Genomic DNA, 116813 nt, shown 5'->3' with positions numbered 1-116813 from the left:
GTATGGTGGTGGGAGAAGGAAAGACCAAGGGAGGGGAAGAATTATCGTCAAGTTGTGTCCTTTTCGGTCCTTCTCTTGTCCTTGGATATCCTGGTAATCTTGCTGATTACCCATCAATGCTAAAAGTGCTGCTGCCGAATGGCAGGTCATTTTACAGTAAAACATCCCTTGGGAACCATGCTGAGGCTGCCTTAGGACATCATGGCCAGCATGACCACCATGAGTCTGACTCAGAACATTCTGGTCCCTATTTATTTACTTACTTATTTATTTACTTTATTTAAACCACACCTTTCTTCCCAAAGGGGACCCAAGGAGCCTTACATCATTCTCCCCTCTTCCATTTTATTCGCATAATAGCCCTGTGAGGTAAGTTAGGCTGAGAGTGTGTCACGGGCCCAAGGTCACATAGTAAGTTTCCATGGAAAAGAGGGGATTCGAACTGGTTCTCCGAGATCCCACTCTAACCACTACACACACTGGCTATCTATGCATATAGCAGGTCATATGCTTGATTTGGTTTTCTCTGGGGACAAAGTGGTAATGAGGGTATTTGGTAATGAGGGAATTTTTCACTCTGCCTTTGTCTTGGACCAATGGATGTTTTGACTTGTGAACACTTGAGCCGCCACAAATGGTGAATAGGTTACGATGGTCTGCCCCAAGAGGCTGAAGGATTCAGAAGGTCTCCTTGAGGATTTTTCAGACAGCAAGGTTGGTGCTCCTTTCTCCTCCCAGGTTGACTTGCTGAATGCTGAGATGACCTAGGCAGAGGACACAATTGATCCCAAATGCCCTCTTCCCTTCTGCAGAGCCCACTAGAGACTGCTAATTTGATTAGAGTTGATGCCCTTTCTTGCTTTTAGTGCTAGTGTTTATTGGTGTGTTCTTATTATTATTGACTGAATTGTTTTCTTATATTTTTACTGTTTCAATTTGTTTTTATTGTAGGCTTGGTTTTGGTTTTATTGTTGTGAGCTACTAAGAACAGGTATGGAAAGACAAATAAATAAATAAACAAATAATTAGAGGTAATTATTTCCAATTTCCCTCTCCTGCTGCGTATCTATGACCTCACTTTTATGATGGGAGTTCCTAGTCACTCAGAAACAGCATTTCAGGGATATTTGTGGCTACAATGAGTGTGTGGGATGGGGGCAAGGAATTTTCACATGATAGAAGAAATTCCTTCAATGTACAGAAATGATAGAAGAAATTCCTTCAATGTACAGAAATTGCTGGTGAATCACAAACATAATTACCAGTTCAGACTGCTAATTTGATGAGAGTTGGGTTTTTGTAAAACTGCTCCAGTCCAAACAGATTGGCAGCCATTAATATTATTTAGGATTACTTAGGCAGAAACTAAATGGTAGGATTAAAAAAAATAGACAGCATTTATTTATGGCTGATTCATATGATTTGTGACTGATTTGTCTGTCTATTTAAACAATAGCCTGTTGAGCAGAGCAGTAGCAAAGCGCGTGCAGGGGTGGGGGGACGACTCCGCCAGGCTTTGCAAGAGTGCACATGCAAAAAAGTTGATTGTGGTACACTGTACTGTAAGGAAGGAATAGCTGAAATTAATGGACAGCCAAGAATTATGTGATAAAAAGCCAAATCGTCCATTAAAAATCAGTTCCCTGTTTGCAGCTGGTGAGCATGACAAGTCAAAATGGCTGATGTTTGAGTACCCCTAGTTTAACCCTTCAGAAACTGAAAGATATGTTCACAAAATGTGATCAATCTAGTCTTAGTTCTTGGTCAGCTTGTCACAAGTAAGGGCAAAAACGTGCAGGTTTTTAAAGACCCAACTCAGGTTTCTGCAGCCAAAAAGCAGTGAAAATGTAAATGGCTGTTTGAGGGGAGAGGGAGGAGCCCCTCTTCCCCCCGCCCCCAGAGGCATCCTGAGACTATTTAGGATCTCCTTTATTTTTAATCGCTACTTCCCAAAGCTGCTGTGTAGCTGCAGGGAACCGAAGTTGCATCTGGGGAACCCAGACCCAACTCTTTAAAAACCTGCAAGTCTAGCTTGGCCCTAAGAACAAATCAATTACAGCTTCCAGCTTCATATTCCACTCCCTTTTCAGTTTGCACAAATAATGGTAACATTGGGTAAAACTAGGTCTGAGAGGCTTCTTCTTCATGAAGTGGATCAGGCTCCTACTCCCTACTTCTCTCTGTTTTCCTGAAGCACGGAGAAGCTTGGATTGCCGTGAGTTGTGACAGGGCAGGTACAATTGACTATAGAATTACTGACATTTTTGCCTTTTGCTGTTCCTTATACTTTATTCTGTAGTTTTCATTGACTTGGAATGATACTTCGATTCACTATATACAAACAAAAATGGTGGCATTTGTGGTACTGTAGATATAATAGAGAATGAGCAGGGGCATTGTAGGGCAGGGGAAACAGCTTACAAGGCTTTCCTACCCCTTTTATTTGGAGTATTTTATTTTACCCAAAATCTAAACACATATTGGAGAACTGAATACAACACGAATGTATATAAATACAAATACATGCCACTGCCCCCATCCTTTATTTATCTGCTTCATTTACCTTTCATTTACCCTTCACCTTTTTAATAAAAAAACAATCAGATAGCACAAGATATCCAGTAACAATGCAATAAGACTAGGATTACAGAAATCAGGAAATAATGCAAACAGAAAACTGTTGGATTCATAACACACCATGAACAATGCAGAGAGTAGATTACAAAGGCACAAGACAGTGCATTAAAAGCAAGATGTTACGTATAATAAACATTGCAACAGACTACAATCCTATTTCCTGATAAAAGTGTCTTCCTGAACCGTTCCATTATAAAACAATTTATAATTGACTACATCATTCTTCTGTAGTGTTGGTTCTTTAAATAATGGATGGATAAGCCCCCTCTTTGAGTGATTGAAATAAAGTGCCCTGAGTCAGTGACTGATTGATGATGGACATCAAGGGCTTGTAAATGTGATCCTTTATTATTTCAGCAACCAGGATGTACAAGAACACAGAGGAGAAGTAGTCATAGACCCCCAAAACCTCAACGTCTATCTTGGTAACTGGGTCAAAATGATCCATAAAGGGACCAGACAACACACTAGACATTTCTTCTGTCTGAATTATATTACAATCAACATTCAAATAGGAAAGTATTTGAGAGATTTTCTCAGTGAAAAGCATTGCAAAAGTGACACAACTAATCATCAGATCCTGAGAATTTAGAGACTCAGACATTGGAGTCAAGTGTCAAAATATGTTAAACAACTGAGTAGAGTGCAAATTAGCTGATGCAATGGTAGCAAAGAAATATGATTTCTTTGCTGCCCTCACTGCTGCCTCATAGATATTCCAATTAGCTCTATATACTTCCTTCTTTCTTACTCAGTTGGAGTTTTCTGTCAACATTATTCTAGACATCATTTGGTCTTATTTAAATCAACCAACTCTGTAGTAAAACAAGGTGTTGGATTCTGCCTCAAGGATGAGAAAGGTTGTTGGAAGCCAACCACATCAATAGCTTCCAGGAGATTCTCATTCCGGGCTCCCACTACAGCCTCAACAGAGCTGCTGTTTTGGATCCTAAAATCCTCCTGGGTGTTCCAGGAATCAGTCAGAACCATATGTATCTGAGGGCGAACCGTTTTAACTAGCCCCCCACTGAGCATTGATGCCAAACTGACTCATGCTTTGAAGAGTCAGTGGTCAGACCACACCACAGGCTGAACCTCCAGCTCCAAGTCAGAACTTCCACCAAAGGCTCAATGCAAAAATTAAGGTTTGTCCTTTATTAAGTGTAGAGGACCATTACAACCTGAGAGAAATCCTAATAGCCAGAGAGAATACAAAATCTTGAGATGGCCCAGACATCTGTATGCATGAATGTTAAAATCTTCCAGAACAATCAGTCTAGGTGTCTCCAGCACCAATCTCAAGACAACATCCTCCAGGTCTGAAAGGGTGTCCAACAAGCAGCCAGTAAATAAAGAGAATACTCAATCTATCCCTTGGACCTAACATAAGAAACAGACAATATCTGCAATAGTTTGCATTAGGATTCTGCAAAAGAGGAAAGATTAAAGAAGGATGATAAACTCACACGCGCGCGTGCGCGCACACACACACACACACACACACACAAATAGAGCATCCAGTGTGGGGTTGATGAAGGGCCACATAACCAGGCAGAGTTAATTGAGACAACTTTATCTTTCAGTATGGTAAACCTATCCTATGTGTAATTGTGGGGTTTGCTTATTCCTAGGGGGAAGGAAAAAGAGACTCTTTTCTCCTTCTGGCATGGGCCTAAAGAGACCCTGGTCAACGATGAGGTTAGCTAGAGATTATAAATGATAGTTCTGATATTATATTCTCCCATATCCACCTTTTTTCCCCTAGACAGATGACTGTGCGGCTAAAAGGAGCCTCCTGGGACTCAAACAGAGACATTTTACGCTGAGCAGAACTGTCCTGTTCTAAAGCTCATTAAAAGCAAAATACCACCCAAAATTCCAACCATTTGTTTGTTTCTTTTCTAAAAAAGGTTCAACATTCCCAAATACTTGTCCAAACTCTGATATCTTTAAGTATTGAAACTGTCTCCAACTTCAAATAGAGTCCAGTAGCACCTTTAAGACTAACCAATTTTATTGTAGCATAAGCTTTCAAGAATCACGTTCTCTTCGTCAGATGCCCTCCATGCCCTTATGCTACAATAAAATTATGCTACAATAAAATTGGTTAGTCTTAAAGGTGCTACTGGACTCTTTTTGATTTTGCTACCACAGACTAACACGGCTAACTCCTCTGCATCTGTCTCCAACTTGTTTACTAACCCAGCTCTTTGTATGGTGCCATTTGAGTAACAGAGAAGAACAAAGTCCCTGCCTTTGAAAAGCATATAGACTTGAACAGTTATGGAATGGGGTGGAGGGTGGGGGCTAAGTGTGCCCCATAAAAGGAAGCTGATGGAACAGTGATGTCTGGCTTGTGTTGGATTACCCCAAGTTGCACTGGATTTCATTAAGCTGTATGCTTATCCAGTAATACGATCTAAGGAAACACTCACTGTTGCTTTTAAAACTTGGACAGAGAGGGAGTACAAGAAGGGATATCATTTTAAAATTAAACCTTCATTTCTCCATATTCTCCTGCTGCCTCACTCCCAGTACCTTAATGAACCGATAATCTCACTCACATGCATGGTAGTCCTTTATACTCCTTCCATTTCCCCCTGCAATATTTGTCCTTGTATATTCTTTTTAAATGATAGAGTACATTTGAAGGAGAAGCATAGGACATTACGGTTAAGAAAAACAGCTAGAGGCTTATTAATATTGTGATGAGACAGAGGATTTATTTGTATTTATTTAGTTTGCTTGGGGACTTATATGTCACCTTCTAGACTTTACCTCATTTCTACCCAATTCACCATACCCACTCCCTAAGTGCACAAGCTGGTTTGCCCTTCCTTGGCTTGCTACCAATGGCAACAGCTAGTAAGGAAGTGTACCATCTGTTGGGAACATTGCTATAGGTGGAGCTAGGGATGCGTTTGGGAGTCCAGAGGACTGTTTTTTGAACCTGACCCGGCCCTTTGTTACTCCAAACTAACTCTGAGAGAAGGTAAGGAATACTTTCCTCTTGTAATAACAGAAGATGACACTGAATGGCCCAAGTAATTATTACCTACAGGGACACCAGGGAGTGCAACAACATCCCTACTTACTAGGGTTGCCAACTCTAGGTAGGGAAATTCTTGGAGATTTGGGTGTGAAGCCTGGGGAAAGGAGGTACCTTAGCAGAGTACCAAGCCATAGAGTCTGTCCTCCAAAGCAGCCATTTTCTCCAGGGAAACTGATCCCTGCAGCCTGGAGATCAGTTGTAATCCCAAGAGGTCTCCAGGTCCCACCTGTAGGTTGGTAACCTACTAATCCCCAATCTTACCCCATTCCTGGGGTCTTGGGGGGGGGGATTTGGAAACAGACTGTTTCCAATGGAGAAGACCTAAGTGAGGATACTATTTATTTCCCATAGCTCTGACCGCCAAAACGCCACTGCAACATTGCCACCAAATGCTGTAGTTTACTGTCTCCATGGGAATGAACCTCTACCATTTAGCTGTATAGGAGAAAACTGAGGTGTGTTCAAGGTCACTCACTACTGAAGTGAAAGAAAATCCTGTTTCCTATTTCCAGCTATTAAGATTAGAGTATGCTCCTATCTGTGTATCTCCATCTCTTTATCTGCATTGCTGTTCTTTTTTTATCATTCTGTAGTGTGATTGTGACTGAAATTTGGGAGAATGGGACAGACTGTTTGGGATAGACTTTAATACAGCGCTTTTTTTTAAAAAATGCGATTACAACAATAAAGCACTTCCAAAATAGTACCAAAATAATAACCAAATACTGGAATTAAAGACTACCTTTTTCACAGATGACTAAAAATAATCTATATACAGACACTCAGAGTTTTATATTCAGGCAGGAGGAGGAGAAATTCTATAAGCTGAGATGACAGTTTCTTGACTTCTTAAAGACTAAAAAAATTATTATGGCATATGTTTAGTGAAACACAGCCCATATATCCAGTGCTACAGACTTTTATAAGCTGCCTTCAGCAGGTTCTCTGAAGAGGCAGCAGAGAAGGTTTCTAAATAAATAAATATAAACTGCAGAATGGTGGAGTAGAGAGTTATTCTAAAGATACACCAACACGTTCTAGGACACTGATGTGCTTAACTGGGAGACATGATTTGATTGCATGTATCCTACCACTCTACTCAGCAACACTTGAGCCTTCCTCTGGAAGTCTGGAAGAGCCATTTAAGTTGGAGAAAGACTCCTCGGGCTGAATAATGGCTTCAGACTTTTCTGAGAAGAGTAGTAGGACAGACCTGTGAGCGCTTGGTTTGGAACCCCTGGAACAGTTTTCTCTGCAGATCTCAAGGATAATGGTTGTGGATGAACAGATATGCACGGCCTGAGGCTAAAATCCTAAGAACACTAAACAAAATGGAATTTACTTCTGAAGATAGATGCTTTAATTTCTCCCTAAGCCAGTTATGTTCTATAGGTACTAAAAGGAGACTCCTCCAAGTGCAATAAACATTCCATTATTTGACATTTTCCATGGAAAAACTTGTTGCAATATATTGCATTCTTTTAATTGGAGAGATCCATTATACAAATGCACTTTTACAGGAAACTTTGTCATGGTTGGCACTTTCTATGGATACAATATTCTACTACATAATAACTTGACATCTGTGTAGTAGTAGTAGTAGTAGTAGTAGTAGTAGTAGTAGTAGTAGTAGTAAGTATTCAGAAGGTTCAACCAAAGTCAGTGCCTCTCATGCCTCCATGTACATAGGCATGTCCCCTCTCAAAGAATCCATTATTTTGCACCTGGTATAGACAGACACAATAAGATCCAGCTTGGCTGCTAAATAGAAGAGAAAACCATGAGTTCTTCCCAGTCATAGCCTTTGCTGTGTGACACATTTATACTGGGATAAAGTTAGCATGATGCAGCAGCTCTGCCAAAGGATAGCATGACTGTGCAACATTTGAAGCTGTTCCCCACAGGTCACATCAATCTTCAAGGAAAAATTTCATCCAGTGCTATTGTATTTCAAAGCAAGCACTTTGGCTTTGACATAATTACACGTTGTGTTCACTGACAAAGGTTGTGCCATTGATGATGATGACTAGTATGAAATATTTATGCCTTCAGAGAGAAAGGCTGGAAAATGTCTGAACATGTTCTTCACTTCGGGGGAATGGGGACAGGGAAGGCTCCTTCTAGTCCCTCCAGGCAATCTGGAATATAACAAGTTTTTAGAAGACCAAGATTCGGATCCAGTAGAACAGGGCCTTCTGCAGGCACCACCTCATGTGTGCAAAATCAACACATGAATTCTCTGTAGTAGCAACCACTTTATGGAGTGGCCTACCTGAAGAGGCCAGGAAACTCCCACTGTCCTGGCTTTCTACAAGTGATGCAAAACTGAATTATTTAAGAGTGCTTTTTACTCAGATGGGTGGGCTGTTCTGTAAGGTAGTGGTCTCAAAAAGATGCATCAGTAATGAGATAGGGACCATAGACTTTACTACTATGTGCTCTCTGTTGCTTTAAGTATGATCCTACTGAGTAGTTCTATATTGTTTAATACTATAGTCTTAGAACTGCTAATGCTCAGTTCAGCATTTCTGTATATTGTATTTCTGCTTGTTTAAATCTTTGCAAATTTGTAGTGGGGCTGTTCCACCACAAATCCATTACATTGTTTGTTGAAATATCCTTGAAACTGACTGTCACACTGTGTGATCCGCCTTGAGTCTTAGTGGGAAAAGTGGACTATAAATAACGCAAATAAATAAATTAAAAAGGTGCTACGGGACCTGAAACTTTCTCTTCTACTACAGACCAAACAGCTACCCACCAGCAACTTTTTAGAAGCTGCCAGTGGCTAGTCATTTAGATAGATCTGTATATATAAGAGAGGGGCTTGCAACTGCAGTCACAGACCCACACCCTCCATACGTCCAGTTTAAATGTGCTGCTTGAAATATGTGCAGAAATACCAACATGTATAAGTGAAAATCTCATAAGCCGTATAAGTAGGAAAAAATGATCACACAATTCATTCTTATGTATGAAATAGTCATTGTGCATTAGCTATGATATATATGCTCAAACAAAGGTATGGAAAGGAGACTGGGCACAGGGCAGGAGTGGGGCCAGCATCATAATCCACCCATCCATATGTAAAGAAAAATGTCTGCACAGGTCTCTCTCAAAAATCAATGAACGTGTGTTCAGCCGTCTGGATCCATTTCCTGTAAATGCCACATGTGAATTAGAAATAAACACAGTGAGTGAAAACGCAAGCCAGCACAAATAGCTTCTGAACTACCTTTTCATGCCTAAACTTTCTGTTTTATTTCTTTCCCTCCTTTCCAGTGCTCTCTTAACTCTTTAAGTACCATTGGGCAGCACATGTTTCAGTCACAGACACCATTCCCCTTCCCTTTGGCAGGACAGCTTTGTCAGCACTATGCACAGAATTGTTCATAGAAAGTAGGTGTTCAGTTTGAAAATCATTCAAGACAAAAGTGAGGAGAGAATGGCTTGTAGGTATGTTTAGTCAACTGCATTAAGTGGTTTATTGTTTTGAACCAGCATTTTCTTTTTGAGCCCAGAGAATACCAGGGAGCCAGTGCAGATCCCAACTGTCTGGAAATTGGCTGCTGCATACAGGCTTCTAGAACGATATTAAGGGCACATATTCTACCTGAGTGTCAGTATGGAGAGGTGGATAGAATGTAGGATTTATATTGACTTGAATTCAAATATTTGCTTAGGCATGATGATTACAACTAACCCATTACATTTCAATTTAACCTACCTCACAGGGTTGTTGCGAAGGTAATGTAGGATAAGCCTGTATTTGCTGCCTTGTACTTCTCTGAGGAAGTGCGGCATACAAATGTGATAATACAATATGTTGATTTATATTGAGATAGAGCAAGGATATCCAATGTTTAGTTAGTTTAGTTTATATAACTGTCTTTCTGCACTATAAAAGGCAGTTTACAGAAGGCTAAAATCACATAATGATAAAAAGTCAAATAATACCAGATATTCTATAACACCTCCCATACAATCAACCAAAAATTCATCCTATCCCTGTATATGGGACACAACTGTTTATCTAAACTTTAGATTAGCCTGATGCATTTGTATTTGGGTTTCTTTTTAGAAAATCAGACATTTCGTTTTAGAATCCCCTGTTCCATCAGCAATTGTATAATGCAGTGGTGAAAGACAGCAGAACAAAAAAGAACTTTCAGAGCTTGTTATTTTTAGCAGTTCACTGGCATCATATTTACAACATCTTTCTTCAGTGCTATTCTCTTCCCAGGATTTTAGTCTCTTTCTCCTCTCTTCCTCCCCTTTCCCCACCTCTTCACCAGCAACCATAAGCCCAATATGTTGACTGAGCAGACAAGTCAAAGGAGAGTCTGTTTCTTTAAGGCTAAGTAGAAGGACCTTATATCATGCTGTTACATGTCAGCACCTTCAACCATTCAGAAGGCAGAGAGAAAACAACTACACGTCTAAAATATTCACAGAAATTTGTTTTTAAACTAGTCCTCATTGTTCTTTAGGTTTTTTTAAAAAAGTACAATATATCCATATGAAACTCCATGTACATGTTTCCATGTCCATGTGGATCTAGCCAGTTTTGTTTTTTTAAGTCAACCTCACCTAATTCCCCTCCTTACTACAATCCCCATCCCATATGGCCTTTGTCCATAAAGGTCTATGAACCCCAGTATAGCCTTTCTGGAGCCAAAGAGGACCTTTCCTTTCTTTACAGCATGATGTGGGTCCAAATGGACATGTTGGCCCCCTGAGATTCACCCCCTCCCCACGAGTTGCTGGATTTGGCATCTCTGAAGGGAATTTAGGGCATAATTAAAACCAGGCTTTCTGTTTACATAGAGATGGTACTTTAAAAAAATAACTGTTATGACATTCCATCAGGTAACGGAATCCAGAGAGCAGCACTGATTGGTTTTCCCAAACCATGTGACATTCCTGCACTTTATTCAGCAGCCCTTGAATGATGAAAGGCATATTGTTAAATAAGAGCAGGCAGAAGATACGTGTGTACCTTTGAGCCAAGCATCCTTACAGTGAAGCCCTTCCATTCCCAATGTACAGACAGGGCAGTATCTTTAAGTATTGTCAGCTCTTTCTTCATAGTAGGAAATAAATAATTACCAAAACCTAACTGCTCAGCTGAGAGGAATGTACAATAGTAAGAAAAATGCTGTGCTTCACCATAGTGGAGAAAGCACTACCTGTGAAGAAAAACTATCCTAGAATGTTCCAATGATACTATGTTGGTGGGATTTTAAAAAGTTCTGTTTCTTATCCTTTCTCTCTAAACTATTAAATATTTGATTACTATGTGACTTCCTCATTCTGTCCAACCCTAGTTTACGATTATGGGCAAAGCTTCCCCCCCTTACCTGAAATTGAAGTGGTGCCGCCCAGCTGTCACAACAGGAGACTCTTCCTTCTCCATCCACCTCAGCCCTGCATCTCAGAGCAACTGGATTTCTTTTCTTTCTCCCTCCCTCCTAGTTGCCTGAGCAGGAACAGAGGAAGGAAGGGTGAAAGGGGGGAGAGGAGAGGGAGGGGGAACGTGGAGCTGAAACTTTAATAGCACAGAGCCCCTTTTGTTTCCCGGCATATGGTATATTTCATACATACTGAAGACATTAGCCACCTATATTTTAAGGGGCTTACTTCAAAAGTATAAATTCAGCCCATGCCCAGTTTTCTGAAAACACACTTTGGGAAGGGCTGGGAGCTTTGCAAAATCCAAACACCAAAAAGAAAAACAGACAATGCTAAGATGCTTTGAAAGCCAACAAAGTTTCTTTTCCATTCCAATGCTGCATGTGCATGGCTTTGTGAATGATCTGTGTTCCCCAAGTTTATTTATTGCTCATCTGGCAGCAGTCTCCATCCCAAACACTTTACCACAAAAGATTGACGTTGACTGTAGAGGTTTGGTTTTGCATTGCTTTGTGTTGAGGCACAGCCAGGTGCCCATTTATTTTGCCATTCCCTATTTTATCAGCTCTGTCCAAGTCAAAGAACTTATCCTGTTCTGAGCCTCAGTATGGTTGTCCCAGTCACTAATGAAGTCGGGTAAGATGTCAAATGAATTCTGGACCACACTTTAAAACACATGAGACATGATGCAGTGTAAAGATAAGACACTTACACATCTGGCAATGATTTAGAAATATATAAATATTTATCTTAAGTCCCAAACTCTTACAAAGCCCACCCTGTCTCCCTTTCTGGCCAAAGAACCAATTTGAAAGAGCCCAGTCTATAGCCACATCTGGCAATTTTCTTCTACAGCTTTGTGAAAGACCAACCAAGACAGAAAACAGTGCTGTAATAGGCATATGCAGTTCTGATGGGATCCATACTTGTTTGCCTAGCTATTTATTTCTGGATCTAAGGTGGGGGTTTTTAGCCGTTCTCTCTGTAGGAAAATGGAATGTTAACTTTTTTGGGGCCTTGTTCCTACACCTTTAATAGCAGCTTGTCTCTCTCACACACAAATTAAGTAGGTGATGTATTCCCCATTTCCCTATTAATCTTCAGGCCAGGAAAAAGTTCACCTGCTAAATTTCTGACTCACCCTTGTGGAAGCTTTGGAGACTGATGCTATGCTTTTGAAGTACTTTACATTATAACTGAAGGTAGCTGCTATTTGTTCCATATTATACCTGGATTCATGCCATGGTAACATTGAGACTAGACTACTGTAATGCATTCTGCATAGGTCTCCCCTTACAGTCAACTCAGCAACTCCAGATGGTGCAGAATGATGCAGTTTGATCATTATCAGGAGTTCTGCAGAGCAAGCATACTGCTCCCATTCTGCAGTCACTCTACAGGCTAGCCATCAGTTACTGGCTTTTGGCTATCACTTACAAACCCCTTCATGGCTTTGGCCCCTCATATCTGCAAGACCACCTCTCTTCCTATGCTCCGTCAAGGCAGCTTTGCTCAGATACTATCCTGCAAATGGGCTAAACTGGATGCTGCCTATATACAAACATTCCTTCTGGTGGCCCCCACCTTGTGGAATGGCCTGCTTGAAAAGGTTAGGAGAGCTTCCCATGTCTTGGCTTTCCTCAAACTATGCAAAACTGAATTATTTAGGAGGGCTTTAAACTCAGGAAATAGGACTGTCCTGTAAGAAATGGCTCAGATAGATGTTTTGATAAAGGGACAGAGCCTGTAGACTATACTACTGGGTACTGCCTATTAATGTAGATATACTTCTATGTGGGTGTTTATTGTAGTTTAATATGTTATGTCAAATTAATTATGTTTTGTTTCAGAAATGTTTCAACTCTGTATTCAGAATGATGCTTGTTTCAGGGCTGGATCTAGGGTTGTGGGCGCCCGGTGCAACCCTTCCCCTGGTGTCTGCATGCGCGCACAGCATGCATGCTCCCAGCGCTGCATGATGAGGTCACTTTTGTGACATCATCACACACGGCAGGAGGCATGCCACCCGCGTGGCAAGCCAGCCGCCCCAGCGCCCAGTGCGCTGCAGAGCTGGCAGCGGTGGCGGCGCGGCTGTGCGCTGGGGCGGCTGGATTGCCGCAAGCACAGGACCTCCCAGCTCTGCACTCAGCCACCCGCACAGCAAGCCAGCTGCCCCAGCGCATGCCCTTGCTGCCGCTGCTGCCGCCAGCTCCATGGCGCACCGTGTGCTGGGGCAGTCGGCTTGCCACGAGGACGGCTGAGCACAGGGCTAGGAGGCCCTCTGCACGGTTTGCCTGCCCCGCTGCTCCGTGCCGCCCACATGGCAAGCCGGCCACCCCAGTGCACAGTGCACCGCAGAGCTGGTGAGGGCAGCAAGGGCATGCACTTGGACAGCTGGCTCGCTGCGTGGGTGGCTGAGTGCAGGGCTGGGAGGTCCTGTGCACGTGGCAAGCCAGCCGCCCCATCGGCGGGGCTGGCGAGGGCCTCCCAACCCTGTGCTCAGCCTCCTGTGTGGCAAGCTGCAGCGTGCTCCTGGTGGCTGGCAGCTGCGCCTGGTGCCCCCTCTTTGGCGGCACCAGGGGCAGGCTACCCCCCTGCCCCCCCTCGATCCAGCCCTTGTCTTCAAATTTCTGCTATCCATACCCTGTTATATTGTTTATTGAATGTCCCAGCCACTGATCATATTGACTTATACTGTGTAATCCTCCTTGAGTCTCAGTGAGAAAGGTGGGCTATGAATAACATATAAATAAAAATAAATGTTGCTTAAGTGACTCTGATAATTGTATGATCATTGGATTCTAGACTTTTATTAAGAAAAGTCGACCTGGCCTTCTAACTTCTTGTTCTTTTGCTTAGAGAAGTGGCTACAACTCAGTGGTAATCTGTTTTGCATGTAGATGGTTATAGATGCAATCCTCAGAATGGCTACCTGAAAGAATCAGATGGTAGGTGGTAAAAGACCACAACCTGAGACACTGGCGAGCCTTTGCCAGTCTAAGAAAACAACACTGACTTTGATGGACTAATGGTCTGATTCAGTATAAGATAGTGTCATCATGTGTTCACATGTTTCCATTGTTCATGTCCCAGTTCCAGTCTTCTTTTAAGAACCATTGTGCCTCCATCACATTTGAGGTGCCTCCATATGCACTAGAGTACCGTAGGACCTTCTTTCTTCCACAGAATCTAGATGTATCCTGTGGGGGTAAAGTGAAGACTAAAATGAAAAGTGCTCTGATTGTTCTTGCATATATGGGTGAAAGAGCATTTTGTCCATGGTCTAGGGGCTGCAGCTAATTATGAAGCCCAACAAATCAATGATACAATTGATGTTCATATGCTGTACACGCTAGGCAGGGTGCATGGCAAATTGGTGCTTTGTCCAGTGTTTATCTAGTTACACACTCTGGTTTGAAATTTTAAAAGCTGCCCATAAATAGGCTTTATAGTTCTTCAGAGCTCATAAACCTGAAACACCTTAGTCAGGAGTGCAATGGGAATGGGTGGGTACTGATTTCACAGAGGCAACAAAGCAAATTTGTTACAGATTTGGCTAACTTAAACATTACAGCATTGCTAACACTGAGGCCTGGTTCACTGGGCAGTCTGCTCAATTGCATAAATTAAACAAGGGAGACTTTCAGAGGATGATAGGAAAGAGACTTTCATTGGCCTTCCGCTTCTCACATAGTCCTCTGTCTTTTGGCTTTCATGATATTGTGAGGGAAATGCTTACAGAATATATTCCACTTGTAGCATACCTCAGAAATAATCTCTATGAGGAGAATTGTCCAGTTTAGTAACTATTCTAACCGATCTTGGTGGCACTGATCCAAACAAGTATCCATCCTTAATAAAAATGGAAAAGAATCAGTGCATCCAATCAGACACCATGGGCTGTGGATCTTTAACTCTCTAACATGAAGAGCAGTTCATGAGATAACAAGCATCACCAGTTAGCGGAGTGCACAAGGTTCACTTCCCCGCCTTTCTGTTGTGTATAAAAATAGGCATGATAGATGCATCTGTTGAAGTGATGTGACTCATGAAAGCTTATGCTGGAATAAATTTTGTTAGCTTTCATGGTCTCACTGGACTCCTGTTTTTTCTGCATTTTCTGTTTCCTTGTTTTCCTGTTTTAAACTCCATTTTCTACAGTTTTTTTTAAATAGTAGAATACATTATCTAGTCAGTTCAACACGCAATTAGTATGTTACTCAGTTCATGACCGAACACTTCCATTGATAGATATGGGTGATCTATTCCCCAGTTTCACAGGGGATATTCTCCTGCTTGCTAGTTTACAGCACATAGTCCTGGTAACTATTCTTTTCAAGAAGAACATGATTCATCGTATTGTCGAAGGCTTTCACGGCCGGAGAACGATGGTTGTTGTGGGTTTTCCGGGCTGTATTGCCGTGGTCTTGGCATTGTAGTTCCTGACGTTTCGCCAGCAGCTGTGGCTGGCATCTTCAGAGGTGTAGCACCAAAAAACAGAGATCTCTCAGTGTCACAGTGTGGAAAAGATGTAGGTCATTTGTATCTACTCAGGAGGGGTGGGGTTGAGCTGAGTCATCCTGTAAGAGTTTCCCAGGGTGTGGAATGCTAATGGCGGGAGGCTTCACTGTATCCTGAGGAGGTTCTTTTGCATATGGATTGGTACTTGATGTGCTAATCTTCTCTGCAGGGCTATTGTCGGGGATAGAATGTTTTGTTAGCCTGGTGTTTTTCAGAAGTGGAAACCATGCTCTGTTCATTCTTAAGGTTTCTTCTTTCCTGTTGAAGTTTTGCTTATGCTTGTGAATTTCAATGGCTTCCCTGTGCAGTCTGACAAAGTAGTTGGAAGTGTTGTCCAGTATTTTGGTGTCCTGGAATAAGATACTGTGTAATTCCTTTGATATATGGCAAAAACACTTTTCCTGTAGGAGACTGAAATCCGAAGAGCAATCAAACCGAGGATGAATCAAACAACCAAGGAAAAACAGTCTCCTACAGGAAAAGTGTTTTTGCCATATATCAAAGGAATTACTGATCAGATGGGAAAGCTTATGAAAAAGCATAACCTTCAAGCAGTATTCAGACCCACCCGAAAAATACAACAGATGCTACGATCAGCAAAAGACAGTAGAGACCCCCTCACCTCTGCAGGAGTATACCGTATACCCTGCAGCTGTGGACAGGTTTACATCGGGACCACAAAGCGTAGCATCCAGACAAGAATAAAAGAACATGAAAGACACTGCAGACTTGGACAACCTGAAAAATCAGCAGTGGCTGAACCTAGCCTAACTCAAACAGGGCACAGTATCTTATTCCAGGACAACAAAATACTGAAAAACACCAGGCTACACCTCCTCAGGATACAGTGAAGCCTCCCGCCATTAGCATTCCACACCCTGGGAAACTCTTACAGGATGACTCAGCTCAACCCCACCCCTCCTGAGTAGATACAAATGACCTACATCTTTTCCACACTGTGACACTGAGAGATCTCTGTCTTTTGGTGCTACACCTCTGAAGATGCCAGCCACAGCTGCTGGCGAAACGTCAGGAACTACAATGCCAAGACCACGGCAATACAGCCCGGAAAACCCACAACAACCAACATGATTCATCCTTTGTAGCTGAATCATAGCTTGACTATAAATGGCTTTTGATATTTTATGTATTTTTATTATTTACACTTTTATAGTCTGCCTTTCTCATTGAGACTCTAGGTGGATTTCACAATGTAAGTCAGTGCAATCAATAGAATAAGTCATCTGATAAGCAAATAATAGGACCAGGGTTACAAAATCTGAAAACAAAACATTAGACATGATATGTTAACAATGCCAAAAGGTGGCATTACATAGGAAACTAACAAAGTAGTGAAAGCAATATAATACATATAGCAAACAGATAACATACACAGCAGCATAGCCCAGAGTCCCATTCACTTTATTAAATCACCTTCTTGAACCATTGCATCATAACGTAGTCCTATTGTAAAATTCATGGGAATAAGCCATAGAAAGCAAGGTCCCAAGATGGGAAGGAAAATGGATACAGTTTACCAGGCTCAGGAGCCTGGGTGGCAATTCCCCCCTCAAGAAATTAAGAAGCAGGAGAAAAATGGCTTCTGTAAAGGGATGCTCTACGCATTTCCATTAGTCTTTATGTTAAAGAACATAGAGTCTACGGGGCAGCCTAGAGTGTTACCCAGAAGTAACATCACATCCTTTCCAAATTCCACCCTCCAAAGGCACTGCCCTTCAAACTTTCCAGCATCTGCTGTTGCAGTGTTTGAGAGCCCTGAGGTGATCTAAATATCTTAACACAATATGGTTGATTTGTGTCATTTTAGAAACATATTGGAAACTTTCATTACTTCATAAAACTGTATAAATGGGATGTGCTCATGTATGCACAAGTTTGTACTGGGCCCAGAGAAATCATTCTTTGGCCCTGATATAAAGTACCAAGATTATGATAATGTACAGAAAGGTTTGGGAGCTATCACCAGCCCCATGTCCCTTATGTAATTGAGAGTATTATGGGGCCTAGAGTTTCATGGTGAGTTTCATGGTCTCTAGACACATGGCAATCACAAGCTGCAGACTATACAGGGAGTAAATTCACTTTAGATTTTAAAACAGCAGCTGCCAAGGGCAAACACACCACTATCAAGTAGCTAGAAGTATGAAAATTGTACACATGGTGAACTAAGTAATCCAAGTTCATTATGATGGCTACCTGTCGTCTATTGCTGATATTGATATTGAAAAATGTGATTATTACCCAATATAGATGCTTACTTTGTTTCTTGTCTAAATCGTCTGATGAGTTAATAACAGTCTTACTAGTACAAAGACTACACTTCAGATGTTCTGCGCATGTTTTGAGTACTAATGATCTGTGCTCAAACATTTGGCATCTAGTTGCGGACAGTTTACAATTGAAAAAGTGCTGGGTGGTCTTCACGTATATTGCAGTGTAATCATGCAATTTAGGAAGATTGGCAGTCTTTGATTAAGAGAATCTTATGCTTTAATCTTAAACATTGCTGCAGGCTCAAAATGAAGTAGATTGACAAAGTGGGGGTGTAGAGAGAGCTCTTACCACTGTAATGATGCAGTATTGCAAGGATAGTGCTAATAAGTCCAAAGAGATATATGTTGGCCTGTTGCAGCAAAAATAAAATAAAAATCTGATTTTAAAATTCACAATATTCAGAAAGCAGTGAGAGAAATTTGTCTGTCCAGTCCAAGGATACATTGTCACTGACCTGAAGGTCACCAAAAGAACTTTAAAGGGAGACTTCTATATGAAACTGCTAAAATGGGACTCATACTATCTTTCCCCACCCTGCCCCACATTCATCCATGACAGAAATTTTTATCTCACTATAACCCTCTGCAGACATTCTGTAGAGAATATTTGCATGAATAGAAGCTGTACCCACAAGGAAAATCCACACATTGTTCAATTCACACCAGATGGCAACTGGACAACACTCCCAAAACGTGTGGCTGGTGGGCTTCTGATCTGCAATAATGGAAGGGAATGTCTGCAGAGGACTTAAGTGTTTACCATCTTACAATACAAAACTTGGAACTCCTCATCTGTAATCAATATTAACTAGCTTAGCAGAACTACTGAATGGTATCTGTATTTTCCTTGATTAGATTTTATTTGATTTTTAATATGCTTCCTTTTCCTCTGCACTTCCTGCATTTCATGCTGTTTATTTTTTTCATACCTCCTACATAAAATGATATCCATTTGCTGCATCTGGAGGCTCTAGTTCACGAAAGTTTATGTTGGAATACAGTGTTGGCTTTTAAGGTGCCACATAACTCCTGTTTATTAAGGTAGAGCCAAGAATTGCCAATAGGGAACAATATTTTCAGGGTTTGCACAAAACTGGCTCTTGGAGGTGTGATAATCACAACTGCTGTGCAATTCCTGTGGCAACTTGTTCAAATGTTATAGCACTATTGCACTATGTTATGGCGATTAATGTTGTTGTTTTTAAGCCATCTAAAAGCCTTCTGGTGTAGCAGGAGGGAAATAATGCTGGGAAAATATGACCTATGAGGGTCTGAAGGCAAGAAAAAGCTTCTGATATGAGTGAGACCTCTGCAGTGCAGGAAAAAGCATATCATTCCTTCCAGATGGTGTGCTAATGCTCTTGAACTGCATTCTTTCCAAAAAAAAATTGGAGTAAAGCAGGTTAATTAGGAAAGATCATACTGAGAATGTGGAAAACCTGGAAACAGGATGATCATAGCACAACATCCTGTAAAGCTGAAGGGGAAAAAGACTCCAGTTTATATACCAAGATGGGGTGGGGGGAAAGACCCTGTAGAAACAGCCTGGGTTGGGTTCCACACATTTTTAGACTGACTCATACAGAATTTGTTGCTCTCTAATATGTTTTGTTTCTCTTATATGGTCTTTTGATGGACAAGGCAACATTTAACAAATCAGCCCAAATTATTAGCATGAAAGAGTCACATAGCAGACCAACAGTGCAACCCTATGGAAATTTAGACCTTAGAAGGGTGTAATGCCACTTAGGATTGTGCTATGACATACAGAGAAGAAATACTCAGCTGAAGGAATACAGTATCTATCCATTTTTCCCTGGGATATTTTATCAATAACTAAGAAGCTTTGTGCATATCATAAAAATGCATATTTTAATCAGTAATGTGCAATGTTTCTCAGTGTCATTGATCCAACCTGCTATATAATTGAAATTTGTGGTTTTAAAAGTATGAGCCCCATGAAGGCACAGGAAGTTAGCAGATCCTGCCTAACCTAGATTTTTCAGTCCCCTTGACTGGGTCAGGGACTGCTGTTTCACCCCAGTTACCTAGATCAAGGCAATATAAATAGCAACATGGTGTGTATAATCTCCCACTTCTGGAGTTAAAGGGCATTGCTATGTAAGGTACAATGTTTATTTCCCCCACAAATCCAACGATATGGGATCACTTCTCTGCTCACATCACAATTTGATTACAAATTGTGAGAAACAACCTTGAATGTTCATAATTGTTCTAAATTACTTTGAAAATGTTTGGCAGATGCCTGTGATGACACTGCTTTCCTGTGGTTGTCTCTGTCTCGCCATCCATCCAAGTCACCTGACAGGGAAAAAAATGGCACCTTAATAAAAATGTTAACTTGCCGTAAAGAGGGACTTTGCTTGATTGTCTCATTGGCCTAGGGAGTGACAAACTGTATGGTTTGATGCTTGCCTAGTTTGGTTCCCTAAGCTAAAAATGGTCATCAACTGTTCTAAATTAGATTGCAAATACTTGATGTCATGCCCTGCTGTTGATGAATTATTGTGCAAGCCATTAAATTCTAAATATGCACTGAATTATTAATTCTGCTGACTGAATTCTATTAAATACAAAAGTTTTAATTGACGTATGACCTGACCACAATGACCCTGGGGCATAATTTCAGCAAACCAGTAAATTCAGAGCATTTTCCAGTACCTAGTCAGCTGCCATGATGAATGTTATCAACTTTATTTATTTGCTTATTATTTGGAGATTTATATCTTGCTTTCCTTCCCAATGGTGCCTGACTCAAGAGAAAATGGGCACTGTATGTAAGATCAGCTTACATGTATGATCAAACATACGACATCCAAATTTGGTTTTTCTTTTCTATCACAAGGGAAAGAGACTTGATCATCCTAAATGGTGTGATTGATGAGTTGAGAGTCATGCTCATAAAATGATATTTAATTTTTTCTGAAGAAAGAGAAGAAAAAACTTGATATTGCTCCCTGATCTAGTGCTTGGGGCTGCCCTTAATAATAGTTGAGAAAATTCAGCCAGTGTACAGTACTGTAACTCACCAGGTAATGGGAGTATATAAAACACAGCATACAACACCAATACTTTGTGGATTCCAGTGGAGACTGGCAACTTCCCAGGTCGAATGCAAAATACTGGTTGTTTCCTATAATGCCCTCTGTAGCCTAAACCCAACATACTTGAGGGGAACCTCTCCCCTTGTCTGTCTAGGTATTAAAGTAAGGCCTTGGCTCCATATTCCATATAATTATGAAAAAGGATGCAGAACAGATCTCTTCAACCACAGCAGCCACTAATGGACATCCCTCTTAAAGGCAGCCTCCCTAATCTGACATTACAGACTTCAGGAAGACAAAGAAACTTTTGTGGAATTGTTGGTTTTATGTACTTGTATAGTTTTTTTGTTTGTTTGGTAAATTGGTTTTGGCCTTAATCACTGCTCATCAATTTGTTTCTAGTATTTTATGAGTCTTTGAGCCATTCTGGGCCTCCAAAGAAGAAGGGAAAGCAAAATGTGATTGGAATGTTTCAACATTGTGGAACTATGCTTACACCCACACCTGTATTTGGGGGCTTCAGGAAAGATGAAAAGCCACGTGTGATTATCTCTCTTGATGATTAAAATGTTAGGACTGATGTTAGAATACCTACCCAGAACACCGTTCTGTGGTTCGAGTCTGAACACCAAGTTGATCCCTCACACCCATTTTCAAAAAGGGATGAAAAAGAAAATAGATTGTAATGTACTTATTTTTTAAGAAGGGGGGGGGGAGACAGATGTAAATCACAATAAAATCTTATCTGTGCTTTGAAATCTAAGCTACTGGGATAAAAGTTGGTGTGCGAGTTCAAGCAAAGTGCTGTCAGATTGCAGTTGACTTATGGCAACCCCTGCTGGGGTTTTCAAAGCAAGAGACTTCAGAGATGGTTTGTCATTGCCTGCCTCTAGCAACCCTCGTCTTCCTTGGTGATCTCCCATCCAAGTACTAACCAGGGCCAACCAGCTTAGCTTCTGGGATCTGGTAAGGTCTGGCTAGCCTGGGTCAGGGCCCATGACATCTTACTACATTCCAACATCATCAATCATCATCATCATCATCATCATCATCATCATCATCATCATCATCATCATCTATTTGATTTATAATCAGCTCTCCCCACACACAGACTCAGAGCAGATCACATCCAAATTAAAACATAATACAGAATACAATATAACAGATTAAATAACAGTGCAAATTTAAAACAGTTAAAATTGGTAGCAAAAAATCATAACATGCAGCACATTGCACCATTACCGTAATCACTGGGCCCACGGTAGCAGATAACAAACAGCAGATAAAACAGAAGCCGGGAGGGGGAGTCAAGGGAGTCAATAAAGATGCAAACAGACTGGACTCCAGTATCTGCCAAATCTTGTATTGTCATAGTATAAATAAATATAATTAGTTATGCACCACCAGTTGGACTCTTCAGTCTTTCTCTCTCTCTTTCAAATGTAATAAGGGGCATTCTACAGCTCCCCTAGCTTGCCTGCTTCCAGTATTCAGCTTTACTTACCACAATGGAATGAAATGAAAATACATAGAAATCTACATATTGGTCTTTTTAGATGCTTTAGGATTACCTTAAGTAGCAGAAAGACAGGCTAGTTAATTATTAAGATAAACTTCCCTAACCATAAACATACTTGACTATAGATGTGATCAACTATGAAAGCTGGCAGCAGGATTTCCTCCTTCATAGGCTAATGGCAGACATAGGCTTAGATTTAAAGAATGTCTCACTACTGAAGGGTAGACTAAGAGCATTTCAAAGCCTCTTGTGAATTCTCTTCACCTTATCTGTCCCACAGAACCTTGGCTTTGGCTGCATTAGTGGAAGTCTGCATAACTGGCAGGAAAAGTCTGGACAGCCAAGTTTGTAGTGGGAATTGTGAGACTATGGACAGAATATGAGGAAATGGTGGGGTGTGTGCTCAATGACCAGCTGATTGGGGAAAACAGGGGGCAGAAGGGGGAGGATTATGTCCTTGCCAGTGTTTTGGCTGCGACAGTGTGAACTTACATAAATTTACAGCTTATCTTTCTGACCATTTTCTGTTTGCAGTAAAGAAAAATAGTCTGCAGGAAAAAAATCTTGATAAAATATCCTTTTGGCATTGTGAAAAATGCTAAATGCCTCTAATCAGCCAGCTGCCTCATCACATCAGGACTCACATATTTCTTGGGTGAGCTACTTCTGTCTGACATACACATATAAAACAGCAGCTCATGGTGGGGCTAAGCTATTTGGGACTGGCTTCATAAGGGGTGGATTTCTCAACGACACACACACACAATATGCACAGAAGCTGAACACAGGGCAGGGCTTGGTTTTACACCTCTGAGAAAATAGACGAGAGGTTGTTTTGTTTTTGTAATCTATGATTTTCAAGAGAGGGTATGAAGTCCCTTGTGAGCTGTGAAGCTCCCAGCTGAAATCTTGCCCTATCCCAATGTACACACGATTTTAAAAAAATTATTGCACTCATATGATCCCTTAAAGGTCTCCCATTTAGGCACTGCTGAGAACTCTACTAGCTTTACTTTCATCAGTGCTACCTCTCTAGGTGCTCCCAATCCACTCACTGGACCCAACTGTCAATTTTAAACACACTCAGCAGCAGCACTCCCTATTTTAATCAAATTATGTTATCATTATTTCAGAAAACTGTCTGAAGATCTGGAAATGTGACAGCCTGATTTGGGTTTTAAAAGATGAAAATATATATATAAAAATATACTTACCTATGATTAAGTAAGCTGTTTTATGTCAGTTCTGCAAAAGGCATTCCAAAACTTTAACAGATATGGGAAGAAGTATTTTTAATTACTATTTTATAACTTTGGATTTCTGTCTCACACTCCCATTTCCTAACAGTGTTGTTCTGCTTCTCCTTTTCTTTTCTGACACTGAATTTGCACTACTACTTCAGTGTCGCCCTTTTGTTCTTCTGTAATGCTAACTTCTTTCAATGGAAACTATACCTGGCTAGATCACTATTCAACCTGAGTTTTTGTCTTCAACAAATCATGTAAAATGATTTGAATTACAAATAAAATTACATAGGTACAATATAGGGTTGCCAGCCTCCAGGTAGTAGCTGGAGATCTCCCAGATTTTCAATTGATCTCCAGGCAGCAGAGACCAGTTCCCCTGGAGAAAATGGCGGCTCTGAAGGGTAAACTCTATAGCATTATACCCCACTGAGGCCCCTTCCCTCCTCAAACCCCACCCTCTCCAGGCTCCACCCCACAAATCTCCAGGAATTTCCCAACCTGGACCTGGCAACCCTAGTACAATATATTATACAGCTAGAAATTCCACTACAAAGAAGAGTGTGTGTATATGCATATATTAAACACAATTACAGTGAAATCCTAAATCTGGTCTCTGAACAGCTTGGGGTGGCAACTAACACCAATATCAGTGTAACTGATAAGCAGACATAACAACAACATTCAATTTATATACCACCTTTCAGGACAACTTAATGCCCACTCAGAGCGGTTTACAAAGTATGTTATTATTATCCCCACAACAAACAACCTGTGAGGTGGGTGAGGCTGAGAGAGCTCCAGAGAGCCATGACTAGCCCAAGGTCACCCAGCTGGCTTCAAGTGGAGGACTGAGGAATCAAACCCGGTGCTCCAGATTAGAGTCCCGCGCTCTTAACCACTACACCAAGCTGGCTCTACACCAAACGTAAATGGGAGATACACTGGAATACCAAGAGTTAGGGCAAAGCCAGCTCATTCCTGAGACTGTCCATGTCTACACTATATCAGAGGTTCCACTGATGCATTGCAAGCAATGTGCTGGCTGATATTTTAAACTAGGAACAAAGCTAGCCATATCTCAAAGATGTGAACATAAAATCAGTATGGTATTAGTTAGACATGGGCACGATCGGAATTACGGACTGAAAATTGCCCCAATTTGGGCGTTTGCGCCATCGGGACCGGGCTGATCGGTTCCGTCCATGGCTCCCAGTTCAGCGCTCAGGTGGGGTGCTCTATCGGGTCTCGATCAGATTGATCGGTTCACGTTCGGGATTGCAGTCTGCAGACAGTCTGGCACCAGCCATCTGTTCCCGAGGGAACGGAGCCCTGTGGAAACAGAGCCTGGGGAATGCCGGAGCTGTTTGCCCTCCTTCTGTCGCCCTGGAAACGCGAATGGAAGCCCAGCTTTCCTTGATCAGCAGGGCTTCCTTCCAACCACGGAGCAGCCAGAAAAGTGCGCGCCTGTCTCGTCCATTTGGGAGAAGAGAGGGGAGGGCGGGGGAAGGGGGTGTTCTTCTGTAGCCATGGACACTCGAATCTTATCCCTGCAAAGCCTGAGAGGCAGCTCTTACGGCCAAACACAGCCCTCCTGCGTAGCAGACCCAGGCTTTATAAATAGCCATGTGCTGCGCAACAAAGTTTCACTTTCCGCTCGCGGGTGGAGTGGGACAGAGGCGAGCTCTCGCTTGCCGCTTTTGGAGAGAGAAAGCGCAAGAGAGAGAGGGAGGGAGCTTTAGCTTTGGGCTCCAGCGGATAGGGAATTAGGGAATAGGGAGCTATCTCCTCTGGTTCCCCATCCCGTGACAGTACCGGCACACTCCAGTGGGGACAGACCCCCCCGCCCCCTGAGGGGAGGCGGCTCACTGCCGCCACCACGGGCCTGCCGGGCCCGGCGGCCGCCATCCTCCTCACCCACCATTCCTTTAGTGCTGGAAACCGTAGGGCGCCCTCCCGCGTTGGCCTTCCCGATTCCCGATTCTGTATCGGAAACGGGCCTTGATCGGTGAGGTTTGGGTACCTGGGTTCGGCACCGCCGCGGAATCACAATCAGCTAAATCGGGATTATTTTTTGGATCGTGCCCATGTCTAGTAGTAGTCAACCTCAAAATGGTTGACACCGCTGCCACATAGTAAAAGAGATGCAGAGGAGTTAGCCGTGTTAGTCTGTAGTAGCAAAATCAAGAAGAGTCCAGTAGCACCTTTAAGACTAACCAACTTGATTGTAGCATAAGCTTTCGAGAATCACAGTTCTCTTCGTCAGATGCATCTGATGAAGAGAACTGTGATTCTCGAAAGCTTATGCTACAATCAAGTTGGTTAGTCTTAAAGGTGCTACTGGACTCTTTTTGATACGAAAAGAGAGTAGTGGTAGACCCCAGTGTGAGCATACTTGGTTTTATCATCGTTATATTCAGGGCCAACATCACCACAACTGGTGGCAATGCTGCTGGTCTGTCTGTTATTATAGGAAAGGAATGTGGAAACACTGGCAAACAATAATAATGAAAAGGAATAGAATGTAAGAAGCACCCTCATTAAAAAATGCTGAGAAAATAGAAGTGGTCCAGCTTCTTGTGTCCTTTATGACTCTCTGGTTAGCCATCTCTTTTATTCTATGCATTCTTCCAAATTGCACATCTTGGTCTAAGACAGACCTAGGCTGCATTTACTATTAGGCTGCTACAGTTTGCCAACGGTAACTGTAACAAGCTGTGCAAGAAGCAATTTTTTAATGTGCCAGTTGTTGCTACCGTGCCCACTTCCCCTGTACCCGGTTGTTCCCAGTCCCAAGGCACGCATATTGCAACCTTCTTCTAGCCACATAGCAGAGGCTTCAGCTTCCTCAGCTATTCAATGATAAATGCTACTTTCCTGCAGAGCACCTGTGTCTGCACTTAGGCTGCTGTCGCATCTTTCCCTGCAACTATAATTTCATCATGTCAGATGCTTTATTTAAAAGAGACCATAAAGTTTTGTAAGAAATGCCCAGATCTTACGCATGCCAGGTGAAGTAGCACATGCTTGGACATGTGGAATATGCACACCCTTGCCTCCTCACAGGCTGCGGTTTTTTCCCCTACTCACCCAATGCAGTCTTATGCTCATGTTTCCCCAAGAGGCCTCATCACGTCTTTCAGTTTTGAAACCTTAGTGGCTGACACTGGGCTCTGCAGAGCACTCAGTACTAGAATAGCAGCATGATGCAATCTGCTTGTACTGAGCTGCGTCACTGAAGGTCTTCTTTCTTTCTTTCTTTCTTTCTTTCTTTCTTTCTTTCTTTCTTTCTTTCTTTCTTTCTTTCTTTCTTTCTTTCTTTCTTTCTTTCTTTCTTTCTTTCTTTCATTTATTTATTTATTGTGTAATGACTGCTGTTTTCTGAAGAAATGGAATAAAATATGGAATCAGACCAAACACGTAGACATACCTTCAGTTCACTGAATTTCTCATGTATCAAATTGTTATGGTATCTTGTCAAGTAATATATTTTAGCTATTACTGTAAAAAAACAAAAACAAAGCCAAGATCTTGACTATAGAAGTATGGTATCTCGAGGCCTTTTTGCATGGTAAATCTAAGCTTGTCCCAGTCACATTTTGGCCTTGGCACAACATGAAGATAATAATGACAATAGCTTGACATGCTGCATGTATATTAATATATATGTGGAATTGAATTGTCACACATGCTTACACGTACACACAGGCATTTTAAACTACCAAGCTAGTCACTCAGTCACAGGCAAGGGGGCATGCACAGCCTTCAATAAATTAAATATTAAACAAAAATCTATCAAAAGAGTAGAATTAGGGAATAGAACAAGAGAAATCCAGGACAGTAGAAATCCCGGTATGCATTATTCTTTTTGCACTCTACCGTTTAAGGTGGGTTTTTTAAAAAAACAAACTAAAAATTGAGAGGGGGACTGTATCAGAGCTCTTTTTCTTGAGAAAAACCCATTGTAGCTTATTCTGACAAAGCAAGAGTCAGATGCAATAAATGTGAAACAATGTGCATTTATTTCACAGTAAGCTGATTATGCAGAAAGGAACTCATAGATCTCAAAGCTAGCCCAAAGAGCAGGAAATATTTTCACACCAACAGTAAAATAAGCAAACTCCAAGTAACCCTCATTTCTATAGCTCTGCCTTTGCTTGCTCTCCTACGAAATTTGCCTTGCAGCTTGTCTCTGACGCACATGACTTTTAAAACTCCTTGTTGAACCAGCCTAGCTTCCCTTGGGCAGAGCCAGAAAGAAAGCACTTTTTGTTCAACCTATCCAACAGGCTCATGCCACTGAATACAGCCCCCATTTGTAATTGATGCCCCATGCCTAAGTGAAGTCTGAGCTTACCCCACTTCTGTCTCAGTCACAACTGCCCCTACATTAACCTTCTGTTTTTAAAAATGATAGACTTCCTCAGTTTACCAAAGCAGCACAGCACTCTGGAGTGAAGGAAACGTATTAATCTCCATGTCAGTAAAAAATGTGTATTTTGTAATATGCACACAGACATGTGTTTTTCAGTCTTAGAAAAAGGAATTTATGAATAAGCCTTGAAATGGAGTGTGTTTGGAGTAGTGTTGTTAGCTGTTGATAATCTCAAGAGGCATGCTACATTTTAAAGGGGTTCAACATTCTATAGAAAATAATGGATTCCTTTATTGTCATGTTTCTGTAGGTCAAAATGACAACCTTTATTTCAGACCCAACAGCTGCATAGGGTTTGTTATATCCGGAAATGTTATCTGGCAATGCTAATTTCAACCATGTGTTAGTGCATTTGTGCGTACCAAATAAAATTTTAGAACAGCATTCATCTGATGGAGGATATAAAGTACTGGAAATCACTGATCAAAGATTCTTAGATTAACTATACAAAAATGTACGTGATCTGAAGAGAAACCAGAATATTATGCAATTGCAGATAGATGGATGGGTACCTGATTGGATGAATACACTAACTGGAATTTTCTATCATAAAACTTCAGGCCTGAAAACTACAGGTGTGGCATGACTAGGCTCAGTCATTTATGCTGTTTTTGCTGCTAGAAGAAATCCTGAATGAAGGAATTAACCAAGAAGAATAACTATGACAAAAATTTATTCAGCTGTTCATGTGTTTAGAGTATAGTGGAGTGTTTAGAGTTTGCTCGTGAGTAAAAAGTGAGGTAGCTCATCATTAGAACTCAAAACTGGACCTTCTTTCCATTGGGTCTATTGCATTTTCCCCTAAGACTCTGTGAATCTGGATGCTAGCTTACTTCATATTTGATCCCCAACTTGCTGCTGATTACTTTGTCTGACGTGTGCACATAGAAAAGGCTGGCATCAGTGGATTCCTGCAAGGCAAACATGGTAGTTGGAAGAACTGTTGGGAATAGCTGATTGAAGTTCATTAGTCTCCAGAATTCAGCAGCTGCTGAATTTACCTCTATCCTACTGGAGCTCATTCCGCAATAAATATGTTATGTTAGCCTTTTAAAGTGTCACAGGTCACTCGGTTGTCTCAGCAACTGATTAGTGCTTTCTCCAGGCCACGTGTTTCACAGTAGGAAGCAGCTTTTGCTGGGGGTGGGTGGGTGTGAAGAGACTAGAAAACATCTTTTGTTTCCTCATGTAGTCCAGAGCGAGGAGCCAAGGATTCTTTTCTCTGCACAATTGCTTGCTATCTTCTAAAGGCGGAAGTGCCTGTGGGTGGGTGTGAATATGTAGGTGAAAGAGAGCATACACAGCTGGAGAGTATACTTACATATGTGTTAGCATATGCCTGTGTTATCATGGGTATTTATGTGCATGTGCTGATAACTGAGAAGGAATACACACTGCTGTGTAGCCTTTCTAATTGTACAATCAAAGGCCACCACCATATTCTGTTTATAAGGGCACAAATAGAAAAGGCTTTATTTGATCCTCTCTCGCGCTGGGAGGTATTGGATTCATATCTTCTAAGCAACCCGAATGCATAGCATTTCACAGTTCAAGCAACCTGAAATATCTGGAAAGAAATTGGGTTAGCCCAGAAATTTGATCCATTTATACATGTGCCATTGACTTTATGGGACAACCTTGAACAAATGAAGTTGCCTTATAATAAATCAGACCATCCACCCATCAAGGTCAGTGTGGTCTACTCAGACTGGCAGCAGCTCTCCAGTATCTCAGCTAAACCATGACGAAGTTCATAAACTTAACAACTGGAATATGATCCCCCCTCCCCCAGTATCTGCAATTAACCCAGTGTCTTCATGCCCTATTTGGCCGCCTAGATGCACTTGCAGCTTCAGGCTTCCCTGAAATATTGTCTTTTTAACATCTATAGAACCATCACCCAAAACACACAAATCTTTATATGCCTATTTGAAACCTGATCACAAACCTATGACCCAGGATAGTTAGGTGGGTAGCCATGTCCAGTGGCACCTTAGAGACAAAGAAGATTTTCAGAATATAAGCTTTTAAGAGTCAGAGGCAAGCTCCCTTCTTCAGACACACAACAGCTTTCACTCTGGGAATCTTGTTGGTCTCTAAGGTGCCACTGGATGAAAATCCTGCTATGTCTCAGGAATTATGGCAAAATTGGAACAGGCAACTGAATATTCAGTTCAGAAAACAATATGGCAAGAAATATTAAATTTATTTAGACCTTATATTACCGTTAATATACACACAAAAAAGATAATTCTCTGCAATAATTGGACTCTTTAAATTGAGATTATCGGACTTGAATAGGTATTGGAGATGTAAGCAGCCAAGAGCCAATTTGACACATATGTTATTGCCTTCTCCAATTATTATGTCATTTTAGTTAGAAATTAATAGACAGATTAATTTTACACTAGAAAGTTCACTGGATCTTAAATACTGGAGTACATTCCTCTCAATAGGATAAATGTTCTGCATCAGCTAAATGAATAATTCTTCAAACATGGAAAGCAATACCTACTCCATTTACTGAAATTTGGATTGCAGCAATCTTAAGCCTTGCAGTCAAAGAAAGAGTTGATTTTAACAGACAAGAAACAAACATTAAATATCACTACATGTATATTTGAATGTATAGATTTCTTTGGATATTAACATGTATGTGCATTAAGTTGTTTATAGTATGAGATCTGCGTGGTCACTTCTAGGCCCAGCAGGAATTTTGGGGGACTGTTTGTAAATGGCTATGAGAGAGCCCTTTTTGGGCTCTCTCTTTCACACTGTATTAAGTAGCTTGACAGTGCAGTCTGAAGCAGAGTTACTCCAGTCACAGCCAATTAGAGACAATGGGCTTAGACTGGAGTAACTCTAGTTAGGATTGCACTGTAAGATTAAGCTTAAATAGACCTAGACTGGAAATGTCCTAACTGAGGGAAGAGGGAAGTTGGCATTGGTACTGGCCAAATTTGGAGCCAATGTAAGAACCACCCCAAGCTTTGGTAGGCCACTTGCTGGGGACAACTTACACCAGAGGTGGGGTTGTTCATTTGAAAATAAATAATATTTTAAAAACAAAATAAAAACAAAATACAATTTAAAAATGAAATAGGCAGGAAGACATGGCAAGCACCTTGAGGCATCTATTGGTGAGGTGAGTTCACTTAAGCCAGATGCTTATTGACTGTACAGCTGGAGGTGACATGAGGAGGGTGCTGGTCAGCATGTAACTGAACGCTAGCTACTGTATAGCATGTGGAAATGTTGGTGGAGCTCATCACCTTTTGGCACAAAATAAATAAAGTGCTAAAAAAGTTGTTCTTGCCATTCTCATTTGTTAAAGAACACCCCACCCCACCCCGCCCCCGCTCAAAGTTAGTAGCATTTAACTATTTCATACAAAAAAGGCTAAAAAGAGAGGGGAAAGTTCAGAAAATGTGATTTTTTAAAAAAAAAGTTCTAATGCAATAATCAAGATACAAAAGGTAACATGAGCAGGAGGAGGAAGCAGAGACTCATATCTGAAAGAATTGATGACCAGTAACAAGAAACAGCTGACAATCTGCCCCCAGTCCCCCTCCTTTTCCTTCCCCATTTGCCCTTGGGGTCAGTTCCCATTTTCTTGAATCCTGATTGCCGAGAAATTGGAAGCTTGTGTTTCGCTCAAGGTCTGACTTGTTAATGGGAGGCCTGAGGCAGCGCACATTGAAATATGAGGAACTGTATTGCAAATGCCAACCTAGGCGTTCCAGAAAAGTTTTGAGGTTGGGGGTGGGGGACAGAAAAAGTTCTTTCTGCAACCATATAGAACAGCTGAACAGCTGCAAAGAAAATCCTCAAGGACACCCCTGCTTTCCCCTTACTAAGAAAACATATGGCACTTAGACACATGTGCTTCCCATGTGGAAGCTACATTTCATGCATGGATTTTATGTGTCTTAAGTGAGCACCGTGTGGCTCAAAGCCACACGGCTTTGAATACAGAAACCCCTTGAATGTGACACTGAAGGGCATGACATGTAAGAATATATCAAATAATGTAATTGTATGATTTTTAATACTAGGTATTTTTGGAAATTCAAGAAAGCACCCTATGATGCAGCTTCTACATGTTTGACAATCTGTTTAGTTCATGCACTTTGACCTTGAGTTAACTATCCCAGGAGGCAATAATTACATTTATTTGTCTATTCATTTTGGATTTCTAGGATGTTCTTCCATATGTTCAAAGTGGTTTAACAGAAAAATCAATAAATCAGGAAATGAAACAAAAGATACAAATCAAATCAAATTACAGAGCAACCAGAGAAATCCTGAGCAAGCAAACACCAATGGAAAAAGAAACCAGTGCTTTTAAAAAATTCAGAAGCAATCTGGTTTTTTCGAATCTTCTAAATATGAATTCTCCTCATTTTGAAATGAATGCAAATGTTTAGGTTTACTATAATTCAACAATCCATTAATATGACAATCAAGCCCCTCATCAGATGGCGTCAATATTTCATTCAAAATATGTATTGGATATCAAGTCAAGCAGCTTTGCGCTTGCACAATAGCTGCTGCTATTGACTTGCTATATATCTACCAGACCATGGGCAAGTCATATCTTGGTAGGTAAAGGCAAAGGTAGTCCCCTGTGCAAGCACCGAGTCATTACTGACCCATGGGGGGACGTCGCATCACGACATTTTCTTGGCAGACTTTTTTTTTTGTTATGGGGTGGTTTGCCATTGCCTTCCCCAGTCATCTACACTTTACCCCCAAGAAACTGGGTACTCATTTTAACAACCTCAGAAGGATGGAAGGCTGAGTCAACCATGAGCTGGCTACCTGAACTAGGCTTCCGCCAGGATTGAACTCAGGTCATGAGTAGAGCTTGGGCTGCAGTACTGCAGCTTACCACTCTGCACCACAGGACTCTTCATACCTTGGTAAGCAAGCTATATTTTTAACATATGCATTGCTACCAATCAGAAGAGTGATTTGGTATAACACAGGATGACAGACACATGGTACTTGGGGAACGCTAGGTCTTTCGCCCTCTCAAAAGTACAATTCCCATAAAGAAGTTATGCTGGGATGGAAAGCTTTGGGAAATGTGTTATGAGATTCTGCAAGAGTAATAGGCTTTTGTGCACAATTGACCATATGCAAACTGTTCAAAGATGAGCAAATAGCTTGTCAAGTGTTTGCCTATGCTTAATATAACTTGCAGACAGATTGCAATCCAAAGCAGTGGATGATCACACATCAGGACTGTTTTCACACTGCTTACCTTCCCTTGCAACAACCCGGAACATCACGCAAAAAACACGGAAGATCGCGTTTTCTCGCACAAGAAAATGCGATCTTCCGCATTTTTTGCGCGATGTTCTGGGTCGTTGCAAGGGAAGGTAAGCAGTGAGGAAATGGCCCAGTGCTCCTAAAATATGTGTTTCCAAATGATTACTGGGAAAGGAATGATTAGGAATGATTATTGGGAAAAGTACTATTTCTCACCACCACCACCACCACCACCTTTCCTTGATGTAAGGAAAGAACTGCCAACATTTGTTCTTCCAGTATCAGAAATTTACAGATATTACCCTACAGCCAAGATGGAATGATATATGTGAAACATGAATATTTATAAATGTGAAAGGTTGGGACTCTCACCCTTTAACAACAACTACAACAACATTCAACTTATACTGCCCTTCAGGATGACTTAACACCCACTCAGAGCGGTTTACAAAGTATGTTATTATTATCCCCACAACAAAACACCCTGTGGATTCGGTTTCGTTTTCCCGGCCATGTCGGACACTCCTCTCCGCAGGACCAGGAGGAAGCGCCCGAGCAGCCTGACCGGGTGGTTGGCCCGCGAGGGTTAACCCGCAGGACTCCCAGTGAGGGGGTCAGGGTCCGGAGCGCTGTGGGAAGAGCCCCCTGAAGTCGATGCAGGGGGTAAATTGCCCGTTTGCTCCTATGGAGGCCGGCAGACTTGCGCAGCACATCGCGTGCTGCCGGGCCATGGAGAACGGCAACAAACAGATTTAAGGTGAAAACCTGGAAGTAAGCGAATCCCTTCTGTTATTCTAAGTGTATGCGAAGGATTGGTGGGAGTTGAAGCTAAGAAGGTTCGGATATCTTCCCCTTTGTTGAGTTTTGGAACTTAGTTGGCGGACTCCCCCCCCCCCTAAGATGGCGACGAAAAAGCAGAGCCCTGCTCTGGGCAAATCTGTTTCGGCTGCTTTGCAGGGGAAAGGAGAGTCTTTTGAAGAGGTGGTTAAGCGGTCGGTCGTTGAAGCTATGAAGCCCTTTGTTGATAAGCTAAATGAAATCGGTCAAAGGGTTGGTTCAGTTGAAAATGAGGTGAAAACCATTAAAGGCATAGCGTCTGGGGCAGAGCAGTCTGCTCGGGAAAACGCAGTACTCATGAAAGCAACAAACAAAGAAGTAAAGCTTTTGGAGAATCAATTGATAGGGTTACAAGTGGATCGTGCTCAGACGGCATTGCGTCTTCAGAATGTGAAGGAGGAGGAGAGTGAAAACTTAAAGGATTTGGTGTCGGAACTTTTGGCGTCATTCGCAAAGGCAACCAAAGAAGAATTAAAAAGCGATATTCTGGAAGTTTGCCGGACATCTTCAAAATATGCAACGAAGCGTCAGCTGCCTCGCGAGATTATTACTGACTTTTCATCTAAGAAGACTCAGGACACCATCTTATATAATTCATACAATGTGGACTTGGACTTTCTGGGTAACAAGGTTAAGATATTGAAGGACGTTCCATTTTTAGCTCAGAAAAGAAGATTCAAATATAAAAGGTTTGCAGCTCTTCTGAGGAAGCGTGAAATAAAATACAAATGGTTATTTCCAGAAGGCATCTGGTTCAGTTATAAAGACCAAGCCTACAAGATAACATCAGAAGCACAGTTGAGGGACTTTGTGTTTAATCATCAAGAGTTTCAGCAAGGAGAAGATTTAGGATCTGAAGGGGAGAATGAGGAGGAGTGAGTGAGTGCAGCTACTGTAGCTGTTCAGAGAGAGCTGCGACCGAGACACGGGGGGGGGGGAAGAAGACCTGATCCTGACTGTAGTTCGTACTTTATAAGATCTACCAATCTAATAGCATATTAGAAAGTTTAACTTTAAATAATTGTATTATGAAGGGAATGCAATACTTGTAGATGTAGTGTGTGTTTTTTATATGTTGTTTCTTCCCTTTCCCCCTGTTCCCTTTTTCCTTTCTTTGTAGTTTTTGTGGCTAGTAATTAAAAATAAAAATTTATACAAAAAAACCCAAAACAAAACACCCTGTGAGGTGGGTGGGGCTGAGAGAGCTCCAGAGAACTGAGACTAGCCCAAGGTCACCCAGCTGGCTTCAAGTGGAGGAGTGAGGAATCAAACCTGGTTCTCTAGATTAGAGTCCTGCGCTCTTAACTACTACACCAAACTGGCTTTCATGCTCCTACTCTTAAGTTCCTGTGTAGGTATATTTTATATAAACAAATATCTTCTCCGTCTCCCCCAAAAGAGGATGGGATGGGATGTGAAGCATATTTGTATGAACTAACCACGATCAATGTTTTCCCAATATTCACAGAAAGTGTTTTCCTTAAATGAGTAAAATTCAAATAATTGTCTATTCTCAAGACATATTTGTTTCCTAGATGGCATCTCTTTCGATCAGCCCCACACAACTTCTGACTCACAGCCACTAGTCATAGGGTCTGAGGCCCTCTAAATGTCCTATTTTCATAGTTCAATGTCCATCGTACATAATGAATGGAAAGAAAAGGAAACACAGAACAAACTACATCAACCGCCATGAACAACTTGTTTATTCTGCCATCATCTTATTCAAGTTAATGTGCCTGCTTCAAAGAGGACGTATCCAACCATGCAGTTCCAAAGACTTAGCAGGAGGTGGCAATTTCTGGTAATTTCCCTTCCCATTTCAGCTCACAGACCTCCCCCCCATTTTGTTCATGGGGATCAGCAAACCCTCAGCATTCATGACAAAGTGGGGATCATAGTGGAAGGAAGAAATTGGTGGAGATCACTGCCTCTTCCTCCGAAAACGTAAGAGTCTTTGGAAATACATGGCTGGATCCAGGCCAGATACTGTGTAATTTACTGTGGTATGGCACAGCAATCTGATTTGCCTCGCTGTAGATAACTGAAACAACTTCAAAATATTGAACAATAATATGAATGGTCCTGACAACACTCACAAAAATTTTGATTGTGTTAGAAGGAACATTATTGTTTCTCTTGGTTTTGCCTGTCATGTAACTGGTAGTTAAACTGGTTGAAAAAATGTGGAAGCGATATTAAACTCTGTCTTCCCTAAAATCTGGTGAGACAGTAGCTGGACAGAGGCTAAATAGAAGGAAATGAAAGAAACATTGTTTTCTTTTTTGTTAGTTATTGACCAAAGATGATACTTACCCCAGGTACATCATGAGAAAGGGAGGAAAGAGGACCATATTCATAATCTCTATGGATAGCCTTGTTGTTCTAATCTGACAGATAAGTAGCTGTTCTGAAGAGGAAACGGAACCCTACAACATGGTAGCTCATTAGCTGTTAAGAAATTTGTTGCTAAAAGAGAAGGCACGGAGAGATGGCTTCCAACGGCTATTGTGGGGAAGGGGAATACAATTCTGTCCTGATGAGGTGAAAGAAGATTTAAATGGTTGGGGGAAGAGAGTAGAAACAGATTGCAATGATTCATCTTATGTTTCCCTCCATCTCTTTCCTCAGATTTCTGGAAGGAAAACGAAGACACACTTTCTCATTCAAAATCACCTACTTCTGAAAAATTTGACCAGATGAGACTTGAGAAGAGGAACTTTGATTCCAAAAGCAGGGACTATGCATCCATCTAGCTTAAGGTAAGTGTTGTTCTCTTATTATTTGCAGTATGTTTCAGACCTCTTGTCATTAAAAGTTTGGATATTTGAAATCTAGAAAGCAGATGTCAGGAAAAATAGACATGCCAAAGCATCTTCCTAACTTGATAATATATGAATAAATCAAGGACTTCGATGGTGCTTCCTATAGGCCTGAAAATATGTCTTTAGGATATGAGAGGGATAGGGAATCACAATCAGAGTCCTTAGCATAAAGAGGAAAATTTTCTCAGCTGGTTTTAGTGTTGCCAGCTTTTTTCTGGCCAGGGTTCCTTTGTCCTGAAGAGAAGAGTGACAAGAACAACTTCAGCAGGCAGAACAAAAAGACACCCAGGATTCTGCTTCCTTAAAACTAGGCTATGGGGTGCATGGAGTAAAGGGGAAAATCATACTGTCCATAGCAGCTGTCCACATCTTTTCAGGAAGAGCCTCTTGACACTTTGAGAACTTTGGCTTTTGAGTACCTAAGGCTCACTTCCATGTCAAGGCTAAGGTCAAACTGAAGGAGCCTGTACCATGACTACACGGGTGTTGCTCTCCAATTTACCTTAGAAATGATGCTGATACAGAAAGGAACCCAGGCATGGACTCCTCTCATGTGTTGTTGAATTTCTGGAGCTACAGACTATTGCTGGAGAGCCAAAGTGCATACTCACTTTACCACCCCCACCCCCATCCCCCCACACACACCAGGAAAAGGGGAACGCTTCACCTGCTGAATTGAATTGCTTCTCTTTTGCCAAAATGCATATGCATATTTATAGGTCGGGAGAGTCTTTCCACAGCTACCTCAAACTCACCAGCCAGCACCATCTGTGCAAAGGCAACAGGAATGTTTCCAAAGGCTTCTGAAATAACAATTATTATCTCAGATTTTCCTTTCTCTGCAATGTCAGAAGGAGAAAAACAGAAGGGTTTTGGAATGGCTGCCATTCTGTGAAATTAAAGAGCAATGTAAAGTAATGTTTGCTGACATTAGGCCATTCTGGGTGAAGTATGTATCAGGATGAAGACCAGATAAGCAGAGGGTGTTTGTGAACCATAAGTCTCCCATGGAAACATTAGTTTTTGGACTGCTAGTAGGTAATACTACTGAACACGTCTTCACTTCCAACCCCAGCTGAGCTAGGCTTCCTGCCCAGGGTTCATGGAAAACTCATGGCTGTGTAGATGTTGAAAAGTGCATGAACTATATATGTGCACAGAAATGAGTAGGATTGCTGTAGTAGGGATTGTGTCCACTGGTCCAGCCTCTGAAATCCATGCTTCCAGCCATTGTCTATAGAGAGCCATATGCCCATGTAAGTATACACAGGTTGTCAGGATGTTATCAAAAGTTGGGTCCCATCACATGGAAGAGCACACAGATATTGGGGACAGAGCCAGCTTGTGCAACGCTCATCCTCTCTACATGCATAAACTCTATGCACTTCTGAACATCTTTTGAGCAACTTTTGCCCAGCACATCACAATGAGGTTTACATCACTACTCAGACTAAGAATTTGCACAATCTCTCCTCCCTCAGCAATATGCAATTCGTTGGTGTTTAAAATCATTTTCTTCACTTCATATCAAAGTCTTCTAGTAGAGATATGGAAGCAGATGGCAAATTTAAGGAGGTTTTTTTTTCTTGTTCAGACAGGAAAATGTCATCTGAGAATTTTTCAAAGGCAAGTGTGTTTGTCCCACTGCTTTTTAAATGGAAGTGGGCACCCGCATCCAACTGGTAGGTTTGAGCAACACTATCTTCTCTCCAGAAGCAAAATGATAATGGAAGTTTTCTTGGCAGGATTCTGGGATTTTTGGCTTCTCAACATTTCCTGTCTTCTTTCTAAAAGAGTTACATGCTTTATTCTCATGCTACATTAGCCAAAACAGATATGCTTTGAAATAAAACATCCATGCCTTTAACATAAAATATGAAAAGCAGACTTAAATCTTCCTGATAGCTAAGCACTCATTCTGCTTCTTAAAACTAGTCTCAAAAGAAATATGTTCTCAAGAAGACCTGCTCCTTAAAGATATAATACCCCTTCCCCCACCCCCTTCCCCCACCACTTAATGATAATGAACGTCTAAGGCCACCATGACTAATTCCTACAGTGGAGAAAATCCAGTTCTTGGGGCAAGTGATTTCTGGAGTTACCACATGTAAGATGGAATCTCAATGCAGCAGTCCTGTGCCACTAAATGAAAACTAGGAGGAGCCTTAAACACAGTCAGAAATGTAACTAGGCTGTTCAATGATTGTGACTTAATCTCTGAGCAGTAGCCATATTACATATATTCAAAACAACAAATGAAAGACTGAGTGCATATTCTTTGGGATGCTTTGCACAGGACATTTGTATTTGGGTTCTGAGTACAAAGTACAAGTATCTGACAGATGCAGATGTGTAAATTATTCATGGTTTCCTCTACCAAATACTAGAAAGAGAAGTTCAGGAAAGGATGCAGGGGGCAGGGGGCAGGACTTGTGAGTATTTTGAAGAGTCACAAATGATAAATGCATTTGACACTCGTAACTGATGAAAGATGCATATACTCTGGTATGAATAAGCCAGGCACAAAAATTATCATAAGAGGCAGCCCAGCAGTTTTCAGCACAGCAAAGAAAGCTACCCATCAGTAACTGGCTGCATATGCAATATAAGAGACAAAAGATTCATTCTGGACAAGGAAATGGCTCTGGTCAGCAAGATAAGTATTGTGTACAGTTATAAAACATTGCTGGGGCCTTTATCTTTGTGAACCTCACAGCAATGGTGATTTGTACACAGGGATTTGGAAAAGAACAAAGAGATTGCTTGGACTATATAATTTACAGATTTCATGCTGTCAGATTACAAAGATGGCATGGAATGTCAGAGGGGCACAAAACATTTGCAAAATGCATGACATTCTGCAAGCAAGCTTAAATTTTGGAGAAGATATAAGCTGCATTCCGACATCACTACAAGCTGACAATTAGCCTGAACATGAACTAAACAGGCTTCTTGCTGGGATTGTGTGCACACCTCACACCTCTCCTCTCCTATATCATATAGAGAGTGATGAAGGAATCTTAAGACTAGCTCTGGTTATCCATGCTGCATCAATGCAAGCACACTATTTAACTAGTGGTAGCCCCCCTCTCTCAAAACCACACGAGGTTCTAAATTTTGGAATTTATCTAGGTTTAGAATTTTGAGTTGTAGGGTAGGTTGGAAAACTAATTCTGTTTAAACCAGAATAGGTCATGGGAAACTGGAATTACTTTTAAACCAAGATAATTGTCATCAGGGGTTTTTTTTTCTGGGAAAAGAGGTGGCGGAACTCTCAAGAGGGAAATGAGGAAGAAACACACGGGATTCTTTGAAATCATATTATTTTCAAGCACTATTGCCAAGTATTTTCAAGAGGTGCCGGAACTCTGTTCCCCTGCATTCCCCCTGAAAAAAAGCCCTGATTGTCATCATGCTCCTTGCAAGAAGTAAGGGAGAGAAGGACATGGTGTGAGTGAGATTCAGGCAAGCAAACCAGGTTTATGCACATTCAAGTTTCATGTCAGTTTCCTGTCCAAAACATAAAGTTTAGCGATGAGACCCTCTTGCTTAAAGAAATCCCAGGAGAACTTGACTCAGATGAGCCCATGGAAAAGCCGGGAAGGATATCACTGAAACTGAGACGGTTGATGTTAAAGAAGGCAGTTATGTCTTTAATAGGAATATGGAGCACATGTCCTATGCTTACTTTGGGTGAAAGTGTGATGATAGAGTATGTTCAGTTTTTTGCTAACATGGTAGTAGAATCAGCCACAAGAAAGGCATATTCAAAAAGACTCACATTAATACTGAACTGAGAAATCTGCAACTGGTTTTTCTATCATCCACTCCCATTGGCAGACAAGAAGAGAACCCACACAAGCTGTACTCAGAGCATGTGTGGCTTGTTGAGTTTGAATAAACTGCATGAGTGCATCTTATCCCTAAAAGAAAATCTAGACAAATGCACCAGAATCTCAGCCGTCTCAAGAATGAAGGATTAGTGCCTGGCAAAGGAGCATCCTAATCAGGAAGGCAGTGAGAAAATATGAATTAGGAAAAAAATGTTCTGAGCATATAAACATCCCGGGCTGTTGCCCCTTGCTCTGAAGCTCAGACTCAGTCAGACAGACGAGCTGTTCCGTCTGTTTACAGAAAAACTTAAGTTTACCAAGAAATACTTCTCCCATTTCCTGTTCATTGTACAAAGCCAAATACTGAACAGAGCCAGATGAACACAAAGTCCTTATAAATCAAGCAAATGAACTTCCTAATCTTTATTTAGTAGAAGAGAGAGAGAGAAAAGGAGCCTGCAATGCAGTCTTGAAAGCCAACTCACAGGGGCTTTTGTGGGGCCTTGTTTCCAAACTAGTTTGACTTTTTCCATCAGATCTGTTGAAATTGTCATGTAGAAAACTGGTGAAACCCCCTGGTTTAATGGTTTACCATCTACCTTGATCATTAGCACATCCATGCTAAGCACTGTGTGAATGCTTACCAGTGATCTAGGCTTCTGGAAAACTGTTTAGACAACTGGTTCTCCATGTCCATAATTAAATCTCATCTTTTACATCTATAGTATGCCAGATATGTAGGACTGGCACTATATGTCATGATTACTTGAGGTATAATCTTTGTGGGAAAATTTGAAGGCTCTTTAATATAAAAAAAACCTATACATAGAAAATGATGCATGTCCGGAAGACTAGTCTAATCTTTTCCCTAATAAGCTGTTTTTTAAAGGCAGTGAGTTTTAGAAATGGAGTGAATTTTAACATGCAATCACCTACTTACAGTCTGAAGAGGATAGTATCAGCAAGATGGTATCTATTTCTGTTTACTTTATTTAAATCTCACCTTTCTCCCCATTGAGGAGCCAAAGTAGCTTACATCATTCTATCCTCTGTTTTATCCTCACAACAACTCTGTGAGGTTAGTTGGCTGAGAGAGTATGACTGGCCCACGGTTACTGAGCAAACTTCCATGGCAGAGTGGGGAATCTGATCCTAGCTATCCCAGATTCCAGTCCACCACCACACTGGCTCTCATAAATTCTGTGTTATGGATTCACAGCTGGGGCTTTTTTTCAGCAGGAACACGGTGGAACGGGGCTCTGGCACCTCTTGAAAATGGTCACGTGGCCAGTGGCCCCACCCCCTGATCTCCAGACAGAGATCAGTTCACTGAAAAAAAGCCCACTTCATCTGATGCCAGAGGGACGAGGGAATCTCCTTGTTCCTCTCACACCAGATGAAGGAACCTCCTTTCTCCTTGCTCCAGCAAGGGGGGGAGTGGCGCAGGGGGCAATTTAAACTTTACCCCCCCCTTGCTCCAGCTGACTGGCACCAGTCAGCTAGAGCAAGGGGGAGTTTAGATTGCCCAAGCAGCATGGGGGGCGATTTAAACTTACCCCCTTGCAGGAGGGCTCCCAGGGGTGAATGCGCCCTGCACAATGATGTCACTTCTCGGAAGTGATGTCATTGTGCGGTCATGGGAGCACACATGTGCTTTGCGTGTGTGCATGTGGTACCAGGGGCACCACCTCCGGGTAGGAATTGCTCTGTGTGCTGGCAACCCACTGAGTTCCACCACCTCTTTTCCCAGAAAAAAAGCCCTGTGAGCTTAACCATTTGACATATATGAATAAAAGTATATACTTTAGATGGCTAATCTATTACTTTCCCCAAGGAACTAAGGTCAGTGTACACGGTTTTCCCCTTCCCATGATATCCTCACAACAACCAACAAGGCAGACTGAGGGCCAAGCTACAAGTGACGAATGACACTTGAACGGCAAGTGGATTGAGTGGAGGGCAAGTGAACAGGGAGAAATACACTTGCCGTTCAAGTGTCATTCGTCACTTGTAGCTTTGCCCTGAGAGAGGATGGCTGGCTCAAAGTCATCAAGTGATCTTCATTGCAATGTGCTAATTAGAACCTGGGGTTACAATCCTAAGAACGCTTTCCTTAGAGTAAGCCCCACTGAATAAAATGAGACTTATTTCTGAGTAAACTTATTTAGGACTACTCCCTCAGACTGGAAAATAATGTGACACTCTAACCGAGACACAAAATTTGCTCTCTACCTAAAGTATTGCCCCAGTTCTTTGAAGTTAATCGTGGGGGTCGGTCCGCCTTTACTTCCAACTGCAGCCATGAGCAGATCTTGTCCCGTCTCCTGGTGCTCCAACTTCTAGCAACCACTCAGACTAGAGCCGAGGCAGTAAAACTTTCAGTCGAACTGCCAATTAGAGCACAAATGGTAAAATTCATGTTCCTCCTTTATCCGGAGAGATTTATCAACTGGAATTGGATCTCCAGTCATTATTCAAAGCTGGGTTGTCTCTTTCATTCTCAGGAGGCATCAGATGGCCATGCCCTCCAGTCACCGCCAGGGAGAAGAGCAGTGGGGAGATTTTCTCTCTTTTGCAAAAAGCCGCCCTGGATTTCCTCCTTCCTGTTACCTGCCCGCCTCCAACCTCCTTGAGGAAAACTTAAGCCAAGGCTTTTAGCAAGAGAGAGAGAGAGAGAAAGAATCCCTCTCATCATTCTTCCCCCTGGCAGAGAATCACATCAAGTGGCTGTTCTTTGTAAGACTACACTACCCAGAGAACCTTGTGGGACCCAACACGTGAAGAACACATGTCTGGCCTCTCGTGTAGTTAGACTCTGTAGAGACAAGAGTCTCTCTACACAAGACATCTCACACATGAGTAAGATCAAGTGAAAGATCTTACACGTGTGCTCCCATTGTGGATTCACATACATTGATAGGGAGACAGAGTACACTTGAATATAAGATACTTAAGCCACTTAAGCATCCCCGTGTAAGATGTCTTGTGTAGGCACATTGGCTCTGTAGAGACGTATATGTTGTAGTTCTTTAGACAAGACTCTGTAGTTTGTGCTTTTCTTCCTTTTCTTTTATGTAACAATCTGTCAGGTTTTTTAAAATCCACAAATAGTTTGCTTTTAGCAAAACCTCTAACTTTCTCACATTCATTCCCACTCAAGGCTGAACATCCTCTGAAGTGTGGAGGTCAGCCAGCTCTGAGGTACAGTGTTGGTGGGTGTAGCTGTTGTTTTTGGTCTGAGTCATCATTTGTCATGAACTGAGGCAATATCTAAGTGAGGGGGAAATGCTGGAAACCACCTTAATTTTCTTAGAAGAAAGAAAGGGGGGTGGGATGGGTAGGAGTAATCTGTTTGCATTTGCTCATTAAGGTTTCAACTGCCAAGAGTTTTATTTGCCAGAATGAGGCACCAAGTAGCAGACACCTTTTCTTCCTTAGTCCCTTCCTCTACACTGGATTGTACCAAAATGCCACACTCAAGCTAAATAAAGGCTCTGCTACAGGACATGCATGTCCGGGCTGCCTCTCACTGTTAAATATTAATCAGTATTATTCGTTCACTGATAGCTACATTCACATCAGTGGATCTAAAGCAGTCACAGTAAAAGTAACCTCATGGGATTAAGTCAGTAATGTAAGCAGATAAGAAAAGAAAGTTTCCCATTTTCCCACCTTGCTAGTCTTGAGTTATGGACTTCATTTAAGTAGGTACTCCACATTTTCATTTTAACTCTTCACAGTGCAGTTCAGGACTAAGAACACTGGATTTTATTTTATTCTATTTATTTATTTGCTGTATTTCTAGCCCACCTTTCTCTCCAATGGAGACTCAAGATGGCTTACATAATTCTCCTTTCCTCTCTTTTATTCTCACAACCATCCTGTGAGGTAGGTTAGACAGAGTATGAGCCAAAACACACGAGAAGAAATACCTAGATTCAGCACGTGTTCTCTTACCTCAAGGTTTGCCAGGATCTGTAGGCGTCCTGGAAGCTTAAAGTTTAGCATTTACAGAGCAGCAGGAAGGGAAATACAGGCGCCTGTATTTCCCGTCCCCTTCCTGCTGCTCTGTAAATGCTAAACTTGTTCTCTTACCTCAAGGTTTGTTGGGAAGTGTAGGTGTCTTGGCAGCTTAAAGTTTAGCATTTACAGAGCAGCAGGAAGGGGAAGGGAAATACAGGCGCCTGTATTTCCCTTCCTGCTGCTCTGTAAATGCTAAACTTTAAGCTTCCAGGACGCCTACAGATCCCGGCAAACCTTGAGGTAAGAGAACACGTGCTGAACCTAGGTATTTCTTCTCGTGTGTTTTGGCTCTATGTGACTGGCCCAAGGTCACCCAGCAAGCTTTATGGCAGACTGGGGATTCGAACTTGGTTCTCCCAGAACCATGCTGGCTCAAATTATACATACGCATATGTCATATTCAAGCACTGGGTCCATGCATGGATATCCAGAGTGCTGGATGTGGGACAGGCATGCCTAGTGATGTCAGAAAGGAGCTCCACTATGCAAAGGGACAAGATTGGGGAGAAAAGCAGCTCTGGAAGGGAGAGTTTGGAACAGTGAAGCAACTGGCAGAAGCACACCCAAGTCTCTGAGCGCTCTCCAAATAGTCCTTGTATAACAAGAATTGTTCGTAGCATAGGGACACAGTGCTCACAGCAGAGCACCACAGAGACAGACTGGCCAATTTGGATGTTGTAGGGGACAATCGTGCATGTGTTCACCAGCTGCTTGGAAAATTTTCCAAGGCTTCGGGTCATAAGTGCACATTTTTATAATTGTTAAGGCTGGTAATTTAGCCTGCAATATTTATTCTGGCTTGCCTTGAGATATTCAGTTCCTGTTAGTCTCCCTGCATGGCAATGGGGGAAGGAGAGTGACAGAGACCTTGCATACCTAAGAGTAGAAGGGGCACGTGGGCACCTTCAAGGGCTTATATGCCAGAGAGCTGATCTGAACATGTAGATGGGAATTTATTCCAGCATCCAATTATCTGGACGAAGGCCCTACGCTTCTCTTTTTTCTTTCCCCGGCTTGAAAATGCTTTCTTTGGAAGATCCAAACTGTGGAATGAAAGTAATGGACATACTTGAAAATTCACTTTTGGAAATAAGGAGCTAGCAGTAAAAAAGGTTCTGACCTAAAACAAGCTGAGGGGCATGTATTTTGCCACAGTGTGGAGAGGGGACTACGTAGTTCGGGGATTTAATGGGCCAAGAATAGTTCAGTTAGTAAAAGCAATAACCCTTGGTGATGGTACATCCCAGGCAAACTATTTTTATTTATTTATTTTCGATTTTTATTCCGCCCTCCCCACATTTCCAGCAGGCTCAGGGCGGATTACAAGATACATAAAGGTTATGCCATCGATTCTATCAGTTGTGTCATATCATCCTGTTCTCTGTTGGATGACCACAACAATAGGGGTTATTCCCCTTTCCAGGTTCAGTCTCTCAGAACCACAGTGAAAACAAAGGAGAAGAATGAGAATGGGGGGTTGCATTAAGGGTCCCTATCCCACACCCCGCCCTGATCATTCAAGTTCAACTCTGTATCTCGCAGTTACTCTAAACTACACACAAGAGAAGGAAGCACTGTTTGCTCTGGGTTCATGGTGCAGAGATAGAAGGAGAGGGACTAATGAAACACTCAGGGTGATCAAAAGAAGTCTGCAGAACTGCTCCAGTTCTATACTAATTGGTGTTGCAGTCAAACGTTTGGCTGGACTGTTACTAGTCATCATGATCCCAATCATAGGCTGCCAGCGCAGGCTGCTTCTTAATTACTACAGAATTACATTATCCAAAATGGTAAGACTCAGTGCAAAAATAGGTTGTTTTTTTGCTACAAGATACAGCTGCTCCTTCATCCTTCCATTTGCAATGTCTTCCTGAAAACCTAAACAGCTGCAAACAGGATGGCCTAGCTAACTGTTCTCTCCCAACCCTTTGTGAAACTGAACATCTGGATACTGGAACTTTTCCAGACCTCACTGTTATGGCTAGCAGCAAATCCTTCAGCCCTCTGCAGCAGCAGCAGCAACACCATCAATCACTGCTATAAGCCCTGCTAGAGCAAGCAGGCATGTTGTGTGGACAACCTTAGACATTCCATGGCACTAGAGCATCTTTCCTTTCTCATGTATTGTCATGATTTTGCTGCTCTAAGGAGTAAGATGAGTGGGGGACTTCAAACAAGACACCTGTCCAAACTTCCTGTCTCAGTAAGGGGTCAGGCTGCACACTGAAATGAGATTTTACTTTTCACTTGAAATGAATTCTCATCCCATTCCCATCTCCTGCTCCAGAGGTTGCATGCTTGTCTTGGAAGAGTTCTAAATTAAACTATCCATCTTCCTTCGACCATCTCCAGATCCCACATTATTGTTCCTTGCCCTTTCCTTCTAGTAAAATACTAGGATTACACCAGCCAGTAAATTTTGGCAGCACCATTGACCCTATAGAGGCCCTCTCATAAGATTCCAAGCATCTGAGTGCGGGGGAGCTCAATTATTTGAAACCTCCTAGCCAAGACTGTCCTCTCTCCATCATCACCATATTGAATTACAGTGTCCTTGTGTGAGGTCTGCAAGTGAGACAGTATTCACAATATGCAATGACTGCATGACACATAGGCTACATGCCTGGATCCCTGTGGTATCAAGCATTCATTGTTTTCATTAGGAAAAGCGATTTCCTATGAATTCAACTTTAAAATGCGCCAGTCCCCACCACTCTTTTTTACTATCAGACCCTCATCTATAATATGGATGTCTGGGGGTATTGTTTATCATTAAATGGTTATTATGAGAAATAGTGAGGTAATGTGTATGAAGCACTTCAAGTGCTTTGAACTTCTGAATGTGCTGCCTAAATATGAAGCATGTTGCTGATGTTACCTCACTGATTAGCCTTCCAAGTTGTTGGGGGTTTCCTACCTGAGGGTTCTATCTCATTAAAATGGTATAAACATTTCCATGATGAATTTGGAGCTTGGACAAAAGCCTCCTCATGGCCCCAGCCATTGTCCTGCCTCTCCTTCTACAGTACAAGGACTAGTTTCCTTTTTTAGAAGTTGCTTTTGTTCAAAGATGTTCATTTATTAATGTATTAATTTACTGGAGGGGAAGTTACTTTTTCTGATGTTACACAATCTGGATCCTTCATAATCCCATTTTATGGTTCTTCTGTAACCTTTGCAGTACATATCACGTAAGTATATGGATAAAAATCCAGCATTTTTTAGTTTGGTCGCTCTGTGTCTGGGCGTCCAAGGATGGAAATCAGATGGTTGGGGAGGGGAGGAAGGAGAATACTTGCTATAAAATAGCAGGAGGTCACAATTTCCCTTCAAGCCAGTCACTTGAACATGACCTGTTAGCCTTGGTTTCTGAAGCAACTTGAGGAGTAAATTTGAGTCTCAAGATGTATCGCATGGGAGCCTTTTTGTAACTCCACTCCCACCAATATCAATGTGTGAGTGTGGGGGGGGGGGGGGCGCCGGAAATACCACAGATTTTGAAATACAATCTGCCCGTCTATATTTATTTATTTAGAAAATGTTTATGCTGCCTCTCCAGGACCTGCCTGGGGTGGCTAACAAAATAAAAATAATAAAAACAGAACATTAAAAGTTATTAATTAAAATCCAGCATTAAAAACCCAGCCCTGCATAAAACAAAAAGCATCCACAAAAACTCTATGGTTAAACCACAGACCCTTTTTGCTGGCTGATATTAACCCTGCAGTTATATGATCTATAGTATCTTTGAGACATTCCTTTGTTATGTATTAATGGGATAATTATGTATTGCTGGTATAATTTTCATGATTTGTTATTCTCTGCTTGTATTGATATATGATCTGTGATTTTATAAATATTGTACTGTTTTGTTTAAGATCTCAGGTCGAAGGAACTTATTGTTAATAAGGAAAGAAAGTGGTTAAACCAGGGATGAAAATGGGACTGCCCACCCCCTCAGTTTCATGGGAGTTAACCTTCTTGAGTTATATCTATTTTATAAGCTGCATGTCTTATTATTTATAAGGTTGCCAACTGGCAGGTGGGGCCTAGAGATCTCCCAAAATTACAACTGATCTACAGACTACAGACATTAGTTTCACTGAAGAAAAAGGCTGCTTGGAAGAGTGGCCTTATAGGTTGCTGAGGCCCCTCTCCTACCCAAACCCCAAGCTCCCCAGGCTCTACACTAAATCTCCATACATTTCCCAGGAGTTGGCAACCCTACTTACGCTTATTCTATATCACCAGTTCAAAAAGCAACACCAGAGCTGACCAGTGTAACTGTGGCAGCTTTTCTTCAGAACTGCAGAACGGACCCTTTACAACATTTTGTAATTCCACACCTCTGGAAAATATTCTTTCAGGAGCAGGGTGTGTTGAACTTTTGTTTTAATAGACATATTTTGGTGCAGAAACACTTTTCCAGAACTTTTGGTCAGATTGTTATGCCAGCTCATCCCACATCAGCACACGCAGGATTATGGTAACTAGCTTCAGCACAAAATTTGAATCTCTAAATAATACCCCAGGATAGCTTGGAACAAAAAAGGGCGTCCTCTCATATTTCCCTTAGTTCCTCTGTAGCAGGAGTCATGTTATCATTTTAAGGAGGAAGAAAGGAGGATGGAGGGACAATTTATGGGACTGAAACCTACATTGCTATGTAATGTGCCATAAAATATGATGTTCCAAAAAGCATAGAAGCTTGCTGAAAAATACTACTTTATTGTCACTATAGCTCTGGAGATCCACTGTAGAAAACATCAGTAATCCAATATTATCGTCAGTAATTTGATCATTCCTTTAACATGATGGCAGAATGGGTGTGCTTTCCTCCCTTTACCTATATATAAAAATAGTGTGTGAGATGGGCATTTGTGCAAAAGGTGGGTGGGTGCCATTCATTCATAGGGTCACCATAAGTTGGAAGTCACTTGATGACTCATCTTAACACATACACACTTGCCTAATTTCCCTCTCATAAAGGAGGTGGTAGTGGTGGAAAGTTAATATAAATAGAAACTATGCATAGAAGGGATTCCCTGAGAAATGCTTATCTCACGTATTTTGGGCATAGGATAGGGGAGAAGGACTTGCCCGCTGCTCCATCACTTAAACAGATTAACTGGCCTAATGCATACAAATTGGGTCATATAGTCTTGCTGCAGTAGCAACTCCTGGAGCATCCAGTTAGGTGGTTCCTTTGTGACTGAAGTTACACTGATGGACATTTCAATAGTTTTGGAATGGGTAATCCATTCACTTAGTTCATGTTAAAACATTTTATTGCAGTTGAGATGGAAAGTTAAATGTGGCCCACAGTCCCCATGTCATTCTATAAATGTTTGTGGCAGTAATATTTTCAGGGTGTTTCTAGTTGGTGACTTTTTCAAGTATGAGCAGTGTATTCTGAATGTGACCAACACCCACCAACTGCACACGGTATTAGAAATAGTTGTTTCATTTGGCCTATCAGGCTTCAGCAGGCATGTCTGAGCTACATAGCTGCACCAGTAGGCTGACTTAGATGTTTTCACACATGTAGCTTGTTTTTGAACCTCCATGGTGCTATTTATGCAAATGTGTGATTGTTGTTAATGAGGAACAGAAAATGTAGGAAAATCATTTGTGATTTCAATAAGCATTCTGATCCAATGTAGTCACTGGAATATCACTCCTAGTTCCTGAAATGGGGAAGTTGGGATGTGGCTCAATCTGCAGAGCATCTGCTTTACATGCATAATTTGCCGGGTTCGATCCCTGGCATCTCCATCTAAAAGGAATCAAGCAGTAGCTGACGTGAACAACCTCAGTCCAAGACCTTGGAGAGCCACTGTCAGTCAGACTAGACATTAGTGACTTAATAGATCTGTAGTTTTAATCAGTATAAGTCAGCTTCATGGGTTTAAATATGCATTGGCATTAAAGTGCCACAAGACCATTCTAAAATCTTTGCCTGCACCAAGCTGACCATGTTGATTTGAGACCCTCTATAAAAAAATGTGTAGTTGACACTGACTTTGGCCTCTTGCTAGCTAGCCTCTTTGGAGCCAGCTGTAGGATCATATTCACCTGCTGAGCTAGCTTTGGGTGTCAGTTTTAATTACTCGCTTTCAGCTGCACACTGCAGCCTGGTTTTTAGCATCAGATGTTTCATAATACTAACATCCACACAGGTTACCGGAGCCAAATATATAAAGCTGAGATTCAAGAGCAAATGATGCACTACAGGGTGGACTCACAGGGGCCCTAAATCTCTGCAAAGGCACTTTGCCAAGAGAAAAAAACCCTTAAGAAAATATAAGCAGCTAGTTCTATTCAGATTCTTTTGAACCAAAAGGCACTTTATTCCTCATGTATAATATACCTGCTACTGCAGCCCACCATATTAGTGCAGACTGTGTTTTCTTTCCAATTACAAGCAACAAGCATCCTTCATTCTCTTACAAGATTTTGCTTTAAGATTTCCAAGATGAAAGACTGTTGTAGATTCTCCTGTGCTCCACGGCAGTCCTGGAAGTATGGTGTAACTCTTGGAAACATTCTTGCAACTGTCATTCCTCTCTGCACTAGTTAATGTCCTTACCACAAATGGATGATATTTCTTTATTGTGAGGATCAGACACTTACTCAGCATTGTGTCTCAGCCTTCTGCATTGTCACTGGCCTGGCATTACTCTGCTTTATGCAACAGCATTGCATTTCATGACTTGGAGAGGATGTGACTACCCTATGGTAATTGTTATCAGGCTAGGTGGGAATGATGAAGCCTGCCTTGTCATGCAATATTTATGGAAAGAGCCCGCGGAATCCAGGGGAGAATGCAAAACATATGTTAACTTTTGTCTTCAGGCCAGATCAGCTTGCACTTGATGGAAATGCTGCAGCCTCTATGAGGGTATGATGGGTGGTCTCACCAAGGGGTTGCATGTCTCCCTTTTGCATCAATTCTGGATTGTGGAAGCAGTACAGAGGGGCTGCCACATCTTGAATCTACTTTGATGGTAGGTGAACAGAAACTTTGTGATAAATGCAAAGATAAATATCTTAGGTCACAATTTTAACCATGCTTAGAAAGAAAGAAAGAAAGAAAGAAAGAAAGAAAGAAAGAAAGAAAGAAAGAAAGAAAGAAAGAAAGAAAGAAAGAAAGAAAGAAAGAAAGAAAGAAAGAAAGGTCAACTACATTCAAATCAGTGAGGTTTATTTCTGAGTAAACAGGCTTAGGACTGACACGTTAGTAGGAATTGCGCTCTTGCCCTGAAGATCTGTCGGTTTCGTCAGTAGTGGTGGTGATGGGAAATCATGCTCTGTTCAAAACTGCATGCAGTATTAGGGCAAAATGGGACAAGGCTGTTTGGATACTCAAGTAGTTAGAAAATGCGCAAAAGGCCTAAGGGTCAATCCCAGGTATTTCCAGTTAAAGAAGCCTCTGCATCTTTTCCTGGGGTCTTTGAGAGCTGCAGTCAGTGCTCAACTAAATGGACAAAGGTCTGACTCAGTCTAAGTCAGCATCATATTCCTAAAGACTTGAACGGGGCACCAAATCCCTGCAGAGAAAGATTTTTTGGAAGTTTTTTATGGAAATGGTTTTGAAGTTGTGTGGGAGGCAAAGATTTGTTCATAAAAAGCACTTCTCCCCAAGAGATACATGTGTAAGGAAAGAAAAATATTGAAGGAATGGCAGAATGTTCTGTTAGGAAATCATCCAAAGCTCACCGAAATCAAAGGGATAAATTAAATAGTTGTTGGAGCATTGCCCTCGTGGTGTTGTTTTTAAATGTGCAAACAGATTTTCATGCCTGTGGCTTGCACTAAGAAAGCGGATGGCTCAGCTCCCTAAACTTGATTACGCCTTGTGCATTTAATGTTTTCGTTTGGCTAGAAGTGATGGGAATGAAACAATTGAGAAATTTTGCTGCTATTATTAGACATTTTCCCTTTGCATAGCATCTTACTGTTTGGGTTTCCTAACTGCACTCACAATACAATTAGTAAATGACATTATTATAGCTATTTCTTTCTCACTTATTGATAAAAAATTTCCAGGAGATGTCTAGCTTATACAAGCAGAAGTACTGTGCTGCTGCCAAAAGGCTCCTATAAAACAAACAGGAAATATAACATTGTTCCATACCATTAGTGCTATAAATCCTGTTCTTCACACTGTTGTTATTGCTTGTTTCTATGTGTACATAGTTGACTGGTGACATCTGAGATGGGAGTGGGGGGCGGAACCTTTCCTTCTCCAGATATTACAATCTGGTAGATCAGTAAATTCACATCTGTTTTCATAATAAATAGCTAACTCACATAATCATTCAATATGTCAATGATATGGACTGAATGAGTGTATCTGGGATAACATGTATTTATTGTGAATTGGTCCTGTGATAACAATAACAACTTGGCATGGTAGGTTAGACCGAGAGAGAGTGACAGGCCTAAGCTCACCCAATGAGCTTCCATAACAGAGTGGGGATTTGAACTTGGATCTGCCAGATCCTATTCTAACCACTACACACTACACTAGCTTACACCTACTGAGATCCTATGTATGCTATTCCATATATTAACTTTGCATTTTTGTTTTGACTGTTTAGCCATATTGCTATTATAAACATACTGGAAGAGAAAATATTGGTTCCACATCTTTTTCATTTTGCTTTTAGGTCAGGCGTTTGTGGTAGATCTTTCATGAGAAACATTAATCTGTGCCCTCTTCAGTGTCACATTGCTGAATACCCACTGTGGTGTTCAGTTGGAAACAGTAATTAAAATACCTTTGATTGGTTCAAAATTACCCAAATTGTGGTGTCACTTTCTATATAAAAAAAAATTTTTTTTTCCTATAAAAGGGTTGCGGCTTTTCTGAGAAACCTGCTTGACAGATGTAGTAAAGCAAGAAATGTAGCCCATCTAAGCAGAACAAAGCAGATCTACAAATTGATTAGTAGCTTTTGAATTGCTCCTGCAAATTCTAGAGATTTTAGCATGTTTTTATAGAATTTCCCAACTGAGGATAAAACGGCACTCCTGGTGCGCGCACAGAGCGTTCACCTGGGTGCCGCCATTTGCCCTCCTGCACGGAGGGAGAGAAGGCTAGCTTTCCCGGGCGTCCAGGTGTTTCTGTGGGGGCATGGCCTGGCCTTTATAGGCCAGCCTCGCCCTCACCCTCCATGCAGTCACCTTTGCAAGCTCGACCCACCCTCCGCGCCCTATTTTTAGGCAGTACAGGAATAGCCGGTCACTGGTTTACAGGGACAGGTAGGAGTTTTTTCGCCCCTCGCCTGATTGGCTGTTGGTGGAGGATGTTTTTTGCCTACCTTGTACTGCAGGTTAGGGAGTTATTTTGTCATGGTTGTGCAAGTTCATGGCAGGTTAGTTTGGGTAGGTAGAGCGAGCCAGTGAGCACCCGGTGTCACCTCCCCATTGGTGGAAAAGGGGGTCTGTCTCGGATTGGCTGGCAAGCTTTACGGCTGTCAGCTGAGATAGCAGACTGCCCTTGGGACCCCCTGGGCAAGGCCTTCCCTCGGGCTTTACGGCTGGGGTGTATGGCACTTTAAGGGGGGAACCATTCGCCTGGCCAGCCGGGTTACAACAATGCACTGGATGGCTCGCGCCTGGGGCAGGGGGTGCTCGCTCAAGCAGGTCAAGGAGTAGGTCCAGTTGACCCCTTGTCTCGCTAGTTACACCCTTGCCATTATTAAGTTCTTAGTTAAGTTTCAGTTATTGTTGGTCAATAAATGGCCCTGTTTTCACCCAAGCCTTGTGTACGTCTCTTCATTCCGAATAGGGGGGCAAATGAATTTTAGCTAAATCAACATGCTATGTTCCTTTATACTTATCTGGTCTATGCTATATTTTGTTTTCTTTGAATAACACTTTCTTTCATCTATGATTATCAAATTGACTGTTTTATTTTAAAAATTCATACTAATTTGTGAGCCATTATACCACCTCACTTTATTTCTAAGAAGGATAAACAAGAAGACTGGAAAGCCTGCTGTACTAAGCAAAAGTTATGGAGACTTTATATGTCTCAGCCCCTCACCGGCTTGTTGTGGGCACCTTCCTTGACAGCCCCATGGATGGCCCCACCCCCATCAGGTGGCACAACACACTGTCTGGATACAATCAACTTCTGTTGTACTCTTGTGAAAATTCCCCCTTCCAATACAATTAGAGCCAGGAAATCTACAGAGGGCACATCCTTAAAGGGATGGCACTGCAGGAAACTACCGTTCCAGAAAAGGTGCCCCCCAAAAGAAAGCCAAACTGTCTGCAACTGTTTTGAAAACATAGGCGTTGTAAGCAGTTGGCCTGGCCTCCGCTATGTTTAACAGCTATTTAATATCTACCTGTGATATAAAAATCACAAGGCCCCTGGATTAAATGCAGTTTGGTTTGCAAACAGAGGAGTTCCAGCTAGCAGTTGCTGAGTCCTGCCCGGGAGATCCAGGCATGAATGGAATGCCGAATATAAATGCAGAGTAACCAGAGGTGATTAGTTTACTTTCCTCTCAGCTCCAGGTGAAGCTGTTACCGGAATTGGTCTCCTTGAGAGTAAGAGAATTTGTGAGGGGAATCAGCAAGCAAGGAAGACAGCTATACAACAGGCCGGTAACTACAGGGATTTATCACCAATTTCTACAGGGTCCCTTCCTTTAGAACAAACGAGGCTGGTGCTTAACATCAAACAACAACTTTTATTAAAGAACAAAACTGCATGCACATACACTCAGAATTACAGCGGTAAAATAATTGCACACACACACACACACACACACAGAGCCCTAGGAAGCTTAGCCAGAAGTTGGGAATAGCAAGAGGGAGCAAATATATCTACTTATCCGATGAGCAGGGAAATCTGCGGAGGAAGAGCTTCAAACATCCAGTGTTCTCGGCCAAGGGAGCAAGAGGCTTAGGGTAAACCTCAAGGGAACAGCGCTTTGGATCCGGTAAGCGTGCACGATTTGAATGAGGCCAGGGTTCTACTTTTATAGGTGAAATGTGCCCTGAGGCGGGAGAGCAAAGGCTCCAATGGTTAGTTCCTGGATTTGACAAAAGGTTTGATTACCTTTATCAGTAGCTGCTGGGGTGTGTGAAAGCAAATGCAAAACATGTTCTAGCGCTGCACAAAAGGGATAGTTTGTTAGTGAATTCCACCGGAGCCAAGTTGATGGATTTAGGTGGGGACTGTACTTTCCCAGGAACAACTGTATATACTTATGAATGTCATTTGATTAGCTCCTCAATCATGGACAGGAGACCTCATCACAGAAGAAGGGAAAGGAATGTGTTCAGTGGGATGACACTGCAAGACCTTCGTTGCTCTGGATTCCTTTGGGGCTGGAGGGATTGCAAATCCAATCACCTCTTAATCACTCCGCATTCCTGTGCAGCATTCCATTTATGCCGCGTTCTCCCAGCTGTTAGAGGCTCTCTAGTGGCAATACAGTGGCCATTTTAAATCCAGAGGTCTGGTTACTTTTAATATCACAAGCAGCCATGTTAAAATGGCTATTAAAATGGTGGAGGCCGGGCTGACCGCTTACAGAGCCAAAGCAAGAAAGGTCTCTCAGTGTCATCCCACTTAGCATATTCCTTTCCCCTCTTTCCGTGATGAGATCCCCAATCCATGATTGAGGAGAAATCAATTAGCACTCATAAGTTTTTATAATTAATTCCTGGGAAAGGTACATTCCCCAACTAAATTACTCCACTCCACTCCAGGGACATCAATTTGCAAACGTTTCTTTATGATTCAACAGGAGAGCAAAACCTTAATCTTTTGTCCCACCCCAGCAGCAAGCAATCAAGGTAACCAAACATTTGTTGCTGCCAGGAACTTACCATTGGAATCTTTGTTCTGACAGTTGGGAGGGCTCTCCCACCTTAAGGCAAACTTTGCCCTGTAAGAATAGGGACCCTTGCCTCATTCAAACTGAGTAAGATCCGAACTTATTGGATCTGAAGTGTTGTTCCCTTAAGGTTACCCTAAGATTCTCACTCTCTTAGCCAAGGACGCTGGATGTTTGAAGCTACTCTCTTCCTCCATGGACTGGACTACTCTCCAGGATAGATATATTTCCCCTCCCTTATTCTATCCCAACTTCTGGCTAGCTTCCTAGGACTCTGTGTGTGTGCAACCATTTTATTATTTACTCTTGTGTGTGGGTGTGCTTTTCCTCTTTTAATAGAAGATTGCTCTTTAAACTAAAGCACCAGCCTCATCTGCTATCTTAGGGAAGGGACTCCGTAAAAATTGGTGGAAAATCCCATCATTACCCCTCTCGCATAGCCATCTTCCTTGCCGCTAATTCCTCCCCTCAATTCTCTTATTTGCAAGGAGACCAATTCAGGTAACAATGTCTGGAATGAAGTGGAAAATCTGCCTGCATTCAGTGAGTGAGCTGTCCCCTTAAGGGCATGCAGAAACAGCCAGGCTTATCTTGGACTCACTCCAAATCCTGTATTTTATAGTCATTTATTTGATATTCCTTTGTGCTGGCTCCTGTGTCAGTGCTCTGCCAGCCAAAGTCTGATAGTAGTCTTACTCCCTCCACTTGCTCAGTGGCTGCTAACTCCACCTTTCTTTCTTTCTCTCTGGAAATTCTGGACAGTTCCTTGCCACAAAGGAATGTACTTCCACTGCTTTACATTTTATTATTTTATCAGGACTTTGGGAAGCTCTACCTAACTCCCTTACTATTCTACCATTCACTGCCACTCCACTGCCCTATGGATCTCTGGTTCGTTGCCCTTCAGTTAAAAGGAATCCATACTCTACCCAGCTCAGCATTTCACTGTTCTTACACCTAAGTGCCTTTCAATTCCTGTACCCCTATATCTTCCTAAATAAAATCTAAACCTACTTTTGATTGTTTCATGGTTATTGATAATCTAACAGAGGCACTTTGAGCTTGCTGCCCACTATCACAACTCTGAGACTATAATGTAATGAAGATAGCCTGGTTTGGAAACCAGACAAAACTGCATGATTTTGCTTTGGCAATGCCTCAGTAGAATACAGTTTAGAGAAGTCTGGCTCTTCGTGTTACAGAGTCAGGCAAAAATCAGAAGCTGCTTTGCATATCCAAACCACAGCGTTTTGGATTCTGTCTTGGAAAACCATCTGTGGTCTGGGACCACGTTATTGGTTTCTGTACCAATGAAGATATTCTTTGTGTTGTGGGTGATAAGGCTTTGGATAAACATCTCTATGTTTGGCCAAGTCCTCATTTCTCACAGAATGCTTGGATATGATATGCATATTATGAAATAACCTAGAATCCACCCATTCCTGTTGCACTAAGGAACAAATTATGCAAATTTCAAAATGTGTCTTCATAACTTAAATCAATCAAATTAGACAAATGCTATACAGTTCAGGTTAAGGGATAATAGCTTGTTTGAGACAGCACCACCCATGTTCTTCAAAGGAAGGAAGCATGGAATTCATGGGATATTAGTAAGTAATACATGAAATAAGGAACATCTGAAATTGCTGGTAGGAAGCCTGGAAATGCCGCCTATATTTTAATTTCTAGCACTCCCTACCTTCAACTTTGAAATCTTATCTGTGCAGCCATCATGTCATGCCTGAAAGCTGAAATGTCAGCAGAATAAATGATAAGAAAATTGTATATTATAATATTGAAGGCTTTTTCATGGAAATAGATATATATTTTATTTCATATTTGAAGACATCTTGGACAATGTGGATATTCCTATATGGTGCCCATGTTTAACCCTTCTCATTTTCTCCCAGAGGATGTAGATGATGTTATTTCAGTGGTTTTGAAAAGGAATCCATATAGGAACATTAAAATAAATTTTAGACAAGTAAATCATTCTGACAAATAGTTCTTGGTAAGAAAAGATGTTAAAAGTACATAAAAATAACTTCCTATATTAACACAGTAGATTTTAATACATAGATTGATGACCTCAATATAATTAGATCCAGAGGAGTTAGCCATGTTAGTCTGTAGTAGCAAAATAATAAAGAGTCCAGTAGCACCTTTAAGGCTAACCAACTTTACTGTAGCATAAGCTTTCAAGAACCGCAGTTCTTTTCCAACGAAAAGAACTGTGGACTCTTTACTATTTTGCTCAATATAATTGTGTTTTATGAAATATTTATCAGACACAGACTTGTGTTTTGCAAAAGAAGAATAGATGCAAGAGAGGAGGAGAATCAAATCCACTAGTTGCTTTTGCAATAGTCTTCTTTTCAGAAGCATGCCCAGAGCAACTTAATGGTTTAGAAGTTCAGACATACCTTATAATAAAATAATCAGAGCTGAACCAAGAATACCTTGCCAAGATGAAGCTTCAGCTTAATCACTCTCTTTTAGCCCATTTCTGATTCCAGGTACTGGTTTAACGAATCAGCTGCTCCTGACAGAAGTTAAAATGAGTGGTCTAGCCAGATACCATCTGAACGTTTAAAAAAAATACAGGAAACAATAAGGAATCTTGAGGAACCAGACTGGCCAAAATCCATGGAGAAGAACAGCAGTCTCCTAGCAATAGCTTCTGGATCTTACTTTTTAGAAGGACTGAAACTTTTGCAGCATGGTATCTTCAAATCCAACTGAAGGCACTGAGAAGTCAAAGGAGAACTGAATACAGATTATCAGCTAAGGTGACTACTTATTAACCAGTGATATACACCCTCCAAAGCATTTACCGTTTGTCTCATGGTGTTTCTGAGCAGTATGTTAGGTTCCATACAAACTGTAAAGAACCTCCTTCTCTGCTTAGGTATATTGCAATTCTCTAACCAGATCTTCTTTTTCCTTTGTTAATATTATATTTGAAAACTGGTAGTATATTATACGCTATCTGTTTTTTCTTGTATTATAGTTGACTTTAACATTGTGTAATTTGTTTTCTTGTTTATGCATTGTATGTTGTTTTTAAAGTTAATAAAAAGGTTTTTTTTAAAAAGGTGACTATTTCAGTACCCAACCCAGGCAGGAAATTAGACAAAAAGGGATCCAGAAAGAAAGTCAGTTCCACTAAAGATAACCTGGAGATGAGAAACTACCACATGCTCAATCACCTTTTCCAAGAACAGAATATTGGAGACTGGCCTACAGTTATTGGGAAAGGCAGACAGGGTAAAAGTAAGTAAGTAAGGAGTACTGGTGAGAAAGTGGCCAAAGAATTTAATTCTGGAGATGAGATTCATGGCATAAACACCATGGATTCATTTTGCTCCAACCTACAACAATGCAAATAGGGCGAGAGGCATTACTGTGATGGGGGCAGGGGGTGAGAATTAAAGAGTCTCTGCCAATCAGGAGATGGCATCACAAAGCTATTTGCTTCCCTATGTCCTCTTCCCAGCAGGCATTCAGATGGAGAGAAGGGCAAAAGTCAGCACTGGAGGGGATCATATGGGCCTTTCCCCACTTGCAAGCATCTGGGAGTGTGGCGGATGTGGGATGTTGCGGACACAGCTCCTGCCATCTTTCCACCAGGTCTTGAGAGAGTGATGATGTGATGGTGATGTGGCACAGAACAGAGGCATTGCACTTGTAACTAGAGTTTAGGGAATATAACAAAGACTAGGAAATGTGTCCACAGACATATTGGTAGTAGGGATTGAATTCCTTCAAAAGGGAAGTCTGGAAGGGGCGTTTAAACCTTCAGAATTGAGATGGCAAGGCAGAAGGCCAATATGGCAATCTGGAAGGAGGTTTAAAGGGGTGGCTTATGTCCCTCATCCCTTGATTCAACACAATATGTCACACCTGAACAGTAGCGATAGGGTCCACCATTCAGAGGAGGGGTGTAATGTTTGCCTGACTGATCTTTGTCATCACTTGTAGGTAGGGGAAGAGGTGTCAAGCTAGGCTAACCCCCTTGTGTGACAGGAATAAATAAAATTAGCGGAACCCATGGAACTGTTGTCTTGTACCTTTATCATCTCATGTTATGTTTGGGAAGTACTGGGGCAAGAGAATATTGGAGACTGATCTACAGTTATTGTTAAAGGCAGACAGAGGCAAAAGTGTTTATGGAGAACCAGTCAGGAAGTGGCCGAAGTTGTCTCTCTCATCTGCTGCTCTGAGACACCCAAAACAGAGAGTACCAATAAGAAAGTTAAGATACTTTCATCTTCAGCAGCAGAGTGTGAAGGGGAGGATCTTGGCGGGTAAACAGTTTCCATCTTCTGTCTTGCCTAAGCCACATTGTCAAGGTCACTTGTGGAAGCAAACAAATTTTTCCATGAGAAACTGCTTAAGAATATATTATTGCAAACTGAATTGGGGGGGGGGGCTAAACATAATACAAATGCTAATTTATTTCCATCCATATTTGTTTTGCTTTTCCAATGAAATCAATTTCTGGCCTAAGACAACTGTATACTCTTTATGGGACAAATATAATGGTATCCACTTTAAGTACTGCAATTTTCAAAAAACATTTCTACCATGAATCTGAAATGAAGAATTTTGCCATTTGCACAAGTCAAACCATTCAGAACTGTATACATTATTGTGACCTTGGACGCAATTGTCTGCCATCATTACCATCACAACACGTATCAATTCTTTGGACTAACTCCATTTTGAAGTATCAGACCTCTGGATCCAGAACTTCTTTACTCCCTTAATATTGTAGGTGATATATCAGTCCCAGAGTCAGTTTGCCGAGACATTTCTATTTTGTTTCTGCAGTGTGAGATAGGAAATACCATTGATGTGTATACTCTCAAAACATTAGCAAGAAAAAGGATTGGGTTGTGAGGGGGCATTTCGAGCTGTTGTAGGGATGGTAATGAGAAAGATGCATCCTTCAAGTGGAATTACTTCCACCTGTGGAAAAACTCATTGGGATTTAAGCTTTTGTGTTCAACAGCCATGAGCTGAGCCTTGCTGCCATCTGAGACAAACAGCTACTGAACAGTTTTGCAGCTGCACAGTAGCTGTGGGGGCTGAGTTTCATTTCCTTGTCTCCTGGGCACTTTTGCAGCCGCAGAGCAGGTAAAATGTACTCTTCCCCCAGGTAATAGATGGTTGGATCAGGTAATTAAATGATGTGGGGGGGGGGAACTGCACTTTCTACAAGGCTGTGCAAAAATTTGCATGTGCAAAATAATATCAGTAACAACACCAACATCAAACTGTAAGATGTTTAAAAAAACCATTATTTATTTAAGTGATTGGTTTGCTCACTATTTATACAGTTGGGCATGCAGTGATAACAGATCTGTGGGAGGGGGCAACTAGAGCTCTCACTACACTGTACAAGATGACATATGTGTGAAACATTGCCAATAGCACTGTGCTGTACTGACTGGATACAAAGTAATACAATAAACAGACTTGAACTGTTTGTGAAGATCAACGAAAAATGTCTCCCTGCTTGTGATCAATAAATTAATGCAAGCCAAACCAGCGGATGTTTTAGTATTCTCTACTAGTTTTCTTTTTCTTGCTCTTTCTAGTTATGGTTGTACTGCAATACATATTTTGAGCCACTTGGCTTGTCTTTTGTTTGTTTTACTTTGTTGTTGTTGTTGTTGTTGTTGCTTTAAAATAAAAAAATCTGCATATTAATGTTTGGTGATAAACTATTGATATTTTAAAATTGTGAAATGGTTGACCAAATATAATTTGGATTACCTGGTAACGTAAATCATCATTGTTTGAAATTTGACATGCACATTGACCAATCTATAGGACCAGGTTTTTCTCATTGTCACACCCTCAGAGTAGATCTACTGAACAAATTAAAAATATTTGGTGCCTTTGGCATTATTTCCTTTTATTTTGGAGACTTATGACATTAAATAACACATTTGAAATGAAAACATGAAAGTTAGATACCTACTAATGAAAGATGTCCTTTCAATAACCTATGAAGTGGCGGTGACAGCAGCAAGTAAATGTTATTTCTCTGCAACCATTGCATCAATTCATTCACAGCCATCCTAATTGTTTAAGGTATCTCATCTGCTGACTGCTAAATGTGAGCTATCATTTATGTTATCCTGGCTATGAAGTAAGCTTAAGTCCCTGTCTATGGTGAGACAGTTTGGTGTAGTGGTTAAGGACTCTAATTTGGAGAACCAGGTTTGATTATCCACTACTCCCCTTGAAGCCAGCTGGGTGACCTTGGGTCACTCACAGCTCTCCCAGAGCTCTCTCAGCCCCACCCACCTCACAAGGGGATTGTCATGAGGACAATGACACACTTTGTAAACCGCTCTGAGTGGGTGTTAAGTTGTCCTGAAGGGTGGTATATAAATAGAATGTTGTTGTTGTTGTGAGCTCTTGGGTAACACTTGTTGAATCCAGAGATACATACTTACTCTCTCCTGAGTGCCTACTTTTTCAGACTTTCTACAAATAATATTCATTTGTTTGTTATAAACTACTTTTTAAAGAGATTAGAACTGTAGTAGAATGGGATAGTTCAGGAGGTCATGTTCATAATGGAATAGGATTGAAGCCTACTGCAATTATTTTCGAAGATATTATCTTGTTTTTACCGCACCATCTTTTGTCCTTTCGATTTCACTTTCTGCATTGTTTGCGGTATACTTTGCCTTAGACAGTTTGTTGTTCCCATTGTTTTTAACTCTTGTAATCCTAGTCCTATTGCATTTTTCATTTATTGTTTTATGGCATTTGACTGCATTGTTTTATGTTCTGCAATCCACTATGAGACTCAGAGAAAAAGGCAGACTATAAATAATGTAAATAAAATAAACTTATTTGAATGCTGCGTTTTGGTCCTGTCCATGTTTCTCAGTGTGGCTCACAACAATCCAAAATGTTTAAACAATATAAAGACAATAAAAAACCCACAGTAAAAGAAGTGTTGCTAACTTGGGACTGGCAACTGAATAACAACTGAAAAGCCCCTTCTCATGACTCACCACCAATCTTACCTTACACAAGCAAGGGACTTCAGGAGATCCCCAGTCCTTGATCTCAGGGCTTGGCCTGGTTGATATCGAAAGAAATGGTCATTTAAGTACTGTGGGTCTAGATTTGTTTAGGGCTTCAAAGGTCAAAGCCAGCACCTTGAATTTGGCCTGGAAGCAAATTGGCAGCCAGTATGACTGTAACAGAACAGGTGTTTGTATGTTCATTATGAGCCGAACCACACGATATGAATTACACGAGACCGAGCGAGTGTCAGGAGTCCTGTCTTACACCAAATGCCCGTGTCCAGCATTCTCTCGATGAGCACATGTCCTGGTCCAGGATTCTTAATGTTATGCTCCAGTGTGGTCACGACGGTACATGTTCACGGTCGCAACCAGTAAGTCGACAATGCAGAGTGTCCTTTTTTCCTGGATCTTCCGCTTCCTATCTGCAGCTCACTCCACCGTGCTCTCAGAACTGCGGGTAGATGGCGCCCATGTCTATGCGCAGAGTGCAGATGCATGATGGGATATCCTTCTGCGTCTTGGAGGAACGCAGAGAAAACCCGTGCCACTGCGAACACGGGTTCGATGGAGGTCCTGCATTCCTGGCACGTGTAGTTGAAAAGAACGTTGGAACATGTGTAAGTGCATTTTCATGTCATTCATGTGTAATTCGTATTGTGTGGTTCGGCTCTATGTCAGGGTCCACTAACAGTTCCAACTGTCTTTATTTTCAACAAACTGAAGCTTGCAAGCTGTGTTCAAGACCAGCTTTACACAGAGAATTTTACAACAGTCTAATCTAGATGTTAATAGGACATGAGTGACTGTGACCAGATGGGCTTTTTGCGGGAATGACCAAAAATGAGAATCCATCCAAACCTGGACTAAGATATCCCTGGAAACTTCTCTGATCTGTTTCTCCATGGGCAGCAAGACCCCAAACTATGTATCTGCTCCTTCTAGGGGAACATAGCCCTATTCAGAATCACTGGTGTATATTTATTACTACATTGTCTTTATTTCCGACCCACAGCACCTCTATATGATTTGGATTAATTTTCAACATATTTATTGTGCTTGAGACATTCTTCTCCCTCATGTTGTGTTGATCATTGGCTGTTTTCACATGTCCTTAAAGGGATGGCCCATTCGCCAAACATTGCTGGCTTTTCCCTTCACTCCAATTTAAAAACTGTTGCAGGCTGTTGGACTTCCGTTTTGTCGGCACCTTTTTGGAAGTGCATTCTTAGAAATGCAGGGAAGTTCATTCTTAGAAAAGGTGCTGACAAAATGGAAGCCAAACAGCCTGCTAGCATTTTGAAATAGGAGCTGTTTGGAGTGAAGGGGAAAAGCTGTCTGTGTTCTGTGATATTTAAGGATATTGTCCAGTTTACTTTTTAGAATGTAGGATTGCCAAGTTTCATGTATAAAGCAATGGAGTGAATCCTTCCTACTTGTCAACTACAAAGGACAGTGTTACACAATTACCAGCAACCTGGATTTGAGTAGATGCAAAAGCACTTGAATGAAACCTAGCAACATGAAGGCTTGATTACACAATCAGTTACTCCAGGCCACAAACCCCTTAATTCACTCCATGGCCTGATTTATTCATACTTTTGGAATTTCTTAGTTTGTTTGCCCTTCATTCTAGAATATCAACCAAGTAAACAATAGCAGGGTATGCATGAGTAGATGGAGTGCAAAGATCTCTACAAAATTACTGTGACCTGCAAATGACCTGAGATGCAGTTATTACTGAAACCTTGGATTTTTTTATATGTATTAACTGGACATGTGGGTTTGCAATACAAAAATACTGAAATGCTCTTGGATAACATTAATTGAGCAAATAAGGTGCACACACTTAAACAGCTTGCAGAACTTAGCACATTTCAAGAATGAACTAAAGAGAAACAATGGACGAATATACTCTCTTAATTACAGAGTTAATATAGATTGCTTGCTGCATTTATTTGTATTTTTGAGAGAAGAGTGGTTTCACCACTACCATTTCCTAGTACATCAGCCCAAGACATCTCTTGATATTTGGCGGCAGCCTGAGGGGAGGTCATTTCACAGCAGTAAACATCATCTTAGGTTTATGCAAATGTTTGATCACTGGAAAAAAGCCATACATGCCTTTAACTGTTTCAGGTAGGAAGCTGTGTGGGTCTACAGAAGAACAGCAGGGTTTAAGCCCAATAGCACCTTAGAGACCAACAAGATTTTCAGGGTATAAGCTTTCTAAGGTGCCACTGGATTCAAATCATGCCTTTACCTGTGTAATTACAGGCTCAAAGCAATGATTTATAGCAGATTTTGTACATTTAGTATACATTGAAGAAGTCAATGAACTTAACTAGCTATCTAGTACTGGTTCTTGTAACACTTCCTTGTCCCTCACTTTAAAGAATGCTGCTTCCCAAAATATATTGCTACACTGTCATTCCTGTCTGAAACCCCTTCCGCACAGGCCAGTTTTGCCAGTTCAGTTCTCATATTGCACCAGACCATCTACACCCAATTTGCTGCCATTAGTTGCCCCAGCTACTATGTGACTTTACTGCAGCTTTCCTGGGAGCGCTTTTACCCTGACTTTTTTAAAAAAAATCTGTTTTCCACTCTGGTGTTTCCCCATACATACTCTTTATCCCATCTTTTCCACCCTCTTCTGCCATCCTCTGCCAGCCCACTTCATTGTGATTGGCCACAGTTGTCTATCCAGCCATTCCCTCCCCCTCCTTTCCATTCCTCCCCCCTCTCGTCTCCATTTTCCTTTCCATTTTTTTTAAAAAATCCAGTGCAGGATTGATACACCAATAAGCTGAGAGGAAGAAATCACAGAAATAGATTGATCCAGCATTCCAACAATGCATCAATTCATCATGTGTGCAAAAAAAACAAAAAAGGAAAAAGAAAAAAAAGGAAAAGGCTGGCCTGCGATGGCACTAGGGTTGCCATTCCCCCACCAGGGGTGAGGGATCCCCAGATCCCACCCTTTCTCCCCCTACGCCCACTTACATGGCTGGTGGGGTGTGTGCTCCCTGGGGAGCCTCATCCCTGGGTGGCCTGGGCAGGGGGCGCACTCCTGTGCCATGAGAGTGGGCGGTGACAGCAACAGCTCGTTCTCACTGCCACCCCTGCTGCCACTGCCACCACCCCTGCTGCCTCTCGCCGCCGTGGCCCCTGTGTGCCAAATGAGAGTAAGTGAGTGGGTGACTGGGTGGGCAAGTGGGTGAGCACGCTTGCAGCAAGAGCCAGCGTTGGTGGCAGCAAGGGCCCCCTTTGACCCTGCATGATCATGTCATTCGTGGAAGTGACATCATCACGTGAGCCAGGAGCACACACGCACATGGGGAAAGGAAAACAGGGTAAGTGCCGGCTCCCAATCCCCCGCTGGGAGACTACAGGGACCTGGGGATCCCCTGTTGAGGGACTCCAGGTCCCTGGCAACCCTAGATGGCACTGGTGGCAGCATTAGTGATGAAAGCACTGCACTCATCAATCCCAATGCATTTTGACATATTCCAGTCTGAAAAAATAGCAACTCACTAACCAAACATGTTTGTGTTATGTGCTGTCAAGTCGCCTCCAACCTATGGCGACCCTATGAATGAAAGACCTCCAAAATGGCCTATCATTAACAGACTTTCTCAGATTCTGAGGGGTACAAAAGGGCCCAGAAAAGCTGATTCCATACCTTTTGGCTTGACTTCTGGAACACTGAGGTGTTATGTACCCAGAGCAGAAGGGGCTTGAGACTCCAAGGTCAAGTGACCAATGAGAGTTGCTTCCAGCTCAACGGCTGAGATGTGTGGACTGAACAATGTCAAGCAGTGTTCTAGAAGAGTGTCTACACACTCTTAATGTCACTGCCATGGTAGGGACATGTTTTCTTGTCCCTTGCCTCTGTCAAGAAGCACTCTTGCTTCCATTTTTTGAATTGCCGTTTTCTATTTATTAGTCGGCCTTGGAGCAAAATCTGCATCAAGTAGACCTAGTTAGACTTCTTGGAGCATATTTATACCACAGATTTCTGGTTTAATAACCATTCCCATATAACAAAGGAATGGCAGATAGTTGACAAGCGCTAGTCTTGTCACACTAAATTTTAATTCTCAGGGGTCTTTGCAGGAATTCATAACAAATAAACTTGTATAAAACCACTAAAAATGTATAGGTCTAGTCTAGCACTGAGTATTGGTTAAAGTACTGAACTTTGACCAGGGATATCTGGGTTCAAATTCCTGCTTAGCCTCAATGTTGCCTGGGTGAGTTAGGGCCAGTCATCATCTTTCATCCTACATTCAGTGACTTTAGCGCTTTAGAGAAGGGCAAGATTTAAAAACTTAGTGAATATGGTTATACCCTTCAGGAACACCACACTCACACTAACCAATACAACAGATAAAGAGTTAGACCAAAGCCCCAGTACCAGGCGGAAACCTTCTTTTACCCCTCCTGGTCTAACATGTAAGAATCAAACTGTATCCTTGCTCCCTTCCAGTGTCACCAAGAATCTTCTCAAATAAGCACAAGGACAGACAGACAGACAAAAAGACAAAGTTCTGAAATCTTCTAAAGCCAACAATCTCTCCACTGCACCATATGCCTTTCTGTCACTGAATTATTTCCATATTTAGGGTGTTTCCCCCCTAGTTTTGCTGATCTAGCAACCAGCAACAAGAAGGGCAGAATAGTGAATCTATTTTTTCTTATTGTCTTCCTGTATTTCACCAGCTTCTTCTGCCTGAGCCTTTTTCTGGCAAAGGTGTTGGATACTGGGAAGACTGACACAAACTTGTTCTAGCATGAACATTGGGGCATGGTATTAAAATAACATAGTGCACAGGTCATTCTATTTCCCATTACAGATTCAGAAGACAGCTGCAAGCTTTGTTGACAGATCAGAGCTTCTCTAGTGTTCAGGGTATTTGGAGCCAGAGTTTCATTTCTTTTTCATATGAAAATTATGCACAGAGGTGAAGCAGAGAGAAAGAAAGGACAGTCTTTCTAGTCAGTTACCCATGAAACATCTTAACCCAACCAAATTTCTACCTGACTGCAATTATGTAAAAATAATTAGGGTTGTTATGAGATGAGGAATTTCTTTTTCCCAAATTTACTTTTTAGATATAGTCATTGATTCCTCTTACTCTCTTTTAATTTCTCTTTGAAGATAAACTAAGGCTCCCTTTTTTAACTTCAGCCCTTGCAGAGAGCTGCTATAGCACAGTGATTAAGTGGCTGGACTGTGAATCAGCACTCTGCTAGTTCAACTTCATACTGCCATGAACTCTGCAGGTGGCCTTGGGTAAGCGGCTCATCTCAGTTCCAGCTCCCCAGTTGTATTGTGAGGATAATAATAACACTGATTTCGTTCACTGCTCTGAGTGGGGCACTGATCCGTCCAGAAGGGCAGTATATAAATAAGTTGTTGTTATTGTGATGGCGCTCTAGCAGCAAGATAGGAAGGTTTGGGAAGATATTGCCTGCCTCTGAACATCTATGGTATGAAATCATAAAATCTTGCAGAACCTCCCTTCCTCACCCTCCTCTCTTCAAATTTCTCTTTGATCAAAAAGGAATTGATTAGAAACTGACTCCAAATTCCTAAAGAGCAGAAAAGGAGAGTTGGATTTCAGGGAGAAACTGGGTAAAGAGGAATTAAGAGAATTTCTCATAACATGCCTAAAAAAGATTCCATTGAAGAATGACTGCTAGACACCATCTGAGAGTGAGGAATGTTCTCAGACGTGGTCAGCTATATGAAGCTCAAGTACATCAAAGGGACTGGAGAAGGGGAACAATCCTTTTGTGAGTTTTTTTTTCTTATTATTTTATTAAGTACCTAGGTTACCTTTAGGGCATATCATACTTCTTTATATAAATGTAACTTAAAGGATAGGAGAAGAATATTGTAAAACTCTATTCCATTGAAAAGAAGAATGTACATAACTGTACTATTCACAGTGAGCAGTGTACTGTGTACTATGAGCAGTCAGTGTGATGCGGTGGCAAAAAAGGCCAATTCAATCCTGGGTTGTATCAAAGGGGACATATCGTCGAAATTGCAGAAGGTCATAGCCCCTCTCTATACTGCCTTGGTCAGGCCGCACCCGGAGTATTGTGTGCAGTTCTGGAGGCCTCACTTCAAAAAGGATGTGGACAAAATCAAGAGGGTGCAGAGGAGAGCGACGAGGATGATCAGGGGTCTGGAGACTGAGCCCTACGAGGAAAGGCTGAGGGCCTTGGGAATGTTTAGTTTGGAGGAGATTGAGGGGGGACATGATTGCTCTCTTTAAATATTTGAAAGGCTGTCATTTGGAGGAGGGCAAGGAGCTGTTCCAGTTGGCAGAAGAGGGTAGGACCCGAAACAATGGGCTTAAATTACATGCACAAAGGTACCGACTGGATATTAGGAAGAACTTTTTCATGGTCACAGTAGTTCAAAAGTGGAATCAGCTGCCTAGGGAGGTGGTGAGCTCCCCCTCACTGGCAGTTTTCAAGAAGAGGCTGGATGAATATTTGTCAGAGATGCTTTAGGCTGATCCTGCACTGGGCAGGGGGTTGGACTAGATGGTCTGTATGGCCCCTTCCAACTCTATGATTCTATAGCTGATACTGAACAGCCTTTTGTGATGGCAAAGATGGTTTCAAACTAGGGACCCCAGGTCCTCCAGTGGGGGTAGGAGATTCCCCGCTCCCACCCTCCACCCTCGCCACTACTCACCTGGTGTGCTTCTGGGGCAGCACAAGGACATCACTCCTAGGAGTGACATCATTGCGCTGCTCCGGGAGCTCTCCTGTGCTTTGCAGCGGGCCAATTTGGGCCCCAAATGATGTCATTGCACCACCCCAGGAGCGCATGCACATGTGCAAAGATAGTCAAAAAGGAGAGTGCTGATGAGCCCCCCCCCCCCCCCCCCAGCCGCCGCTGGTAGGATAAGGGGACCTGGCAACTCTATTTCAAACTCCAACAACCTGGAGAAAATAATGTCCTGCACTTTTATTAGAAGTGGAACATGTGGAAGTAAGCAGCTGAAGCTTCTCGTGGCATGGAATTAAGTAACATCATCTTGTAAAACTACCTTGAGCCTCTATTAAGGGGAGGACAACATTTTTTTCCCCCTCTAGGTTGTTTCCAACTGGATGCAGAACATGCATTACTATGGTTTGGGTCTGTGCGTATCATATACAGCACAGTTTTCAGTTGTACACTTAGGTCTCAGGATCAAGATTTTTAGCAATGAAAAGGCAGTAAAAACCACCATGCCAGCAGAACCTTTATCATGTGTTAGCAAATTACACACATCACATGTATGTCATGGCTTATACTGCTAAGTTAGTTGTGTTCTTTTGTGAGCAGGAAGGATCTAGCCACTGCTGTCATTCAGGCCATGGTAACTCCTGCAGTGCTGTTATGTGGTGCTGCCTTTTAACAAAGCTCACAAACCACAACTGCTCCAGAATGTGGCAATGAGGGTTTTGACTGGCACCTCCACTGGGCCCCAGTTGATTTCCCGGCTCAAGCCTTAAACAATCTGGGACTAGGTTACTATAAAGACTGCCCATTCCTATATAAAGGTGTCCATCAAACTAGTTGTCTCTGGCTATGCCCTGCTCAGTATGCTCCCTACTATCAGAAACATGATGGATTTCTGTCTAGAAGAGATGAGGCTTTGATCATTGCCAGCTCATAGAAACTCATTCCTAGCAAAAATTATCCAGCCAGGCCACATTTGAGCCTTAGGTGAAAGGTTAAGCCTATTTGCTGCATTTGAGGAAACAGTTTCTGGATCTAATTTCTGCTGCTTTTACCTCGCCTGTAGCTTTCTTGTTTGTTACTTTTTGCTTCAGGTATTTATTCTGTCTTTTTAAAGGTTCTGTGTTTTTTGATTTTGTGGTAAGCAGCCTTGTGGGAAATAAAAAGACAGTATGAGAATGTCTACAACAAATTACTAAACACAAACCATATCCTTGGTAGCAAGAAACACATCAGGAACATAAAACAGATTATCTTTATAATGTTGCAAACAAGACAGATCAGAACAGCTAAAACAGACGTGATATGAAAGAGCCAGGATTGGGATTGTCCGTTTTGGAAAAGCTAATAAGCAGCTCCAGAGGCGACTGCTTTGAAGATCAGGAAACTTTAGGGTCAATGAGTATAAGTGCATTTAACTCTTTCTTCCTTCCACAACTTAACAAGCCCCTCCAGTGCTGCAATTAACTTTGCATGAGGGGAAAGACAGGTACCATCTGTACCCAGCCGCTATGGAAAGGCATTTTCAATGGTGGATGAGATGGGGGAAGAAAGAGTTAAATACTTTCTCATTCAGCAACCCTGTTGCTGGGACTAAGAATTCTGTAGAAAATCCTAATTTGCAGAAGAATGTAATCTTTCACATCAAATGTCTTTTGGCACAAAACTGCAGAGAAAGAAATAAAGCCCAGAGATGAGAGGGGGATATTCCAAGCCCTGCATTAAGTTCTTGTTCTGTTTAAGATTCCTTGTGAGACTTCGGACAATCTGTTTATTTTTATTAGTATTTCTGGTGTAGAAGGAAGGTGATAGCATTTATTTGAGTCATAAGTTTGAGAAACAAACGGCATAAACTGAATGGAGCTGTGGAAATTCAAACAGTAACTTCACATACTTGTTACAAAGTGCAATCAGTTGCAATGGAGATTGTATAAATACATATGGCCACATATTCACAATGGATGTAGGGTTGACAACTCCAGATTGGGAATCTCCTAGAGATTTGGGGGGCGGAGCCTGGGGAGGGCGAGGTTTGGGGGAAAGAAGTAGTTTAGTAGGCTATAATGTCATAGAGTCCATCCTCCATAGAAGCTATTTTCTTCAGAGGAACTGATCTCTGTTGTCTGGAGATCAGTTATAATCCTGGGAGATCTCTAGAACCCACCTGAGGATGGCAAACCTAAATCTTAAGCTACATAGTATTTTAAGCACTCCAGCCTACTCAATATTAGAGTAGTAAAAAGGTGGTGTGTCTCACTCTAAACCAGAAGGCTGGAAATAATACGGCAGATTAACATAGAGCAGAAAAGTGTAAACTTGTATATGTTGTGCTAGAGAGGCAGCCAGTAGTTAAAAGTCTGGAGAATATGACCCATTGCCAAGCAGAGCTAAAGATCTCTGACTGCAGAAAGCATTTTGGCTGTCCTCTAGGCCTTCTGCATATAGGCTGTGTTTTTATAAGTGAAGAAACATGCGAAGAAGAAAATTATTCCCTCGTCCGTGGCAGGCTTCTCAGAGTTAATAGCAAGCATGTCTATGGGACCAGAGCCCACACCGACACGTGGTTTCAATAAACGGCACTGGGAGGGACAATAGCGTCTTGTGAGAGAAGCATATGGTTCGCTTCAGCCACAAGGAAGTGGCAGGTGGTATGGGTGGGAGTGAGATGCTAAAGTGTGCAGAGGGAGGGATAGAGAAGGGAAAGGGGGGAGGTTTCGGCTCATAAATGCAATAGTTCTGCAAAAAATGTATATTTTTAATTACTGTTTAAGTAAAAAATTAGGGCTAACAAGGAAGGATGCCATTATTTTTAAATCAGCAGAAGCATACGAGGCAGACAATATTCACAAAATAAATAAATGCTGCTCAAAGGCAGGAAATTATGCAAAGACCTCCAGAAGAAATGCAACTCTTTGAGAGGTATAACTAGGAGCCTAGAACCTGATTCAGTATCACATTTAATTATCTTGGTGCTGAAGCAGCAATCAGTGATGGAAAACAACCTGCCACATTTTTTTAAGAGCCCAGAGATGGCATATTATAGAGAAAATATTTATTTATTTATTTGTTTGTTTGTTTGTTTGTTTGTTTGTTTGTTTGTTTGTTTATTGTCCGCCTTTCTTACTGAGACTCAAGGCGGATTACACAGTATGAGATTAGAACAATTCATATCAAGGACATTTCCATACAGTGTCGTGTACTTCTTCATGATCAGATTAGCTTTGATTTGTTCTGAAGTAACCATCTCTGCTGTTTTCCTAGACCAAAGTTGTTATAGCCATTTCTACTACAGTTGCCAGCCCTATGCTGGGAACTTTGAGGCGAGCAGAGCACAGGGAGTGGGAGATTGGGGGAAATCCTGAGTGTCGTAGACACAGTGACCAGAAGTGACATTGCCGCCTTGGGGAAGTCATCTCCTGTTTTCTCCTGCTAAGCGTGGGCAGGTGTATGAGGTTACCTACCACAGGCAGGCAGCTGGCAGCTCTAGCTTATACATGGGTGATTTGCCCCAAGTTCAAAACTGTTGGAAAGTAAGTTGTTTTTTTCCTGCTTCCCCATAGCATCATGATATTTCTGCCATACACTGCTCAGAGTTTTCTTGACTTTTCTGTGATCTTTCTCAAACCTGCGTTGCTGCAATGTTTTGGGAAAGATTGCAACAAGGCTGGGATGGCTACTGTATGGACAGGATACTCTGGATTTTCCCAATCTAGTTCACAATGTAGCCATTTACCCTGCCCCCAGGGGGTTTTTTGAGGGGGGGTAGAATCAGTAGATTCTATCAGTATATCAATAGAATAGTATATCAGTGTGTCCATTACCAGTTTTTTAAAAAAACTTGGGAAAAGTATGCCCATAGAATGGGAGAGGAATAGCTAGCACGGGCAGTGGGAGTAGAGAAAATGTGGGAGAAAGCTTCCTGGAAGCCCTGGTGCTGCTGCAGTTTTCTGAGTGGAAAAGGCCTACAGGCTCTGAGAGCCCCTCTCAACAGACAGTCAATGGAGAAGAGAGGCCAGGACAAAAAGATGGGGGAGAATGACAGAGACCTTCATTCCCTAATTCCTGGACAAGCAAGGTCTAGTTTCCAAAGAAGAACCATCTGGTAGCCTCTTTCAAAGTACATCTAGTCTCAAAATTGATGAAATGACATATTAATAAAGTTAGAAGCTCCCAATTTACTGCCAAGATTTCTCACCAGTGGAATGTCTAAATTTATTGTAAAATTGACCATCTGTTAATTAACCTCTTTTGCTGAAGAAGAAGGCATCTCTTTCCACAGACATCTTGTGAGCAGGCCCCAACTCCCTTTTTTTTTGTGAATATCAAAGAGAAATTACGTTTTTGCAGAAGTCTCACATTTTGAACACTGGATGCCTGCCCAAGACACACTTTCATGTCACAGTCTTTAACAGTTGTATCAAACCATCAGAAACAACTAATAGGGCTAGGACTTCAGATTTTCCAAAAAGAAACTAAGGTGATAAAAAAGCCCTTTTTAGGATTTATGCAAAGTCAAGTGTTGGTAACATGGCATACGCATAGTCCTGATACTAAAATACGAAGTCTTAGTAAAGTAAAGGCATTGAAGGAATTATTGCAGACACTTGTTACTCAAGACTGTTACTGAAGATGGCAATATTGGAATGCCTTTAAATGAAAGTACAGCTTTTCTTGGCATATTTTATTCCACCTAGTTTGATTTCCCCCCCAAATACATATTAGTTTATCACTCATGCCGAATACCTACGCTTGTGCAAGACTGTGTCTATAATTCTAAATTATGATCTGAAATGAAGACTAAGTAATGCTGTTTTAGACAACAAGGACTGATGAAAAGCCTACCACCACTACCCCACACACATATAGCTTATATGGTAGAATGTTATATAAATGTGTATATAGTCCTGTGGCTGTAATTTATAGTAAATCCCAGAGAATAGCTTTCCATCTCTCTTAACATCTCTGCAATGTCAACATTCTTCTCTCTTCTTGTTATTTTTTCTATTGTTTCACCATGTTGTCTAGACATTGATTCAAATTCTCCAACTTCTCTCTTTCCCACAACAGAAATGTAGTAAATATATGAGACAAATACTATAATGCAGCTGTCATGGCCCAGTCTGGACTCAGTGAGGGTGAGGCCTCCTCTGGAGGAGAGGAGCCTCGTGTAGCCAGCCAGGACTCCTCGGGAGAAGAGGAGTTCTGTGTAGCCAGCCCTAGCCCTAACAGCAGAAGCCGGTGCTCAGGAGCAACAACTGCTGGCTGATCAGCGCTTACAGCCAGCAGCTAAGGCACCAGCACCCTCTGCCCCCAATACCACAGGGGAAGCTCAGCCAGGGACATCCAAGGCTACAGGTGCAGTGCAGCCAAGGGCCTCCACCCCCCCAGGTTCACCCATGTCCAAAGAACGCTGCAGACAACGCCAGAGATTGGAACTGCATGAGAGATGGTGCAGTGCTCATCTCCTATGCCAACGCCAGCTGCTGGAGAGCGACGATGAGTAGCGTCAGGATGGAGCCCCAGCAGCTGGCTGAAAACCACGCCTGGCTATAAAAGCCAATCTGGAGAAACTGCCAGGCATGGAAGCAGTGTGTTGATTACCTGCAACCACTTCCTGGAACCTTGCATCTTGTTCTTGCCTGCATCTGGACTTGATACTCTCATGCTCTGACCTATGGACTGGACTGGGCTTTTGGATTCTGGATGAACCGCTGGCGTTTATTTTGTGCTCTGACTACAGACTGGACCTGGCTTTTGAATCTTGAACACTCTTTTGGCTTCATGTTAGTGCTTGGACTATCAGCTTGGGTGGGCCCAGCCCATGACAGCAGCCCTGAATAAAATAAAACTGGCTGAGAGACACAAACGGAAGAATTTCACTGTCATGTTAGAGAAAGGCAAGGAACAGTCCCTCACACACAAACAACTAAGTTCAGAACTCACTCAAGATGCAGGTGGTTTTCTCTCAAGGCAGCAAGGTGGCATTGCAAATGGGATCCTTAAGAACTAGTAATTTGGTGACTTTAGCGAGGGTCAGCCTTGGTTCGTAATTGAATGAGAGACCTCCAAAGAAGACTAGGGTTGCTACGCAGAGTCAGGCAATGGCAAACCACCTCTGTTGGTCTCTTGCCTTAGTTCCAGCAGGAGTGGAACTAAGTTGGCTATGACGTGACACCGCTTTCTACCATCACCAGCTAGGAAAAGCACTAGATAGGACTGTGTGTTCTGAGTAAGTATTTCTTGCTCTGAATAAAAGTGTTCATTTAGTGACTCCACTGTCAGTATCTAAAGTCCATAGGATCCCTCCATGTGAAGAAAGTCCACCCTAAACTATCACTGAGAAATTCTAACATTGCAATATTGCTCTGCTCCCCTCTTCACAATTGCCTCCCCCCATTTCCTCCCACTGGCACTTCAGGCACCAGCAGGCAACAAACCAGGTGTCAAGAGTTCTCCCACTATAGCGGGAGACCTGGTAGACTCAAGCATTGCATTGCCCCTGAGCTTCCTCCCTTCCCAAACTCCACCTTCCCCAAACACTGCTCCTAAATCTCCATGAATTTCCCAAGCCAGAGTTGGTAACAGGGCTTCCTTTAAAGGAGCTCAAAGCCCCACACGTGGCTGTTCCTTCCTCCACTGTATTCTCCATTACCTTAAGTCAAGAAAGAGTAACTGACTTACAGCCACCCAACAAGCTTCACAAATGAACGAGGATTTGATCCTGGATCACCCCCCTTCAGGTCAAACAATCTAACTACTACACCATATCTACAATGAAAATGGTGTGTTGTTTTTCAGGAAATATGAAGATTTTAAACTATATTTATCTTCGTTCTACCATCACCACCACCCTTTTTATGGTATGGCTTGTCTCCAGAGATGTTCCAGGCACAATTGAACAGAATTTTCTAATCGCAGATGGAGCTTTCAGCAGAACCCAGTAACCATAGATCTCTTTTCAAGGTCTGGACTTTATATAGAAGCAATCCTAGCAGGAACACAGGAATCTGCTCTTTTCTGTCATAGCCTTTATCCCAAACTCTAATAGACCCACTTGGATCTTAGTCCCTCTCTCTTCCCCAGCATCCTGCCAAAGATCTGCTTCATCCTGGCACAGTGTAAGGCAGCAGCTAACAGGCCAGAAACAGCAGCTCAGGAAGCAGCCGGCCCTTCCTGCCTGCTCCCAGTTTTTAAAAGAAAAACACCCACAAAGTCAAAACAGCCGAGTGGTTTGTAATTTGGAAGTATTAAAGAATTATCATATCATTTAATATCTATTCTAGCATAATTAAACCTGTTGCTTAAGACAGTGAGAAAACAAGGTGCCAAACCAGTTTTAAACAATTCATCCAAAGTCAAGCAACTCATTACTACCAAACCAGGAAAAAAATTCCCTTGGAGTATCCTGGCAAGGCCAGTGCTTGCTGGGTGCCAGAGGCTTCTATAAGACAGAACACAGCTCTGTTTACAGCAGCAATGCTGAGAACTTAGGTCTACTTCGGTCTGGATGCTCCAGGCCATGGGATGACTGCCATGTTGCAGCCATGAGATCTATAACTTTACTTTCCCTGATACAAGCCATTTTCCTTCTGCTCCTGCTGTTAACACTTTTCCCTCATCTCCTATGTGGCACATCTGGATTCTTATTTATTGCAGCAGATAGAGTAGGACCATGTAGCTACCTTGGGTGCCATTGCACAGCATAACTTAAAGATACAGTTAAGTACTGCTGGGGGCAACAAGGCAACGGGATACAGTACAACGGACAATCCCACAGTTAATCCAATCCAATGGACAAATCCGTTTCAGTGCTCAGTGTGACAGGCATTCCTCCCCAGCCACTACTCACCTATACTTAAGATAGGTTGAGGAACTCTCATTCCTAAGCATGGTGATGCCTGTACACTGCCAACTCCCCACTGAAATAGATTCAGTACATGCAGCAGTTTCCAAGGGGTTTCCAGTGGCTGCCCCTTACCTGCTTAATGTATAGTTGGACTCCCAAGTCGAATAGGAGAAATGTAATACACAAATCCCCCACACACACCCACAAATGCCCAGAAATAATAGGATTCCATCTATTTATTTATTTACATTATTCATAGTCTGCCTTTCTCACTGAGACTCAAGGTGGATTACACAGTGTAGGTCAATATGATCAAACATACAAATATTGTAGTACGAGATGGATAGAAGAAATCTGAATACAAGCAGAATCTGATATAGAACTGAAAAATGATGCTGAAACAAAGGATGTGTAATTTAACATGACATATTAAACAATGTAGAAAGGCCACAAAGCAAGAAATTTAACATATTAAATGATGCTGAACTACTCAGTTGATACTCAGTAGTAATACTCTTGAATACTTAAGTTTTGCCAAATTTGTGGACAACCACGAGAGTAGGGACCCTCCTAACCTCATCAGACAAGTCATAAGGTGAGGGCCAGCACACAGAATGTTTGTGTACAGGCAGTTGTTAATTTTGCCCATTTGTAGGGTGGAACCTGTAAAAAGCCCTGTTCAGATGAACAAAACTGCCACAGCAGTATATAAGGAGGGAGGCAGTTCTGTAGACAAAAACCATGAAGGGCTTTGTATATGATAGCCAGTACTCTCAATTGAGCCTGGTAGGTAATGAGTAGCCAATGGAGTGACTGCAGAATGGGAGTAATATGCATGCTCTATCTAGTTTCTGATATTATTTATTTATTTATTTATTTATTTATTTATTTATTTATTTATTTATTTATTTATTTATTTATTTATTTATATTCCACCCTCCCCACATCAGCAGGCTCAGGGCGGATTACAACCAGAATTTAAAATCACATTTCACAATTTATACAATTTAAAACCATAAAACATTTAAATATCCTAAATTAAAATACATACATACATATATATATTTCAAGGGCAGACCTATGTACAGTAGTCTAGTCTCTATGTTGCCATGACATGGATCCAGGAGGTCATATCAGCTGTGACAAAGTAACTTGGTTGCATTTTTTTGCAACTGCATTAACATGCTTCTCTAGTAAGCATGCAGCAAGCAGCATTGGATCCAATATAACACCTAGGCTTTTTACTGAGACAGCAAGTGTCAATTGAACCCCAGTAAAAGTGGGGAGCACAATGTTCTTCAAGATCTCTGTCTTCCCAACTTCACTTCTGTCTTGTCTGGGTTCAGTTTCCAATTGTTTGCTTTCAGCCATTTGATCATAGCACTCAATATCACTATTGAATCACCAGGCGATTTGGATAGAGAGATGTACAGCTGGGTGTCATCTGCATATCAATGACACCCAATTGCAAAGCTACAAATGATTTCTCCTAAAGGCCTTACATAAAGGTTTAATAACACCCAGGATAAGAATATGCCCTGTAGGACCCCATAAGATAATTATATTTGTATGTGATTATGATGATGTAACCCACCCTGAATCTGCTTATCAGGAGGGAGAGCTAGAAATCAAATAAAATCAAATCATTAATTCCAACATGGAAGATAGCTTGTTTCCAACATCAACCCTTTGAGTCCATTCCATGAGGAACAATTTAAACCAGTCCAAGGTAGAGATGGGCACAAACTGAAATATGAACCAAAGTCCATGATGAACCGGGTCGGTTCGTGGTTCGCGAACCATGGTTCATCAGAGCCCATTTCTGATGAACCATCACAAACTTTAAACTGGTTCATTTGGTTCATTTTTTGGTTTGTCACTGCAGACAGCCTGGTGTCGATCATTCAGTTTCCTAGGCAACAGGGGACGGACTTCCTGCAGACCTTCAGCTGACCCAGAAGTGGCTTTCTGCTGGCCTGGAAGTGACGATTTGCTGCCCTGAATGTGACGTTTTCACGAACCAAACAAACTGGTTTGTGAACCTGGGCAAATTTGTGAAAGTTCGTGGTTCGTGTAATGCGACGAACCATGAACTGCACGATTTGGGTTTTTTTTCTGGTTCATGCCTCTCTCTAGTCCAAGGCACATCCTCTGATACCCACTTCTACATCCAAATGCCTCAACTGTATAAACTGCTGCAGATAAGATCCAGGAAGAGCAACAAAGAAGCACTGCAATTTTTTACATTCAGACAGAAGTCATCAACTAAAGCCACCAGAGCTGTCTCCGTCCCATTGCCCAGCATTAAACCAGACTCAAAAGGGTCCAGAGCACAAGAGTTATCCAAGAAGGCCTGTAGTTGCTCTGCTACTGCTCTCTCAATCACTTTGCCTAGAAAGGATAGATTAGTGATTGGTCAATAATTGGCCACATCATTTTTGCCTAGGGGCGGTTTTTTATGTAGTCAGTGGATAACTGTCTCTTTGAGGGGCCAAGAGAAAGCACCTTGAGTTAGTGGCTGATTTATGATAGACATCAAGGACTCACATACGTGGTCCTTACATGATTTTAGCAGTTAAGATGGACAAGGATCCAGTGCACAAGTTATGGCCTTCAGAGATCCAAGGATCCTGTTGATATCTGTCGTTGTGATTGGGTCAAAATGGTTCATAGGTGGACCACATGGTGCATTAAGCATTTTTTCCACCATGCCTATAAATACAGCTGGCATCCAGAACAGAGTGTATGCATGCTACTTTATCAGTAAAAAACTTTGCAGAGCTGTAACAGCTAGTTGTCTGTTCTTGAGACAGTAAAGGTTCCAATTTAGGAGTCAGAAGATGTCAAGTGCCTGTAAACAATTGGTATGTCTGTGAACTAGCCAATACAGTCATTGCAGGAAAATAATGTTTCTTTGCCACTCCCTTTTATGGGGTGTTGGAGCCAGAGTCACCATTGCCTTCATTAGATAATGATCAGACTATGGTTCCAGCTGAATCTAAAGTCCTGAAAGAAGACTGCAAAAGATTAAGTTTAAGGCACAGCCTCTTTCATGTGTGGAACCTGCTGTCACTATTTGAGAGAGGCCCAGAACTGCCCAGGAAGCTATGAAATCCTGGACTGGCCCTGATGTGCATGAATGTTGAAGTCACCCAGAAAGATCAGTCTGGGTGTCTCCAGCACCATGTCCATTATTCCCTGTGCCAACTCAAAAAAGGGTGCTTACCGGGGAACTAGGTGGCCGGTAAACAAGAAAAATATGTAATCAATCCTTAGGTCCCAATGAAAGGAGCATACAGGGTAAAGCTAAATGAGATGCTAGGCATGGGTTTATTCCAGTGGTCAGTGATGCAATTTTACCTGGGACCTGTAGTTTTCAAAGGCAGAGTTGTATAGGCTCACTGAGGGATGGGAGGGATGTCCTTATAGCTCTCCATCACCTGTGCCAGTTGCTTGGCCAGCTCCCTCCCTCTCCCCACTCTGGGTGGCAATGTAGCTGCACATCTGGGGCTGTGTGCCATCGTGCCCTGCTCCTGCCTTTGCTTCCTCCAAGAGTGCAGGAGGGAGGCAGGTGAACAGCCAGTGGCCAGCCAGAGAGTTGCGAGGGAATCTCTCCCATCCCCCAGCAAGCCTGCGGAGCTCTATCCTCGAAAACTACAGTTCCCAGGCAAAATTGTGTCACTGGCCACTGGAATGAATTCATGCCTGCTGTCTCATTTAGTTTGACCCACAGTTAATGCCAGCTGTAGTTTGTCCTGGAAGTCTGCAGAAGTTGAAGGAATCACAAAGAATAATAGCCACATGCAGTGGACTGCATACCCAGGAGGAGTTAGTCAGGACAGACACACCACATCATTTTCTTCCATCCATGTCTCTGTTATGCAAACCGGACTAATTCCTTCTTTCTGTAACATCCAAGAGAGCATGCAGTTTTGTGCCTCGCTGATCTGGCGCTGCACAGAATTAGCAAGGAGGTGGGGAGGGGGGAAGAGGGCCCTGCATTGTCAACTCTTAGGATGCTATGCCGATTATATCTAATGTACACACAGCACTATTCAACAAGGATAAATATCTAAACCCTCACTGTAGCCCTTACTGTTTAGCCCCCAGAGTTCTTACATCTGCTATTTCTAAACTTCCATCAATTTGTTGAAAGAATGATGGATAGATTTTTAAACAATCAAATGGATCAAGGAGCAAAGATAGCAAGATTTAATGGGGAATATTTAAGCACATGCTTAACTTTCCTACTAAAACCTCTGGGACTTTAAAGTGCTCAGCCTTGGGTGGCTCATGCCCTTGTAATTTTCTTTTGGAAGCACATAAAAAGTTAGACGCATGGGAGTTAAACTGTTTAGGAAAAAATGACTAGGTGATCCTAATAAAATTGTTCAAATCAGGGCCAAAATTGCAACTGTTGTCAAGTGGATTTATATGTAACCCTCAAAAATCTTCAGAGCTTGCCGACTGCAAATGGGCATTGCTCTTAGCAAGGGTGTGGTTTGCAAAATGCTCTGGGAAACTCAGCTGTAAGATACTGTTTGGAACACAACATATTTTGTATTGTTGTTGGCAAAGCAGATTGCTTTTGCTATTGGTACGGCTTAAAGGGGCCCAGTAGGCAAGATCATGGAAAGCTGGCAGGTTAAGTTTCAAGATTCATTTGGGTTGGGAAACCAATAACAGAACTGAGCTGACTGAACAATTCTTGGTGAGCAAACCAACCCCCGAGTTTAGTTAAGTCCAAGACTATATAGATCACAATAAGCCAGATCATTACTCTCAAAGTACGTTTCCTGGAAGACTTTTTGTATTTCATGGGCCTTATATCCTATAGCAATGTCCCCCCGCCCCTTCACTGGTCTCTAGCCAAACTCTTGCTGCTTTGTATTCATGCGATCCCAGGGGCTGTTAAAGCTAGGACTGCCAACCTCCAGATGGGACCTGCAAATCTCCCAGAAGTAAAACTGATCTCCAGGCAATGATACCAGGACCCCAGGGGCCAAAGCAGGGGTAAAAGGGACTGGGGAGCATCGGGGTACTCACCTCCATGCATGCTCCTGTGCTCCCCAGTTGCACTGGAAACGATGCCATTTTCAGGTGTGACAGGGGAATGTGGGAGCATGCACATGCTTCTCCCCCTGTGCCCCTCCCCTGCTGACCAGGTGAGTGAGGCACAGGGGGAGAAGCAAGCCTAACTCCCGGCAATAGCGATCAGTTCCCCTGGAGAATGTGGCTGCTTTGGAGGGTGAACTCTATGGTATTCCATGCTAAGATTCCCCCTTCTCAAGCTCCATCCTCACCAGGCTACACTGCCAAATATCTAGGAATTTCTCAACTTGGAGTTGGTAAGTCCAGTTAGAACAGCAAGGACTTCTGCAGAGTCTTCCCTTTAGCTGATTTTCAGGTGAAAGGGCTAGGCTGAAACTTCCTCCCCGATAGTCAGACTTTTGTTTACTGATGTTGGTGGTATTGTTCACCTAAGTCTCATCAGCTCTTCAGGCTTTTGACCTTTTTTGCAGAATGACCAAAATAAATGTAAGGAATGTAAAGTATAGAAATATAGTAAGTAAAAATAATCAGGTATTATAAATGGAAGTTAGCGGGAAAGAGGAATGAACTTAGGCCGCAGACCGAAGCAGCACAAACAGAGCCACTAAGTTTATTTTATTTATTTACATTATTCATAGTCTGATTTTCTTGCAGGGACACAAGGTGGATTATAGTGAGTAAATTAATACAAACACAAGGATGGGGCATCCAATAAACTATGCAATAGGGTTTGGATTGCGGAAATCTGAATCCAAGCAGAAAACTGAAGACAACTGAAACAATACACCAGTATTAACATGACACATTAAACAATGCAAAAGTTACATAGTACAATCCTACTTACAGCAACAGGCAATACAAACTATATACCGTGATATAGTTCACAGCCCCTAACCCTTTACCAAAGCATCCCTGAACTTAAACCAAACATACACCAAAGTAGGCCTACTCTCAGCTCACAAGTTGCAAACTCAGCTCACAAGCCCAGCAAAAAAAGGAAATATCAAGGTACACACTAAGAAGAACACAGGTTAGGTCTGGGGTACCCTTATTTGAATCACAACTGTGGCAAGCAGGAAGAAGGGACTTCAGCCCCCCTTCCTTTTCCTGACCTGAAATCGTCCTACTTGTCCTCTATGGAAAGTTGCAAGTATACATGTGGGTTTCTCCAATGGACCTAATAGTTCACCCCCCAAGATGGTTGCAAGTCAGGAAAACAGCACAGGGGAGAAGGCTGAAACCTGTTCTCCATGTGTTCCCTGATCACAATCAGAATCAGACACTGTGGTGGTTGCAGGCAAACTACCAGGGGTTTGCCTCCTTGCCCGCTGATCTGCCAGGGATCAGTGGGAGTGGCAAGCCCCTCGGGGGTTGCCCACCACCAGCAGGCACTCTGGGAACACACACAGTGCACGTGCTCCTGGGGGCATGACAACATCACCTCCAGGGGCGATGTTGTCGCACCAGCCATGCAAATGCTCTCATGCTTTGTTTTGGGCTGATTTTGGCCTCAAATAGGCCGAATTGGCCCCACACAGAGAACTCGCATGGCTGGCACAATAACATCACCCCTGGAAGTTATATCGTTGTGCATACGCCGAGAGCACACGGATGTGAAGGACAACACACCGATGTCACAAGGTAAGTGCCAATCTCCTCTCCTCCTGCCAGAAGGCAACCTGGCAACCCTATATGGATGCAAGATATTGAGGAGAACGACACGTATGTGGCAGTTACATAGTAGGAAAACCACGTGATGGGATTTCCAGTTACTTCTGTACACATGAGGAGGACATCTGTACACATGAGGAGGACATCCACGTGAGTGCCACGTTACTATGCACAACATTTCTTTCTTTCACCAGTAGCAAATTTGCCCTCTGTTGTTAGTGGCAATGAAATGAGCTCTTACGCCATGATGTGGGGATACTGGAGGCTTCAACTGGGGTTCAGATGTTTCAGTGGACTGTAGGCAATGTGAACATAAATTGAGGCCCTCCCTAATTTACTGCTCAATCCTCCTAGCCATATTTACTTGCTGGTAAGAGGCCTTTGAAACTATGATGCTTATTTCTTAGTAACTATAGGGTGGATTGCTGCCTAGATTTTGCACAATATCCTCCTATGGCTGATAGGTAAGATATTGACTATTGATTGTTAAGTTTATAAGAAAGGCAGGAGCCTTTGTTTCTTATTGGTTGCTACACTTTTTTAGTATTGTGAAGGCAGATTTAGAGATTGATTTGATACTACTAAATGGAAATAGGTAACTAATACCCCTAGATGGGACACCTTTGTATACACAACCATATTGCCGTATTGTAACCATCTACAAATTTTTTAACGCAATTGAGAAAAGAGGCATACGGCTCTGAGTTCCTCCCTACATCTCCATTTCCTGAGCACTTACGGGAACTGTGCTGAATGTGGATTAATAATTCTATTGTCTTCAAGCCATGGATTACTGCATACTGTAGACCAGAGGACTTAAAACAGGCCAGCAGAGAAAATAAGCTCGGGCAGGAGCTCGCTGAAAAGGAACAGAAATAGCAACAAGAAGAATTTGGATGCTGCATGAGCCCATAAGCAATTCCCAAGATTGTACTCCTAGAGATAAAAATCAACAAGAGTCCAATTATGCTTTACTGTCCAATGTAACCTCCCACACAGCGAGTGAAGTTAACACTTCTACAGCTTCTATCAAAAAATGTGCATTTCAGACAACACAAGCAGTTCTTCATTCATTCCCATTCATTTACCCAAAGTACCATACCAACAGCCTGATTAAAACCAAACACATTGCTGAAACCCGCCCATTTCTTTCCACTGGATGGCTTGCCAAGCTCACTGCTGTCTAGCCGTGTCTCAATTTAATTTTAGCCCAGTCTCATTTTTAGCAAATGACAGTAATATAGTAATGGTGCAGGTGGTTATGAACCTGTTGTTGTGCCCAAGTTCTAAAGAACAATGGAGACCTTCCTCAGCACCAATCATCTCTCAGGGACAAGAAGACTCAATTGGGGCATGCCTTCTCTATGCCTGCCACTTCTGAAATCTGAAGTAAGATCTTCCCAATGCTAATTATGTTTCAAACAGGAATGAGGGTGAAGGATGGCCTTTTGTCACAAATGAATAGGCTTTAGGAGGGGGGATCGCTCACAAAGACCTGGTTTACACATGCAACAGAATTAGGCAGTCTTTTCCTGAACAGGTAGAGTAGGCTGCAGGTGGTAGAGCTGGGTCTAGGGATGGGGCAATGCCTTTTCTATTATTCCTCTACATAAAAACCTCCCTTCAAATGAACAACTAACACATTACAGAGAAAGACTCATGATTTTTGTTAATTGCAGGGAATGTTCTAGGTAATAGAACATTCAAAATCATGATGTCTACCCTATTTACAGTTGTAAGTGGTAGAATTCATTGCAGCACCTTAAAATATTACTGCTCGATTCTCACATCATTCTGCAGCACTATGCATCAGGTGAGAGATTATACTCCCTCCACCATTGCTGCAGTGGAATGCAGTGCTACATAATAGATCCATGATGACTTTTGCAGCATGGAGGACCACGTAAATGCATTAGACAAAGACCAAGATGAATATCCAATAGATATTTCTTCCTGTATTCACACAAGTCTCAGTGTGTTTATGAAAACTATATTGACTTGACTAGACCAGCCTAGCCTCTGGATTCATGACAGGAATTATGAGACAGACCAGACCAGACCAGACCAGACCACTGTACCTCACCTCTGGGGCTGCGGTAGCTTTGAAGGCTGTGGGATATCCAAAGTACAGCAGAGAAACCAAATCAAACCAAACTCCAGCAAACTTTGCACATTGATTTCAGAATCACCTGTAGTAAAAGCCCAGACGAAAGACGATTTGGAGAGAACAGGCAAGAACTGCAACAGAAGCATGGAACTGGTTGGTCCATGTCAAGATTTGGGAGGAGGAAGTGGCCTATAAATCCTGTCAGCAGCCCTCCTCTGGACACATACAGAGAGGCACATCCTTTTCATCTGGATCCATCAAAACCGCCCTGCATCAGTTCCTTCTCTTGGCAGGGATTTCCACAAGCTGCCCCCTATAGCAACTATGTTTATATAGCCAGCCTTCCAAAGAAAACATGGGCCCTGTGCAGAGTTCTTGCATATGATAAAAGCTGCTTTCAGTAGAATGTTGACTTTTCCCTGCACCCCTTCTCTGTGGCATCCTCAGCTACAGAATAGTTGTCTTTGACTCTGTGAGCGCCAGATGTCTGCTCCGTTCCTCTGCACAGCTCAAGGCCCTTGTGTTAGCACTCCATTTCAGGCAACCAGAGATAAGTAAAACAGTACACAAATCTGCCCCTCTCATATTAGCCCCCACCCTAAGGCCCTGTTTAATGACCGTTTCCTTTCCCCGTTCAAGAAATGTTTGTGGTTGGTGAGCAGAACAAAGAAAACAAGCAGGTTACATGGAAAGAAATTTCAATGGTACCAAGCAAACAAGAGCCTTTATACCTATGCACCCAGCTATCCAACATTTCACCTAAAATAGGATGGAGGGGAGAGCAAAGGCCACCCTTAAAATGAAAAACACATTAAACAAGAGAGCAAGAGGAATTACCTGGAGAATTCATGGAGGAATTACCTGTGAGAAAGGACATTTCATTCAAGAGCTCAGAGCCTGGGCATCCTCCTTTGCTCACAGGTTGGGCTGGACATTGGAGGGTGCCGAGAAGACTAAACATTCTCGGCTCTCATGAGATGGGCACCTGCAGCCCATCTCAGTATGTTGCGAGCCAGGACTCAACACCTGGTTCTCTTGCAGTACAAAACACACACTGCATTTTCCTCCTAACAGGTCTGCCCATGGGCAAGTATAGCCCCTCCCTGGACAGCGCTGTTGCTTCCTTTTGGAGAGGAATACATGGTCATTCCCCATATGATGCAGGAGCAAAGCCAGGTTTGCCACATACTCTAGCCTAGGAGTTGCAGCTGATCATAGCTCCCTGGTGAGTGTGCCTGTAGGTTGGATATGCAGTCACAAGCATATATTCTTCATATTCAAAGTTGTCATATTTAAATGTAATGATCCAAGCTCTCCAGACTGACGCTGATCATCTGGGCAGAAGGAAGGAGATGTGAAAAACCCATGCACCTTTTACACAGGTTACCATCTTGTGAAAGGTGCCATCTTTATCAATTCACATCTTGCAAATGAATTCCAAACCATAACCTAAAAGAATAAGGCTCAAATCTTATGAATTAAGATCTGAGATTAAATTAAACCACATTCATACCAGTTTTTCAGAATATTTTGGGAGTCAATGATGCGAAAAACAGGGTGTACCAACATTTCACCTGGTGTGAGAAGCTACTTGTCTTCTTCAAAAGTACCAAGGGGACTGCTTGCCATTTTATAGGTTATTGTGAAAAAGAAATCCTAACAGCCAAAGCTGCTTCCCCTTGTAGATGTGCTATGGGGAAAACAGCTCATTGATAGACACCACAAAATAAGCAGTGCTGTTGCAGATGAGTCATATTTTGGGAGGTCAAGCCTGTTCACAAGTGTTAAATTAATTAGAATGACATAGTACTTAAGAATGTCAAACTAGGACTGGGGGGAACAAGGTTAAAATCCCCTCTCTGTCAAGAAGGTCAGTGGGTGATCTTAGGCCTGTCACACACATTCAGCCTAATTTACCTCATAGGATTGTCGCGGAGGGGGGAGGGAATGAGATATGTATGCCACTCTGAGCTTCTTGGAGGAAAGGTAGGCTTAAAGATCAAAAAAACAAGCTAAAGAGGACCCCCTTAAGGTCAATGGCTGGAGATCTGACAGTAGTGGAAGAGTTAATGGACCAAGAACAGGAATGCTGGCTCTTTTCCTGTTGAAAAGTAGTGGCTTGTGCTGTTGTTCCAAGGCCCAGCCCTTGGCCAGCTGTGTTTTGCCTACTTTGCAGATTTTCCACAGAGAAACTAAGAAAAATGTCTTTGGCTGGGCTGTTGGGATGGTTCCACTCCTGGTTTTTCAAAGCTACCCTACACACCCAATTGGCTGTCTGTCCCTGCACATCCTCTTTGAACTCTCCAAATCCAAAGAGCTGGCGACAGAGACTGCCCTGGCTCTACTCAGGTCGCACAGGGTTCCATTCTTCTCTCACACCATTTAAAGTGATGCACTTCTTTTCTGACTGTTTCTTCCCTCTCTCTCTCCTATTGCAAGAAAAACACAAGAGAAGTTTCATGTACTGAACTGAGTGCATGCAAATGAAGTCATCATCTTATGTGGGAGTGCACTTTGAATATTTCATGAATGTGAAAACAGTTAGTAAGTGGCATTAGACAAACTCTGCAGGAAAATAAATTGGACTCAGGTTCTTAATCTTGCCTGTGCGTGGAACTTCTAGTGTACATGCACAGCCACCTTGGAGTTCCCCAGGTGCCTGATCTCAACTGACATGGAAATACACAGTTGGCAGGAGGGAAGGGAGAAGGGATACCAGCCGTCACAAAATTATGGTAGGAGCCATCACTACCCTGTGGAAACTAGCATTTGTAGGTATGCAAACAGCTCAGGAAACTCCCTCCCCTGCAGCACTTTATCCTTCCTCTGCCAGCCTGAGGGGAAAAACTGCAGCACTAACAATGTATGTACGGTGTATGTACGGTGCCTGTCTATGTCTAGGTCAAGCAAACTTGGAAAGTAGTGGAGGTCTTCCTCTCATAAGTTTTGATGACATGACCAAGAAGACCCTTTCTTGGGTTGCCTCAGACGGCCGGGGCACCCGAAGCAGGGCCTGTGAAGATGACTGGAGTGGACAAGTTGTTTCCTATGGGAGAAGGCAGAAAGGGAGTGATCTGCAGATTCCACTTATCCCCTGGCTGTAGCTGGGCTGCAGCTTTCTGTACCAACTGTAGTTTCTAAGGTTTTTTTTAAGCACAGAAACATACAGAGTGCATTACAGTAGTCTATCCTTACGGGAACCATATTACAGGTCCATGCGGTCAGAAGAGCAGAGTCAAGGTCATCTTCCAGGCTAAGCGGAGTTGGTAGAATGCCTTTTCTGAAGCGGCATCATATTGGTTCGCCAGCAATCAAGCTGGATCAAGTATCATTCCTAGGCTCTTACTGAATCAGTGGGACTTCATCACAACTGGGAACAGCCATGTCCTTCAAGAGGACCTTCGCCTTCCCAACCAGAGAGAGAGAACATTTCGGGAATTTTTGAAGACATGAGGGGAATTTTTTTCCTGTTTTTTGTGGAGAGGGACAGAAATGTGTGTGTGTGTGGGGGGGGATTGAAATACATGCTGTATTTAATATCCTATCAAATCTAAACTAATTTTACTGCTTTAACATGAAATATTTATGGAATTTAAAAGTTACAGATGCTGTAGTTTTCTACAGGCAAAATTTCAAATATGCCCAATACATGAGAGAGAATTGCATTAATTGCATAAAAGCAGCCAGTGTATTAGATAAATATTATACTCAAAGTGCACAGCTTGGATATAAAAGTAATTGTATAAAACCTTTAAAAATATAAATATAGGGATTTGAACTTTCAAAGTTAAAATGTAAGAACAAATGTCACTGCTTTACATATTCTCTGAGGATTCTATAAGCTGCAGCCAGGAATCTGGCACTAGCAAGCGAGATCTGAGGATCAGAAACCGATAGGAGCTTACCTCGGCCTTTTGGCTAAGATCAAGTGTGTGTAGTATTTATTCACTTACTGTATTTACTTACTGTTTATTTATTTACTTACCGTACCTTTCTCTCCAATGGGGACCCAAGTTGGCGTACGTAATTCTCCTCTCCTCCATTTAATCCCCTCAACAACCCCGAGAGGTATGTTAGGCTGAGCGTGTATGGCTAGCCCAAGGTCACCTAGCAAGCTTCATGGCAGAGTGGGGATTTGAACTTGGCTTTCTCGGTCCCTACTTGGACACTCTTACCACCACTACACCATACTGGCAGTTTCTGGTCTTACCTTCTTATTGTCCCTGCCTACATAGAAACATAAAACTAGAAAATACCCCAAGGGCCATCCAGTTCAAGCCCTGAACAATGTAGGAAATTCACAGCTACCTTCCCTGACCTGCCACTCCCCAGTGACCCCTGCTCTATGCCCACAGGAAGGCAAAAAACCTTCCAGAATCCCTGGCCAATCTGGCCTGGAGGAAAATACCTTCCTGACCCCAAAGTGGCTATTGTCATTACCCTGGGAATATAAGAAAGGGCTATGAGCACCTCCCACTGGCTCATCCCTTCCTGTCCTCCCTCTTACAACCTGCCTAAATTCATACTGTCATAGAATCAACATTGCTGTCAGATGCGCATCTAGACTCTTCTTAAATACCTCCAAAGAAGGAGAGCTTTCCTGAACTACATGGAGGGCAGCTGGGGTAAGTACTTGTGGGTACTATGGCACTCACTGGCACTGCATTAGGGAACCCTACCCTACAGAGTAAGATGGAACCCTTATTAACCATGACCACCCAACCACCAAGCCTGTATTGTTGCTGAGAGGAGTTCACAACACCTGTCTTGTCCACCTAGGCCTCAGCAATGCAAGCAAGATTGGTCCTCAATTAGGACCGATCTCAATGACAGTTTTTTTCTTTCCATGGATTGACCTGTCATTTAGCGACAACACCCAGAGACCTGAGTGGGCATTGACAGTGAATTAAGTATCCATTGTTGGGAGGAAGTCTGGAAGAGGGCAAGGGCAGACAATGCCTTTGACATTCAGAAAGGGGAAAGCTATTTGGAGGAGGAATTTGAAGGTGAGAAGCAGTGGGTGTGGAAAGGGTTAAGCAGACACAGCCACTTCTCCACTCTCAATCAACCTCTTCAAAGCAAATTTTCTTTTTTAAAAAAGATGTAGCTCTAACACATTTGACATAATATATAGTTAATTCTAACAAAATCTGAACATACCTTTGCAAATCTACAACAGGAGATCCACTGTACTGGACATTCAGACTGATAAGATTTCTGGGGAAATAATTGTGCTTTTTCTCCAACAAACTTTCGCTCCAGTCTGATTCCCTCTTCTCCCTCCCTTCCCACGCCAAGCTTGGACCCCCAGCTAAACTGCACTTCATTTTTCACTTGGACAGGTTAAAATAAACCTTGCTCATACCCAAGTCTGGCATTCATTAGACTTATTCTTAATTTCCTCAAGTATTTTCCATCAGGCAGTTAGGTGGAGGTGGGAGGGGGAAGCTGGGCTCACTTCAGCCTTTTCATCTGAAGAGGGACCCTGGTTCGAAGGCAACATCACAACATTCCGGAGCATGGGCTCAGTTTACACTGCAGCGGCCACATCACAAGAGAAGCTTTGCGGCCCTCTGGTGTCCAATGGAAAACTTAGTAGACAGCAAAGAAAGATGGACAGGCATAACTTCCCCTCTATCAGCACCAGAAAATGCATAACAAGATCCATCCAGCATTTCTAGGTTTCTAAGGTCTGTAAGGGCCATTGCACATTTTGTGCAGTCAAACCACAACTCCTTGATATCTTCACAAACACATGATTACCATATTTCCTGCATTTAATTTTTAATTGTACATTTAAACATCTTTGGTGCACACCTACATATACAATCATTTATTTGGCTCATAAGATATAAAGATGCAAAATCAGTAGCTGGTCTTCTAGCCTCTCCAAAGGCGGAAGGCATGTTAAGAAAACAGATTTCCTCTGGCTTTCCTGGGATTTATTATAAACAGTAGTGGGGAGGGGATATAACTTAGACAATTACGAAAACTATGTTGGCTGCATTCCTTTCTAATCTGAAACTTGTTCCAGGACATCAGACAACAGTCACTAGAAAGGAGACGGCACTGACCGCAGTTAATTGGAAGTATTTCTAATCTCCAGCCATCAACTCTCAGATGCTGTGGCAGTGGGTGAAGATTAAAAGAGTCCAAGCTGATTTATATATGCAGGTCTGTACAATTTGCCCCTATGATTAAATCAATACTAGAGAGGAAGGTGGAGAGCCTCTTTCCCTGGATTGAGAGATCTGCACAAGAATGGCCTTGCATTGCTTCTGATATTTCAAAAATAGCACAGGGAACCTAAGCATGCAACTCCCCCCTCCCACAAAAAAACGGGTGTGCTAGATCCCACTTCAACTCCGTAGTCATCACAGGAATATCCATAGTTGTGAAATGGTTTAACAATGATTCTCTCCCTAAGTAGCCCTAGGAACTGTAATTCTGAGAAGTAATGCTAAGGAGCTTTACAGTGCAGTCCTAAACAGTGTTAGACCCTTTGCATCAGACTGATTTGAGCCCCAAAAGGTCCAAACTGGGTCTGTTTGAGGCCCAAACTGGCCCACTGCAGAGTGTGTAGCGCCTGAGCGATGATGTCACCCAGAAGTACCGTCACTGGAAGTGACATTCTTGTGCAGGCACAAGCATGCTTTGTGTATGAGCGAGGAACAAAGAGAAGGTGAGTGCCAGCCCTTCTTCTGCTAGAAGGGTAAGGGTACCTGGCAACCCGACATCTGCTAGAAATATGTCTGGGAGCCAAAAAGACTTTACAATGTGTGAATAGGCCCCTTAAGTCTAAGCACACTTGAAAACTGGGGGTTGGGCCTAAGTCCTGCCTTTGGCTGGCTGGGCTTTGGCTGGCTGGCTGGGTCCCACAATATATTGTCTAGAATTGGGTGTATTCCCAATATATATGAGAAATATCCAGGCTACAATACGTTTAAAAAATTAATGTCTGGTAGGCTTCCCACCGTGGCAGGAGGTGGCAAGACCCCCAGAGATCACCCATAGGCAACCCAGGAAAGCGTGCACTGGGCTTCTGGGCTTTTCTGAAACCAATTTTGGCCCCAAACAGGCTGAATTTGCTCCATGCAAAACACTGGAACACATCCATGGACAGCATCATCACAGAAAAATTTAAGTCCACAAGGCACAAGGCAAGTGCCAGGCCCCCCCCCCGCCCCCCCCAAGAAGGGTATAGGGACCTGGCAACCCTAATGTCTGGCGATACACTTGCAATAGAGTCTTCTCCAGGCCTAGTTCCCACCAATGGTAGCGTAGAGAGAAACCTGCTTGTTGGGCTGGGCTGCAGCACTTCAGACACTGCAGGTGGGGGCCCCATAATGGCATGCTCCCTCCATAACAAAGAATGTCATTCAACAAAAAACTAGACACTGGGAAGGAGGGGTCTGGCCTAACCTTCTCCTTGAGAATAGTCTGGAGAGCAGCTATAATTCTGGGACAACTGCATGTCCCACCCGGAGACTGGGGTAACCCTGTAAACAGTTATCTTGGAAAAACCAAACCTAGGGCTTAACAGTACCACCAGTAGATATGTGTTGTAGAAAACTCCTTTTAAAAAAGGAGAGATGAGGAGATTTATAGTACAGCAACTCTTCATACAATGATAGACTCCTTTCACTGTATATTGGAATGTTTTCCCAAGGAATATGTTACAAACGATACATTGAATCTGATTTAGTATACGATGATTGTATTTATTGTTGTTGAGTATTTAATAATGTAATGTGTATTTTCCTAATTTAAAAAAGAGCATTTTCTTATTGTTTAAAATTTGCTTTTCTAGTAGGAGCATTAAAGTGAGCCTCTCCTGTCTCATCCACAAAAGGAAAATTGCCTCCCCATCCTCTGCAGGACTGACGTGCCCATCATGTCCATTTACACAAATCTTACAACTGAAATCACACATTACACACCTTTAATTTCCAGGGTAGCGAGGCAGGATCAGGCCAAATGCCACCATAATTTAAATAGCAAAGTTACTTCCATTGCACCACCACCACCACCACCACCTGAACACAGCCTTAGAAAAGATCATGGTCTCCTACAGTGTAAGAGCAAAGGAGCAAGGGGCAACATGCCAGAGGCATGACAAACTGTATTAATAAAACTAACTCAGGTAAGTAGTGTAACAGTTCACTCAGGGCTAAGCTACAAGTTACACCAGGCGTGCTTTTTAACATGCTGGGGATGCAATTTTACCTGGGAATTGTAGTTGAAAACAGCATTATATCCCTGGCACGGGGAGCCGGGGAGGGGAAGAACTTTTCAAAGAGTTTTCAAAGACAGACACAGGATCACTGGGGGAGGGGGACTTTGCAATCATTTTCTTTCAATCTCAATGGAGAGATGAACTACCAGCTCTTCCCCTCCCCTGCCTCCCTGCACTAGGGACAGGATCCTGTATTCCTCTCTCAGTTGGGATTGCAAGAAAACAATTTTGAAGTCCCTCTCCCCCAGTGACTCTGTGTGGCTCTGTCTTTAAAAACTGTCTTTGAAAAGCTCTTCCCCTCCCCTGCCTCCCCTGCTAGGGACATAATGCTGTTTTCAACTACAGTTCTCAGGTAAAATTGTGTCCCTGACACATTTAAAAACACGTCTCTGGCGTCACTCGTAACTTAGTTCTCAGGTAAGTTCTAAAGGCCACCCAGCGCATCACAGACAATGGGGGCACAAGCTCAGTCCTGCCTGGGTTCTGCCCTTCTCTTGAAAGCCGGATTCGCTCTCTCAGTACAAGAGAAGGCTGCTCTGCGAAGCAGTTGTGCGAGGGGCCTGCTTTTCCTAGCAGTTGTAAAGCAAACTCTGATATAGGAGTGCTGGGCCAGCCTGTGATTCTATACCTGCTTCTACCTCAGCCAGGGCACAAGCACTGACTGCAGAGGCTGTGATGATCTGTAATTAAACACTTGAGAGGGCACTGAGGACAGGATTAATTGCATGGAAAGTGCTGTGTTTAGTGTGGTTAAATTTAAATGTGTTTATTAGGACATAAGACCACACAGGCAGTCTAAGCCCAGGGCACCATCCTACCAACTTGACCCCAGGATACAGGCAGTGATGAAGTCCCACCCAAAGAAAGCTTGCTGTGGCTTTTGACTCTGGAATTCTCTTCAGATGGAGGAGAGGATAAGTCTAACAACAACAACGACTGTGCTTATATACCGCTGTTCCAGACTTAACAAGGAGTCTCTCTACACAAGACATCTGACATATGAATAACATATGTCGGGAGATGCAATATTAGCCAGGAAGGATAGTTTAAAAAGACAGAGCCAGCAGCAGGGCAAAGGCTTTGCTGTACACTGGAGCTGTATGAAGGGGCTGTGAAATGCCAGAAGGGAAACTTCAGCCCATTATAACCTCTCCAGGTCCAAGTCCAGCTCAGGAAGGCAGCTCCTGGCCATTTCCATTCCTCGCTGCCCTCTAGTTGTGATTCCACACAGTTTTAGACTGGAGAGGTGAAATTGGCAGAGCCTTCGGGGAGGCGGAGATGAAATTAACAAACCCTCTGAGGAGTGATCTCTGCTGGCTCAGTCTTTTAAAACTACGCTTCCTGTCTAACATTGTATCTCCCTACACTTGACAAACATGTGCTGAGGTGTCTCCTCTAGACAGACTCAAGTCAGTTTTATTATCTCCACAATACAGCTGGGGAGCTTGGGCTGAGAGAAGTGGCTTACTGAAGGCCACCAGCTGAGCTCATGACAGTAGTGGGATTTGAACCAGCAGAGTGCTGATTTGCAGCCCAAGCACTTAACCACTCTGCTGCAGCAACTCCAACCCCAGAAACATCACTGAAAGACCAAGGGCATCAGGGCTAAGACATTGACTATGGGAAGGAAACTTAGCCTTCCCATCTAGCAATGACAATATGCAAGCCTGACACGGAACTTCCTTTGCCCCTCTCCCCAGTGTTCTGGACATGGCTTCTATTTGCACACACAGCCTGTGCAATGGGAATACAGAAGGAAGGAGCGGGGAGGGAAGCCACATTGCCTGAGCAGAACACCACTGACACTTCTCTGTGAAGCCATTTTCCAGTAGTACTCCCAGGCTCTCCACTAACCACACTATATAGACTTGGTCAGATGGGTACATTGACTCTTGTGCATATTCTGCATGTCCAAATAAAAACAGAATTTCATTTTAAATGCAGAATTCAGCATTCCAGGAATCTTGATTTTCATTTTTGAAAGCTCCCAGACCCCAATCCAGAGAAACTGGAGGCACTTAAGTTCAGTTGAAGTCAACAGGACAAGTTAGTTGTGACTATGTGCTGAAGTAGGCTTGAAAGAGTTTATGAAATGCTTTGTGAGATCCTCACACAGAGATGCAGCTCTAAGGAGAATGTCCAGGAGGCTGGAGAGTTAGGGCCACAGTGCCTCTTTGCTCCTTTCCATTCCCAGCTGTGAAATAAAACTGTGCAAGGAAAGCAATTCCCCCCACCCTTTGCAGGATTTACATAGTTTATAGGTATCGTAGGAGTCAATTGTTCAACCTGCAGAACCTTATTTTAGCAGAGACAGCAAATCAAGGAACCATCAACTTGACTTCTCCAGCTAAAACATAAAACTGTTTTATTGTTTGTATCCAGACTGTTATTCTATGCACTTCTTTAGAGTGGTCATGTAGATTTTACCAGGTAAGTTCATGCTTGAATTATTGTTTGCCTCATTGAGACATGTAGGTGTTAAATTGCAAATTGTTGAAAAGAGAACTTGATACACTATGAGTGCACTGGGAGGCAGTCAGCTCAGAAAGAGGATTCTCACATCAACTTACAGACAGAATTCTCCCCTCCCCAATTTTGAATACCAGCATGTGAGACTATTCAGTTTTCCACACATGGAGAGGCTTGTGTGGTGGCTGATACAGTGCAGCAACAACAGGGTTTTCACATGTCTAGTTTCTCTTTAATTTTCCAGTCCCAATCCCCCAGCAGTGACCATCACTACCACCCACAACAGGGCTTTCTCAGGGTTTTTTAAAATTCCCAGCATACATTTTTAAGTCAATCTCTAGCTGTGTTTGCTGCAGAGATATGCCTTTCCCCTTGTATCTCTGCATTGAAAGGGGCTAGAAACTTTTTAAAGAAAAAGGAGTTGGGAATTCAGAGAAACTGGATACACAAATTGTTATATTGGTAGAATGGTTAATAACAATATTCAGCTGCCAATTAAAGGAAAACCAAAACGCCCTTCATGGCGACCAAGAAAATCTGCACCTCCCTGTTGCCAAGCAGGCCCCCTCCCCTGCTTTAAGGCCTGCCATGAACTGTGTTAAAGTTTCCTGCATTGCTGTTTCACTGCCGCACCAAAGACTGCCCTGCACGTGTGTGTTCTAATACACGTGTCAGTTTCCTGCCTTGCTGCTGCAATAGACTGTGCAGTTTACTGACTCCATGTGTGGTTAACTGCACAAAGGACTCTTTTCCTGGGCAACCCTGCCCTGACCTGTATCTGGACTTCCCAGTGTGTGTTTGGACTTTATTACAAGTGTGCCCCGTGCCTGCATTGCCATCTGCCACGGACTGTGCCTGTTCCCTGCTTTGGACTGTGTTTTGTGTGTGCTGTTTCCCCTGCCTCCATGGAAGCCTGCCTCATATGGGCCCAAGCCGCTGCTAGCAGCCGGGCGCCTGCCGGGGAAACCTCCAGCGAGCCTGGCTAGGCGCTCCCTGGTCAGTTCCCGCCTGGAGACTCCCGCGGGCCGGTCCCCGAGCTTGCCCCCGCTACCGGGCAGCCTGCTATCCAGCCCCAGCTATGCCCAGCCGGCATCCATGTTCTCAGGCAGCCAGAAGACCCTGGGAAGAAGACTGCTTTGGGAAGCCATTTCGGCGAAGCGGGCACACCACGTCCGCAGCGAGAGCACCTCGCCCCGCTCTGCATATCTTAGGAGCCGCCCCGGAGAAGAACTAAGTGCCGACCATCCCAAGCACTTAGAGAATGCATCTCAAAGAAACCTCCGCATTCCAGAGCTGATGACATCAGGACAAGCCCTGTCCGCTGGAACATCCTTTCAGCCCACTCGGATTTCCCCCTCCCTCTTTTGTCCCCTCTTCCTGAGGTGTCACTTATCACAATCAGATTACCAAAGTGGCCCATCCAAGCCATTCAGTAACCCATTAGAGCCTTTGTTTTAATCTGTGAGAACCACCAAGTACAGCACCAGCCCCAGGGTACGTTTTGGGGTATTTAAGCTGGTCTCTCAGACCACTCGGTGCTTAGGCCATTCCTATCCAGACTTCCTTGCTGTCCGTCTGTGGTCCCAGTGCTGGCATTGGGCCACCCTCGCTGCTGTGTCTCTGCTTCGCTCCAGGATAAGTGAGTATTCCCCCTATCATCGTTGGGAACCAGCTAATGCGAACGTCTCTGTATTTCCTACTCTGTATTTCTTAGATCTTGTATGTTCTCTTGTATGCTTGTGCAAGTTTAGGCTTACGCCACACTAAATACACGTGTTTGGAACTTATTTGTAGTCTGCCTCTTCTTCACTAGAGTGTCTGGGATCGGGACCTCCGTATACATAGGTTATGATCCGCGCTTAATTTTAAGTTACAGACTGCTACAGCTAATTCCCCATTATAATAAAGAGCAGTTCTGGTAACAGTTTACTGGTGGAGAATGCGGGCATAACCCGGTTCGTGTGAATACATGTGAGTCGACACGCGTGTCTTCAGCGAACTGACTTAGAGGAAAATTTTCCAGACCTCTGTGTAAAGAGCGCAATTTAGCTCAGGGAATTAAAAGTGTGAGTGTGTGTGGCTCTAGTGAGCATTTCTATCTTGTGGGTTGGCTTTTCCCCCATTTCTTCCTTCAGCCAGCTTTGGACTACTTGCCTTTTGTGGTGCACCGCGAGGCCCTCCAGCCGTTATAACCGGTGTACTGTGGGTGAGGACCTCTGAACTGGTGAAGTTCCTGGCCACCTTCCGGGCCGCCTAAACGCGTCTATGTGGGTGGGATCCCAGAAGTAGGCTCTAGATATATACGCATATATATACATCCTGAAGCAGCACATATAAAACTCTCTTCCACCCTCCCCCGTCTCTCCTAAGTCCGTCCAAACCCCGTTCCTGCCAGCACTTAGGCTTCAATCCCCGCTCCGGAGGAAACGTGAAGGGATCGTTAGTCCGTTCGTTTAGTTTAGCTTTGGGAATCTAAAGCCAGGTTCCTGAAGCCCCGCGGCAGCCGGCCGCACCGTGCTTAAGAGTTTTAAGGTAGACTCTTGGGCGCCTTTCCGCTTGCGAGTTTTAAGTCAGACTCGTGGGCGCACCTCGCTTGGGAGTCAGTGGGACTCCTGGGCACACTTTTGCTTGGGAGTTGTTTGAACTCTTGAGCGCACCTCGCTTGGGAGTACCGTAGTTTTACTCCTGGGCACTTTTGCTTGGGGACTTGCAGAGGCAGTCCTTGAGCGCTTTAGTCTTTTGGTCTTGGCTTGGAGACAGTTTAACCGTTTGTCTCTGAGCGCGAGGCCTGGGGACTTTTTGAGTTTAGTTCTTGGGCTTAGAGAGCTTGAGAGCAGTTGTAGCTTCTGAGCAGAGGCTTGGGAGCATTTCTGGTTGCCTGAGCAGAGGCTTGGGAGACCCCCTTAGTAGCAGTTCCTGAGCAGAGGCTTGGGGACACTTTTTGGTTTCCGAGTATAGGCTTGGGAGACCCCTGAGCTTTGGCTTCTGAGCAGAGGCTTGGAAGCACTGAGCGTTTTTGTTCTTGGGCTTAGAGAGCTTGGGAGCACCCTCTGAGCCAGTAAACTATTCCTGGTCCTGTGGCTTGTAGGCAAGCTTGAAACGGGAATAGGAATTTTTCCTTCCCCCCCGGTGGAGAAGAACCGAGTGTAGTACCATTAAAAATACCCTTGCAAACCTAAAAGTAGGACCTTAAAAACCACCCCTGGTAAAAACCTGTGTAGAACCCAGTTAAAAATCCTTGAGAACCGGAGGGAAGGATAAACCTCCCGAAGGAACATAGAGAGGAGAAAGTTGTTAAAAACCCCTAAGAATCCAGTGTAAGAATCCCCGAGGACCCGAAGGGAAATAACCTCTGAACGGCCCCTAGACGGGAAAACTTATAGGGAACTTTAATCGCCCCACCCTTGGTGTCGCTGATCCACTCTTTAACTTCCCCCGAGATCAGCCTTAAACGAAAGTAAAATGTACCGGGCAGCCCCCACCGTGCCCCGCCTGGAGAAGTGGCTAGTTAAGAAGGGAGATTGCCCCTGGGAAGCCGGTTCCTTCAAGGGACCCGACCCGCTCCAGATAGTTAGAAGCGCCTTCCAGGATTTTTGTGAGAAGGAGAAACCTAGGTCTAGTAAGAAAGATAGATACGGAGCTTGGGCACTTTTCACCGCCCTACAGGACAGCGTGTCCCTAATTAATAAGCTACAGGTAGCTCAGGAAGAACAGGAACAGGAGATAGAAAAGCTAAGGAAAGAAAAGAAGGAACATGAGGAGAAAGCAGCCGAGTGGCGTTCAGAACGCGTTAACTTCATGCTGGAGAAGCAGGGACTAACCACTGCCCTCCAAGATGCCCAGCACAAGGCTGAAGTAGCCACCGCTCGTGCCGATATGGCTGAGCACGCAGTAATTGAAGGACAAGAGAAAATTGCCAAATTAACCCATGCTGCCCAGTTCATGGCAGAGCAGAAAGTTGCAAAGATAGCCGCAGCAGACCACTCCGCTTGTAAGAGGGAGCTAGAGGCCCTAAAGCAGCACCTGGGGATGCAGCAAGCCGTAATCTCCGCCGTGCATCCCGCAGCCCTCTTGGCCCTCCCCGAAGGTAGTACCGACAACTGGTCATCCCCTCCATCTCAGCCCGAGGAAGCTCCACAGCCCCTCCATCCGATAGCTACCAAAGAAATTGTCTCCACAGACGAGGATGGCAGGAAGACAGACCGAATAGTTAAAGAGACCCGCAATTGGAGGCCCAATGAGCTCCAAGCCATAGCGGACCGCATGGGACCCCTGAACCGAGACTCAGCTATACAATGGTTCACACACGTGACCATGTCCCAGCCCTCTGCCAGTGGCTCCGATGTAGCTCAGCTGGCTCGCCATTGTGCCAGCCCCGAAATAGTCACCTCTCTTAACGCATATATTTCTAACCGGAGACTAGCCACTCGCAGTCAGTATGGTGCCATGAAGGAGTTGTGCGCCTTCCTCTGGCCTACCAAGAGCTTGAAGGCCTTATACATAGCAGAATCTCAAAAACCCGGAGAGGACCCAGAGGCATATTTGGCCAGAAAGCAGCTCCTAGCCGAACTAGCAGACGAGGTAGACTTAGACTTGAGCGACATGCCTGACTTCGATGACTTAGAGTTTAGGAGAGCTGTTATAGACGGTCTCAACAGCACCACTCGCCTGGCCCTGGCAGGAGTCGAACCCGGGAGCATTACATGGGGAGAGCTGGAATCCCGCATCAGGAGCATTGCTGGCCTGTTGCGAGAGACCGGAGCAATCCGTCATGTGAAGTCCCCGGCCTCTCGTAGGAAGGAGAGCGAGCCGATAAGTGCAGTCACTTATGCCAACCATGGCCCCCACTCTCAGTACCGACCGCCGGGGCGCAACTCGTACTCGGAGGCAAGGGGAGGAATCCTGAGGGGAAGGAGCAGCAGTTTTAACCGGGGAAGAGGGCCAAGGGACTACCGCCCGGGAGTTTCCTTTGCACCCACCCCGAGTTACGGTTCCTCCTCCCAGCAGGGACCCCACGAGCCCCGATCACAGGATGCGCCCCTAGCCCCTTCTCACTCTCGAGCATCGCACCCGTACAACCATCAGGTCTACCCACCTCCAGATCAGTCTAACGCTTGGGGAGCATCACAGGGCGACCACGAGGGCTACCGGGACCGCGGCAGCACGCCCCAGTCCAGGGACCCCCTCCGTTGGGAACTTTGGATGCACCTCAAAAACATTGGAGCGAACATGGAGCTATTCGATGGGAAGCCCACGTCCGTTCTGATGAAGGCGATCATGGAGTGGGAAGACCAGCAACAGCCCCCAGTACCCCCGTCGGCGCCCCCTTTACTGCCAGACCCCCCCTTCTCGAGTCCCCCGATAGCTGCGGTCCGGGAACGCCCGAGCCCCAACAACCCCTTTAGAGAAAGTGCCACTTTCACAGACAAGGGCGCAGGATCAGAATAGGGTCGCCCCGAGTCCCAGTCTCCCTCCGTGGGCATAGCTGCCAAACTAAAGCCGGACACATGGGGGAGACCGACAGTGAAGGCAGGGATCGGGACTCCTGGGGAAAAGAAGAAGCCTGCCACCCTCCTCATAGATACCGGAGCTTCACTTAATATACTCCGGCCCACCTTAGTTACAAAGGGAACTCAAACCTCTACTACCATGCAGCTCGCCGGTTTCGGAGGCGGCATGCAAGAATCCCCGGTCTGGCAGGACATCCCCCTCTCCGTTGGGAACCTGGCCACCAGGATTTCGGCATGCGCAAACCGGGGAGAAGATGATGGACTTTTGGGTATGCCGTTCTTCCGAGCCGAGGGACTGACCATTGACTTAGCAAACGGGCTCCTGTGGCGCATTCCGGGAGGCCCAGACTTTGTCAAAGCAGTCCATCGATGTGCAGCCCTTAAGGCCCCCCTTCCTCTCGCCCCCATCACAGGAGACCCCTGGGTTCAGGACTTTCCCGAAGTTTGGGTGACAGACAAAGCTGAGTGTGGGATAGTGAAGGGCGCCTGCGTCCTGATTGAAGGAAAGGACCCCCCTCCCCAAAGACAGTACAAGTACCCAGCCGAAGCCGAGGCAGGGATAGCCAAGACCATAGAAGGACTCCTTGAGTGGGACGTCATACTCCCGATGCAGTCCATCTGCAACGCCCCATTGTGGCCAGTTCTAAAAGCAGATGGAGTGACCTGGAGAATGACGGTCGACTTTCGGGCCCTGAATGCCACCACCCCTCCAGTTGCCCCGGTTGTGGCCAAGTACAACGAGATCCTGACGGCCATTGCCGCTGGGTCCCGGTTCTACTCGGTCATAGACCTGGCCAACGCTTTCCACTCCATCCGGTTGCATGAGTCTTGCTGGTACAAGTTCGCGTTCACTTTCCGCGGCCAGCAATACGCATTCAAGCGGACACCCCAGGGATTCCACTCCAGCCCCAGTATTTGTCATGCCCATGTAGTTCAGATGTGGGAACGCCTCCAACCCTCCTCGAGGCCCCATGTACTGAGCTACGTGGATGACATTTTAGTCCACGCCCCTACGGAAGAATTAGCCCGCCAGATCACCAGGGAAGTCCTGGAACTCCTCCGCGAGACTGGGTTCAAGGCAAGCAGGGAAAAGGCCCAATTGGTTCAGACCAGCGTCAAGTACCTGGGTCTGACCCTGGGACCCGAGGGTCGCACCCCGGATGCCCAGCGAATGGAGGTCATTTCCAAGCTGCCTGCACCCACCGATGTCCCCTCCCTCAGAGCCCTTCTAGGAACTTTTAACTTTTCCCGAGACTTCATCGAGTCCTTTGCAGACAAGGCTCGCCCCCTTTATGCTCTCCTCAAGAAGAACACTCCCTGGGAGTGGGGACCGGATCAACAGACAGCCTTAGCCGAACTGAAGCGCAGCCTGGCTGCAGCCCCGGCCCTAGCCCATCCAGATGTTACCCAGCCATTCTTTATTCAGCTAGCCGTGTCAGACAAGAGCATAGGAGCCACGCTCACCCAGCAACAAGCGGGAGCTGCTAGAGTAGTAGCCTATGCCTCTCGCAATCTAACTTCAGTAGAAACCAAGTTCAGCCCATGCGAAAAGACTTGCCTTGCTCTAGTCTGGAGTCTGACCCATTGGGAATTTATCATAGGAGGCTCACGCACAATAGTCCAAACCACTCACACGCCCCTCAAATATATTCTGTCTGGCAAAATACAAGATGGACAAGTATCAAACGCCCGCATAGCACAATGGACCCTGGCATTAGTTAACCGCAGAGTAGAGTTTAAAAAGGAAACCACTGAGCCACCAGCCCCCTATGGCCTGTTAGTAACCGGGACCGAGCACGAGTGCCCCCTGGACCCGCCACCGCAGGTTGTTTGGCCAGTCACTTGGGGAGTCCCGCTAGAGGAAGCCCGACTGAACGGCTTCACATGCTGGTTCTGCGACGGCTCCTCCTTTCACGTTGGAGGCTCCCCTCGGACAGGCTACGGCGCCGTGCGAGTGAGCGACGCATGCACTCTAAAGGGTCCAGCCCGCCCCCATTCCAGCCAAGCGGCTGAGGTGCAAGCGCTTCTGGCAGTGCTTGAGTTCGAGCCCCCAGAAAGCCCGCTTGCCATTTACACAGACTCGGATTGGATGGCCAAAGCCGCCACAGTCTGGCTCCCGGTGTGGCAGAATCAGGGGTGGAGAGCTAGTGATGGGAAACCTGTAGCCCACCTACAGCTATGGCAGCAAGTAGCCGCGCTCCTTCAGTCCCGCACAGGCCCAACGCAGGTTACCCATGTTAAAGGACACCAAAAGACAAACTCAGAGACCGCTTATTGGAATGACCAGGCAGACCTTGCAGCCAAGGCAGCCGCCACTGAAAATGCTCCCTTACCGGAACCAGCCACCGATTGTCCCCTCCACCCTGTCACCACCCGGGCACAAGCCCGCAGCCAGGCTCAGGGAATCGCAGGAACACTGGACCTAGCACAACTGCAGATATCTGACCCAGAAGTAGCTGACCTCCTAGCCGCAGGAAGAGATCAGACCGGAAGACTATTGATCCGAGAAGAAGAAGGCATAGTTTGGGCAGTAGATGCAGCCGGTGAACGCCACTGGGTAGTGCCACTGGAAGTCAGGGCCGACCTGATTCAGTTTGTCCACGAGCAGGGACACCGAGGCAAGGACCTGACTCTGGAGAGGGTCAAAGAGGTTGGTTGGTGGCCTAGCATGCGTACCGAAGTAGCACAATGGGTGGACAACTGTCTGTCTTGTGCTATGGTCAATGCAGACCCAACTGGACCTAGAGCTCCCCTCCAGCATCAGAGAATTGATGGACCCTGGGCTCGTATACAGATTGACTTTATCGGTCCCCTTCCTCCCACTCCCCGCGGCAATCGCTACTGTCTCACTGTCATAGATCCCTTTAGTAAATGGGTCGAGGCACTCCCGTGTAAGCATAACACTGCCGCCACCACGGCCAAACTACTGTTCAATAATGTGTTTTCGAGATGGGGCACTGTACGAGTCATGGATTCCGATTTGGGCTCACATTTTATCGGAGAAGTAACCCAGGAACTTTGCAAGGCGTTAGGCATCCAACAACGCTTTCACATAGCCGGCCATCCCCAGGCTTCCGGCGCCATAGAAAGAACCAACCGGACCCTCAAGGAGGCTCTCCGCAAGATGGTTCGCTCCTCCGGGAGAGACTGGGATGAAAAACTCCCCATAATTCTAATGGCCATCAGAGGCACCACCGCAGTTCACGGGCTCACGCCCCATATGGTCATGACAGGACGAAAAATGCAGCTCCCAGAAGCCTTCTGGCTAGACACGCAGCTCCCTTCTGATATGCAACCCGTAGTAATCAATGACGCCTGGGTTCAGGACCTCATCTCATCCATACACGCCGTCCACATGCAAGTGGCCCAGAAGTTAGGCACAGCTCAGAAGGATATGGACCGCAAACTAGGATGGGTCAGGAACCCCAGGCAGTGGGAGGAAGGACAGCTCGTTTTATATAGAAAGTTCTCACAGAAGGCACACTCACTAGCGGCAAAATGGCAAGGCCCCGTCCCGATCACGAAAAGAGTCTCTCCAGCCGTCTATCAGGTAGCCATCCAGAGGAAGACAGGAGGCACTTGGCTAAAATACTTCCACGCCTCTCAATTAAAGGAATGGAAAGGGAAGCCGCTCCAGACCGCCCCAACAGTGTATGACCCTGGGGGAGCCGCCGCCAGCCCAGCCCCCCTCTGCCCAGTGATTCGCCAGATATCCCTTCACCCTGGGCCAGAGATACCCTGTGTCCCCTTAGACCAGACCTTTGTAGCTCTAGTATAAAAGAAACAGCAGAATATGTAGATGTAGATGTGAATGTCAAAAGTTTTTCCAGTTCTATTCTTTAACTTCATTAGGCGGGCCCCACAGTTGGGACCCTAGGGGGAAACACGGCAATCAAAGCCAAATAGGACCACCACCGAGAGTGATTCTTAATTGGATTGTAAGCCGCATGTTCGGAAAAAAATTGCACAGGCAAAAGAGATTTGCTGTGTGTGAAAGTGTTTGGAGAGGCTTTAGCCCAAAAGTGAATGCAGTCTTCCAGCGTTGAAACCACCAAAAAAGGTGATTTCTTTGTTTGAAAACATTTCACCCGCCGTGCTGGTGAAGATCCCGCATCTACGTAGATTCGGGGTCTCACCTGCCAGACCCACGCTTTCGCATGATGGTCGGCTTTGGCTTTGAGGGCCGTGCCTCCCCTGGATTAGGACCCCCAGATAGCCCAACATCCCTCTTTTACTAATGTTCATATTCGTCATGGTGAGTTGCTATACGGCGCCACCAGTTAGTACGCTTTAGTGCAAAAGTAAAAGACCCGCCAGTATTTTGTAAATATGTTACCTCTGGAATGTGTTATTGGGGTGCGTTCGCCACGCACAAGGGGCAGCGTACCTCATTTACATAGCCAGGATCCCCCGCGCCAAGACGACCCCCGAATAACCCAGACCCATTGGCGCCGGCAGATCTCGGCCACCTCCGCCGCTTTTCGATAAACGCCGCCGAGCGCCCTCGGCTCCACTTCGGCCCTTTCCGCCAGCAGCCGCCCGCCCCACGTAATCTTTTCCCTTGCCCGTACCGTATAAGGGAAAAAGAAGGGGGGGAGACATATTGAAGATATAATGAAGCCCTGCCAGGCACCCCAAGTAAGGGCAACCTAAAAGCACCCCATACCCGTGTGCTTCTTGCTCCGTGTGTTTTTCTTTTTGCTCAGTGCATTTTTCTTTTGCTCAGTATATTTTTCTTTTTGCCCGGTGTACCTTTTGTTTTAAACCAGAAAATGGGGCCTCCCGAGGGAGTCCCTCCAAAAATTGGTTGTCCTGCAAATATATGACGAAGGCCTATTTTTGAAAATTAAAGCGAGGGCCCCCGTCTGCAGCAACCCTTATAGTTAATGGAAACCGTTCTCCAGTTTTTTCCTTTCAAAACGGCAAGGCCAGGCCGAGCCGGACCGATAGCTCTCAGCCCGCAAAATAAAAGTAGCCCGCCGCCAAGCAAGGGGCACCTGAAGGCCACATAGTCTAGGCACCCAGGGACCCCTGGGGCGAGTTTGCATAATCCCGCCTAACATACAGCCGACCCTCTCGACGTAAAGACGTTACCCTCTGAAATATACATGCTTTAGGAAGAAGCCCCCGCACAGGAGTTCCCCAGTGCAACAAGCTGGAAGGCTCGCTTAGTGCCCCTGGGACTTCTCGTTCGAACCCCGCTTAATAGACAGTGCTGGCAGAAAAACGCTCTCCCTTTTCTTTTTCCCTACTCCACTTCATTTATTTTGTTGCAACAAACTAAGGGAACCTGTACTTATATCCGCAGGTCTCCCCAGGATATTTTCACCACAAAAGGAAAAAGAAGGCCAGGAGATGAGGCACCTGGTTACTCTGTGTTTGCTCGTGCTGGCAGGCACCCTAATAGAGGGACGCCCGTCCAAATTAATGCCCTACCCCCACTGGAGATGTATTAATACACTAGCAGGGAATGAAATGATGGTCTGCAAGGTTGTGCAGCAGATTAATATGACCACCCCCACGGATCGCACTAACTTCCGCAGTTGCGAAGAGCAGTGGATCCGACCCCCCGAGCTTGTTATTTTATGTGTGGGAGTAAAAACTCTGTCTCAAGAATTAGTATGCTATTCAACTGCTGATACGGTTTCACCACTTGCTCCGATTCCATGTATGTTCCTTCCCCGTATCAGGCCAGCACCCACCACAGTCCCGGTGGTAGACAAATATACCACCCCTGCCAACTTCGAAACCTCGCCATTTGTCACTGAGGCTTTCGGACCATACTGTGAAGTTATTTTAGTGTCGGCCGCAGTATGGAAGGCAGGAGACCCCTTTAGAATGACCATCCTACTAGGCACTACTACCACTGAAACTGCATCAGTCACTGTCACGCCCCCTTCAGGCACAGCTCTCTCCTTTGCTATAGAACGCTGGGAGAACCTGACCTGGATTGTAAAAGAGGAAGACCTAGCCAAACATGGCCCACCTGATTGGATACTGGTTCAACAGACGCCCGAATGCCAAACCAAGCCCCTAGTAGAGAAATTTCACCGACTTGGGCTGCTCTTTGTAAATTTGACTCACGAACCAGGCAATTATTCCCTGCTGATCCGGACCCAGGAGACCCACACCATCCAAATTGACCCTTTGATTGCTAGCAATGAACAATTAAGCCAAGGCGGCACGCATATAGTGGGCTCCCATGTTTTGAAAACTGACATTCGAGAGAGAGTTCTAGTCCGCCCGCAAATGTCTTTAAAAGAGATCCGCATAGACTTAGCTGAGCTAAATATAACCCAGAGGCTGCCGCAGTGCGCTCCCTATCTGGAGGCCGGTAGCAAGGGTTGGAATGCATGGCTACAACTGTGGATCGATCCCTCTCCCTCTCTCTCGCGTGCCAGACGAAGCATCGCCGACTGGACTGCTCCTGCAGCCGGAGGCTTAGCAATCATGGATTCGGTCAATATTGAGACTCTCGCTAATAAGTTTGCCCATGTCACGACTAGCATCTCCGACTTAGGTAAACCGGTGGTGCAGTCCCTAAATTCCATTTCAAATGGGCAACACGAGATCAGCTCCATTTTAGTTAACTGGGAGAGTCAAATTGAAAGAGATTTTTCTCTGCTGCTCAAAGGAACACAGTCTTTTGAACGCAACGTGTCAATAGCCATGGCATGTATGCAAGCCCAACAATTAAATCAGGCTGTGGCCATGGGGCTAATTCGGCAAGCCACGGACGGGCACTTGCCCTTGGAAATTAAAAGATTGATTATGCCCAAATTGTCACCCATAGAACTGGAGCTTGAATCCTGGTGGTCTCTTGTAAATTCCTCATTCTCACCGACCACCCAGGAGCTTAAATTATTTTTATTAACGGCCAGTGCGCACGAGTCATTCCACGTGTACCCAGTTGTGCCTCTGGGACTCCAAGTCAGCGACACCGAAGTCCTCTACGCCAGACATCCCGACCATTGGGCCCGCTTCACCCCGACCGGATGGCAGCTCGTCAGCCTCCAAGGGTGCCAGCATCGAGACCAGACCGGCTTCATTTGCCAAGACCAAGCCTTCGCACCGCATCATCCCTGTGTAGCCCCGCAAGTTGACGCCCTCAACGAATGCTCTTTCGAGGTCGTCCGGGAGAACAGCTCCGCTGTGGTCTACCTTGGGAAAGGATGTGCCTGCGTGCGAACGGCCTGCGACTTTGTGATCCTGAACGCATTCCAGCTTAAGCCCGTGATCCCGGGAGTCAATCGATGCTTCTGCAACATGTCTTCGGTGGCAGCCTGCGACTTCACCTACACGGTACCGGTCTGGACCCAAGAAGAGATCCTGGTGGCACCCTCCATCTATCGACATGTGAAGCCCATCTCCCTCGGCATCGGTCTGGAGCTAATCCACGAGCTCCTGACCCACCCCCAGCTCCACCGCACCCTCCAGAGCATCCAGAGGGACGGGGACACCACTGCGTTGGTTGTGTCCCACAACGGAAAGGAGATTTTGGATCTTGCCCAGCAGATTAAGACCACCAGCGAGCATTCGTGGTGGGAGACCCTCTTTGGCTGGAGCCCCACTGCCACTGGAATTTACAATTTGGCCCTGCACCCGATCATCGTTATTTTGGCCTTTCAAGTTTTGTTATGTGCCTCACTGCTTTATTTGGGCTGTTGGAGCCGCCGACAGCTCCAGCAACTCCAGATGTCCCACCGCATGGATCGCTACAACCCCGACCTCCTCCTGCCCTAACGGTTGTTCTTGGCGCCCTATTTTTAGCCCTTGTTTATTTTATTGCTTGTGCTGTTATGAACTATGCTTATGTGTTATTATGTGTACGGATCCTGAACCGGCCCCATGGACGCTTTGCTGCTGGACACCGCTCCGAGGCCCTCTTGTGGACTAGGGGGGGACGTATTCTTTTGCCTCCCAGCCCACGGCCCGCCTACGAACGACCGCCAGCGGCACTACCTCCATGAGGACTAGAACTGTGTGCCTGAAGCCCTTCTCGCCGCTCACCGACCCTGCTCTGCGGATTGACGCAGACAGCAAGGGGGGGTGGAAGTGTGTTTTGGGACACATGGACTAAGTTTGCTTGTTTCTGTAAATATGCAACCCAGTCTAGCAGCTGTACTGCGGACTGAGCCATCTGTGATCTTTGTTGCTCTATGGTCTTATGAATTTCTTGCCATTGCTTTTTATGAATTTTACTCCCATGAATTTAGCCCCGAACTAGTCCCCCCCCTCTATTTACTGCAAGTGCGCCCATGATCTTCCCATGAACTGGGACCCTTTTATCACCCCCTATTAACTTTATCCCTATGAATTTGATTTTAACCTTAGGAATTGCCTTTTTAACCTGACTCCCTCCGCCGAGGTAATTCTAGCCTATTTATCATTTTATGAATTGGGTTTTATCCGGGACCACTCCTGAACGGTCTCTTTTAAAGGTTATCTAATTACTGATTTTAAACTCTATGAATTTGGTTTTAACTGAGACCCCTCCTGTGCTGTCTCTTCTATTGGGTATGTAAACATTGGTTTTAGACTGTATGAATTTGGTTTTAATCTGGCTGCATGAGTTAGCCTTTTTAATTGCGAAGTTTATTTTTCTGCCCCTATGAGCCCTTCCGCCGCTTACCCCTCATGAATTGTTTCCCCGCACTTGCTTTTATTGCTGCTATCCCTATGAATTGGTTTTAACTCCCTAGATCATTGCTTTTATCCTATATATATATGTATTTATGATTTTAACCATCTATGAATTGCTCCACCCTCTATGAATTGGTCTATGCCTCACTTGCACTTTTCACCTTATATGAGTTGTTCCCTCACCTATGAGCTTTGTTTTAACCTCCTATGAAATAGCCTGCTTTTATTCTTACATTCATGAATTGTATCCATGAATTGCCTTTGCTTTTAATCCTATGCCTATGAATTAATCCATGTATATGAATTGCTCCTGGTTTTTAGTGCTTTTAATCCACCATGAATTACGTATGAAGTATTCCCATGTATGAATTGATCAATGTACACAGATATGAATTATTGCTGCTTGTATACATGAATTGCTCATTGCTGCCTATACCACTATGAATTGCTATTACTTATGAATTATTGCTATTTATTCTGACGATTGCACTTAGCACACCCCCTGGTGTGAACCCAGAGACCTGCAGCCCATTGGCTGATCTAAATTGCACTTATTCGGTTAGGTGGTTCTCCAAACTAAATTTTTGAGTGACGCCTCCTCTCCCTTCCCTTCCCACTCCTTTTCCGCTCGAAGCTCGACCACCGGACATTGCCGACCACCTCGCCTTTGAAGTCAAGTTCGGAGACCCACGCGCCTGACGTCACGGGGTCTCCGAGGGGGGGAATTGTTGCCAAGCAGGCCCCCTCCCCTGCTTTAAGGCCTGCCATGAACTGTGTTAAAGTTTCCTGCATTGCTGTTTCACTGCTGCACCAAAGACTGCTTTGCACGTGTGTGCTCTAGTACACGTGCCAGTTTCCTGTCTGCTGTTTTATTACCTTGCTGCTGCAATAGACTGTGCAGTTTACTGACTCCATGTGTGGTTAACTGCACAAAGGACTCTTTTCCTGGGCAACCCTGACCTGACCTGTATCTGGACTTCCCAGTGTGTGTTTGGACTTTATTACAAGTGTGCCCCGTGCCTGCATTGCCATCTGCCACGGACCGTGCCTGTTCCCTGCTTTGGACTGTGTTTTGTGTGTGCTGTTTCCCCTGCCTCCATGGAAGCCTGCCTCATATGGGCCCAAGCCGCTGCTAGCAGCTGGGCGCCTGCCGGGGAAACCTCCAGCGAGCCTGGCTAGGCGCTCCCTGGTCAGTTCCCGCCTGGAGCCTCCCGCGGGCCGGTCCCCGAGCTTGCCCCCGCTACCGGGCAGCCTGCTATCCAGCCCCAGCTATGCCCAGCCGGCATCCATGTTCTCAGGCAGCCAGAAGACCCTGGGAAGAAGACTGCTTTGGGAAGCCATTTCGGCGAAGCGGGCACACCACGTCCGCAGCGAGAGCACCTCGCCCCGCTCTGCATATCTTAGGAGCCGCCCCGGAGAAGAACTAAGTGCCGACCATCCCAAGCACTTAGAGAATGCATCTCAAAGAAACCTCCGCATTCCAGAGCTGATGACATCAGGACAAGCCCTGTCCGCTGGAACATCCTTTCAGCCCACTCGGATTTCCCCCTCCCTCTTTTGTCCCCTCTTCCTGAGGTGTCACTTATCACAATCTGATTACCAAAGTGGCCCATCCAAGCCATTCAGTAACCCATTAGAACCTTTGTTTTAATCTGTGAGAACCACCAAGTACAGCACCAGCCCCAGGGTACGTTTTGGGGTATTTAAGCTGGTCTCTCAGACCACTCGGTGCTTAGGCCATTCCTATCCAGACTTCCTTGCTGTCCGTCTGTGGTCCCAGTGCTGGCATTGGGCCACCCTCGCTGCTGTGTCTCTGCTTCGCTCCAGGATAAGTGAGTATTCCCCCTATCATCGTTGGGAACCAGCTAATGCGAACGTCTCTGTATTTCCTACTCTGTATTTCTTAGATCTTGTATGTTCTCTTGTATGCTTGTGCAAGTTTAGGCTTACGCCACACTAAATACACGTGTTTGGAACTTATTTGTAGTCTGCCTCTTCTTCACTAGAGTGTCTGGGATCGGGACCTCCGTATACATAGGTTATGATCCGCGCTTAATTTTAAGTTACAGACTGCTACAGCTAATTCCCCATTATAATAAAGAGCAGTTCTGGTAACATCCCCCCCCCCACAGCAGCTATCCAGGCTTTGCTGCAACCTTTTCCAAGACTTCACAGCAAAGCAGGTTTGGGAAATATCAGAGAAAAGCCAGTGAAAATCCAGGATGTACAGGAAGGCAGCACAGGGCAAGAAAAACCCACTTCACTGAACCCAGATAAAATGGTCTATATGAAGATATACTGGTAGGTTATATGGGCTGTTATATGAAGAGATACAGCTTTTAGTCAATAGGTTTGCATCATTCTAGAGACAGCTAGAACTTAAATTATTTGTTTTAAAAGTATTGGGTACAAAAGCCTGCTTGGAAAATATCTTTATCTGCAGCATGCATAGGAACTCAGAGAAAAGCACATCTGCAACTACAGTATCTACTCCAGTACAAGACAAGCCCCCCCCCCACCAGTATGCCATCAACAAGAGAAAGAAGGTGTAATCTTGTATTTGCATATATGTCTCATTTATGTCCAGCAAAAAATGATTTAGTATATAACATTGGGGAGAGGGGGGTGTCATCTTACATCCAGGGTCCTTTCGAGTAAATACAGTAACTTGGCCATCTGTGCTTGAACAAGAGTTTCAGAGACAGTTCCAAAGCGGGTTATGACACAAAGTCTCTGGTAGAGGTTAAACACAGAAGATGACCAGAAATACAAATTAAGGAACCAATCTGCTTAACCGCACCACTGTCTTGTTGACAAAACTCTGAGGTCTCAGAAGAAACAGATACATTACATAACAAACAGAGCCAGAAAGCCCAATAACACATTAGCTGAAACCACATCCCCCTGCTAGGGTCTGGGAAATGTATTTATCTCCTTGTCATCTGAACTCCTGAAAGAGCATTCCAGCAGAAATCAAGCAACCCACAAACCCCCCAAGCACTTCAACTACAAACCGTTTCTACAGTGGCTACAGGAAAAAAACCCAACAAACCAAAAGCAGCAGTTGGGGAAGACAAGAGGCAAGAAGTGGCCTGTAGTCCTCTGTTCTTCATTGCAACTCTGAAGTGAAAGAGATTGCCTCTGCAACTACCCAACATCCTGTTCCATTTCCCCTTTAAATACCCTACTCTCATGGCTGCGCTAGTAAAAAGGAGGTCATGTGGTGAGAATTCCAAATACCTTATAGCCACTACCACCCCCAAACTGTATCGGTTTGAGGTTTGGCAGCTGTTTTCAGGAACACAGTTGAGGCCTAACAGAGCAATGATGGCCTTTCAATCAGGAGGGCCTAGCCCACATTATTCTGTGCTCTGTACAAATGCACATGTGCCTCGGGCATATCTGCACAGGCCTGCCATGCTTGACCCGGCCACTCTCTTCCTTACTATACTTCCTCTTGCAAGCTCCTTATAGAATTATATCTAGTATTCGCTGGACTAGAGAGGTGGAGAATGTCTTAGAACTGCACTTTGTCAGTTTCACTGAGAAGGGAAGTGGAATTTAAAGGGCTCAGCCATGGTACTATGGACTTCTACATATCATTCCTCAGAGTTCAATTACCCCATGATCAATTGACATCAGCAGAATCTTCCCGTCATGTTTGCCAGCTGGGATGACTGCCCAAACAAGTTGCCCAGAACAGCATGACAAATACATAATAGTTACGCTCAGCTTCCCTTTCAGTCCTCTAATTAAATATCATAGAATTGGAGCCTGGAGGGGCATTAAAAAGTCTGGGTAATCCAATGACCCCGCCCCAGGAAAACCTTTGCAACTCAAACTTCACATGCATTAGAAAGGAACACACAAAACCATTCAGAGATTTTGCTAGACCGAAACATTCCACTGCGCACTGGCAACAGGATTCTTTCTAGGCTATGGATTGCTTGCTTCGACACTGCTACTCTCTTGGCTGACGTTTCTTGTTCTAAAAACGTTCAGGACAACAGCAGGGGAAATGGATTAGGCGTGAGAATATGTTCGTAGCGGAGTTTGGTCACACTCATTGTGAGATACCTTCCACCTCCAAACTAGCTTTTCTGCTCAAAGTTGTCTGTCACGTTGCTTTTGAGGGAAACTTACTGGCTTGGTAGGAATTCTCAGCTTACATGAGATCATTTTTTTACCCAAGTACTAGGAAGACGTTAGTATCAAGTACTAAAAGGTCAATGAACTAAAAGACTAAACTGTTGTTTATTGAGTAAACAGCAGTGAACATGCTGCAATGTAGACATTTCCAAGTGGTCAAGGCAAAAAGGCAATTTCAACACCTGCTCTAGTGCCCTCATCTGGATAAAGTATGCATAACTTAATATTGCAATAGGATGCCCACCTGGCATTGCTGTGCATACTTTTATGCCAAAGAACAAGAGAGACAAATTAGGTAACGATATTATTTTCAATCCTAACAGCTTTTATTAGCAAAAACATCAGGAAACACACCTTTCCCAAATATTTCAGTAGAAATTCAAGCAAGAAGAGTATGGTAGAGGGAAAAATATCAGGGCTTGAATGACAAATTCACAGCATTATCACACCTAGATAATAGGCAAGATCAAAGCAAAATCACATCATGAT

General features: G+C 43.7%; 1 long non-coding RNA gene across 2 annotated transcripts; it reads right to left on the bottom strand.

The window, feature by feature from the left end:
- Positions 1-13563: 13563 nt before the first annotated feature.
- Positions 13564-59584, bottom strand: LOC129327309 (uncharacterized). 2 transcript variants are annotated; one of them, XR_008596804.1, is made up of 3 exons: positions 59527-59584; positions 59259-59416; positions 13564-14301 (listed from the first exon to the last, which is right to left on the bottom strand). It is a non-coding gene; the product is annotated as an uncharacterized LOC129327309 (long non-coding RNA). The 2 variants fall into 2 exon arrangements; XR_008596805.1 differs by having other exon boundaries at positions 59295-59416.
- Positions 59585-116813: the final 57229 nt, after the last annotated feature.

The sequence above is a fragment of the Eublepharis macularius genome, chromosome 4 (assembly GCF_028583425.1).
Source record: "Eublepharis macularius isolate TG4126 chromosome 4, MPM_Emac_v1.0, whole genome shotgun sequence".
In the NCBI taxonomy this organism is placed as follows: Eukaryota; Metazoa; Chordata; class Lepidosauria; order Squamata; family Eublepharidae; genus Eublepharis; species Eublepharis macularius.
This window is presented reverse-complemented; position numbering and strand designations above follow the sequence as displayed.